Source organism: Lepisma saccharinum, chromosome 5 (genome assembly GCF_977018435.1).
Source record: "Lepisma saccharinum chromosome 5, izLepSacc3.1, whole genome shotgun sequence".
Classification (NCBI taxonomy): Eukaryota; Metazoa; Arthropoda; class Insecta; order Zygentoma; family Lepismatidae; genus Lepisma; species Lepisma saccharinum.
The window spans coordinates 98,184,594-98,295,850 of record NC_139233.1 but is presented as its reverse complement, the minus strand read 5'-3'; the positions used below and the strand labels follow the sequence as shown (position 1 = coordinate 98,295,850).

General features: G+C 37.6%; 1 long non-coding RNA gene across 2 annotated transcripts; it reads right to left on the bottom strand.

Annotated features, from left to right (window-relative positions):
- Positions 1 to 27,459: 27,459 nt before the first annotated feature.
- On the bottom strand, positions 27,460 to 95,226 carry LOC145988435 (uncharacterized). Of its 2 annotated transcripts, none has more exons than XR_014441757.1 (3): positions 95,129 to 95,226; positions 32,772 to 32,984; positions 27,460 to 27,706 (listed from the first exon to the last, which is right to left on the bottom strand). It is a non-coding gene; the product is annotated as an uncharacterized LOC145988435 (long non-coding RNA). The 2 variants fall into 2 exon arrangements; XR_014441758.1 differs by having other exon boundaries at positions 32,835 to 32,984.
- Positions 95,227 to 111,257: the final 16,031 nt, after the last annotated feature.

The following is a 111,257-nucleotide window of genomic DNA, read 5'->3' as shown; positions in this document are numbered from 1 at the left end:
TTTTGCGAAAACTGTCAACTTTGCATTATAAGCAGAAAATTAAACCAGTTTGCCCTAGAAATACATTTTAAGAATAGCCCAAAATAGCATGCGTAATAGAAAATTAAGAAAACTTTCTGATGCATAAAAGTACTGACTAGTGCTGAATGAATCAATTACTGTAAAATATTATTCTCTGATTCAAGTAATTTAACTGTAAACATTATCTTTTGTGTGTAAAATATAATTGTAAGTTGAACTGATAAGTACAAATATTAACTTTATACGCCTTCATACACTCTAAATAACATAACTTTGATATATAAATTAGTAACAATTTGTTAAAATTAAGTTAAACTGTAGAATTGTTTTCTTAAATAAATATAAAAATACTAAACAAATAATTCCTTCTTTTCCTATTTAAAGGATGCCAAACAGTGTAAACCAGTTGTTAGTGGCTAAATAACATAACATTTGAAGGCAGTAACAATATTTTTTAAAAATACTGTTTTTTACCTAACTTTGTGAATTAAATACTAGTACATTTTGTCAAATTATAAATAAAATATACCTATTTCTTTGGTATTTCTACTAAAGTGAAGAAAATGTTACTAAAACTTGGCTAGTACAGTAAATTTGAGAGTTTTAGCTTTATTTGTCCGTAACTGGATATAATTGTAACTTGTTAATCTCGCCAAACAAAATCTTTACCTCAATTTTGGAAGCTAGCTGAACTTTAGCGTTTCGAATTACATATAGTGAATGCCTCTATAGTGGAAAAATACACCCAGTCTGTAAAAATTTGGAAATGTTGTCTCCTTCTCTGTCGAACCAGACCAAGAGTGTTCTCAAATGTTTCAATATATTTTTTAACATAACTAACTTTTCAAGAAAACAATACCTTGTGCCCAGATAGCTTAGTTGGAATAGCGTTAGGCTTTTAACCTATCTGTCCAGGGTTCGAGTCCCTGTCTGGGCGATTACAATTTTTAAATTTTGTCATCGGATCTTGTGCAGAATGGATATAAAATATGTTTACAGTCTAACAGATTATTATTTATCTTAAAATTTTGCAAATAAGCTTTTGAGTTTCTCAAATATCAGCATCTTTAGCTAACAGTACAGCATAACCAGTATTATTATGATAGAAAAATTCTGGTGTTAGAAACTACACCTACTGTAATATCTCTGTGGTATTAACTTACATGCAGCCCATAACTTTTGGGACTGTTTCTCCTCCGTTACATTTCCTCGCCATTTACCCTTAGCGTCGCGATTAGCCTCAGAAACAAAAACAGCAAAATCTTATATTTGTTCTTTTTATATCTCTGAAACCACCTATACTATAGAACTACATTTAATAAATTTTGCAGTCTTTCTGTTTGATCTGTTAAATAATCCAATCAATGAAAATATACTTACATAGAAAAATCCTGATATAGTTGGATTCTCAAAAATATATACAATCAGTGTTCTTGATACATTTAGCACCTGATATAGAATAAGTCGAAGTCTAGTTAGAGTTGGCCTGTAAATGCTTCTGGTACATGTAGTTACTTGAAAAAGCAAATATTGGTTGTGTAAAAGATAGCATTCTCGTGAAACAGTAAAAATCAAGCTCATTTCCTCGTAATATTAGCTGTAAGTGCTTCTTGCAGATTAACAAAGCTCTGGCGTGTGGTCCTACGTCACCTATAATCCTTTGTAAGGTTCATGTTGTCCTATAAATTGTCGCTATACATACTAAGTCCCTAGTTACACCCTAAGCTTTTAGTTTCAATCAGAGAATTTCAGTGTTCAGATAGTGATTGTAGCCTCGTACAATAAACCAAATGGAAATAACCCAAGTGTTGATGCACCCAAAAAACCAGTAATACTTCAAAAATACTTTGAAAAAGGCTATAAGGCTAAATTATTCTTCTAGAATAGTAAAAAAGTTTAGCAAGTGGACCTATGGTCCATATAGTCAGTCGTCTGTGAACTTCGTCTTGTAATTATATTGTTAAATTGTTATATGTAAGGGGAAAAAACAATATTAGTAACCGTCCAAATATGGACCCTCGGTAAAGGGGTTTCAGACCTCATAGACACATCATAATTTTCGTTACACTAAAAAATTGCCCTCGTATAAAAGCAAATAGTTGAAATGTTAAACATTTCGTGTACTTTATCCAGTAAGCCATAGCTAGAAATACAATAAATGCGTTACAGACATAAAAATTAAGCAAGCTTTGATATTCTAGTGGCACATAATAAGTATAAAATATCATTTAAAATACTCTGACAAATAGTTGTGGGTTGTCCGAGATCAAAATTTTCAAGTCCTCTCTCCTCTCTCCTGCATAAATAGGCTCTAGAATTCACTAAGCCTCAAAATAATATTGGGTACATAAAATAAAAAGCAGATGGAGAGTGGTGCTAATCGCATCATCTCCAAAATAGCAAAAACAAAAGTATATAGAGCTCTATCTGGTATATTTAGAAAACTTTTACCTAGTATAGCAGTAACAAAATACTCAGCAAACTCTAAAATAAACAAACTTTCCAACGTGGCAGGCGTAACCTGCCCTAAATAAATACATATAGAAATACAGAACCAAAAATAGCATAGTGGAAATCAGTAAACCCTAATAATAATAATATATTCTGTGGCTTACATTTTAGCTAAAAGCACTTTTTTTTTTAGTGTTTTTGAAAAAATTAAATAAATACTAAACTCTAAGTTAAAAATTTGTAAATGTATATATGATACAAAACAAAATAAATTAAAATTAATACATAAGCTGCAAAATATCAATAAAACAGTTGAAAACCTCTCTTTGTGCATCCAAAATATAATAACAAATCCTTCCTGACTGGATTAAATTGTGTTATTTGAGTAATAATAAGCCTAAACTTGTAAAATAAAAGGGTAGAACTTGTCAAAACATACTTTTGCATCCAAAATATAATTCAAAACACATCTAAATTGTGTTATTTGAGTAAACTAGAGAATAATCCTGTAAACTTGGAAATCTCTCTCTCTCTCTCTCTCTCTCTCTCTCTGTGTGTGTGTGTGTGTGTGTGTGTGTGTGTGTGTCTTTGAGAGTCCAAAATGTAATAATAATGGTGCCTGAATAATATAAATAGTGTCATTTGAGTAAATATTAGGCTAAACTTGTAAAATAAACAAATAAAAGTTGAGAACACACACTTTGTGTGTCGAAAATGTAACTAAAAATCTTTCCTCAACAGATAGAATTGTGTTATTTGAGTAATAATAAGCCTAAACTTGTGAAATAAACAGATAGTTGAGAACACACACTTTGTGTGTCGAAAATGCGACTAAAAGTCTTTCCTGAACAGATTGAATTGTATTATTTTGGTAATAATAAGCCTAAACTTGTGAAATAAACAGATAGAAGTTGAGATCACACACTCTGTGTGTCGAAAATGCGACTAAAAGTCTTTCCTGAACAGATTGTATTGTATTATTTTGGTAATAATAAGCCTAAACTTGTGAAATAAACAGATAGATATTGAGATCACACACTCTGTGTGTCGAAAATATAACTAAAAGTCTTTCCTGAACAGATTGAATTGTGTTATTTTGGTAATAATAAGCCTAAACTTGTGAAATAAACAGATAGAAGTTGAGAACACACACTTTGTGTGTCGAAAATGTAACTAAAAATCTTTCCTCAACAGATAGAATTGTGTTATTTGAGTAATAATAAGCCTAAACTTGTGAAATAAACAGATAGAAGTTGAGAACACACACTTTGTGTGTCGAAAATGCGACTAAAAGTCTTTCCTGAACAGATTGAATTGTGTTATTTTGGTAATAATAAGCCTAAACTTGTGAAATAAACAGATAGAAGTTGAGAACACACATTTTGTGTGTCGAAAATGTAACTAAAAATCTTTCCTCAACAGATAGAATTGTGTTATTTGAGTAATAATAAGCCTAAACTTGTGAAATAAACAGATAGAAGTTGAGAACACACACTTTGTGTGTCGAAAATGCGACTAAAAGTCTTTCCTGAACAGATTGAATTGTGTTATTTTGGTAATAATAAGCCTAAACTTGTGAAATAAACAGATAGAAGTTGAGAACACACACTTTGTGTGTCGAAAATGTAACTAAAAATCTTTCCTCAACAGATAGAATTGTGTTATTTGAGTAATAATAAGCCGAAACTTGTGAAATAAACAGATAGAAGTTGAGAACACACACTTTGTGTGTCGAAAATGCGACTAAGTCTTTCCTGAACAGATTGAATTGTGTTATTTTGGTAATAATAAGCCTAAACTTGTGAAATAAACAGATAGAAGTTGAGAACACACACTTTGTGTGTCGAAAATGTAACTAAAAGTCTTTCCCGAACAGATAGAATTGTGTTATTTGAGTAAAAAATAGGCATAAACTTATAAATAATAAATTAAAAGTTGAAAAAATCTCTTTGTAAATACAAAATTTAATAAAAAATGTTGCCTGAATAGTACAAATAGTGTTATTTTGGTAAAAATTAACATAAAGTTGTAAAATAATAAGTTAAAAGTTGAAAAATGTCTTTGTGAGTCCAAAATTTAATAAAAAATGTTGCCTGATTAGTACAAATAGTGTTATTTTGGTAAAAAAATTAATATAAAGTTGTAAAATAATAAGTTAAACGTAGAAAAAAATGTCTTTGTGAGTCCAAAATTTAATGAAAAATGTTGCCTGAATAGTATAAATAGTGTTATTTTGGTAAAAAATTAACATAAAGTTATAAAATAGTAAGTTTGAAAAAAATGTCTTTGTGAGTCCAAAATTTATTAAAAAATGTTGCCTGAATAGTACAAATAGTGTTATTTTGGTAAAAAATTAATATAAAGTTGTAAAATAATAAGTTAAACGTTGAAAAAAATGTCTTTGTGAGTCCAAAATTTAATAAAAGTGTTGCCTGAATAGTACAAATAGTGTTATTTTGGTAAAAGATTAACATAAAATTGTAAAATAATAAGTTAAAAAGTTGTAAAAATATCTTTTCGAGTCCAAAATTTAATAAAAAATGTTGCCTGAATAGTACAAATAGTGTTATTTTTGTAAAAATAAGGATAAGCTGTGAAAATGTTTGACATAAAGTCAAAGTTTGGTAAAAAATAAACTCAAAATTAAGTTAAATAGCACACAGTAACATACATTTACTACCTAAATCAATAATCAAAGGGTCCTGGGTTCGTTACCCGTGATAAAAGCAAATGGTGAAAACTGTAGGCCCCGTCCCTAATAGCTCTCCCTTCTTCATAGTACAGATAAAAAAAACCTGCGCTAAAGCGTCCTGTGCCTTGAAGGCAAACCTGAGCGGAATATTAATTGGCGGCGGAAACCGGTTCTACAAGCGACGCATAGCTTCAGAGATTTGACCCTTGCTGCGCATTCTCAGACATTCTTTGTTGTCTGGTTGAATCCCTCCCCTGCCCTACAGTATTGCATAGCTTTCCCCTGTTCTTGCGTACTGGTTAACCTTGAAAAAACCGGTTCTGAAAACCTACCGACGCGTTCTCTGATTGGTCAATCAGATTCTTCCTTTGTTCTGACGTTCTGACGTCATTTGACCTTGAACGCACTTCCCCCAAATTCCTTTCTCCTCTACCTGCGCGGAGTCGAAATTCGGAGACAGTATTCTGTCTAGCGTGTGAAACCATCGTGTTTCATACCATAATAACATACATTATTACATAGTACTAATTAATAATATTACATATCGCGGGTTCGAGTACCGGGACCGTCCTAAATCGTAATTGGACCTGTACCTACACCCATTACCACCGTTCATAGCGGTTCATAAACCATAGAAAACTTATTTTCAATATTATAAACATTAATATTAACATTTTATACATTACATACTTTGCAGTTATGAATATAAAACCATATGCATAGCGTTTAGTACCTCTAATTACCTTTTATATACATATTTTTCATAAAATAAATAATTATATATTCATATAAAGTTATAAACATGCAAATACATAAATGTAAAGTATTATAAGTACTTGCAAATGAGTTCTAAGTACGTGCAAATTAATTAAAACCCGTGCAAATCAGTTATAAATACATACAAATGAATTGCGAATATTAAATAGGGACAGACGTTATCTAATTCCGATACTACTAGCTACGTATAGGAGAGTAGCTTTCTTGTCCACCGATGCCATGTTCCTAGGTGCTTTGCCTAACCTTCAAAGAGAAACGAAAATATTTAACCAGAAAGGGGAGGGGAGAGAAACTCCAGCATCTTTCGATAAATAATAGTTCCAGCATTTTTTTTGGCGTGAGGGGGGGGGGACTTTAGCCTGTCTTTTGACTTGGCAGTCAATTCTAGGTGACCGTAAGAGCTATGCATCTCATTGATTGCAAAATATGACATGACATGAGATACAAATTTTCTTCATGTTTCAGAGATCGAAAATATAGGGAAAAGGATCAAGATAGGAAAAAATTGTCGAAATATGTTGTTTTTTGTAAAGTATGAAACGTTCTTTAGTCAAAAGAACATGATTTAACTAAAAGAACAAATAATAAGTTCACATGAAAGACTCGAAAGCATACACGTGATGCCTCTCAGGGTATGGGGTAATATCTCTCTTCGTTCGTTGGTCAAAACAAATCAAAGTCAAGTTTTCGCTAAGAGAAAAGAATTATATTTTACGTCTTAGCAAAATAAATACTTATGTGCATAAAATCCACTTCAGTCAAAGAAATAACAGCTTCTTACAATTAACTTAACCACTCTTTAAAACTCGAAGCCCGAACTCTGAAGTCAAGACAAAAGACACTCGTAATTCCCATGGCAACAGCTCTTAACAAGATAAGTATATGCAGGTTAGTCACTATCCTTATATTATCAGTGATAGGTAAATTACAAAAATTATTATTAAAGAACAATAAACATTTGCACAAGAGAAAAGATAATTAATAACAATAAATATTAACAATAAATATTTGTACAATGGGAAAGGACGTGTCAATTGCCCCTCCGAAGAAAAATCAAAATCGACGACGAACTGGAAAACTTTCAACAGTCTAGGAGATTTTGGTTTCAATCTCTGGAAAACAGTTTACAATTCTTCATGTATTTAGTTCACAATTTCTGAGTTAAAACTGGTCGTTTGAATAAAGATTCATTTTTTTGTACAGCATGGGACTTCTGATACATTTTATATAGACGATGACACTCCATACAAATAAGAAAACCAGATCATGTAAACATTCAGCAGCCTATTCAAATATGCTCTCGTTCTACAACATGTCGTAACCACAAACTCATAGAAAACGTTTCCAGTGCCAGGCCTTTCCAAAGACACTTTCCTATTGATCGTGAAGATTTCAACTTAAATCGGTTCTTCGTTCCAATGTCAGTAATTTTACTGGAATCAATCTTCTTTTTCATATCATCTGGTGAAGGAATCCATTTCTAATGGCTAGCTTTAAATTTCCGGACCCTTATTTACTTGTCTACGGAATTATTCTCTTCTAGCTTCTTTTAAATCGACACTCCGTCCACCATTAAATATAATATTCTATGTATAAGACTGATTTCAGTTTTATACTTTCGTAGAAACGAATAACCTAACAGTAGATTTTATGGTTAATTTGTAACAATGAAAACTTCCACTGGATTGGTGCTTTCAATAATTTCCAGCACTGAGCTACGCTTACAACACTCTAGGTCTAAATTCTAGTTCTAGCTCACTGAATTTTAAACTGAATGGCCTGCCTTAATTTACACATAAATTCTGATTTGTTACGAATATCAGCATAACATCTTTGTCCTCAGACTGTAAAATTTCTCTTCTTGCCGCCAATTCCATCCGAGACTACCTAACATAAGGGGACGTTTCTATGCTAGGCGAGGGGTAAAATCCCGCACCTGGTCAAGATTAGATCCGGTGTCCCAACAGAAGTTCCTCGTTACTGCCACACTTCGCTGTTGCTCAACGCTGGGATATGGTTCAACAATGTCTGTCTGCACGCCACTGCTCGTCATATGAGTTCCGGGAGCATTATTGCTATCTCTCGGTGGAGATAAACGTTGTTGACTTGGCCAAGAAAACCCGCTGTTAGGATACGGTCTATCGTAAGGATTACCTCTGGAAGCTGGATATTCTCGTCGTGATCTAAACTGACGCTGTTGACGGTAATTATTTCCATTTCTAGGGTATGGACTCTCAGCTGGGTTACTCCAATTTTGTTGCTGAACTAAGCGAATTCTAGACGTTCTTTGAACATCTCTGCTGTTTTGTTGAGAGCCAGTTTCTCGTCTCCATGTAGACCGCCAAGCATCTTGTTCCTCTGCTTGCTCATATCTCTTAACAAAATCCGCTAAGAGATCCACGGTGTTCGGAGCATGAGCCAAGCACAATTGCTTTACTCTAAAAGGTAGCTGTCCGATGATTAGGTTAACTACTTCCTGCTCGGTGTAATGATTACTCAGGTTCCTATAGGCAGAGTACACAGACCAAACATATTCTTCCACATTGTTATCATTCTGCTTATTGTACTGCCTAGTCCTCACAGATGCCAATTCTCTCTCTTTCGCTTCTGTTGAAGCAAACCGCTTCTTGAATTCTCTGCAAAAATCGGAGTAAGTGCGGAAATCGTTCTTATGCGAATAAAACCAGTGATAGGCCTTTCCAGTTAACAAACGTGGAATGATTTCAAGCCTATAATGTTGAGGAATCTGTAGAATTTCAAAGTTTGTATTCAATTCCTTTAAATATATTTCAGCTGAAGTAGCGACAATATTGCCGTCGAACTTTCTCATAGAATTGATGTCTGACATCCTAGGAGTTACCCCAATGTGTACCATGCGTGAAGCAGGCTCTCTTCTGTTTCTTCTGCGGCGAGCAGTTGATTCACTGTCTGAGGAGCTGGATTCGTTCATCTTCTTGTACCTCTTTTTCCGTGAGGTTTTTCCTTGTAGGTTTGAAGCTTCATCTGAACAGATGGGATAAAATGTCGATCTTCCAGGACCTTCATCAACACGGTGGATTTTAGGATGATCAGAGTTCGTCTGGATCTGTAACCTATTCAGCTGATCAGAAATATGAACAATTTCACTACAGATATGACCAACATCTGAGGAAAATTTGTCTTGTTTAGTTTCAACTGTTTTCCTCCATTCTTCGTCAGCTTTTCGGTATCCCTCGGTTTCATTTATATTCTCAGCAAGTTTCTCTGCCACTTTGTGATTAATGGTATCTTCTAACTTGTCTGTGATAACAGTTACCTGGTGATTCACATTTTCAAATATTTCCTTTCTGAAACTGCTCTGTTCTTCAGCGATTTCCTTACGAAAGTTACCCTGAGATTGTTCAACCTCTACTCTCAACAGGGCAATTTCTTTTTTCACATTTGATTCCACTTGTAGAGAGTTTGCTTCACATGTCTGACGAAAGTTAACGATCTCTATTTGAATGCTTTCTTTTATCTTCTGTTGATTTTCTTCCATTTTTACAGTCAAATTGTCCAGTCTCTGTCCCATCTCCAAAGCAGATTCCGTGAGTTTCGAATAACCCTGTGAAAACTTCTCTTCTAAGCGCCGTTCTGATTCCACCAGATTTCTACCACTTTCCTCTAACTTTAAGTTCAAACTGCGTTCCAACATGGCTACATTCTCCTGAAACTTAGCTTCCAGATTGCTGGAACTTTCTCTAATGTTTTCCTGAATTTTAGTTTCCATAGCCCTTGTACTTTCCTCCAACATAATCCGTATTGAAGAAAGCAGGTCTGCTGTAACTGGAACTGACTGCACTGGAGATTCATTTTCTTCAGCCGACGATTTACTTGCACTTCTCAACATCTTCTTATCCATATTCTTCTAGCACAGAATTTCCATCACAATCACAAATCAATTACTCTTCACGAACACACAAAAATGAACACCACTTACGAAACAACAGATTTCGGGCCCCACGTTGGGCGCCAAAATATTGAAACGTTCTTTAGTCAAAAGAACATGATTTAACTAAAAGAACAAATAATAAGTTCACATGAAAGACTCGAAAGCATACACGTGATGCCTCTCAGGGTATGGGGTAATATCTCTCTTCGTTCGTTGGTCAAAACAAATCAAAGTCAAGTTTTCGCTAAGAGAAAAGAATTATATTTTACGTCTTAGCAAAATAAATACTTATGTGCATAAAATCCACTTCAGTCAAAGAAATAACAGCTTCTTACAATTAACTTAACCACTCTTTAAAACTCGAAGCCCGAACTCTGAAGTCAAGACAAAAGACACTCGTAATTCCCATGGCAACAGCTCTTAACAAGATAAGTATATGCAGGTTAGTCACTATCCTTATATTATCAGTGATAGGTAAATTACAAAAATTATTATTAAAGAACAATAAACATTTGCACAAGAGAAAAGATAATTAATAACAATAAATATTAACAATAAATATTTGTACAATGGGAAAGGACGTGTCAAGTAAATTAGCAAATATGTGAAATATGTAATATCGTGGCAAATATGGAAAAGTATGCAACATAAAACTTATGCAAAATGATGTCAGTTACATAATTCGTTGACATTTTTTCGTTCAAGGTATGTATCTACATAGAAAGGAAAAGAATCAGAGGCAGATGCGGTGATGACAGCAAAATAATAAAAATACTGCATTTGAAATATTTTAGAGCAGAAGTAAAAAATAAGTCAGAATATTCTCATATTTGTGCGAAATAAACCAAGCGACACCATGAAACGGCTAGAAATACGCAAGACATTCGCTAAGTTTAGCGCATTGGAATGAGAGCCCAGTACCATTCCCCGTGGCAACACTCGCGCTACGTTTCCTATTGAAGGCAATGGTGTTCGCGGGCCCAGGTCATCGCAGAAATGTGCGAATCTCTCTACCTGCTCGGAAGACACCCGACGACCGCTTGAAGGTCTGGTCATAAAAGGATCTTTTTTTCAGCTCCCATGTTTACGGCAGGGTTTCTCTGACGTCATCAGGATTAATTTTTTCCTAGTGCTATTTCCATCATTGTAAAGCATGCAATGCAATGATCTAATACACGCAATTAGTGCAGTCGTGAGTGAAAAAAATGTTAAATAAACTGAAAATTCAGACTTTCTTTCAATTATGTTAGAAGAACCATCTAATGTTAACAGTAGGTCTCAATTGTCTTGAGATCTGTGCATAAGGAGGAAGGTTTATTGGATTTACTCATGTGAGTAACGATTGTATATCTGACGGGTTATTTGTTCATGTAAAAATTGTCAATAAGTAGAAACTGGAGGATACATTTATTATTGCTCAAACTTATGACGGGTCGGCAGTTACGTCGGGGCATTTAGCGGATTTGCAAAACAAGGTGCAGGACCAGTACCCGAAGGCGTTACTTATGCATTGCTACGCTCAAGTATAGATTTAGTGCTGTCCCAGGGGATGAATGAAATGCCATGTATTCTTATCCACTTTGCCACACAAGAACGTTAAAAGAAAGCCATTCCATTCTTTTCACAACCCAGGTGGTGTTATAAATCACGCTTAGTTAACACAGTTCAACAGTACAAGGAGCCAATAATTGAAATTTTTTCTAGTATTTGATCACAACTGAAATGGACCGGGTAGGTGTTCACAGCGTATGGATTTGTGCTCTTTTTGCAACGCTTTCAGACAATATTACGTATTACTGAAGACTTTTTCTCCTTTGATGAAAAGATACTCTCGGGTAATCAACTAGGTGAGTTGTGGAGAAGATTGCAAGCTTTCGAGAGCTAACGTCACTCTCATCTTCAGGGTAGAAGTGGCAGTGACGTTAGCTATCGAAGTCTTGGAATATTTTTGGCGTTTACCGAGGAGAAATATTGTCTGCCCCCCCCCCTTTTTTAAGGTTGTAAAGATAAACCCTGACGTTTGACAAGTCTTGCGATGACTACGTAAAACTGTCAGGCTTCCCAACTGAATAGAATACGGTATGTAATTACATACAAATTCTAGCTCTAGTGATAATCCATCTGATTTCAGACACGAGTTACCAATCACTGTTGTTAACAGCTACGGCATCGGTGATCCTGTCCCTAAGATCATGGAGTTTAGTGAGCAATGGGGACACATAAACAGTATCGTTCACAACCCCTACAAGAAAGTCACAAGGTGTTAAATCGCTGGACCGAACTTCTTGCACCACTCCCTAATGGTGGAGTGGATTCGTCGTCGCATTGTAATCGAGGGGTGGAGGCACATAGTGGTTCCACATATAAAGTTATATATCTTCATCTGTGGTGGTTCGGATCCTACTTTAAACTGTAGGTCCATGTCCATATTAGCCTTGCTGTGCATAAAGTGGATTTAAAACACCAACTCAATGAACAAAGAACTCCAGAACACAAAATGCTGCTCCCGTTTACTGAACCACATAAAGTATAGCTCCTACTCCTAGCAGCAAAACACGCCAACACGGCACCTGCATTGCTTGCATAAAAACTTCCATCGTTGCTCTCTCTCTATTGAAGTTACAGATCTAACAATCCGATAAGTAGTTTAATTGCCATAACTGTTTTAAATGTTAAATGAATAAGTAACTCTGTATTGTATACATTTTTATGGGTGCCCTATTCCTCCTCACTCATTGATCATTTCAAATCAGTAAATCAGTGAAACATGTAATGTCATTTCTGCTTAAGTCACATCCAAGATTGAATATTCATGTAAAGTGGGATCCATGTGCGTTACCGTACAAATTGTCCATCACCATGTTCGTGCACTTTATTTGACCCAATAAGAGCATCAAGAATTAAAAGAAAATTCAAAACAAGCTGTTGGCAACTTTTGCACCAGCATACATAAAAATCTACATAGGATGTAAGAGAAGAAATAATGAAGATAGTCATGGACAATTTGCATGGTAATACTCATAGATCCCACTGTACAGTCACCGGCAAAAAAAATGATCCTGAAATGCTCGCTTCCTTGCAAGGCGTAACGTGTGTTGCCTAACTCTGCGGCGATGAGTGGATTTTAATAGGAAATTTTAAATGGCAACTTCTACCACCACCGTAGAGTTAGGCAACACGCATGATGCCTTGTACATAAGGGAGTATTTCAGGATCTAGTTGTACACCCAACGGCGAAAGAAACAGTAGGCGAATTGTCCACCGTCATTTTCATTCGGTCTGAATTACACGATATGATATCAACGAATTGAAATAAAGACTTCAATAAGCAAAGAACAATGCCTGCTTCGAACCAACATAGCTTCTTTCCTTAAAACAACACAGGATGTAGAATAAAATAGTAATGAAAATAGCGGTGGACAATTTGCCTACCATTTTCTTTGCCGTTCACTGTACAATGTGGCACCCTCAAACCCATCAAGATTTAAGTAAAATAGAACAGATTCAAACTACGTAAATACTTGATAGATATAAAATACAAATGCAATGGCATTTACCCCCAAACGGAAATCTGTGAGAATTTTAAATATTTTAAATTTGGGAACACTTAACAACGGACGAATCGTGCATCAGCTCATTTTCTTTCAGGGTCATTCATTCCATGTCAAATCAACCTTGACATCTCAGAAATTGATAATTTTTGGTGCAGTGGTAGTACCAGTAAAATTGACGAAAACTGCGAAATTTCAGATTTTTTCGGCACTTAGGTTTCGAGATATTGACTTTCAAAAAAGCAAAAATACCAAAATTTGACGACATTTTGAAATCATTAAACAGCGGTAGATGAAAAACTATTTGACCAACAGAGCTCAAATTGGTGTAATTCTTTTCTGCTTGTAATGGTTGTGGTTAGTGGTTGTTTTGATATGGAATGACTCTTCACAAAATCCTAAATAATCGCACTGGAGCTCCATTTCGCCCTATCATAGCTGGATTTCTATGTGCCGAGGAAACAACTCTTCAGCCTTCAACGCAGTAGAACCATTGACTGGTAATATCACCAATTTGAAAAATGTGTACAAGGTTTAGCGATATTATTTAAAGTGAAAACTGTGTGAACAGTCTACTTTATCCAACTTCTACATTGAGAAGGACAATACTAAACACATAAAAATATAATTGAACCTGAGATTTCTATGCCTGTAAAATGAGTGTTTTCGTTTTTATACTTATTGATTTGTGTTATAATGTAAGAAAAAACTTATTTGTATTGTATAATGATCTCCATAACTGGGAAATACACCTGTTACGTTGATTGATTGATTTAATTTAATTTATTTATTAGCCACTTTTGACTAATTATGAAAATGAATGGTGATAAGATGAAATAGGTGAATGGACAATCGCAAACATATACAGACAGCACAAAACACAAGTCCCATGGAGAATTAGACTGGCCATGCGTTCAGACACCAGAGCCCAGTGGCGCAACCACAAAAGGGGGGCATTGCCCCACCCCCCAACCTTGGACTGAAATAAGATCTAAGGGGGCAAACATTGACGGCCGAGTGTGCCTGCAACTTCAAATTTTATGCAAATAAAAACACTTTTCGTAAAATTTTCTTGCTTGCTTCGCTCGCAATGCCTCCTTTTATTAGTCTGATCAACTTGAGAACCGTAGCTATGGGGCGGCGGGAGTCGGCCCTGGGGGCCGAACGATCTAAATTAAAATAAGTTTTAAGATTGCTTGATTGATTTTTTGTTTTAAGTCCACTTTACGCACAGAAACGCTAATCGGGACTGGACCTACAGTTTAAAGTGGGATCCAAACCACTGTGCTATATGCCTCCACCGGGTATCGAACCCGGGACCCCTTGATCACAAGGCGACGATATTACCACTACAACATCGGGGAGGCACAAAAGTTGTTAAAGAGAGAATGCATTGGTGTCCCGTGAAATTATTTTCACCCTATTAAACCAATATTGAGCCTGCAAAAAAGTTGGATCCAACTCCAATTCGCTTCGCTCGCAATTCGTCATTGTTCTCTCTAATGCACTGTAAATTTCCAGACAGAGAAATAAGACTTGTCTTAATTAATTTTCTTTTAAATGCATGAACAGTTGTTTTGAGGAAAGGAAACGTGCACACTTGAGAGACAATTTATGTAATTTTTGCTGTTGGTTTATTGTGAGATGGATGAATTGGATGTGTAATGTATTTAAACAATATATGTTGTATATAATTTGTATTAAACAAACTTTGAATACGTACACAATTTGTGTGCTTGTTTTCCATTATTAATGTGAAATTGAACGTGTTGAAAAAAAATTCAAATAGTTTGTTCTAACACAAATGCTTTAGCACCAACTTATATCTCCTTTTTGCATAATTTACGAGAGTAATAACATCTTTGTTACTACTGCTGCTACTACCACTACTACTAATAATAATAATAATGTTGGTTCCGGGTTCAAATTCCGGCTTGGGCATGGATGTTTGTGAGTGTTCATTCATCAATTTAATCATATCATCACTCACCCCCATCTTCGCAAATTAACCAAAAGTGGCACAAAAAGCGAAGTAAAATAAAGCAAATCAATCATAATAATAATAATAATAATAATAATAATAATAATAAAGCAAATCAATAATAACAATAATAATGCTAATAATAATAATGTTATAATAACAACATTATTATTATTATTATTGGTACGTTTATCCTGCTACTTGCCCCCCCTCCCCAGACAAAAAATTCGTGGTTGCGCCTAGCCTCGCTAATCTGCCACATGCCGTTCAGGGTGTAGCTACCACTTGGAGATGAGGTTGTGTTGATTCGTTCATATTTAGGGCCTGCCCGATAACGTAGCGGTAACGTCGTCTCTTTGTAATCAAGGGGTATCGGGTTGGATTCCCGCTGGTGGTTCGGATCCCAATTTAAAATGTAGCTTCAGTTATCTGTGCATAAAAATGGACTTGAAACAATAAATCAACAACTCAATGTGGAATATCTTGGTTTCATGGGAAATATCAATGTGATGTCCACGTCTTGAAGCATCTTTGGTCCAGCTGCATTCACAAGGTCTGCTCCTGAATTGCTCAAGGACGTATTTCTTTATTTTTACCTAAGAGATACCGGTGCACAAAAAGAATATAAGCTGAGACTCCTAGTTTAGACATTTTAGAATGAAATATTTCGAGTTTTTTACAGAGACGTGAAGGGCAAATTGTCCAACCCCATGTTCATTCAACCCGTTTTCCACAATGTGAACTTCATGTAATGAAATAAGTAGCAACGGAAAACTTACCTTTGCCACTCACTAGACGATATGTGGATCAAAATTTCTGTCCATGTCCGAAAAAAGCCGAATGTTGGCAGGATATACGACCATGATAGGAGGTGCATTCCCTATCCTCTCTGAAGATAGAGTGGCGCGCAATTGTGCTCTCACTCTAGAACTCTCTGTTTTTTGTAAACATTCTGCAAATATTTTTTGCAAGTCTTGTTTCAATAATAATAGGAAAATTTAAAATTTGAGAAATATTAAAACATTAGCTAATATTGAAAATTAGGCACACACAGGAGATGTACTACATAGAAATTTTTCAGCGAAAAATTTCTACGTAGTACATTTGTGTGTGCCTAATCTTCAATAATTAACATCTCTACGCTGGGAGGAACCAGGCAACGTCGAAGTCTACTGTGTTTCAAAGGCAAAAGATCCTGTTGCGGTAGCACTGGCAGAGACGATTCCACGCAGGTAAAACAGCGGCAGTGAAAAATCAGGCGAGGCCAGGCCGGCTCGGTAGCTCAGTGATGTCAACCTCTGTGGCGAAGTGGTTAGCAGAGCGCGCCAGGGGTTCCGGGTTCGAGTGCCGGGTAAGGCATGGGTATTTGTGATTGTCTGTCCTGAAAAGTCCTGAAATAGAAATGTAAATGAAATGATGTGAGTGAATGAAGTGTGATGGGAGAAGCTTCCGCTTAGGGCCTGCATTTTTCGCTGAAAAATTTCTACATTCGCTAATATATTTAAACAAGGGAAATATTGAAAATGTAATAATAAATAATAAAAGGTTGTAGATATTTTCCTACGTTCCACAAACATGTTCAGCTTTCCTACATTATTTTGTAAAATTAATCGCCTGTCACCCACATATATGTTGAAGCACAGGGAGATGACGTACAGTCAATATCCTAATCAATAAACGTTCTATGAACCGGTATTTTCCCCCACCTGTTCAAGCGGCTCCGGCGCCCAATCAGCGTCGTACCTGGATAAAACTCCGGAGGTAAAGGCTGCCAGGGGCATGGTGCTGATCACACCACCTCATCAACAAAGTGGGGGACCTTAACTCCACACCCCCTGTACACCCTCATGGAATGCTGCAAAGCACAGGGGGCACTTTACTTTACTTTTTTAATAAACGTTCTATGCGGGGAAAAAGATGGGGCAGCACTAACGTTTGACAGGAGAAGAGGTACACTCACCGGCCGTAAAATTGGGACACATAGATCCTTCAATACTGGCTTCCCTGGAAGGCCTAATGGATTTTATTAGCATGTTTTTTAGTGACAACTTCTACCACCGCCCTAAAATGTGGCAACCTGCATAACGCCTTGCAGGGAAGCGAGTGTTTCAGGATCTAGGGCTCCCATTTTTATGGCCGGTGACTGTACATTCACACAAATGTTCTTACTTGCCCTTCAACACCACCACGAAAGAACGAAATGGTGTATTTTTACTCATATGTATGTCAGGAATGAAGTAACGCAGGCTCTTGTTTTCTTATTCGATTGCTCACATTTTCAGCTAGAATTTTTCTGATGTGAACTTTCCCGAATCTTTCATTTCTCTTCGTTCCACTTATTAGATTTAGCTATTCCGTCATCTTCTGGTTAATATACAGAGTGTCCCAACATAAATTTGACACTCTTTGAACGTTAATAATGGGAACACTAATAACAGCAAATGTGAACTCTTTTGTGCGTCGTAGATGTTCATTGGCAGCAATACTTTGTCCGCAATGCTGTAGAACACGTTTACAAATCGACAAACAGCAGATGTGGTTTCCACAGGAAGGGAAACACAGGTAGTTTCAATTCCACATTTCATGTCATCCAGTGACCTTCAATTCGTGGGGTACAAATCGTTCTTCAGTTTTCCAGAGGTAGAAATCTAACGGTGTTAAATTGGGAGATCTGGGTGGTCATTTGACACTTCCTACATTGCTCAAAAGAATAATTGCTCACCTCCGCCACTTTGGGTACGCTAATGCTTACCGCCTGGTGAGCTGCGATGGAACTAAGAACAACAGAATGCCTATACCCTGTACCAGCTAACTTTAGACCAGGCGATCGAGAACAAGTATCTGCGCAAGTAGTGACGCGAGACGGCTCCACCAATGAACAGTGAGAGAAACGGGATTGAGTAATGGGCGACTGGAGTTTCCCGATTTTCCAGCTTCGCTCTGAAAGCGTTGCAAACTTTTGAAAGCGAAAATACCGTACTCACATGGCAAACGGACCGTATGTTTGTCTCCAGGTCCGTACGCTTCGTTTAAGAATTTCTTAGGGAAATATTAGGGATAAAACAGCAAGTGGAAATTTTGATAATCCGTACATTTAGCGTACGGCCTAAGGTCTAGAACGTACGTCCGTACATGCCATGAAATTTCCGTACATGTACAGTCAGGACCGCATGGTTGGCAACGCTGCGCTTTTACCACTTGATTTCCCTCCTCCTCCTCTGCCGCTATGCGCGGCCCTGCTCCACAATTAGCCGGGACAGGGTATACACAGGCTCACACACATGCTTAATGTAGATATTGCAGCTTCAAATACAAAACAAGTGCAGTTATCTTTAATAGCTTCTCTGTTCTCAACATTGAAAGAGTGTAAACGCTATTTTGGGACACTGTAGTTACACAGCGCCACGCTGCGTAATATTAATAAATTTATAATTATATAAGAGTTTCCTCCACGTCTCTCTATCTGTTACTTTAAGTCGCTCTTCAACTTTGGTTAATCATTTCAACTCACGTGCAGAAAAACAGGCGGTATATGCTCAACTTTACACGATACTCTATTAAAAGTATTAATATGTAGAAAGCTTATGTTCCCAATTTCTCTCTCCCTTCCCTCACGTTAACTCTGGTTTAGTTCAAACTGAGTATCCATACACGGTACGTGTTCTGAGTTGTTTGAAGGTGGGGATGTGGGTGAATTCACTCGTTCCGGATGAAATATTTTAGTCCCCGGCCCAGGCATAATATTCCTATGCTTCACAAGTAGTTACTACAATGTTACCAACCGGCACAGTCCCTTTCATTTTAGTCTCTGTCCCAATTCTTTTAAACCTAAAACGGAACGCCAAAATGTCCCTTTTCGTGACAAATAATTATCTGCAACAATACACCTTTTCTACTATTACTATAAACCATGGCATTGTTGGATAGAAATTATTTCACATTTCAATGTCAACAATGTTCCATCTAGAAAACTATGGTGATTAATAAGGAGAACTTTAATCAGACGTGTGTAAACTTTTACAAAATGTTATTTGAAAAGAAGGATGTGTTGATGATCAATTCATTTGCAAGAATCAATGAATGACTTATAATTCTAAAGGGCTGCTTGGTTGGAGTGTAGTCTATTTCAGTGTTTGGAAGTAATAGTTACAAGTAACTCAGTTACTAGTAACAGTTACTTTTTTAGGAATTGTAACTGTAACAAGTTACTTTTAATATCACGTGACTGTAACTGTAACAGTTACTTTTTGTTCAATAGAAGTAACGTTTCAACAGTTACTGTTACAGTAACTTTCACATTTACTTTACGACACTTAAATTGCTCACTTGGATGTTTGTAACGTGGAAGAAGAGATAATTTTGCTACTCTAAAGATTTTGGTCGGATCATCTAAGGCAAAATTTCAAGACTGACTGAAGGCATAGACGCCAACTATCTGCTTGGCCCCCCTTGTTGTTCAAAGAGCAGCGGGGGAGACGTACCGAAGAGACAAGCAACAAGTGACGCGAAGTTTCACACTGAAACGACAAAAGTCAATCTGCATGCACTCACCGTACCGTGCGAATAACAAAACGAGGCAACATGGTATTCAGTCTGAGCATCATGTAAGTAACAAGCGACACATGAACCTTGTCGTTTCACTTCAGTTCGAAAGACTGCATTTATTTCCGAACATTGCTTTCCAAAATATGTGGGTTGCATGTCGCTTCTGTCTGAAAATTTAATAAGTGAGTCATCTTTTTCATTACTGCTATAATTCTTATAAGAACTTCTGTGCACTGTGAAAATGGATTGCTTTCTTTAAATTCTTAGCTTGCCGTTGGGCAGCAACAAAAACTATTGTTCTAAATGTGTTTTGTGAACAAAAGAAAAATATCCAGAACTGCAATTCTTAGCTCATTACACATAGAAGAGTAAGTATCTCCTACTCTGACTATTGATAAATATTTCTATAATAAAAGCTTTGCAAAATGTTTCTAGGGAGTTAAAAATACAGGAACTATTAAAAGGATAAACAAATAATCAATATTATTAAGAGCATTAGCCTGCAATATTCTTCAAACTGTTTACAGTATTTTCTTAAACTGCCCATTCTGTAACAATTTTTTTCACAGAAAAAAGGAATATATATCAGTGTTTTATGAATTGCATTTGTTGTTTTAAGTCCACTTTATGCACAGTAAGGCTAATCGGAACTGGGCCTACAGTTTAAAGTGGGATCCGAACCACTTGTGCCTCCTCCGGGTATCGAACCCGGAGCCCTTTGATTACAAAGCGACAACGCTACCACTGCGCCATCGGGGAGGCCAGAATTGTATTTATATCTAGAGTATACAACATAAAATTAATAACCTTTTATAAATTGAAAAATGGGAGTAACGATGGGTTTTGAAAGAGTATTAACAAATACTACACATTCATTCGATTTACCCCCGATCCATCGCTTCTGGAAAATTGGGCGTGATTTGTCTCGATCCATCGCTCCTGATAACGAAAGTGTTTTTTTCCGGGTAAGGTGTCCATCCATCGCTTGCGGAAATAAGGAAATGAACACTCACGGAATGTATATAAGAATCTGTGCCACACGCACAAACAAAACTAATAAACGTTGTTACACACATAAATATGTAAAAAGAAGTAAATAAACAACTGAGCATTTCGCAATAATAGCAATAATCCAAGTAGCAAATCGTCAATGGGAACGGGAAGATACCTAGAGAACTTAAGCAAATGCACCAGGGAAGATACCTAGAGAATTTAAGCAAATGCACCAGGGATTAATGACAGTTCACTCCAGCTTAACCATATATCCAAGGTATCGAAGGACTCGGCCTAAGTCTCTATGTCGTTCAAAGTCATTTACAGCATCCAGCCCCGGCCGTAGGAATTTTGCCGCCCCGTGCAATTTTACTTCGTTGCGTTAGCAACACTCCAGGTCATGCATGTATTTTATTTATCATAATTGCAAAGTTAAGCCATCAGTGGCATCTGATCAGTTTTTTCATTACCAGCTGTGCGTGTGTGTAGTTAAAATGTGGGATATTTTTTCGAATTAAAATATGTGTTATTTATTGTTATGGGGAATTTGAAACTGATTTTCGTATTTGAAACTGAAACCCCTCCCCCACGAGAAATGATTGGTAATTTGTCTCCTCCCTACAGTAATACCTTTCGCCTCCACTGAATAACATAAATGTATGAAGATTTATATTATGAACCAACCAGAAGCATAAATGAAACACATTTACGTCTTTATATGTATATTTTATTTTAATTAATTATCACCAGTTGTATGAAATTATTTGCAAGAAAATTTCCGGCAGAAAGTAACTGTAAAAGGAACTTACAGTTACTTTTCAAGCATCAGTAACTGTAACTGCGTTACTTTTTAAGATGAATAATTGCAACTGTAACTAGTTACCTTTTAAAAAGTAACTTTCGGAACACTGGCCTATTTCACCATATTATATAAGTTATTTACACAGTAAGTATTTTTATAAATATAGTTTACAAGTATAATTATTATAACGAAAACGTTCCACCATCGTGAGGAAATTGGGAAGGCATTGGTTGATTTCACTATAATCGGTTAATTATGGGAATGAAGACTTCATCTGCAGTAATGAATTTTCTCATGCACAAGGTACTATGTGAAATTCCACCTTCAGAAGTATCATGTTACACAGATGATATTATTTGCAGTACCGACACAATAACAGAAATGCTACACGTTCTGGAGAAGGTATTTCGAAAACTACGAGAAGCTAATCTCAAGTTAGGAACTAAGAAATGCAAATACTTGTATAACGAGATCCCCATCTTGGGCCACCTTGTCTCTCAAAAGGGCACCCGAATATCGGACCACATTATCAAGGCTATCACAGACTTCCCCCAGCCGAAGTCGAAGAAGAATCTAAAAAGTTTCCTCGGACTTATTAACTTCATACGGAAGTTCCAATCCGGTTTCCATGTCCCCGCGGAATGTTTATTTCGCTTGCTGAAAAAGAATGTCAAGTTCCAATGGACCGAAACTCATCAAGAAGCTTTTAATAAGTTAAAAACCATGATAACAACTGCGCCCGTTCTTAAAAGCTACGACTCACGGAAGAAAACGCTCGTATTCGTGGATGCTTCATACGTGGGCATCGCTGGGGCCCTCCTCCAGGAAGAAAAAGATGGTACCAGTATATATATATATATCTATATATAAATTTTACACCTTAAATGAACCATATTTAATCCATTATATGAAGAAAAGAAAGTCTTTAAGGGTATTATCACAGCGGAGGGGGAGAAACACCCAACTCTTACATATTTCTGCCGGTGGGGGGGGGGGGGCGATTGTGAATTAAACGTTGGGGGGGACAGTATCCAACTCTAGGTCTTAGATTATGGCGGGTACTTAGTTAGAGGGGATTGAGAATTACATTTAGGCGATATCCAATTCTTGTGTATTACTATTGCCTTAGACTGTTGCGGAAATTCTGGTGTGGAGATTGAGAATTATTATTTTGAAGGAGGCAATACCCACTGTTCAATATCAAAATTGGCATGGAAATTTTGGTGGTAGGATTGGGTATTAAATTTAAAGGGGGAGATAGGAAGCTCTCGATAAAGTGTTAAATCTTAGATTATCAAGGGATATCTGTAGTGGAGGGAGAGTTCGAACATAAATTTTAGAGACTATTGAGCGGTATGGAATCCACACGTTTTCGACCCCGAACGTGCCAAAAGAGAAGCTCGAGAAGACAAAATATCTCGGTATCCTAAAACACTATTGACACCCCATTAAATTAATATTCATGAAAGCCTTCAAATAAATGGATGTAATAAATTTTCTTCTTCGCTTCGCTCGCAATGTTCTGTTGGGGGAATGTAATATTTTTATATTTAATCTCTCTCTTACAAAGCAACAACTTCCTTATCTGATAGGTGCAGGATTTCTTTGTAACTTGTGGAGATTCATTTTTAAGATTCAGTTTGTGAAAAATATAAAAAAGGTACGCCAATTTTTGAACAAAGGCACTATCAATAAAGTTTCTAGCATTGGCGTGTTTTTTCTAATAGGTACAGTGGGATCCACTAGTATTGCTCGGCAAATTGCCCATGACTATTTGCATTAATTTTTCTCTCACATCCTATGGATTTTTATGTATGCTGGTGCAGAAGTTGTCAACAGCTTGTTTTGAGTATTCGCTTAATTCTTGAAGCTCTTATTGGGTCAAATAAAGTGCACGAACACAGTGATGGACCATTTGCTCTGTAATTCTCATGAATCCCACTGTACGAATGCAGTTCCTTTCTCAGTTCAAAAACTCGAGAGATGACATTGTCAATGGACAACCAACGTTAGTTGCAATAATGCAAAAGTTATTGATATATTTTAAAATATTTTAAACTATATATATATATAAACAACAACTTCGGCGCCTCCCCCGGTAGATGCGTTAATACAATATTGGAAGTAAAGTTGTTGGTGTATGTGCTGACAACACGAACTGTAACTTTGGAGAAGCAGCAAGAAAAGGTGATAAACAAAGGTTTACAGTATTGTTCAAGAATGCTTAAACCAAGCAACTGTAGGTGTAGGTTGTTGTACACATAGACTGTAATGAATAATTGTATACAAACTGCGATGGGCTGTTTACCAGTTTTCATTATACACAGTACATGAACATGCTTTGTGGATATAGAATTCTCAGAGCTTATTTCTAATAGCAAAACTAGGTGGCTTTCTTTGTTGCCAGCCGTATAACACATACTTAAACTCTATCTACCATTGGAATCATAGTTTCTATCACAGGACAAGTGTTCCACAATCATTAAAATGTATTTTGAGGATCCTCCGTCTGAAATATGGATCTATTTTATTCATTCCAATGCAGTACTTGTTAATGACTTAGATCACTTTCTTGAGGGTCAATATGTTTCTATGATAGAAGGTTCTGCATTAATTGCAGAACTTTAAAATACAGATAACTGTGTTTTTTGCCTCTCATAGTGCAGTCGAAACTAAAAAGTAAGGAGGGAAATGGGTTTTCTTGTATGCAGTGATGCTTGTATGCAAGTAGAATATTGGGGGGCCCCTTAGTGACAAAAAAAAGTATGCCACAGTTGGACGGACGTACTACAATAGGTAGCTAGTCCCCCCAGTTGTACAAGAAATTAACTTTTACCCCAAATACTCTGCTTTCCCATTTTTTGTTATTGACTTGTGTATCAGTTCTAGGAACTATATCAGGATGGTCTGAATCTCTGATAAATAACTGGAAGAAGAATCTGGAAATATTTCTCTTACTTCAAGGCAGCGGCACAACCAGGCATCTTTCTTGAAGGAGGGGTAAGCTTCCCACTGACAAATATGTTGTTCGTGATCCTTTGTATTTTTGGCTTGAAACACTTTTTTAAAATGAGATTGCAGATATACATAGATATTAAAAATAATACTGTTTTGAGAAAGTTGTTCAAAGGATGGTAAACATTCCCCTTTTGGACTTTCAGGTGGATGCTCCTTCAGCCTCTATCCCATCCCCAAGCCAAGATTCAATGTAAGAGCCGCACACATTATGCTTCTGATACCAATATAGAGTAATATACTCAAAAAAACTTATCACTTTACTTGTGGGGGTTGAACCAGACCTCTAGATTGTTGGTGGTCACCTAACATCACAAGGTCAATTACAATCTGCTAGGAAGAAATAGCAGCGGACTCCAGTCTTGGGAGATAGATATTAACACTATTCACTGAAAATTTGTCACTCAATCAAATGCCACTTCGAAGGACTAAACCCCTCCTCCCTTCCAAAATAAAGGTTGTTGCCACTGTAACGCTAGAACATAACACAACAGAGATAGATTAAATATGGTTTATTGTATACTGCTACGAACGTTGGTCATGTTGCATCGTACAACAATCTAAGGCCTGACTCTAGCTAAATAAATGACCAATTGTATTAGAGAGAGAAAGGAACGCCGTCTTACCCACTTAAGGTAGAGAGGAGCGAAGTAGACTGGCAGCGTCTCGGTGTATCGATGTAGGTGATCTCCCCCCAGCTGACTGGATTATCAGGACTGCACTCTCGACTCTCTGGACTACCAGAATCAACTGCTCCCTCCAATTCTATATCCTGCCCTTTTTATATTTGTGTATTTCCTTTGTCTCACCCTTAGTTCTCCCTTAGGGACACTTGCACTGAGTGGCTTGTATACTTAGTTAGTTCTTTCTAGGAATTAAGGATGTGCAGGTGCCTTTGCACCTTTTTTGAGGAACTGATGGGTACTTCGGTACTCATCTCGTGCATCCTTCCCAGAACAGATGCACCTATGACACCCTGTTGTTTTCAAAGTTCATTCCCAGAATCGCCAGGGCCATGTAGCACTCCTGGAATCGCAAAAGCCACAATGATATCCTGTTTATGGTGTTTCCTGTGCACTTGCGCCGGCAAGGGGAAGGAGTAAAACCTTGACCAGGTTCCAAGAACTGAGGATGAGATAAGTGTACGTATCTGTGTGTGCGTCTTTTTCTTGTCTTTCCTTACTTCGAGACAATGCCTGTATTATGTAAGTACCAGGTTTCTGTACATTACACCACAGACACGGTGTTTAGTTTTGGTTTTAGGAGACCTCAATATTATTCATAATTTTAATGGTGCCATTTCTTTTCGATAGACCACTGATCATGTTTTCTTAAAGACATTTTAATGAAACAAGAACAGTTTTATTAATAGATCATCAGTGCTCGAATTTCCATAAGCATCGTCCTCCATCTACTGCATTGTCTTCAAGTTGATCCATGCAAGCCGTCCATTCTATTCCCAAACTCGAACAAGGAAATTCGCAGCTAGGAATTTCCACTTCGAACACCGCAGATCAGAAAATGGCAACACATTGGAAAATAACTGGTTCGACAGAAATGTCCACAAAATTTCAATATGTACGTAAGAGAAGTAAACTTCACAAAATCCTTCAAAGCAATGGTGACATTTAATTCATCTGCGAGCAAGTAAGTTCTCTGGCTGAGAAAATACACCACCGCTTATTATGGCAGACGTCGTCATATGATGTTGCTGGGAATCAGATTTCTGTTTTGTAAATCATTATTTTTAATAAACGACACTATCTGTTGAATTTCTGCGATTATATAAAATTTCAGGAGCACATTGCGAGGCCCCTACACCTCGGGGCGCCCGGTACGCCACTGCTTGTATGTCAAGTTTTAAGGAGCATGTGCGTTCATTTTATTCAACTTGTATTGACTATATTAAGCAGTGGTCGTCTCCTTTTTCTGAAATTAGTGTGTTGGGTTGGGCGAAACTAGATTCAGTGATCGAATGGGACAGGGTGCAAAATAGCGTAAAATATTTTAACAAATGGTCAGGAAATAAACTAAATGATTCTTATCTCTTTGATGAAATTTCAAATGTAAGAGCTTATGTCACTTTGAAAATGTGAAAGGATGGAACACTACTCAAATGAGAGTAGATTTAAATTGGGTTGAGATATTCAAACATTTTCAAGGTAATTGCATTCTCCCCTGTGGCGCAGTGGTAGCATCGTCGCCTTGTAATCAAGGGGTCCCGGGTTCGACACCCGGTGGAGACTGTATTAATAAAATTTTCTCACAATTGTAGTTTGTTTAATATGTGAAATTTTTAATACATTTAGTTTCAATTTTTGTTTTATGTCGCTCTTATAGTTTGGAGATTTGTTGGATTCATCAAATAATAGCTTAATTACTTTTACAAACTTTTGTCCTTTTTTTAAGCATGTTAGGGGAAGCTTGACCATATATATTGTCATGTTGTGTGCACTGTTTTTTGCTGGTAAGAATCTGGTCACTCTAATAAATCTGCATGTGCATGTAGTTAATTATATGATTTTTATGGTTCTGACTTACTTTTATAAACGTTTAATTAACTCGTAGGTTTCAATTTATAATCCCACTTTAAACTGTAGGTCCAGTCCCACTTAGCCTTACTGTGCATAAAGTGAACTTAAAACACCAATTGAATCAGTTTATAATCGTATATGATTAAGGAAACAAATAAAAACACCACTCTTCAATATTTATTTTTTTATTTTACTTTCTTCATTGTGTTTTCGTTTGATCATTTCTTATTAACACATCGTTTCTTTGTTGAGTTTATCACCGTAAGCTTATCTGACAACAATGGCTCGTCACAAAACTGATGGGAAGGTTGAGCGTCTTTATGTACATTGCAGAAAGAGGAAGCTATTTACAAACAGATGCCGCACGACGAAGCTGTGACTCAAGTGATGGCAACTGGACGTGGACTTGGAACTTAGCGTGTCTCACCGGGAACCTGCAAAGAAAGCAAAGCAGAATTAACTGAGTACTGGCAGGAAGGGTTTAGCTTGATTGAGTCTTTTAGATTACAATTTGCCTCGGAGGAATTTCAGGAAATCTAAGATGAGAAATCGTACCACCGGTACCAGTTTGTCAACTCTGAAATGGAAAAATGTTACCAAACGTTTACTTTGGTTAGCCGAACAGGAACATAAATTATCACTAGACATAAGAAACTGGTGAAAAATGGTTAATAATTCACAGGTTGGTAACCTCCGTGACGGTGTAGTTTGCAGAGCCCCGCTACGACTCCAGGGTCACGGGTTCGAATCTCCGCCTGGGCATGGCTGTTCTTTGTGAGTGTTCATTCAATTTGCAACGACCCAAATTATATCGTAGCAAAATATTAATCATTTCTTTCTTTAGTTTTACATGTTCGTTTGACCCAATGTTCTTCGGTTATTGTATAACACGGACCTGTATGGTCAAATAAGATTTCTAGTGTCATCACAAGTTTTGGTATGATAATTTTCTGTGCAAGGTTGGCAACTCTTCTAAAATAGTGGGTTGGTAACGATGGGAAAGATAGGATATTACGGTAACAGGAAAGGAAGAGGACATTAGAAAGTAAGTTTAAGTTTGTGTTTTTCCAAGACTTATTGGTTAGTAATCTTGTGATTATTTACTGTTTTGTAATCTGTTGAAAATAGCAGTTGAAATTTAAATTAAGGATTTGCATTTACAAGGCATGTGCTTTGTAGGATTCTCAGTGGAAGTATCCCTTAAACGTGTTGAGTCACGATAGCTTCTAGTCAATTACGGTTAATAAAGTGTTAATTATCGTAACTGAGTCCAGGGGTGCCCATCCCCTCCAAGGCCTATGACGCACTCCCCCCGTTGAGAGGTAGAACATTAACCCGCCCCCCCCTTATGCCGAATTATTTACTCAAATTATTTTGGCCAGACAAAATTTGCGGAACAATATAATACAGATATATTTAAGCAATATATGTTTACTTTTGGTACTTTAAGGTTTTTTCATGTTTGTTAACATAAAACATACAAAAATGCTCAGGCTCACTGCCATTGTTAGTGTACTTAACCTAACCTTATTCTTAGCAGTTTGTCTGCTTGACTAATCCTGTATTAATGCGAACAACAATCCCCCCTCCCCAACCAAACAGATTCTAAGGCACAAGAAGTGGTGTTTCATTTCAACCCTATTGCCTCAATCACGCACAGGTAGGTAGAAAAACTGTACATAATAATCAATAACAAGTCAATCACACGAAATGAACCCCCCCCCATTTTTGTGCAGAGATATAGAGAATTGATATACAATTTTGCCCCCCCCCAAAAAAAAAATCCCCTGGCGCAGGTGCGTCATGAAACCACCCTGTGGGCACCCCTGACTGAGACTATTAATTAAAGCCGACAAGCCCTGGATGTAGAAGAGTTTTCATACTCCTAGCCGGAGACGTAAGAAATTTCATCATACCATGAGTCATCTTCATATACCAAATCAATCAATCGAGCAGTTGCACATGTGAAATGAGTTTTTTCCCATATGTAGTGGTTCGGATCCCACTTTAAACTGTAGATCCAGTACCGATTGGCCTATCTGTACACAAACAGGATTTGAAAAACTCAAGCTTATTCTGGATGTGTCTTCTCTCACGTAGGATATTATGTCGGCCTAGTGTATACTTACGTACACTCATATTCTTAAAAGAAGAAAAAAAAAGCCAAAAGCAACAAAACTGATTAATATTGCTATTACAATTACTTCCGTTGGAAATAATTCTCATGTCATTAAAATGAGAAAAATCAATTTTTGTGCTCGGAACATTCCGTTTCCCCTATCTGTAAAGGGAGACGCTGGAGCGGAAATACGTAGTAGGTTTCCTCTCTACGGCACGCGCGCGCACACACACACACACACACACACACACACATACCTTCTTTCAGCTTATGGATAGGGTAACTTAGGGTGAATCGGGTCACTTGAAATTCACTCTACCTACACAAAACCTAACAAACTGTAGGAAATGTTTCGATGTGGAAGTGAAGTTTGGAACTTGTAGTATCTGTTGAACGTAGAAGCTACCAAGAAGTTGTGTATTTGGAGCTGCCAAAAGCTACAGATTATACTCGTGTTAAATGTAAGTAGGCAAAGACATATTATTACTACATTTTTTCAATTTTTTCTATATATTTTTTTTAATATTTAGGACACAATTACATACATATTTTACAAACACTAATATGCTGAGCAAGGCAGTTTATTAAGATACAAAAACACTTAACACGTAACGTTTCAACCCTGTATCAGGGTCTTCTTCAGACGAAGAACTAAATTAAAATGATGAAATACACACATAGAAAGACTACATACACATAACAGGGTAACTAGCCACACAAAACTTTATTTGTTATGTGTATGTAGTCTTTCTGTGTGTGTATTTCATCATTTTAGTTTAGTTCTTCGTCTGAGGAAGACCCTGATACAGGGTTGAAACGTTACGTGTTAAGTGTTTTTATCTTAATAAACTGCCTTGGTCAGCATATTAGTGTTTTTAATATGGAAACAAGGCTTAATTATATTACATATTTTACAGTTTTATAGAACATAAAGTTCCGGGCCCTAGTAATAAATGCTGCAGCAGTGTGTTGATTTAGAAAAGAATGCATGTCTCAGTTTACATACACACAATATCATAGTAAAATACACCATTTAGTTCTTCTATGGCATGATAATCTTGCCATATTAGTTCCTTCTTGCCATATAGAGCGAGTTCATGGACCTTTAAGATGCACAATCAACATATCAAAATATAAATCATTGTATCGCTTGACTCTGCCGCTCAATTGTATATTCATATAGCAAGCACGTGACTAAACGCGAGAGAGAAGATGAACGCAACACATGTCTTGTGAATGGGAAATATGGTCAAAGGTCACGTGAAGTGCGCGAGTCAACAATTGGAAATATTTTTTTTATCAAAACTTATAAAAAACTTATTATGAAAGTAGTTTTTACAGAGTTATAAAAATAATTCCAAGCAATATGTAGTTTTCTCTATTAGGACAATATTCCTCTTGGTAACCGAGGGCCATGAAAATTAAATTCCATCAGAAGAGTGGCAAACGCTGTGCTGACGTGACTTTCGTGAAGAAAAGGGGGCCGTCTCCATGGCAACATGTAGAAGAAACAGTACCTTAATTATTTTTGTATGGAGATATGATTCAGCAATCAATTCGCTGCGTGTCTGTAAATGAGAACGCGTCATCCTCGTCCCTTGCCGGAGATTGAGGCATGTCTGGGAGGTCAAGATGATGAAGGAAACAGAAATGAGTTCTCATCTTCCATCTTGTTATCCGCAAAAGCAATGGGAGCGACAGGAAATAGATTGGAATAGGTAATTTGTATTTTCGTATGTATGTTTCTTTACCTTTCTTGAGTTTTTCCTCCACGCAATGGAAAAACAGAATATCTGCTCAAAAGAAGTATTGATGTAAAATAGTAAAATATGAGACTTAAACATGCGAAATATCGCCTAAATATAAAAACATTGTTATTTTTTTCTGATATTTAATTTTCATTTTCCGTAATTTTTCACAGCATGGCACGTTTTCTGCATAAAATTATGTACAAAAGATGCTATGTACGGTTATGGAAGAATATACTTGGGCCACGTAAACTCGGATTTTGTCACATTTTAAAGTTCATTATCCATTCAACCCAAATAATAAAAAAAAACTGTCGCTTAGTTTTGCTTGGCGGGCGTGGTTTCAGAAGAAAGATCTAGCAACATCCATTGGCGGCAATTTGGTTCAAAAACTGCGGCAGGGAGGAAAGGTGCCAAAACTGTGGGCTACGGACAGTTTATTTTTCCATTGTAGAAGGTAAAGTTTAACATAATGCGGGAGAAAAAGTGCCAAAATGTGCGTATGTGTGTGTGGGAAAGGGGAACCGTCCCCAGCGCCCCACTACTGGTAACACCAAACAACATCTGGGCGCTACGAGATCTCCAGAAGAACGCTTCAGGAATAGGCGTTATGAACAAGATCTACTCGTAAGGAAACGTTTTATTGACTAATAATAGTCTCTTTGTTCAGAAGATTCATTGAAATGAGGTTTCACATCGAATCCTCATCAAAGGCCACAGGATTCCAAATCCAGACCTCCCCGAAAAAGAGGCGATTTGAAAATCACATTTGGCCATAATTTTAATATGAATCGATCGGTATTCGGAGGTCTCAGGATCAAATCATGCTTAAGGCAAGGGTGTGTCATTGTTGCTATCAGATTCAGAAGCCCTACCTTTTAAACAAGAGCCTGATATGTTGGAGGAATTTGATAGACATATCCTACTTTTTGCAAATTAAGAAAGCACATTAAGATCAGCACAATCACTTTTTGCCACTACTACATCTTACAACATAACGAATTAAATCACACCAATTGCAATATTCTATAACTAATTTGCATACGGAAAGCCATTAAAAACAGACTATTAAACATTGCTAAACATTGTCATCACCGCTGCAGTTGCTAAAGTGATAACTGGTAACCTACTTCAAGTTGTACAAGAATGTGAGTTTTGTTGAATGCCTTGCATATCATCAAACTAAATTTTGTGTTTACGAAAATTCGTGATTAGGTTTCGTAAGAATTATGGTCTCAAATTCTCTAAGTCTTTCGGAGTTGTATTGGCATTTTAGATCCATTTGTATTGCTTGTAAAGATCATAGTACCAAGAGTGCAATTACTACAAACATATTCCAAATAATCCATTCGTTCTAAACACATAAGTTGTAGGGAAAAATATTCTCACCCTTTAATCGACTATAATTTCTTACATCTTGTAAATCACAATGTTAATTGCTTCAAACAGCTAGCGAGAAAATATTGTTTTGAAGATAAATTTTTCTTACGGGAAAATTACCAGTATAAAACATCACAGCGCTATACAAAGGTACAGAAATGAAATGAAATACACAGTATTTTGAATATTTTTCTGAATATGCTTTGGAGGGAAAAGGGAGCGTAAGTGTTTGGTTCTCACTTATATAGATACCTTGGCACCCTAGCTCTCAATCTGAATATTTTCTGAATAACTCGCTTGTTTGGAGAAATCTACCTCTTCTTTGCCGCTCTTGGTCTTGCGTACCAGCCGGGGTTTTTCTGGGTCCTCTAGCGCTGGCGGCCGTGGCGCCCCTGCGAGGAGGCCTCGTGGGGGCCTCCTCCTCCGCCGTTCCCCCACCAGAGCCCTGCTGGTCTCCCTCATCACCTGAAAGGAAATAAACAGGGTCAACTATTTAATGCAATGCGAGCTACCTTCATACAATTTCATAATCAGCACATTCCTTTATATTTTTTGTAACATCCAATTTTCATAAAGTCATTTAAGTATTGTAGGAACAGTGGTAGAAACGTACGAGGGTCGTTCAATGTTGACTGAGACTTTTGTGATTAGAAATGGACGTATAACTGTAGAACTTTAAAACGTGCTGAGTATGCAACGTAATCTTTCATGAGTCAGAGACCGGCATGACGTATTTGGTGCATGCGTAGCAGTTGCAGCGGAATGGTGGCGAGCAGTGTGTCTGTAGCAATGAACACCAGTGCGTACTCAAATTTCTTGTGAAGGAGAACATTAAAGAGACTTCAAGCACAGTACGGGAAACAAACCATGTCACAGGCAAGAGTGTACGAAGGATGTCAACAGTTTGACTAAGAATGATAGTTGGTGACCCCATTCACACGTTTGTCCGACTGCAATATACAAGGTGTTATTCTGGAAGGGGTCAGAAATAATGACCAATACTACTGCACATGCACATTGATGAAGAGTGCGGTACTATTTGCAAGAGAAGACCTCGAATATTGTCCGGAATGTTGTACTTCACCATGACAATGTCCGGCCTCACATGTCCAATACGACAGTAAAAACTCCTGCCTAAATGCGATGGGAGGGTCCTTCCCATACTTTTACAGTCGGTTTGTATTGTTTGTTTGGGCCTCCTGAAGAGCACTTGATAGGAACGAAATTGACGACAGATGAAATACTGAAAAAAAAAAAGATGTCCAAAGTAATTGATAACTCTATAACTATTTGAGTTGTACTTGAAATAAGGAAAGCTTTTGGCTATTTACCATATAAACTGCTTCTTACATAAATTTTCTCCAGTAGAACTTAAGTGGTTATGATGTATCTCCGAGAAATGTAACAGAAAACACATCACAGCAAATATAAATATAAATAAAAACCACTTTCCGTGCGTTCATTTGATTTCATTTGATTTATTTTACTTCGCTTATCTGCCTTGGGCGAATTTGCGAATATGGAGATGAGTGATGATATGATGAAATTTATGAATGGACACTCGCAAACATCCATGCCCAGGCCGGGATTCGAACCCGGGACTCCTGGCGTCGTAGCGCGACGTGCTAACCACTCGGCTATGGAGGCCGGCTTCCAGCGCGTTGAAATACACAGAACGAATATTGAAACTAAATTTAAAACAATCATCCATTGCGGATTTAGCTGGTGCCGGATCATCGAGAAATATACTTCTCCATTTCTCCACACATCTTTCATACGAGATACCCAAAATATGCTTCCAACATAGCAATTCGCTGTGTGCGCGTAAAGATTAACGCCCACTGAGATCCGGAGCAACGTGACAAATGAACGTAACTGACGCATTTCCGGCGCCTCAGACTTCTGGCACGGAAATTCCATGCTTCGGTTCCGCGTGTTTCCCTGTAGTGGGCGTTACAACATTTGATTTTAATAGAAGCAGACAACAGAAGTTCTGTAGCCGCATTTCTCCACGTTTCTCCACGTCTGAGTGGGCTATGTGCTTAAAAGGCATTGTTGACAATGTGTGATTGTATCTCTCACACCGAGGACTGCAACAGCGGAACTGCTCTAAACCTAACATAAACTCCTTCTTGAAGGTCAAACCAATCTCTACTGGTAAGCTTGCCAACTCATACATATGAATGCCTTAGCATATCCTTGTTAAAATATGAGTGCGGGGACTTTTCGAACGTACTGTAGCTGTTATGATAATCAATTGGTAGGCAGGTCTATTTCGGATTAGCCTATCTATGCCTAAAGTGCACTTAAAGAACGCAAAATATTATTTTGAGAGTTCTGTAGTGCATTGAATTGAGAAGAATGAAAAATTATTATTTCACAACATCTTATTGCATCAGCAATTATTTATATTAATCAGGACGTGTGATTCCAACCCAAAATCGTGATTACCAAACAGCAATGCTTGGCTAACGAGTTGTGCGGTTCTATTTTGACCGTGAGACAGAAAATATTAAGACAGCACAATGAACTTAGGAATAGATTTCCATACGTAACCCTTTCCCTCGAGAATATAACTTCCAGACGAGAAATCGGCGTCTGGTCAAAAGGCAGGCAAAACGCAATTTACATGGAAATTGCGTTATTAAAGACAGTATTTCAGCCGGAGTCAATTAACGTTCTCTGTCTAAGGAACGGTCCTGGAAGAGAAACAAAAGAGAAAAATGGAGCTGGGAAGCGACGCTATCGAGGAAATGAATTTCAAATTCTCCGCTGGAATAAAGATGTTTTGAAATATGAAACTTCTCGCTGTAAGTTATTTAAGAACGAAAACGAACAAAAAACCTCGGTTTAGAAATTTTCTTTCGTAGAAAATTGTAACCAAAAAGAAAATGAGCTTAACATATTTCGCTGAAATGGATAACTGGAAAATTGTCACGGTTGCTGACGTTTCTAGAAAGATGCTAAGGACGCAATAGTTTCTAATAATCCATGTACAATTAAAGTAACTTTCTGATGATCTGATGATACACTATAGATTTTCAATAAATTTCCAAACATTCATACTTCGATACTTTACTTTGAAACACAACTTCCACTAACATTTTCAAGCTTTATAAAATTTCTTTTCTTTCTTCAGTATGACAATCACTACAGTTTGTACATAGCAATTTCAAACCGGATACTGCAACTTTTATAACAGTCAATGCTTACGGACTTAATTTCTACAGTAACACTACTTCAGTATCTTCTGGCATAGTTAAACTGTTGTTCCCGAGTACCAATTTGCAACAGACTGCCCCCCCCCCTCCGCGCAGAAACTACACACAGGGGCTACGCAGAGCCCTTACACAAGGAGCTACACAGAATCTTACAAGATGGGGGGGAGCGAGGCAAAAGTCTACCCATAAGCACTAACTTCTTTCCAGTCGGAGAACACAGATTCTGGATATCTCAGGGCTTGCTGGGTGTAACGTGAATAACAGTGAAGCTCGAAATGAAAAACATGAATATCCTTTTTGAGTGTGAGCAATGGTCATTTATATTTTACCGCAAAAAGTGAATACAAGGTATTTACAGAAATGTTGTGTTAAATGATAATCAGTTCGACCCCCGGGTAAAGCATTGACCCGTTAACAAACTTATTACATGACAAAATAATTTACCTTACATTTACTCTGGTGGTTGCATACAATTTTATCCCTGATAGATTAGAGTTAATTACAGTACCAGTTGGATCCAAATAGCCAAAGTTTATTTCAGTTAGAGACCTCCTGTTTTCATGCCACGTGACAATTTTATTCAACTTAGGCACCAATAATAATAATAATAATAATAATAATAATAATAATAATACAACCCTTAGCCCACATGGGAACAACACACTACTCTATTTTATCCCACTTGATACAAATACGCGAGTTCCGTAATGTACTAATAATTATCCGGGGCCACGTGACTAATTAACAAAAACCAATTAACAGTAAAAAGGGTCCCACGTGATTACATAAAAGAAAACCCCATGTGACTAAACAAACACATGTGACCAATAAAAAAAACCTCTATCAAGATTGCCAACTGGGGGGGGGGATAGATGTTAGAGAAACATGATGCACAGGGTCCGCGGGTACCTCCTTTTGGGCGTGAGCCAGGTGACAAGCGTCGGTACCTCCCAACGAATCAGGACGGACGGTGTGCGAGAACCTGGTCGGGGACTCGTCCGAGGTTTGAACCTGGAACCAGGATCTACGGGGAGAACCGGTCGGGGACTGTCCAGGGTTTGCACCCAGGAACCGGTTCGTGAGGGACCCATCCATTTCAGTTCCTTGGTCGGGGACCTTCCCGGGGTTTGCACCTGGGAACCAAGGTACTGTTGAAGAAATGACCCGGTCGGGGGCTCGTCCGAGGTTTGAACCTGGAACCGGATCAGTAAGGGGGAAACATCAGTTAGGGAAGATCTGGCCGGGGACTTATCCTAGACCGAAGTCTTGGGGACCAGATCTTCCGATCCTTCCGCAGTTGGCATCTGGCAGTCAACTGAGCTCTCGGCCCGTCTGCGCTGCTTTTATAAAGTTTAGGAGTGGCGCATGGGCGGCGAAAATCCTAACTATGAGTACGCGTTGCCAACTCACTTTAATCAGAGATACAAACCGTACGTTCAAAATTCTCTCAATCCTACTCGGTAAAAATCCCTAAACATAAAAATAACTAAAAGCACATTGCGTTGTACCGATTCTATACAGAATAAATAGACAATTCTTTATCAGTTACAAACCAACAACAATGGGAAGAACACATTCTTTGACCGAAAGAGAGATAACTTAAATCAATAGCGTCCTTCTTACAAAACTAACATGTGAGCCATCGACAGTGTGCCGGCAGAATGTTTTTAAATATATATACATCATTATACCAAACCATGCCACACTTTATCATACCACCATGTAACGGTGGGCACGTTACAAATTACATGGTCACCTCGTTCACATAATCTGACACCTCTAAGTTTTTAGTTTTGGGGTTAAATTAAAGATCTAGGTCATGTTTCACCCTCACCGGATAATCAAACTGAGCTCAAAACACGAATCTACGCCACAGTCGAAGAAATGACACCTGATATGCTGCTGCGGGTTAGTTAGTTAAAAAAAGATCGAGAATGCTATAACATATATGCAATAGTTAGCTAATTAACTAGTCTGGGCATGAATATTGTTCATCATTTTCATCATTTCATCACTCATCATCATCTTTACCATTAGCGAGAGTGGAAAAAGAGAGAAAAGCGAAGTAAAATAATGTTCTTTTCTATCCAGTTTTCTGCTCAAAGAATTTCCAGTTCGAATTGTTTCATTGTTGACCCAGAATATAGCTATGTTTATCAACAGAATTTGCGACACTATCTGTTGAATTTCTGGGATTATACAAAATTTCATGAGCACATAGAGAACATTTGGGAGCTCCTAAATTTTGGGGATGCTGGAGTGACAGCTACACCACTGCGTTAGTGTCTTGGTGAATATGGTCGATAAATGGAACCTGAGCCATTGTTTCCAGAGGAACACAGGCTGGCAGTTCCACACTCGACATTTCTCTCGGAATACGAATACGAGATCACATACACTCCGCGATTCTGCCCTCTAGTTTTTCAGAAGCAGAATTTACTCGGGCCAAACCGTGCTTCAGACTAGCTGACAGTCAACAATTGTCAACCAAGTGTAAAGAGTAGGGAAAAAAACTGGATTTCCTGGAAAATGCACTTGAAGTTGCTAAGATACGAAGTGAAGTGGGTGCATTACTTTACCTCAAGCTGAAAACAGTAAACAAAGAAGAGTTGAAATATATTGGAGGGACGTAGAGATAATACCAAGACCAAATACGTAAAACTCCAACCCCGATATTATGTTCAAACTTGAAAGAACAGCCTGACAGCATCATGTCCGTTCTCAGTTCTCGCTCGCGAGTATTGTCTCTTACCATTTGAAAAGGTTGGGGATACCCTTGCCGAACCATAAAATAGGCACCCGCATCTCAAGCAAGAACGTCGACAAAAACTTCGTGCCACTTTCGCTGCCATGGTGTCGGTGCAGCGCGAGTGGAAAAGATGTTAGCCGACGTCCGTGGCGAAGTGGTTAGCTACGACGCCATGGGTCAAGGGTTCGAATCCGGCCTGTGCATGGGTATTCATTGTCCCTTCGTTAATTTCATCATATCATCACTTTTCTTCATTGTCGCGATTAGCCAAATAAAGAGAAAAGCGACGCAAAATAACAAAAATCGAATCAAATCAAATCACGAGAACAGAGAGTGGGGGAGGGAGGCATTGTTTGGCCAATTCACAACTTCAACCTAGTACAAGGCTGTCTGCATAATACCATGGAAGAACCATATGTTAGATGATATACACAGTGTCCACAAAAACATTCCGTGATTATAAACGACCACAAAATTTTAATTATGTATATTACGAAATTTATAGCGATACCATTCGAAAGAACAGCACAAGGAATTTTAGAGGATGTGTAATTGTTGGCGTTAACTACAACAATAGATGGCAGGCATAACAATAAAATAATGAAAAAAAGGAAAAAAAATAGCCCAAAGTAGCAGAAAAACACATTTTAGGATGTAAGAGAAAAATTAATGAAAATAGCCATGGACAATTTGCACGGTAATAGTACTCATGGATCCCACTGTACAATGCTGTATGAATGAGTGTTGCAAAGAAACTTCAATAATAATAATAAGAAGAAACGTAATGGTGGACAAGAGAGAACACACCAAAATATCTTTCGATTGATAATGTCTTATTGTAAATGGCATTGTTCTTAGAAGCAAATTGTGTTACTGTTGATGTTTACTGGAGGTTTTAGTTTGTACAGTTGGATCAATGAGTATTACTGGGCAAATTGTCCATGACTATTTTCATTAATTTTCTCTTGTGTTGTTTTGCTACTTTTCGCTATTTTTTTCACTTTTTTTCATTCTATTATTGTTATGCCATCTATTGTTGTAGTTAACGCCAACAATTACACATCCGCTAAAATTCCTTGTGCTGTTCTTTCGAATTGTATCGGTATAAATTTCGTAATATACATAATTAAATTTTTTTTGTCGTTTATAATCACGGAATGTTTTTGTTGACACGCTTTATATTAATATATTTTTGTTAATGACATCCTAAAGAGACTTCGAAGCCTCCTGCCCTCCCTAAATCCGCCCTTGCTTAAAATATCACATTGCCAACATCGATTGAGAGGTTTTTCTATCACAAGGCTTCAGCTGTGTCTTTCCACGTGACAAAATTCCCCAGAAAGGTTGACTCAACACGTGACGGGTGGAGTGAAGACTCACGTAACTTCGCGTGAGCTGCCTTCACAGCTGGAAACGTTTGAAAAACGAGGGGAGTTGAGGGGGAAGGGGGGCGCTAATCTGTGCTTCTTCAACGATTTTTCCGCACAAGAGAAAAGAGATTGCATGGCACAAGGGAGATAAAACCCTGGGGTAGTATTATGCACACAGCAGAAATATCCTCAGTTCGTATAAAAATTGAAAATACATTTTGGTAAAGCTCGTATTTATGTGAAATATTGTTTCTGAACATAAATATAAGATGATATTAATGTGAAGCATTTGAAAATGCACTAAAATTAATCCTAATTTATTTCTCATTTTTATTTTCCACCTCATACATGCGGGCATGTATCCAGAAATACATTTCGGGGGAGGTCCGACCAAGTGTCTCAATAATAATAATAATTATAATAAGAACAATAATAATATAATTAGAATAATTATATTTAATTAAATTAAAATTAAAATAATTAACATTGTATTGCTTTTATTACATGAATAGCTAAAAAGATGGTACACAAGAGATGTAACAGCACGTACTCATTATCTAGCTTACGTGTATTTAAGGTAGACAATTTTGTTTTGAAGAACTGACCTGGCAAGGAAATTAATGTGAAATAGATTTCGATTTGATTTATTTTACTTCGCTTCTTGTGCCACGTTTGGCTAATTTGCGAAGATGGGGATGAGTGATGATATGATGAAATTGATGAATAGACATCACAAACGTCCATGCCCAAGCCAGGATTCGAACCCGGGACCCCTGGCGTCGCAGCGCGATGTGCTAACCACTCCACCACGGGGGCCGACGTGAAATAGATAAAGAATTGAATATTTTTTTAATAGCAAAAAAGGAGTTAGATCGATTTGAATGAAAGTAAAGTTCCTACCTGAGATTTTATGCATATTATCACAAGTTGTAGTGTGTATAAATCTTTGGAACTGTAATACTGTACTTCAAAGCTGTCTGATCCCAATTCCTTGTCTTCCAATAACTTCGACGGAAATACAGGGTGTCCGGCTTAAAAGTATAATAAAAGAAAAATTAATAACTTGAGAAGTAATCGAGATATTTATTGGTGGTTTGCTTCTACATGTATGTTAACTCAAAATGTTTTTTTACATACCTAATACACCTCGATATGTGTACCATTAGTGGCGCGACAGACCTCTATTCTGTATTCCGCTCCTCTCCAAGTGTTTTGCAGCATTGCAGGCATAACATTAGCCATAGCTGCACGAATGCGATGGTGTAGATCGGGTAGATCACGAACTGGTGTCTGGTACACTTGATTCTTGATAAACCCCCACAGAAAAAAATCAAGTGGAGTAATGCCTGGGCTTCTAGGAAGCCAAGCAATCCATGGACTACCTCTCCCAATCCAGCGATCTGGGAACTCAGAATCCAAGAAATCGCTCATAATGTTCGCAAAATGGCATGGTGCGCCATCTTGTTGAAAGATCACTTCACGAGGAAGTTGTGGCACAACATACAGCTCCAACATGTCGATGTACGTTCTTGCATTAACTGTATGCTCCGCGAAGAAGAATGGGCCTATAACCCTGTCCTTCAACAATCCACGCCACACAGTCACTTCGGAGAGTCACGTTCCCACTCCATCACTACGTGGGGGGGTTCACTTCCCCATATGCGGCAATTGTGCATGTTTACCTTACCGGAAGTGTGAAATGTAGCCTCATCCGAGAAACAGATGAAATTGAGGAATGACGGGAGTATTCTCAATTTTTGCCAGAATTGTCTCCGCGAAGTACTTCCATCGTGGCCTGTCCTCGGGCTTGATTTTGTGACGAAGCTGCATTTTGTACGCCCGTAGGTGCAACCTTTTATGGACGACATCATGTACTGTCGAACGAGGTAACTGTAACTGCCTACTTGCTTGTCGGATTGACTTACAAGGGCTCTGCTGGAAGGTCGCTCGGATCAATTCAACAGTAGCCTCTGGAACTGCGTGCTTGGCATGGCGGTCCGACATCGAAAGCAAACTTCCAGTTTCCCAAAGCTGCTTGTCCTACTTCTTGATTGAAATGTAACTGGGAACATCGTCGGTTCATCACAGTCCATATTCAAGCCGAAAACGACGTTGTACCAGTATAACAGACTTTAGTTTTGCGAGAGAAAGCACACAGAACACCTTCTGCTGTGGAGTCCATATGGATATGACGCACGCGTTTACGTGAACAAAGGAGTTACATGCAGTTACGCTCATGCACACGTGGTACCAACTGCCGCAAGCATACGTAAATAAACATTTTGAGTTAACCTACTTGTAGCAGCAAACCGCCAATAAATATCTCAATTACTTCTCAAGTTATTAATTTTTCTTTTATTATACTTTTAAGCCGGACACATTGTATATAACCATCAATTATCCTATATAACAAATGCTAAACAAGTATATTTTCATTATTTAATTTTAGTACTTGGTAAGTCTTTGGAAGGGACGGGTTCAGACCCCCTTTGAGCCCCACCCTCTAAATACGACCTTGCCTCAGTTACTGTTGTAGATTTATTGGTGAATGTGTTCGTAATAATTCCTCGGAATCGTTTCTTCGGGGAAGGTAAAGTGTCCGTTAATAACTATATTATGTTGTGTAAAGCAATACATTCTGAATCTTTTATTCTCTGGCATATGCAGGGTGCGAAATCATCTAAGACTGGTGCGGGGGAGAAAGATCTCAATCTAGAAACCCCCTCCCCACAAACATACATATAAATTATACGATATACATATTTATAATGTTATTAAAAGTAAAAATAAATTATTAAATGAAAAATATATTATTATTATTAATTACCCAAAAATAAATAATTTTATTGCTTTTAAATATATCAGATATTATAAAGTAGCAAACTACGTCCTTTACTAAATGATTAAAGATGTTAACAAATTATGAAATAGTTGAAGTGGTTTTATTATGTGTAAGTTTTTATTAAGTTTTTGTTTGCTTTATATTAACATAAATCAATTATATTGCATAGTTATTATTGTTTTGCATTCTTGTTTTACTTTTATTGTGCATATTGATGTTATTTGTAAATGATCTCTTTAGAGAGAAGAAGCTTTGAACACTCACAACTAGTACACTAATTTGTGTACGTTTTTGATATTATTCTTAGTACAGTATATTTGAAATTAAAAGTAATTGTTTATCTTTTGTTTGTTGTATGTCCCTATTGTCATGTACGAATAACTAAAATTTCGAAATGTCCCGAGGAACAATACTTATTTCAATTTAAAGATTGCATCGTGTTGTGAATAATATAATCATGAATGATTATTTTACTTCGCTTTTCTGCCACTTTTGGCTAATCGCGGAGATGAGAATGAATGGCAGTAATATGAGGGACGACACAACACGAGCCCGTCAGACGATGATACTGGCTGCGAGTCCAGACGGCAGAGCCTCGTTAGTTTGCAGAATGCAGTGCAGGGTGTACTGCGTGGAAGGAAGGTTGACAATTTATTATTTTCACACCGTAATAATATATTCATGGAAAAGTAAGTTCTACATTTTGTATTTTTAAAATGTCAGTTGGCTGAAAGCGAAACAAGTATGATCATTAATGAGGCAATTTATTTTTTTTAAAAAAATATTCAACCCGAGAATTTGGAGAAGTTTTATATGTTGGCTTCTTTATTTGGTTCACCTAATGTTCGAACTCTTTTGTCATCACACCTTCATTAGGCTGATTAGATGGAATGATAATCCTTGGAGGTATCTTAGGTAAAATGGTGATATTTCATTTGAAAAAAATGCTTTTCCTGCAGTAAAATGACCTAAGAGGACCGAGTATTATGAATTTTCCAGCGCCCAATTTGTAATTCACCCAACCTCCTTATAGTAATGGAAACATGTCTAAAATTGATGTCTAGTAAATTGCATGGAAATAATTTGAGGTGCATGCACACTCACCATGATTCAACCGAGGAGTAAGTAATACACGAGGTGCTAAATGTACCCTGACATTATGTGTTAAGTTTTGGTGCGAAGAGTTTTTTACATGCGTGACTGTTGCAGTTGAGTTTAGCCATGAACTTTCCCGCGAGTTGTGCTACTGGCGCATGGGACAAAGGGGAAAATCAATGAACGCCGAAACTGGGCCACCCAGAACAAGGGGTGTGGGTACAGACAGAAGCCACAAAAGCAAAGCATTTTTTTTCCACCAAAGTTTGTGGCCGTAAAGCACCCGACTGAAGGCTTCATTGTTTCATTCGTTTTAAGTATTCTTCGTATTCTTGTTGAATTTGCCGATCTTACATTCCTCCACCAGCTTCTTTCCAGCTGTTTGTCATCCCTGTTTGGCGATCACAACAGCGCTTCATCAAATGTTTTTAGTTTTTACAGAAAAACGGTCTCTTCCACTGTGTGTGAGGAAGCTTTTAGATTATTCTAACTTTTCAATGTGTTGTGTTTGTCTTGTGCAGGTCAATTTATATATAAGTGTTCACAAAAGCAACAACAAAAATAGTTTTAATTTCTCTTTTATAACACATGCATGCTAAGGTCCAAACTACAATTCAAAAAATAAAATCCAATGAAACCGGAGTAGATGAAATTTCTATAAACATGTTGAAATGTAACGCCTCCCACATCTCATTTGCAATTGCAGACGTTTTCAACACATCCCTGTACACTGGCACATTCCCAAACATTTGGAAACTCGCTCACATACGCCCCCTGGCTAAAATCACCAACCCAGTAAGCGCTCATGAAATTCGATTGATCAGTATTTTCCCCACTTCGTCAAAAGTATTTGAACACATCGTGCACAATCAAATTTTTAATTATGTGCAATCGCAAAACATGTTAAACCCCTTCCAGTCCGGTTTCCGCCCGCAGCACAGCACTCATTAAAGTGGTGGATGACGTAACGTGAGCAATGGACAAGAGATATCTGACAATGCTAATTCTCCTCGATTACAGCAAAGCCTTCCAAACCGTGGACCACAATATCCTGCTGGCAAAATTGTCATTTTATTTCAACTTTTCCCAACCCCGCTGTTGACTGGACTAGATCATTCTTAGCAGCTAGACAGCAATGCACATTCGTTTCTGACAATAAGTCGTCGTGGCTGCCAGGCACGTATCCAAGGGAGGACTTAGGGGGCTCGAGCCCCCTGAAAGTTTTCGTTTTACAATAGATACTAATAAAATTAGGCTTTTGGTTTCTTGTAGTGTGAAATAAAATAATGATGATAATTTAAGGAGAGAAATAATTATCGAGGCAAGACGGAGAATGTTCTGTAACCCTGTTATTGATAATAGCAACTATCTAAGGTAGAGTACAGGGACTCGACCCTACCCCCCTCCAGGGAAGTTTTCAGTTTTCACTAGATAAATTAAGTTTTCAGCTACTTGAATAATGTGGCACTAATTTAAGGAGAGACATAATTATCGAGGCAAGACGGAGAATGTTCTGTAATGCTGTTATTGTTAATAGCACTTATCCCAGGTGGAGATCAGGGCGGTTGGCCCCCTCCCAGGGAAATTTTCAGTTTACACTACATAAAATTAGGATTTTGTCTTCTTGAATAATGTGACGAAAATTTAAGGAGAGAAATACTTATCAAGGCAAGACGTAGAATATTCTATAACTCTGTTGTTGATAATATTCCACCAAAACTTTTCTTGCGCTTTCTGTGTTGTCGCAGCGAACTTGATCATTATGTAAAGACCTGTCAGCATTTGGAAGCTGCACAACAAAGGTAGCGCCACATGTAGGACGATTTGTTGTAATTTTTAATCTCTGGAAGGTGCGAGAGGGAACGTCCTTGTATAAGAGAAGGAGTCGAACTACTGGCAATATTTACGAATCGTTTTATCTGCAGAACTTTCTAGAATATAATGAGGAAATAAATACGCGGCTTCAATTTCCCGGTTGATCTGTACAACAGAATCGGTTAATGAGACTTCAGAGATAAGTGTGACAATTCATACAGTCGGTTAGTGATCAGTCAGTGTAAATTGGTAGCTTTATAAGATATAGTGATTCGAAAATGAAATGGACTAAATACCGTAAAGTAACGAAGTCTACTACTAGTTCCAGTTCTAGCCCAAAGCTAAAGACGACATAAAAAAATACTTTTATTTAAGCCAACTGAATTAAACACACTCAAACACTTAACTACTACAAAGGGACAGCCGAAAATTGTATGAATGTCGAGAAGAGAAAGCAAGAAGATGTTGCATATGTAGACATTTTAGCGGAAATTGCAGACTCTACCAGGATCCGCCGAATCAGGGCTCTGGCATACCTTGACATTGCTCTACCAACTGAGCCAGCGAGCCATCCTTGACTTCGACTGAGTTTTCTTTAAAATATCTACATGGTACTTGTCCTTTGTATGTCAAATCGGAAGATGTTGCCAGTATAGTGAACAAGCACAGAAAATGACGGAGAAAGAAGTAAACTGAGGGGCTTTCCCATCGGTTGAGGAGAATTTTTTTCTTCTGTGGTCAAAAAGAGCTACCACTTCTAGGTGACGATGACAGTGTCCTACTAAGGGAGATTTCACACCGTTTCGCCTGTGGATTTCACAAGTCAAACGTAGGTTTCTGCAGCCTTTTGTGTCGCTACGTTGTGAAACGTTGCTGTTGATTGGATTATTCCAAACGACATGTATCGCGTGTCCCTTCGGTCTGAAATCTTCCTAAGTCTTGAATGAATGAATGAATGATTTGGTGTTTTAAGTCCACTTTATGCACAGTAAGGATAATCGGGACTGGACCCACAGTTTAAAATGGGATCCGAACCACTATGTGCCTCCACCTGGTCCTACGTCTTGAAGATACAAGTCACAGGAGTGGAAAATTAGGTTATTGTTAAGGTTAGGTGCGAAGGCATCGACAGCACACTAAAGAATAATATCCAACCAAACCTGCAGAAAAAAAGCATCTTACTTCAGTCTCCAATACGAAATGTTGAAAACATGTGGTGAGTTGATTTTAAAAATTGTGTTCGGGATAAAGAGTGGCGTGCCCAGGATTTTCGGAAGGGGGAGGGGTTACGCATACTATTTTTGGTGGTCAGTCCTCATTTTGCCATCTTTTTCTGTCTTTGATGTTCTTTTTCTAAGGACTAGTGGGTTAAATGGTGTTATGACCTCACCAACCCTCCCTTGCGCACATCACTGGAAATAAATGAGTAAGCATTTCTTCATGTTGGTAGACGAAACATTAGATGTGTTGGGAACGGAAGAGTTTTCACTGTGCATTAGTTGTTTCGCGATCCAGCTGTATTCGAGAAGACTTCCTGTGTTTTGTGCCGATATATGACAAGACTGCGGAACTGTGACAGACAATTTTGAACACTTGCGAGAGCTTAGGCCTGAATATGAACAATTTGGTGGGTTTCGGCTGTTACAAGAGATGCAAACATGGGAGGGCAAGACACATTAGTGGTGTTCAGGCTCGAATCAGAGAGAAATATTCGAGAAATGTCTGCTGCATCCAGTTCGCAGCCCACAGTTTGAATCTCGCGTTGTCGAGTGGATTGTCCATTCCGTGCATGTGTAACAGCTTCGTAAAAAACACTTCTGGTACATAGATGTTTTGATTCCTGATGAGAAGAAATGGACAAACTCACATACTCAGATGGATCGGCACACAACATGCATGGAAACAAAGCAGTCGAGTGGTAACAAATGTTCCGATTTCACGTTCTGATTAAAATGACAGCCTTAAACAGTGGCGACGATTTAGGGGATAGTTGCTCCCCATTTTTGTTTGCTTCCACACTATCACACTATGGCCTCTTAATGATAAGCCTTGTCTACCAAGAGAAAGTAAACTTTCCTTGCACCGCCCTCCGCACCCTCCCCCCCCCGTTTTGGAACCAAATTGCCACCACTGGCCTTAAACATACAATTGCGAGGTTCTATCTATATCCCTTTAAAAAATTGTGTTCAGCCACCCCCGAAAGGAATTCCTGGATACATGCCGACGAATTGCGGTGTACCCCAAGGAAGCATTTGTTTCCGCTACTGTTCTCCATGTACATAACTGATGCATATATCGGAAACACTTCAATCAACAAATTACAATCTGTACGCTGATGACGTCCAATGTTACTTATCGTTCCCTAAAACAAACATCAATATGGCCATCAATGCTCTAAACGCTGATCTTATGAACGTCTGCAAGTGGTCTCAGGCAAACATACTGCGAGTAAATGCTGAGAAAACTAAATGTATTTTAATTAGCTCACGGCACCTCATATCCACGACAGAGAAGTCCTCCATCCCTGACATTCATGTAGACGGAAAACCCATTTCTCTATCGCTTTCGGTCAAAGACCTGGGAATCGTTGTGGATGAAAACATCACCTGGAGTGACCATGTGAAGGCCATATGCAAAAAAAACCTACTCAACATTACACTCGCTAAAGAAAACACTCTTGGAATAGCTAGTTAGTAGACATTTGACACGTAGCACTCAAAGAAAAGCGATAGAAAGAGAGAGAGAGCGATAAAAGAGGGGAACATAGAGAGACAGAGAGGATAAAGACAGTGAGAGATCATAGATGATGAACAGGAGAAAAAGAGAAGTGGATATAGAGAGATAGAGAGGATATAGAGAGTGCGAGATCATAGATGATGAACAGGAGAATGAGAATGAAGGGAATGAGAAAAAGAGAGAGAGAGAGAGAGAGAGAGAGAGTGTGTGTGTGTGTGTGTGTGAGAGAGAGAGAGAGAGAGAGAGAGAGAGAGCGAGAGCGAGAGCGAGTTGAATAAGTGGTAGTTGATAGAAGAATATTCACACAACACACAGAGAGAGAGGAAATAAGAAAGAGGGAGAGAGAGAGAAAGAAAGAGAAAATGAGAGAGAGAGAGAGTTGAGTAAATGGTAATTAATGGAAGAATACTCACACAAAACATGCTTTGTTCGGGAGTCGAGCCCTGTGGTCAGTTTGAAGGCGAGAACGAAAGAAAAGATGATTATTGAGAATATAGGAAGAATCAGCAAGAAAGTTGATCCCCCGTGGAACTGTTGTTGTGTCCTGAATTTTTCCAAACAAGGAAATGCCCGATGTTGTTTTCAAAATGCTAGAATAGGACTGTGACACCCTTTCTCCAGTACATTAACTGGTTTCTAACAGGAAATTGTTTCAAAGATAGCGTAATGACACACTTTCTTGGATCTATGACCGTTCATCGACAAGAAGTGTATTTTCTATTTTGATTGCGATTGTCTGTTAATATCCTGAAGTGTTAACGGGAGACGCACTATTTCGGAAGATTGACTTCCCCAAATTTGGTGTCGTCTGATTAATAATGGGGACAAACATGGACAATGTGTTTGCGGAAAATTTTGTGCACTGATGACGTTGAAGTAGCCACTGTATCGACAACAGTGTAAAATTAGATGATTGTCACCAGTTGTCACATTTCTGAAAGAAGCTCAAGAAGACGCAAGCTGTATTTGCCGACTTGCATCTGTAAATTAATAACAGGTAAGACTGCAGTAAATTGTTATAATTTTTACTGATTAATATTGAATTGCGTATTTGAGATAAAAGTTTAAATCGAATTTTGTGCATTTTGTTAACTTTTTATTAGACTAATCGCGGTGATGTTGATGATTATGACAATTTTAAAAATGGCTTATCGAGTTTATTTTATGTTCGGATAGGTTAATCAGGACTGTGTCTATATTTTAAATTAAGATCCGAACCAGTGCTGTTTCTAGACCGATATTTTAATATAAGACATCGGTCGCAGTGAGGGTCCACGAGTGGGAAACTCCACAAAGATGCGAACTTGGAACTTTTTGGCACTGTATTATGTTAACCAACCGCTACGATTCGGAGAATGGTAGCAAGACATCTGAATGTCTTTCAAAATAAAATTTGTTGTGATTTTATTGATTGATTGATTTGTTGTTTTAAGTCCACTTTATGTACAGGAAGGCTAATCAAGATTGGACCTACAGTTTAAAGTGGGATCCGAACCACTGTGCCATGTGCCTCCACCAGGTATCGAACCCGGGACCCCTTGATTACAAGGCGACGACGTTACCACTACGCCATCGGGGAGGCCTGTTGTGATTTTAGTTTAGAGCAAAGATGAATTGAAAAATATACCGAAAACACTAATATTATTATTTTTTTTCTTTTCAGATTAACACTGCAGAATCGCCCTTCTATTTTGTGTGAAGCATATTTGAAAATAAAAAATCGGTAAGTAAATGTTAAAAGAACACTATTTTATTTTAATTAATGATTCAGTGAACATTGCAATGAATATATTTATATTATTTCTATGCATTCATTACTGCTAAGTTGAAAAAACGAGTCAGTATGCAATATTTTTCTACACAGAGATTTCCTTGAATACATCGCGACGATGAGGCTGAATGTTGACAAGATTAAAACTGTTTTATGAAGTTTATTTTATGCTCGCATAGGATAATTGTGACTGGATCTATATATATGTTAAATGTAGATTGTATATAGTGTGTGCAATGTTTCTACGCCAAGACACACAACACAACTATCACTGTATCATCGAGTATCAAGAGTCAAACATAAAATAGGATTTGAACTTAGATTCTTTTGGCATTGTAGCACGCTACAATGGAAGATGAAATGTGTTAATTACATTTGCAATAGAACAGTATGTATTACAGTGAGGATTTTTTCTTTACTACCCAAGAAGCTAGCGTTATTTGAAAGAGATAGATATTTGTAATTAGCAAAACAGAGAAATTTGAAGAGAATTGCGCATTTACGACTCGAACCTAAGATTTTTTTATTTTGGTGTGTACCAAGATTTTTCTTTTTTCATTTCATGTTAGTTTTCTGCCACTTTTGGCTAAACGCGACGATGAGTGATGATGTGATGAAGGGATATTTACAAATATTATTTTTGCCTAATTCGGGATTCGAACAAGGGACCGCTTTGGCGCGCCAGCATTGCTAAAAAATAACTTTTGTAATCTAATGTCGCTTCTTTCTACCGTTGGGTAACCGCGACGGTGAGGATAAGTGATGATTTGATGCAATTGATGAAAGAACAACAATACAAAAACCGGGAATTGAACCCAGGATCTCTGTGCTAATCATTTCACCAAACGGTAAGATATTTGGGAATCTTGTCTTCTGGCATAAGGTTATGTGCATCGGAATATAATATTGTGTCAACCATGTAAATGTATGTACCTTCACGGAAATTTCGAAGAGGGCGCCCCCTGCGGAAATTTTCGTGAGTATTTCTAAGCGTGTGTGGCGCTGTGGTTTCAATTTGCTTGCAAATTGAAACCATATCGCCACACACGCATCGGGCACGGATTTAATATTGCGTGGATAAATATTTTTTTTTTTGGGGGGGGGGTAGTTGACTAAATGCAAAGTACAGTGGGGGAAAAATATTGATAGCAATTATATTATATATAGTAAATTTATAAAATAAGAAAAAAATTACTTTGAGACTTATCCAGATTCCATTTTTCAGGGAAATGGCCACCAATGCAAACAATGTAATTGAGAATCCCGAGCAGGCAAGCGAGAGGCAACTTTTGGAAGCTCTGTTTCTGCTATCCAGGGCCGTGCGCGAAGAGGAGCGTGTGGGGGTCTCCCAGGAAGCGGTGAGTAACTTTTTGAAATTTATTGCCCGCAATTTCCATTCAAGACCATGTGAAGTTTTAGATCATTGTTGTTCGTCCTTGTTTATTTTAGATTTGTATATGGCTGGAATGTTTCGTGATGAGAAATATCACTTTGAAGCATTCTGGAAATATATGGAACTAAATATTGAACGGGATGAAACTAGAGACCGCCGCCGCGAAGAGGATATAGAGAAATTTAGGAACATCGGACAGAATGATGATGATGATGATGATGATGAAAGGAATGGAAATGGTAACAACATGGCAGCAGCAGAGTTGCTTAACTTGGATCGCGACTTTCCAAATTTACCACCCCCACGCTCTGCTGTTGGTGCTGTGGAAAATCGAACACCAGATGCATCAGGATTTGAACCCAGGTCACCAATCTATGACATACCCTCTGACGATGAAATGTTAGAGTGGTTAAAACAAGCTGTTGTGCCACCATCGCCCATTCTGTCCGATGAAGACGATGTTTTAATCGAAGCAATGGAAGTGTACGAAGGTCAATCCAACCAACGGTCGGATGCTAGATCACCTTCTCCACAGCCTGGCCCTTCCAATGTCTGTTTCAAAGTCCCGCAACACGGTTCTGGTACCCAAACCGAGGGTGGCGAAACAGACAGTGGTAGCTTTGAAATTGTAGGTGAAGAGGCCCACTACTTTCCAAAGTTTTCTACGGAAGGTAGGATAGTAGTGGTAAAGCCGAGGAACTATCGTTTTGATGATCCTCGGGAATATGTCAATTCCCTTTTCCAATTTGTGCTCGAGGATGTCTTAAGTGGCGTAGTCCCCGAGTCACATGTCGGTCTACAAATTGAGTCGTCCGCCAGCATAATTCAAAGACCTCTTTTCATTCCTATGCGGAGGCTCAAGAATCTCAACACCGAGATTATGTTCAGGCACATTGAAAAAGTTCTCAATTCTAATGAGAACTTTCTTGTAGCCGACAGGGTCACCTTTAATATTTGTATTGTTGATCCTCAGTTAGGAAAAGGGAGAGCCCGTGCCGTAATAAAGTATGCGCCTTTGAATCAAATATTCGATGGTATAAAACGCCAAAAGTGCTTGTTTAAGATTAAAGAGGAAGATGTGTACTGTCTTCCAAGAGCTCTGGTCATAGCAAAGGCGCAGGCAGATAAAGATTTGAATTTACTTAAAAACCTTAAAAACCCAGTCAGAAAAACACAAAAGAACAGGGCCATCGAATTAAGCAGGCTTGCAGGTGTAGAGGTTGATGCGCAAAACGGTTGTACTCTGGAGGATGTGGCGAAATTTCAGACTTACTTTGCTCCAGAGTACCAAATTGTAGTGTACAAGCAAAGCGAACACACAAGAACTTTTGAGATTATTTTTCAGGGAAACTATGCTCCAAAACAGTTGTTTATTCTTTTCGAGAGTAAACATTATTCTCCGATCCTGGCTATAAAGTCATTTTTAAATTTTAGATATTATTGTCCAATGTGTTTGGATGGTTACAATTCCAAAGAATCGCACAAGTGTAAGTATAATTGTACTTATTGCGAACAAATTCACGAACCACCCGTTGAAACCACAGAAAACCACTGTAGCGAGTGCAATAGAAATTTTCCTTTGTTGAAATGTTACAATCAACATAAGACTGCTTCTTCGCGTAGGAAATCTGTATGTGAGCAACTGAAACTTTGCACCGATTGTTTTGTTCTGGTAGACAAAAGAAAACGCAAGAATGTTCAACACCGATGTGATGAGCATTTTTGTAAAATGTGTTGTGTGCATGTTGGTCCAGAGCACGAATGTTTTGTCCAAAAGGAAAACTTAAAACACATTGAGAGATATCTTTATATTGTATATGATGTGGAGACAATGCTTCAACCTCCCAATGAAAAAAGGAGAACGTGAGCATGTTGTCAACATGGTCATAGCGATGCAAAGATGTCATGCTTGTAAGGATTCCGATGACATTACATTCTGTACAGAATGCAAGCAACGTATCCATGAATTTAATAGTATGGAGGGATTTATTGAATATGTTTTACAGCCGAGAGAGAAGTTTCAGAAAATTATTGTTCTCTCTCACAACGGGTCGAAATTCGACAATATATTTGCGGCTAGGGCGTTGCTCGAGAAACAGAAAATAATTCCCTCAGTTATAACACAGGGACATCAGATTGTTGAGATGAAAGCTACACCAAAAATTACTTTTAGAGATACTTATTTATTTTTAGGGGTCAAATTATCCAAACTCCCAAAAACCCTAGGCCTGAAAAAATGCATGAAGAAGGGTGAGTTTCCGTATCTCTTTAATACGCCCGACCATAAAGACTATGTAGGTGCGTTCCCGGATCTTGAATATTTTGATCCTGACAGTCGAAACCCCGATGATCGGGAAGAGCTTATTAAATGGCACCAAGAGTGTGTCTCACAAAACAAAGAGTTCGATTTTCAAAAAGAACTGAGGGAATATTGCAAAAACGATGTAGAAATTTTGACAGCCGCAGTTATTAAGTTTTCCAATTTGATTGAAGAGGAAACTAGCGGATTGCAACCTTTCATTGTAGCCCCCACAATTGCAAGTCTTGCAATTAGAGTTTACAAAACTCATTATTTACAGGAAAACAAAATCGCCATCATACCTCCGTATGGCTACAGGGAACGTGACAATCAAAGTATTAAAGCTCTTCGTTGGCTTAGCTATATGGAAAAAGTGTGTGGGCGCAATATTTCTCATAGTGCTAATGGTGGTGAAAAATGGGTCGGGCGTAAGAAGGTTGACGGGTTTGAAAAAGGTACACAAAATTTGTTATCGTTTAATGGCTGCTATTTCCATGGTTGTCCGAAATGTTACAGAGAGCAACGCCATCGTTCCTTGGATGATAGTGGTGATTCCATGGAACGAAGATATGAGTATACCATGGCCCGCAAAAAGTACTTGGAATTACGCGGGTATACCGTCAACGAGAAATGGGAATGTGATTGGGACAGAGAAGTAAAAGAGAATAAACAAATTCAGCAATTCATCAGAGACAACTGTCTAAATTTAAAAACACCTCTGATCCCAAAAGATTGTTATCGAGGCGGCAGAACTGAAGTTTTCAAATCCCTCCAAGAATGTGACAGCCATGACACTTTTATATCTTATTTGGATGTAACAAGCTTGTACCCATATGTTATGAGTACCAAACCGCTGCCTGTCAAAACCCCCAAGATACATATGGGTCCATTTCCTGATGTGGAAAACACACATGGAATTGTCAAATGCAAAGTTTTGCCTCCAACCAATCTGCATATTCCCATTCTACCACACTCAAGTAATGGGCGGCTTATGTTCGGTTTATGTCGAACCTGCATGGATGAACTGAGTGAAAACGATTGCTCGCATTCTGAGGACCAACGCGCATTGCACGGAACATTCTGCACCCCAGAGCTACATTTGGCATTGCAATTTGGGTATAAAATTATAAAAATTGAGGAATTTTGGGAATTTGAAATTCTAAAACCTGAACCTGGAGTCTCTGAGGGTCTTTTTGAAAAATATGTTAGAAATTTTCTTAGAATAAAACAAGAGAATTCAGGTTTTCCGTCTTCGTGTCAAACGGATGCGGAACGCCTAAATTACATTGCGGAATATAAGCGTCATGAACTTATCGAGCTGAGAGAAGACAAAATTCAACATAACACTGGTTTAAGATTTATTGCAAAATTATTCTTGAATTCTTTGTATGGAAAATTTGGGCAGAGAACAGACTTAGCAAAAAGTGTTATTGTTAAAGACAGTAAAACATTTTTCAGTTACCTTTACTCTACTCAGTTCGAAGTTCAAACGGTTATACCTATCGGGCAGAGTGCACTTTTACTCACATACAAAGATATTCAAAACAAAAACACCCCAAACCAGTTTTCAAACATAATTCTAGCAGCATTTATAACATCCTGGGCTCGTGTAAAATTATGGACGCTGCTAAAGAAAATAGAGCCCGACCGCTTACTGTACACCGACACTGACAGTTTGCTTATGACGGTGGACAGAAATAGGGAGCCCCCTTTGCAATGTGGTCCCTTCCTTGGCGATCTAACCGACGAAGTTGATTCGGGGTGGGAAATTGTAAGTTTTATAGGACTTGGTCCCAAGAACTATGCCTACAAATTGCGGAATCTTACCAACGGGGAATTGCGATATGTTTACAAAATTAGGGGGGTCTCACTAAATCACAGAGCAAGATTAATTGTCAATTATGAGCATTTTTATAATTTAGTAAAAGGCACATTGTCTAAGGAAGTCTTGGAGGAACCAAGGAAGATAGCACGACTCGATGGGTTCCGCATAGTAAGTCGCGCCGAGAAAAAAACACATCAAGTTGTGAAAAGTAAGCGGCGAAAACTGGACCCGATCGCGGAGAAGGAGTCTTGGATGACTGTGCCCTATGGATATGTGAAACAGTGAGAGAACATACAGGTGGCGTTTGTGTGTGTGTGTGTGTGTGTGTGAGAGAGAGAGAGAGAGAGAGAGAGAGAGAGAGGGGGGGGTATTTGATTGGCTTGCATGAACAATTTTTGGTCGTCAGTTGTATAAAAAGGCAATGATTTTTGTTGTATTTGCTCAGTGGTTAATAATGCTTCCGTTCAATCACCCGTGTACCATTATTATCAGTGGTCCGTCCAGGGCCGGAAAAACACAATTCACACATAAGTTGTTATCAAATTGTAATTCAATGTTCACCCAAAAATTTAACGAAATTATATGGTGCTATGGTGCTGTGATTCCGAAATTAACAAACAGTCAAAATATACGGTTCCATCCAGGAATTCCCAATATGGATAGCTTTGAAATTCAAAACAATAGTCTAATTATTCTTGACGACCTGATGGGTGAAACGAACGATGATGTGGCTAATCTCTTCACAAAATACGCTCATCATAAAAGTTTAACTGTTATTTTTATTTTGCAAAATTTGTTCCCAAAAAGTAAGCGAGCAAGAGATATTAGTCTAAATGCACATTATGTTATTTGCTTCAAAAATCCTAGGGATAAATTACAAATTCAATATCTTGCCCGTCAGATTATGCCACATCTTAGCAAATCTGTGGTTCAAGCATTTGAAGATGCTACGCGTGATCCTCACACATATTTACTATTCGATATGACGCAATCTACCCCTGATGCCTTGCGAATACGCAAAAATATTTTCCCGGGAGAAACTATGCATGTATATGCTCAACAAAAAGACATGTTCAAAGCCTTTAATATTCAGTTCTAGTAAAAATGCAGAAGTTGAAACATCACTTCCATGTGCTTCGCGCACTTTGTAAATGTAAGCCCAAAAAACGTAAAGTTATGCTACAACAGGCATCTGGAGATGTCATACGTACTATCTCTCAAGTTGCTAACAACACTATAAAAGGAAATGTTAAATTATCGGATCGTCAGAAACATAGATTGCGAAGACATAAAAACATCTTGCGTGCTTTAGCCCAAAAACGTGTGTCTCTGAAAAAGAAACGTAATCTATTGCTGCGTAAAGGTGCTGGTTTCTTACCTTTCTTGCTTGGACCTATTATTAGCGCTATTGCAAGTGCCGTCGCCGGTGGTGGTGGTGGATCATGAGTTCGCAATTAAGGAAACTTATACTTGTACCAGAAGATGTAGTCGGTCAAGTTCAAGCTTCTGTCCAATCAGTACAAAATTTTCAATCACTTCTCGATTCTGAAATGCACCATGTATTATCTAGAAACGATATAAATATTCATGAAAAATGGAAATTGTACCAACAAGCACTGGACAAATATTTAAAATCTGTACCTCATGCACAAAAACCTTTAGAAATACCTATTGTTGAACACGAAGCGGTTGAAACAAAGGAATACCAACCTATAAAAAGCAATCCCGGTACATTACCAATTTCTGAAATTATTGAAACAGTTCCAATAATGCTTCGAAAAAATACAGAGCTATTGCTAAAAAAAGTTTTAAGTTCACACAATATATCTTGGGATACAACGGGCACCGTTACTATGTACGGTAAAATATATCCCAATTCCAATATTGTAGATTTAGTGAATGATGTGGTTAGGCAACGAAGAAAAAGTCAAAATCCTGTTGGACTTGATCAGTTTGTCAGAATCCTTCGTTCAATGAACATTCCACACCAGTTTCTTGGACCTGCAGCACTATCGAAACTATCACCAAAAAGAAGGGAAGCTTTGTCACCTTTATCTTTTTTTGAAAAGTGGAAAGAATATAAATATTAGAAGTAAACATGAAATTACATCAACTCTATTATGTGTATACGAATCCAGCTTCATTATCAAATGCGTCTAAATTGTATAAAGCAGCCAAAGAAAAAATTTCCAAAGCTAAAATAAAACATTGGTTACAATCTCAAGATGCTTATACCTTGCATGCTCCTGCATATAAAAAGTTTCCCAGAAAACAATATTATGCTAGTGGTCCTTTCGAAACTGTGCAAATGGATTTAGCCGATATGCAGAATGTTGCAAAATTCAATCGTGGTTATAGATATATTTTGTGTGCTATAGACATATTTTCCAGACTAGCATTTTGCATTCCGGTAAAGAACAAAACTGGTCCCGTTATAGCAAAAGCAGTGGAGAAAGCTTTGCACATGTACAAAAATGTTCCGTTAAATTGTCAGACAGATTTCGGCAAAGAGTTTTACAATAAACATGTTAAAACTATATTTAAAAAATACAATGTAAATCACTACAGTGTTTATTCGGAAATGAAAGCTGCGATATGCGAACGGTTTATTCGTACAATAAAAGAAAAAATTTATAAGTATTTTACAGCAAATCATAGTTACAAATATATTCATATTTTGCAAGATTTAGTTCAAAGTTATAATAATTCTAAACATTCAACTATCAAAGTTGCACCAGCACAAGTTAGCGATGAAAATATGAATCAAGTATGGTCTACATTATACGGATCAAAGAAAAACTTTCGAAAAAGTTGCAAATTTAAGCCGGGCGATTATGTGCGAATATCAAAAACAAAACTGAAATTTGAGAAAGGTTATTTAGCAAAATGGTCTCGGGAAATTTTTATTGTAGACAAATGCATAAAATCAAATCCGGTAACATATCACATTAAAGATTGGAACGGTGAAATGGTGAAAGGTATTTTTTACGAACAAGAGTTACAGAAAATTAACGTAAATAAAAATACTGTCCATAGAATCGAGAAAATTTTACGTAGAAAAGGTAATTGGCTTTATGTAAAATGGTTCGGTTACTCAAATATCTTCAATTCTTGGGTTAAAAAGAGTGACACATTGTGTTTATAGTTCATTAGCTTTGTGATGGAGCGTGTGAATGAATTTTATCTCTCGCTCCCGTCTAATGCAAGCTCCGATATTTTCCAAAATAACACCTCGACCTGTTATACAACAAAATTAGCTCACCCTATTGATCTCACTGATTCTAAATGGGTGGTCGGTCTTGCCGAATGTAGTTGTACATGGAGTTTTTATAATGTGCCAACAGTTCAACAGATTATTATCAAAGCGGTGCGCGCAGACAACTCGGAAGTTATTCAAGAAAGAGTTGAAATTCCTGCTGGTTTTTATGCATCTATTCAACATATTCTGAATTGTGTTCCAGAAAAAATGAAACAATTTATACATTATGACGAGTACATAAACCGTGTATTTGTTAAAACTGACACGTCCATTCAGCAAATCATGATAAGTGTAACACCTGCTTTAATGTGTATTTTCGGATATGCTCAAAATATACCAAAAACAGAAGAACCTGTGGTAGTTGCGGTGAATCACGAACCCTTATTTTACAAAGAAGCACCTTATGTTTGTAATTTGAATTATTTTCTCCCCCAAGAGATTAATGTTTGCGTAGACATTGTGAAACCTCAACTGCATGGTCATATATTACGAAAAATCGGAATCAATCATTATACCTATGGTCGAAATAAGAACTTTGCATTCGATATACCACGATATATCAAAGTCGAAAAACACTACTTTGACACAATCGAGATAGACTTAAAGGGACATACATGGGATAATCTACCATTTCGGTTCGGTTCATCGTACATTAAGCTACATTTCAAGCAAACAGGAAAATGATCAGTGAAGGCACAGAAAATGATTTTTACATTACTCTTACTTCGAATGGCTCGCACAAACATTTCCCTCACAACACAACATCACATTTTGTGAATATGGTGGAAAGCGAAGTTCGTCTCAAACAGTCTGATTGGAAAATTGCATTAGCCGAAATTCAAATACCCAATACATGTTATAATATTACCGAAGATCAAAATATCATCTGGTATAATTTGCGTCTCGAAGAAAATCTCTATGAGGCCCACAAATTCAAAATTCCTTCTGGGTATTATCACACTGTAGATAGTGTGCTGGAACAAATCAATAAAAAACAGATCTTTTTCGATTCACATATCGCAAATTAGCAAACACTATACATTGTAGTTACGATTTCCGTGTAGAATCAATTAAATTTTCACCAGTTTTGAGTCTACAGTTGGGATATGAACCGTACACTAACATCACAAAATACATCAATGGATCGCGGAGTCCATACTTGAATATTGGATATCCTCAGCAGGTGTTTGTGTACACCGATATTATACAGTATCAACTGGTTGGAGACAGTAAAGTTCCATTATTGCGTATAGCCAGCATAGAAAATGTTAACTATGGTCGAACATACTCTGTTTGTTTCAATCCTATGCATTATTTACCATTGTCAAAATTTTGTTTCAATACAATAGAAATCCTTTTAAAGGACCATGCAGGTCGAAATTTATCATTTCAATCTGGTACAGTGAACATAACACTTCATTTTCAACGGTCATGAAACATCGACAAACAGGTCGTGGAATACCCTATTTTGCTGGTCCTGTGTACCAACAGGGTCATGGTCTTGGGGGATTTTTTCGCGGTCTTTTTAGATATGCTCTACCTATATTAAAACCTGTTGCTAAAACTGTGGGACGTCAGGTATTGCGTACCGGAATGCAAGTTGCTGGTGACATGTTGGAAAATAAACCTATCAAGGAATCAGTTCGTGTAAGAATAAAACAGGCCAAAGAAAATTTACGTGACAAAGCAGAACAAAAAATTAACCAGTTGTTATCAGGTAATGGAAAAACAAAAAGAAAAAAAACAGTCAAAAGAAAAGCTATAAAAATAGGGCCTCCTTCGCTACAGTCACACTCGGCTAAACGTCGTAGACATAGAAAGGACATATTTGATTGAGGGACCATGTCTAACATTCATCCTTGCAGTCAACCATGTTGCACAAGCGATTTTGATTTGTTTTCAGTTCCTATGACACAAACTATAATTGAGCATACAGATAATGTAGAGTATCGACCTATATCTACTTTAACTTCAGGGGGACCTACAGAATTTCATATTCTAGGTGAAACTGGTGAATTTATTCATCCTGGATATCTTTATCTTTACGTAAAGTGTAAAATTACAAAATCTGATGGTGAGGATCTTGACGATTCAGACAATGTTGCACCTGTCAATAATTTTTTGCATTCCCTTTTCAATCAAGTTGATATTTCACTTAATGACAAACTGATCACATCGTCTTCAGGTTCATACCCCTACAGAGCATATTTTGAAACTTTATTGAATTTCTCTGATGACGCCAAAAAAACACATTTAACATCTTCGCTCTGGTTCAAAGATACACCTGGACAGTTTAACACTCTGGGAAATGGAAATACCGGATATACATCTCGTGCCCAGTTCGCTAAAAACAGTGCTACTTTTGACATGTATGGAAGAATACATGCAGATATTGTAGGACTGGACCGTGTTTTGCCCAATAAAGTGGGAATGCGCGTGAAACTTCATAGAAGTAAAGATTCCTTTTGTTTAATGAATGCTGAAAATTCGTCTTATCTTGTGCATTTAGAAGATGTGACTTTATGGGTTCGGAGAATAACTGTTTCTCCCGATATTGGAATGCAACTCAGTACTAGAATGGAGCGTGAAACAGCTAAATTACCTATCACAAGAGTAGAAACTCTTACTCACACCATTCCTCAAAATATAACTTCTTATAACATAGATAATCTATTTTTGGGTAATGTTCCAAAAGCTCTTGTTGTTGGCTTTGTTTCGAATGCTGCATACAATGGAAAAAACAACTTGAATCCATTTCATTTTGAACATTTCAACATTAACCGGCTACAGCTACAAGTCGGCTCCAAATTTTATCCCTCCACCCCTCTAACACCAAATTTTTCAAAAAATAACTACATTCAAAGCTACTATACATTGTTTTCTGGAACTGGAATGTATTATTGTAATAGTGGAAATTGTATTGCTAGAAAAGATTATCCTCTAGGCTATACCCTCTTCGCGTTTATTCTTTCGCCTACAAATTCTTTGAATGACAATACATGGGACATGGTACGTGACTCGCCTGTTACTCTCAAAATACAATTTGCAAATTCTTTGACGTCATCTGTCACATGTGTTATTTATGCACAATTTGATTCGCTATTTCAGGTGGACAAAAACAGAAATATATATCCCGACTTTACAAAATAGATTTTAGTATCTTTGTGAGTGTTTGCCGGGATGAGATTTGTTATTCATTTCACTGCCTTCCAGGGCAATCAAAGTGAAATTATAGTCAAGGAGCTTGCACTTGTCAATATTGATAACTTTAGTTCTGACTCCTGGATATTTTTACCACCATTTCCGTACGGTGAATTAGAATCGACCTCTACCCAGTTAAACAATTATGCATCTCAAAATTAACATGGTCTTGAATGGAATCATGGGTATATAAAATACAATCAAATAGTCAACATACTGACATCCTACACAGAACATGCTACAGCGTTGTATGCTCATGGCATCGAGCGCTGTACCTTCCTGGGAGACCTTCTACATCGCACCATCATCAATTTAGAAGACTTGCTTTGTCCGAAGGCTTGCCTGCTTGGATTTCCAGCTGAAAATTGTTGTCATCCATCGCATAGATTCGTCGAATTTCGCTGTGCAGCAAAAGAGTGCAAAGTGTATGCCAAGTACATTCGTTGCTACGAACTAAGAGGCTACCAGTTAGGTGTCATCTCACCATATATACCAACGCCTAGTTTGAATAATATTTATTCAGATATACATACAGTTTGTTCCAGTGAAAAAACGCAAGAGCAAAAATATGTGGACTGACGACATAATTTATATTATACTTCAAGATTGTAAAACTGCTGTTCAATTCGTTGGTGTGTATGCTGATAACCAGTTACCGGTATCAGTAAAATTTCCAGCAGGTTTAATTATTAATACAAGCACAAGTGAAAATATTGATGGTCATTGGGTTGCTGTGTACATTAACAAAAATGGAATTGGTATATATTTCGACTCTTTTGGAGAACCACCCTCCGAAAATGTAAAACGTTTTCTCAACAGAAATACTTACCGTTGGATTTGGAACAATCAACAGATTCAACATTCAGAATCAGTGTTTTGTGGTGTATTTTGTATAATGTTTCTTTACTACTCTACCAATAATTACACAATATTGGATTTTGTCAATTTGTTCAGTAAAACAAACTTTGTAATCAACGACAACATTGTTTTAAATCAACTGAAAATATTGTTATGTTAAAATGTCTACATTTTTGTATATATTTTTTTGGTGTTGTATGTACAATTGTAAATATATATATATAGTAGAATAATAAAAATTATATTTCATATATTTGTTTTTGATTTTATACTTTAAAATATTCTTGGAATGAAACAACAAAATTCACAATTAAACTTTATTTTGCATTCATTAATATATACATAAAATTCATTTGCATAAAATCTCAACATATCTGAGATTTGTTATTTCATATTGAACCAAGTAACAAGTCTTTGAACATTTCTAAAAGCACAGCCTGATTGAGAAAATGGTTCGTTTGATGTATGGTAACAACAACATCCACCCTGATACATAACAAGATTTTTTAATGATGGACAGCGCCTTGTATCGAGATCGACAATATTGTCAATATTAAATACATTTTGAATCAACTTTGATTTTTCCAACCCTTTACAGTAAAATATTGTATTTCTCCTCTTTAGCTCACTAAAAAACACCTTCACATGTTTGATATTATAACCTTTCGGTTCTGCAAATAACAAACCATGGTGGTTATATGTTAACCACTTACATTGTTTGTAATCTAAGTCAAACTTTCCAATATCAACAAAAGCATGATATACAATTGTTAAATCTGTTGAGCAAACACAAATTTCACGAATTAGAAAACTATTGTCTTTACTTCTAAAACCTTGCACATCAATTATAAAAGCCATTTTTTTTTCTTTAATGCAACTACTCACAGCAGAAATTGTCCCCGTGATGTATCTCGTTTTGATGTATACACCGAACTAAATTTTGCATTAAATCTCTCTCATCACTTAGAGTCCAAAGCAGCAAATAGGCGTCCGACTCTGTTTCAAGATCGTATTCAATCTCAGGGTGAGTATCCATAAAATGGTAGAAAATGTGATAAAAATTATCCGGCTCCCTAAGATAAGTTTTTAGGTTGGAAATCTTCCATGTAAAACAGCGTTCGCATTCGTCAACACTTTCAACACTATCACACTCCAAATAATGCTTACTCAAGCACTGGTGAGCCAGTTGATTTGGTGCATTCGTAAAACAACCATCACAAATAACAGCATACTTAGGTACATAAGTATGTAGTCTTTTTAACAGACAATACTTGTCAATGAAGCCAGAAAAGCATCCACAACTTTCGAAAATAATATGTTCGATATCTTCTGTGTCAGCCAGAGCTGAAGCGTTGCGTATGTTCTGACTTGCCATAGTGATATATTGGACATCTCACATCTTTTATATATATATACACACTAGGAACTTTCCACATAACTGTCTCTCACAAATAACTTTCCAAGAAGAGAAAATTTTCAGGTCAATAAGCTCCCAACACCGTTACAAGTTGTCACAAATAACCTCCCAACACCATTACAACTTGAACTTTACCAAAAGTTCTCATCACTTGCTCAGTTTAGAAGTGATAACCTCCACACATACATCGCGAAAAAATAGTCCCAACTCACATTTCACTCTTTCACTTAAAAATTCAACACAATTATCAAATATCGGCAGTTCATGTCGCTCTACTTGATCTTTTATATTGGTAATATCCTGACAATTATGATCATTTGAATTATTAGTACAACCATAACAAGTATCCTTAATTGATCCAACACATAATGAAATATAAGACTCGTAATATTCACGTATTTGGGTCTGATATTCACAATACATTTTAGTTATCTTAGATATGCAATCAGACAATCGTAAAAGCTCTGTCCAGGTAGTTAACATCATTGTCATTGGTATTTCCGAATCAAAAATATCCACAAACTGAATAACTTTCTTATTGTACAATTTGCCAAAAGAAAGCATGTATTTTTCACCTAGCAACGCAGGCGACAAAACCAACTCTTCTTCACTAGATAAATAATTAGATATATTTCCCCCTAACTCCATCAGTGTACACCATTCTTCCATACACAACACAATTCCTTGGCTGTTGTGGCGAGCAATACGCACACACACAGAAAAATCGTTCTCCACATCAAATCCAACAGTTGCACTCTTGAATGCAGTTTTACTCAAAGGGTAACATACCTCCAACAAGTATTGCTTCCGTGGTTTCCATGTGGAAGAGGACTGGGCACCATTTTCCTCCATGCTGGTTCCAGAGAGCTGCTTTAGCATATTTAACTGCTGCTGCACATAACTATTCCCTTGAAAATTAAGTTTTCTTTTCGCATTCCAAACCTTTCCTCCCTGTAGAGATGCAGGTGCTACAGCTGACGTTGCAGTAACTCCTCCCGAACGTGTTGTTGCAGATTTGGACACTACAGATACTTCGGCACCACCAGATCTTTGCACTCTTCTTGACTTGGCAGAACCGCTTTTCTCCATCTTGCTCTTCTCTTTCCTGCTACTTCACGATGAACGTACTAACTGTACAGAACATGTGGTACTTTATATACACCAACCCACATCACTCCCATCAACGTCATATACTTTTAAATAGCACATAACGGAACATCTTGAGCAGGAAATCTCTCTCTCTCTCTCTCTCTCTCTCTCTCTCTCTCCCCCTCTGTGTGTGTGTGTGTGTGTGTGTGTTCTCTCTTTCTTATGTCCTCTTTCTCCCTCTCTCTCTCTCTCTCTCCCACTGTGCGTGTGTGTGTGTGTGTTCTCTCTTTCTTATGTCCTCTTTCTCCCTCTCTCTCTCTCTGTCTCTGTCTTTCTCTGTGTGTGTGTGTGTGTGTGTCTCTGTGTGTGTGTGTGTGTGTGTGTGTGTGCTCTTTCTGTATCTCGGTCTCTCTCTCTCTCTCCATCTTTATCTACCTCTCTATATTCCCCTCTTTTATCGCTCTCTCTCTTTATTCCCTTTCTTTGAGTGCTTGGTGTCAAATCTCTACTCTAGTTCTGTCTCAAATAGACTACTCTGACTTGGCGTATTGTTGACCTCAACGGTGAACTAGCAAGACGTCTATAGCAAATACAAAATGAATGTGTGCTTTTTATCTATAACATCAAATATTTTGACCACCTTACCCCAGCTTTCAAAGACCTAGGCTGGTTCGACCTTTCAACACGCTTCCACGCTCACACGATTTCAACCCCTAAGCGCCGCACACACCTTTGCCACCCGTTCGAGGGGACAACTCTCTGCCGACCATCTCCTCCCACAAGAAAACGTTTTATGGAAATTCCTTCACGGTTACTACTACCAGAGCGTGGCACGACCTCCATAAGGACATAAGAAACACTTCGTCTCTCGGCCAATTCAAATCAAAGTTAAGAAATCATCTTCTGGTGTCAACTTACCAGGACTGAAAACAGAGATAGACAATATGCAACGTTTCTTGATGTAAATTTGCAGAACAAACACAGACTTACTTTTTTATTTTTTGAGTAATTTCCATATGCCCGTGTTCATGCCTTACTTGATTTTTTTTACTTTTCTTACAGTGTACACATGTTTGTTTTCCTTTTTGTATTTTCTTCTTTTTTTGGTATTTTGATGTTGTTAGATTCTATATATTTCGCAAACTGTTAACTATGCAAATCAATTTGTAAAATGTAGAGTAGAGATGGTGCCTTAACTTCGCAATCCAAAACAATAAATAAATAACTAAGGGGCTTTTACACCCCTTCTTTCAACATTTTCAGTAAGAATTAGATATAAGTGGATGTCTCCCCATATACATTAAAGGGTGCAAAATGGCCTAAAGTGCAGACGCACCCAAAAATTTAATTCATTCAATCAATCAGCCGACCCCCGTGGCGGAGTGGTTATCACATCGCACTATGACGCCAGGGGTGCCGGGTTCGATTCCCGGCCTGGTCATGGAAGTTTGTGAGCATCCATTCATCAATTTCATCATATCATCACTCACCCCTATCTTCGGAAATTAGCCAAAAGTGGCACAAAAGCGAAGTAAAATGTAGCAAATCAATCAATCGTTCAATCAATCGATAGATCGTTAGCATTCGAGAGAGAGAGCATTGAAAGCGTCTTGATTACGTGTAGATGACGTCTGCACATAACAACATTGTTCCAGAATAAGTGCTTCTTTTTCCCCTGACACAAATAGATAATGTATGAAACCATGGCATGTGGTCGACTCAAATTCAGGAGTCTTCATTCTCCATACTAGTCCAAATAAATTTAGTAAAGAGAAAATGAAGTATTAATTTGATTTGTACATTCACCATAACTAGTTCCATTTCTCCTGTGACAGATTGGTTAACACAGCGCGCTACGAAGCCACGGGTCCCAGGTTCGAATTCCTGCATAGGCATGGGAATTCCTTTGAGTGTCCCTTAATATATTTCATTACATCATCACTCATCCTCAACGTCCCGACTAGCCAAAATTGGAAGAAAAGCGACACTAAATAACAAAAATCAAATCAAACCATTTCACGTTTCATCATTTCGCTACATGAAGTGCAAAACTGTATAATATCGGACTCATTTCCCTATATAATAAATAAGCTGATTACCCGGCGTTGCCCGGGTATTTATTAATCCCAATCTTCTATTAGACAGGATAATAATGAATTCCGACTATAGCGTAAAATGTAACTAAAAAGTATAAGTACAGTATACAAATTATAAAGTAAAATCTTTTACAAATTCACTATAATATTAATTTAACTCAAAACTTGATTATAAACAACATTTTTAGTTTCACGTACAGGAGCAAGAAAAAATAAATTGAACGGCATTCGGAGTGTCACTATTCATCTTAGCGACCTCGAAAGCTATGGATTCCACACTTATATCGGTCGTTTTCGATTATTTTTACATGTCACCACCTTCCCACTCCCCCCCCCCTAGGGGTGGCAGGAGTGTCTTACGCCCACAGTATTTCTTTCCAGGTCGTAAGTGATATATGTGTAACAAGTTTAGTTGAAATTGCTCCAGGCGTTCGAGAGTTATGCCGGAACAAACATCCACATATACATACATTTTTATATGCATAGATTCTACAATAAACAATAGAAAAAATAATTTATAAACCAATATATCTGACACGTTATCTGCCACGTCGGCCATAATGACCAAAACATACGACTTGACTATGTTGTTTCTAGAGCCGTCGGTCACGAGTATATAACAATGATGCTCGTAAGGCATGACCGACAAGGCGTGGGGAGTCGAGTGCACATCAAAAGTGTTTTGGCTGTTCTATTAATTACACGAAAAATAAAAAGAAGAGAAATTTTAGAATTTGAGAAGTAAAGCCCAATAACAACTTCGGCGCAAGAGGCATAATTGGTAAAACCACCCTGGCAAAGAACGTATTAAACTCGTTATGAAGTACAAATAAAAGTTTTAAAGTATTTTCGACAAAGGAGTCCTGTTTTATTGTCTAACATGTTCATTTAAAGACAACCTTGTCCCATTTCAGCAAAAATTTCTCGTACATGCATCGGTTCGCTTTAGTGCATTTCTTGAATGTTGATTTGTCTTTTATAATTGCAGTATTAATTTAATTCACTACATATGCTAATATTATATGTATATGTGTGCTAATTATTTTAGCAACGCACTTAGTGACTAATTAAATGCCTTATAGGCAATTTTTCCAATTGGAAATTCTACATTAAATATTAACAATGGCGTTGACTGGAAATAGATAGAAAGGTAATGGTACATGCCGTCTCTTTCTCGGTTATGTTTCGAATCCTAAACATCCGTGTTAGACTCGTATTAACATGCACAGCGTCTTATTGTACAAACTTTCACAGCGTATAGAGGTAAATATGAAAGCAATATTTTCAATAAAACTTTATGTTTGACTCCTAGTTTCGACGCTATTCGAAAAACATAATTTTATCCTGAATATATATGCAACCAAAGCAGCATAGGTTCAGAAACCACTAACGTGTTGGCTTTGAAATTATTGATTGATATGTTGATTTGGTGTTTTAAGTCCACTTTATGCACAGTAAGGCTAATCGGGACTGGACATACAGTTTAATGTGGGATCCGAAACACCATGTGCCTCCACCGGGTATCGAACCAGGGACCTCTTGATTACAAGGTCACGACGCTACCACTGCTCCATCGGGGATGCCCTTGTAATTATTAAACGTAAAATTTGTCTTAGCCACTGGCGTATGCAGAGGAGGCTGATGGGGTTTCAGCCTCTCCAGAAATTTTGAGAAAAACAAATTCTGCAAATGAAAGCCGTGAAGAACTCTAAAAAGACCAAAGTAGTAACTGAAACTTCGGCTTAAAATGACACCCAATTACAATTACTTGTCTATGATCAACTTTTGAAACGAAGGTTAGAAATGGAAGTTACAATATTTAATACTTTATGCCGCACCCCAGAACACAGCTATGTAATATCTACCTTTACAATACCAAACCCTTCCGAAAAAATCCTGCGTACGCCAGTGGTCATACCTATTAATAATCAGGTAGATATTCGATTAGTATGTCTGAAGGAGTCCCATAGTTATGTAAAGTTAGTTTATTTAATTATTTCTATATTGTAAAAAAGTCTGGAACGAGAGCAGAGTGTCGCTAAGTGTGGTTCTCATCTCAATTTTTTATAGGCGCCTCTAAGTCTCTCTAAATTATCTGATTATACCTTTTAAACGCTTATTTTATGTAAACGGAATCATTTGATTCTGATTATAAGAAGATAATGGTGAAAGATCTTATTTATAATGTTTTGGGGTTCTTAGTAGTTGTAGAAGTCACTTTTACATTTTAAAAAGTCTGTCTCTCTGGCAATTGAGGCAGGGAGGGTAAAAAGATGTCGATCGTTGACCGAGAATGACCTGAAAATTGAACTGCGATTATTGACAAGTCTCTTGTTTTATGGAAGTGCGAATGAATAAGTACTGTCCATTGATTTGTGTGAGAAATCAATTGTCTAGGAATACACATTCGATTTTGTCTCTTATTGCAAAGCACCAATAATGGACAAAACACGACTTTCGATCCCCTAATTCAAATATAGCTACGATTTTAATATTTTCTCTTCTTTCCTCTGATTCCTTACTCGTTTACCATCATAATGATTTTGCTGATCCTGCACCATTTTAAGCCGATAAATTTATCACATATGTACGATGAGAAAACAACAATTTCCCGCGTATTTCGCCAAGTCCTTCTTATCTAAATGCTAGGCTCTCAATGTAGTACGTCTCTTACTTTTAGCTTTTGTTTAGCAACATAGCAATTAGAAGCGAAAGAGTTAATAAAATTAGATCTGACCAACTCGACCTAGGAGTCTGGTTATATGGAAAGGGTCCTAATTGTGAACGAACCAAATTATATTTTTATGTGTAATCCTCCCTGTATGTTACCCTACATAATAATTACCTTCGTCAAAATTAATCCCTTTCTGCATTCTAATAATAATCAGCAGATCGTTGCCATGAAGATGGGTTAGCGATGTATCATTATAAAGTTTTAACGTGGATATATTTAATTCCTGAACTTTTTTAAAAAAAATCCAGGAAAAATATTTTTGATGACTTTTAATGTCGTTGAAATGGAAATCTGAAAATGTAAAGATATGTTTGAGAGTTGAGAAAACCAGAAAGTGGGTAAAAATATTATTCTGCATTAACACGTGTTAAATAAGTAAGTTGAAGTTTCAACGCTATGAAAGAGCATTACGTTTCAGTACACGCTCTTAGTAATTAAATGTATTATTGCCATTTTTAGCGTTCGATTGTTAACTACCAAATGTCAATGTACGCAAACATCTTGTGAAGTCATTACGAAGTCAGAGAAGGGATAAATGATCTGAAGATTGCCAGATAACATGAAACCTAGCATGAAATAAGTAATGTGAATGTCACCAAACTTTGGCCGAAGATCCTCTTTAGAATTGGTCTGAAATATTGCAATGCTATGCAAGCAATTACGTTTACATGTTTGGGAATATGAATATATTTTTTTCCATCTATCGATTCTTACTTCCCCCATAACACACGTTTAACCTCCTTTAGTTCTTAGGTATCAGAGACATAGGACCCTCGGGCTAGTCCAAGTTTTGTAAGAAGCAATTATAAATATGTATATTAATAATCCTTCAGTTCAACAGAACCATTCTCAGTCTCAAGTAATTAAACCTTAACGTTCACGATAGTATAATAACAAGAATAACAGAGTTGATTTAAATGGTCATACCTTAAGTCGCCGATGGCAGGTAGTACAGTGGGATCCATGAATATTACCGTGCAAATTCTCCATGACTATTTTCAATATTTTTTTTCTTACATCCTATGTGTTTTTAAGCGATGGATTTTTATGTATGCTGGTGCAGAAGTTGTTAACAGCTTGTTTTGAGTTTTTTTTTTAATTCTTGAAGATCTTATTGGGTCAAATAAAGTGAACGAACATGGTGATAGACAATTTGCACGGCAATACTCATGGATCCCAACTGTACAATACGATATTAAAGTACCCTTGTTTAAAAGTAATGTCCAACACCGTAGACTTCTCTCGGTATAATATTTTGAATTACATATGGAGGGGGGATTCTGCTGCCAATGTTTCCAGAATCTAAATATATATTATAAATCTCCGTGGCAACGACTGCAATCACACACAATTAGATTCAATTTTTTATTGATAGGACGGTTTTCATGGTAACTTGTAATGAAAAATATACATGTAGGCTAATCATATTTTTTATTCCATATTTCTACCTGCTTCTTCTTCGAAGCATTAAAGATAATAAAATTAAGAATGAATAATTTGGAATATAATAAATGCTCGCCTAAGCAAATTAACTTCGAAATGACCAGAAAATTTGAGAAAGTAATTGATGCAATCGCAGTGAATGACTCATGGAGATGAGTCAGTTCGTCACCCGAGAGCGCTTAAAAGCGTGGAAGGACCAGTAAGTTTCAGACACTGAACCCAGCGCTTCGAACTCCCACAGGAACGGCTCCACCTTCTCCTCCATCTTCCAATTTCTCCCCCAATGTTCCCATCTCAATAATGGAATCGATTTCCGGTCCAATAGGAAGGAATGCTATTCTTCTGTTCCGTCCAGGCCACATAGTCATTCAGTCTCACGAAAAGGCCTCCGGTTGCTTCGTCAGGAGAAGAGCCAAATCCACTGGGCAGATACAGGAGACTCATATTATTATTCTGTGCTCCGCGCAAAATGTTTCCATTCAGTGACTCGCCGCAGAACATTTACTAAACGGTAATGTGGATTGACAATAGAGAACTTTGCTCTTGAACACAGGGACATGAGTCAAAAGTTGTAGTCAATTTAGTGATTTAAAATGGAAAATAATATATATTTGTATCCTGCGGTGATCACAAAAGTTTCCTACACAGAACCACAACTTTTGGATGGCCAGAGGGAAATTTCCTCGGATGGAAATTTAATTAAATAAATTATTGACTATCGGAGACAAGTTAAATGTAAAATCGAACACACTGGCTCAACCCTTTGAGCGCCAGGGCACAATTCCATTCCCGCTGTTTTTCAGTTTTTTAAACTAACTATTGCTTTCAAGTATCTGCACAATTACCATCCTGTCTATAGACGTGCACAGACCCCCTGATTAGGGAAAGTTCAATCGGAGAAACAAAAACATGATTTCATCTAATTGTTTTATTGTATTGATGGGTACGGAGCAGAGGCATATATGGTGTGTGTGTCCGCACCCACCGGAAATCGCACTGTATTAGAATTCAAAATTTCGTGGCACTAATGTCCTTTGCCACACCCCACCCCTCTCTGTGATTCAGATACTATTTTACACATAAACATGGTTTCGTACAGCAGCTTCTAAACAACTACAAATAATTTATTCATTTCCAACACTGACGGCGAGTTAGGGGGGGCGCATAGGGGGCAGTTGCCCTCCGTACTATGGCCTCTTAATGCTAAGCCTTGACTGCAAAGAAAAATAAAACTGTCCTTGCCCCCTTCCACACTTTTATCACGCAATCGCAGCTCCGCTTGTGATTTACAATGTGTGGGCAATTTATCTTGTAAACATATGGAAGTAACAAAACTAACGAATAAACTGTGTGTTAAGAACAAGAAATTTGTTACAGAACGAAGTTGGATAGTTCAATTGCATAGGAAATAATGCACCTTCTTACTCCTCCGTAGTTGCTTCATATTTTCGTCGGTTTCTAAACACTTAATTTTGTAAAGGACACGATATTGAAGATTCCTCTATACTAAATTTCTAGGTGAGAGTATTAGAGGCAACTACCCCCTCTTCCTCCCCGTGCGCACTCCTGTCTTCCTGTCCTTGTTGCTGTTAGGTTTATAAATTAGCAACAAGCATAAAATCTACAAATTCTTTTATGGAATTGCATAATCTATATACTATATCCGATAATGTTAATATATTTTTAAAACAGTAACAGTGATAATGAAATGTCCTTCTGCTTATCAAAGAATTTTATCGTTACAATAAAACTGTGACTGTTATAAAAATGACAGTGACTCACATCCTCTTGATGATGAATCAACATCTAAATTTTGCGGCCATTTTCCAACGAGGCCTACTGTACAAACAATCAGTAGATTGGCAAAGGAATTTTACGGGGCAAGGTTCGTTGACGCGTGTTCTTGCCTGCGTCAGAAGGTTCCTTCATAACGGGCCTTTCTGCCAACCTTCGCTGTAGAAGTGCGTGAAGCACTAACCTTCTCTCTTTATAAAGCGCAGAGCCTCTCGTGAATAAACATAGAGACTTGTATGCAAATTCTTGTTTGTATCCTTACATGTAGATACGAGGGGAGGCTGATAAGTATTGAGCCTTACCCAGAAAAAAACTGAGCCAGGAGGCTGAACTTTGCAGGATGAACTGGTCAATTCTTCTATATGTAATGGTGCAAGAATCGACTTTCTATGATTTTAATTTCCCATTGTTTTTCAGGTCCAAAGTGAAAATGGCAGCACCTCCAGAAAAGGTGAGGAAAGCTCCCTGTTGCATGACAATGCCTTGCCACACGCTGCAGGTGAAACAAGGGCGACGCTGACCTCCTTAGGCTTTCAAGTGTTGCCCCATCCACCCTATTCGCCTGACCTGACTCCATGTGACTATCATCTGTTCCCCCATCAGAAAAAAAAATACCTAAAGGGACAACGATTTTGAGTGTTCAGGAGACAACTAATGCTGCAAATGAGGGGTTACTTTTGGACCTGAAAACCAAAAGGAGGTTGAAACCATAGAAAGTTGATTTTTGCACCATTACATATAGAAGAATTGACCAGTACACCCTGCAAATTTCAGCCTCCTAGATGATTTTTTTCTGGGTAAGGCTCAATATATTAATCAGCCTCCCCTCGTACATTCCATGCTTTGCAGATAAAGTAAATGCTATAATGAGTCAATATTGAGATCTGTTTTAACTATTGGAAAGTATACAACTGACGGGTTTAATAAAACACTAAAAATTCCGACCTAGGCAGTTTTTATTAAATAGAATGACACACTATAAACGTAGACGTTCCCACCCTCTAACAGGGTCCTCTTCAGACAAAGACTCAAACTAAAATATTTGAATTCTCCGTCTGGGGTGTAATCTTGTATTTAGGGAATTGTAAGGGTAAATTTAGAGCTAAGAATGGACATACATTGGGACTTTGTGAAACCTTTTAGAGGACTTTGATGATTTTTTTAGGGGGGGAGGGTCGTTCGAGGTGTGTGGATATACCACTGCTTTTTTCCTTGCTCTCTTCGCCTCACGTCTTGTGATTTTCTATTGAGGAATCGAATGTTCTTGGCCTTCAGAAATTCCTTAAGATCAGAGGATCATCATGAGGAAAGCTGTGTTTCAGAACAGCAAACAAATCAGGCCCTTTCCTTCCTTATTCCTTTTCCAAACATTTCACGAATGCAATCTCACATTTGAGCACTAGTTTAATCAATTTATTCCAGAAAAAATTGAGGTTACCTCTTGATACAGTTCTTATTCATGCAGACGACGTGATGTTCCTCTTATATACACTTCAATGTAATTACTATTTCTAACAATGGAAATAATCTCTTCTCTTCTGTGGCAACTCAGATCATCTGGCAATGGAATTGACTTCACTGATGCCATTTCTTTTTCCGTGCCCTTAGTTTTATCATTCATATTTTTAACCTCACCATCCTACTGAGGGTTTCGCTTTGTAATAAAGGGGAATCGGGTTCGATTCCTGGTGGAGAAACATGATGGTTCTGATTCCACTTCAAACTGTAGGTTCAGTCCTGATATGTGTAAAGAAACTTCTAAAAAACTTTTCAGAAAAGTACGACCTTATTCACCCTTAAATGGTCTCTGTAAAAATTGCCCATCCCATGAGAAGATATATTCTCAAGACAAAAGTATTTTTACGTTCAGTTTTGGGAATGAAGATGTTCCTTCTACATAATCACACAGTCACGAGACTGCGAATTGGAATGATATCCGCGTTGGAATGTCAACAGTTCTCTATAAAGTGGTAACGAAGTGATTACCTTACAGAACCCTGCGCGAGATCCAACACGTCTCCAAGGAGTCGAACCTAATATAATATGCAACACACTCATCAAGGAAGGTGATGTGAAAGCGAGCTTCCTTGAACTACCTAGGTATAATCCGCAGGCCTCTGGGACTCTCAGGTTTTCCTCCTCACCCAGTGGTTGCAGGAGAACAAAGAAGTCATATGAAATCCAATCTAGTTGCTTCAGTCCGACGCTAGCATGTTGTTGTTGTCTGTCAATGTTGCCAATGGCAATTAAATTTCGCTACGCATTATAAATTTCAATTTATGTCAGTCACAGAGGCTTTGGTATTATAAAACTGTTTTCGAAATAAATAAGAAAACTTTTCAAGTTAATGTTCTTCCTTAAGAATGTTTCGTGACTGTATCAAATGGACCACCACACATTCACCAAATTTGTTTTGAGGGTCTTGAAAGATTGTTTAGCGTGTTTGTTCCTTTTCTGTCGCTCTTCTGGTCATATCGTAAATCTCCTCTTGGTTTGATTTTTAAGTTGTTTGTTTGTTAAAATGCGTGGGTCAACACTAATGTATTGCACCGGTATCAAAATAGTAACTAAGTTAAAATTATTTTACATGGTGTTACAGGGGCCTCCCCGTCGTCGTCGCCTTGCTATCAAGGGTTCCGGGTTCGATACCCGGTGAAGGCACATAGTGGTTCGGATTCCACTTAAGCTGTAGGTCCAGCCCCGATTAGCCATACTGTGCATAAAGTAACCTAAAACACCAAATCAATCAATCAACATGGTGTTACAAGCTGCAGAACTAGACAACCCGCAACAACGTAAGCGATCAATGAAATGTTAAAATATATATGAAAATATCCAAATACTTTCTTTAATGTAAATACTCATTTTGTGATACCTTTATCAACCACCGTGCTCTATTGTTCAGCGAAACTTTGTTTTTCCATTGAACGGTGGGCTATGATTGCTGTCCCCCTGCCTCTTCACATGAAAAGGTAAAATGGAAGTGAATGTAAGTGCCCCATTGGAATGACTTGGTCAAATTCGTAATATTGTAGGTTCTCTTGTGACTAAATACAGTGGAAAAAATATGTAATAAACAATATCAGCATCGGCATAATTAGACATATTCAGCACTTAATAATATAAATTTGAACAGAAATTCGAGATATTAAACGGGCAACTCCACATTATTTGCCACAGCAAACAATTTTTTCCATCTCTAACGACATTGCTTATGTATGAATTCCTCGACGTCTACTTTCACCTAGTTTCATGACTCCCACGGTTCGCTGAAAAAGGAAAGTTATGAAAGATCTCCTCGATGCGGGTGCCCTCACGGTCTTTGTAATGGAGTATATGAGCATTTTGTTATGGAGGAGACAATATCCAGGACTGTTTTCTCGAGAATATTCTAAATTAGGAATGAAGTAGTCCTACCAAATTTAGCGGCGGACGTTCACTTAATTCATAGCAACATTAAGGTATAGTCTGTCTAAAGTATTCTAAAGGGGGGGGAGGGTTGATGTACGTTACGCAGTACCTGAAGCGGTTAAATAATAAGCTAAAATTCTAAACTTGGCCGCCATGTTCAAACCTGGAACAAAAGTCCCTTTTTGCCAATTGTTAAGTACGAATACAGTAGTATTATTAACAATGGGAGCATTTTTGCAGATAGGAAGCAATTGTGAATCATCAGAGCCATGAGGTTAGTAAACTAACCTCAGGAGACATTAAAGCACATGCGCATATTTTCTACCAGTCCGGAACTGCATAGGCATATCATCGGATTTATTGTTATACAGCTTGGAAAAGAAGGTAATACATATAACACATACTATGTGCCAATAATTACATACGGAGCAGAGACTTGGGCAATGACAGGGAGAGACAAGATAAAGATGCAGGTAGTTGAGATGAGTTTTTTAAGGAGTATATTGGAGAAGACTACAAAGGATAGAATAAGGAATGAGGAGATCCGACAGACAGTAGGTGCGGTGAAGCTCCAGGACATGATAGATCAGGCACAGATGAGATGTTTCGGACACATGAAGAGGATGAATGCAGAAAGACTACCAGTAAGAGCTTACAATGCACAAGGAGTGGGAATAAGGCTAAAGGGGAGACCAAGATGTCGGTGGAAAGAGCAGATAGCAGAGTGTTGGGAGAAGAGGACAAGATTGGAACACCATGGAAAGAGAGGAATGGTGGAAGACAGAAAAAAATGGAGAGGCTAAACTTCTATGCCGACCAAGCCAAAGGCAGGAAACGGCGATGAATGATGATGAAGAGCCTGGAATTACAGGCATTTAACAGGCATTCACTTTTATTATTATTATTACAATAACAAAAAGCCTCAAATACGACATTTTTGTCTTCTGAAATTTAATGATTTCGTAAAATTAATGCCTGTAATCTAAAGAAAAGTTGTATACATTTTTTACTAACAAAAACATTGTTAGGCATTTCCTCATTCTACATAGAGAAAAATAAACATGAAAATTATGTTCTAACTTTTTAAATAATAAAAACATCATACATTTTTTTACTAATAAAAATCCTCCTAACTTTCTCCAGAAGGCACCGGGACATACTTTATTTAACAAACTATTGCTTTCTTATAATCTAAATCCCAATAACATGGAGAGGAAGAACTTATTTTTTGGCTTCCCTGGTTTTGCGTCATACTTCTGCCCTTTTCGGCTAATTTCGACGATGAAGTCATGCCCAGGCCGCGATTCGAACATGATACTTTTGTTATCGATATAGTGATGCGCCAGAAGAAATGATTAGGAAAGCAGAGGGAGGAGGGCATATTTTCTAGGTGAGGCAGTCATATTTTAGTACACACCTAAATGTCACACAAAAATACACATTTTGGCTAAAATAACATGTATTTATCTATAGCCGCGAAGGCCTGGCATCCGGCGCGGAGAACGCCTTTATGGCAGTGACCCTCTGTTGACGTGTTTACCTGCAAAGGAACTTGCAGTCAAACAACCAATTACGCCTACTGCTTGGTCAAGGAGCGGCAACATTAATATCCCTCCTCCCCGAAACAGCCAGAAGGAAACAGGATTTTGTCAAAGTAATAGTTCTGCGCGCCGGGAGATACGGTGGCAGGACTGTAGTGTTTCTTTTGTTTTCTTGGGGTCAAACGAGACTCACTTGCCCCCTCATCCCCTGCACCGTCAATGTATAGGATTTAAGAGGAACGGGAAATGCAATATGGGCTTCCAGGAATATGTGGAGCAATGTCGCACATAACAGCAGAGAAGGGGAGAAAGCGAGTGGACGAAAAAAACAGTGCCCGGTGCTACAAATTTCTTGTAGCTGCATTCGCAATGCTCCCTCCATGCAATCCCTTTCCCCTTCACGCATTAATTGGTCGTTGGCACTCGGGTCACTACTTGCGGAGAGGACTTGTTTTCGTTCGCTTGCTCCAGACTTGCTGGGACAGAGTATATGCACATTGATGAGAATCTTCAATCTTATAAGGGGTGATGCAAAAGTAAACTACAAAATCATTCTAACTTACATTCATTTACTCTTTTGCGTGTTCAAAATATCTTCCATTTGCATTAACACATAGATGGAGCCTGTTTGGAATACTCCGACACAAACTAAGATACAGTTCAGTATTGCTGTCCAAGAACTGACAGGAATCCTCAATGCACTCCTTCCACTTTTCAAGTTTTTACTGTTCCCTCCATTCACCACACGAAGAACTACACTGGGGTGAGATCCAGTGAAGTGGTGGCATGTCAATGTCGCACGCCGTTCTATCACTCAGATGTTAGAAACTTATCCAAGTATACACGAACATCTTGACGATAATGAGAAGAAGTTCCATCGTGCTTGAAGTAGAGTTCTTCAAAGCTGTAAACATGCATCACGAGTCCTTAGCCGGCTGCAGATAAAACCACAGAAAACGTTTTGATCTACGGAAGATAAGTTGGCAATGCTGCGCACACCGAGGCATTCTTGATAAGACGCTTGAAGAGGCTTGAGCAAACTTTTCTAAAAAGCGCAACTCCAGTACTGAAGACCATGCTACAGGTCGATTGGCAACTTTCAGGAGCACGTTGTCTGGCTACGCAGTTCTCCCAAAATGGGTGTTTGAAGATGAGTCTTGTGTTTCATCAAATGTGGTTCCCACATTGTAATAATCTTAAAATTATTTGTATTTTTTTTCTTGTTTAGCTTTCCTTTTTTGCCACTTTCATAATTATCGCAGCTATGTGGTTGAATGATAATTAGTTTAAATCGATGAAGGGACACTCACAAAGAGATAGCGACGTCCAGGCCAGGACTCCAACTCGGAACTTAAAGTGGGGAGGTTTGGGAAGACCGTCAACTCTCGGCACGAACTGGCTCATAATTATTTACAATTGCTAAGGATTGTTATTTTTTATATATATTCATGCCAAGTAGCCATTTTTGGACACTTACTGTCTGAGTAACATGAAATCAAAATTCGTTCTTCCCGTACTTGGATGACAATCAGTGCTTTGTTTTCTGGATGGGGAAACACCTAGTTCACATCTCAGAAAAAAATCATGACCCATACTTGAAGTGTGACGTGCTAAACACCACACACGGAGATCAGTTAGACATGGCAAATGTGATTTGCAAGTTGCGTTTTCCCTACTCAGATTCGTTACGTCAAAATTTTATCCTAATGGATAGCCTAGAAACAACGCAAAATATTTGCTGACACGTGAATTCACAGTGGCTAATCTACACTTGACCAACTTTTTTTAAATCCTAAAACGAAATGAAATACACACTCACTACAAAACGATAGCTGTACAGTGGCGGCGATTGGGTTCCCAAACCGGGGGCCAGGGTGCCAAAACTTGGGGTGGGGCAAAAAAATTATATTTCCCTTTGTAGATAAGGGTTAGCATAGTGCGGGGGCAAAAATGGCGCAAAGTGGGGGGCTACTGCCCCCTCGCCTCCCCTAATCGCTTCCACTGGCTGTAAATATTACCTAAACTTGGAACGAATGAGTACTATTCGTATAAAGAGAGTGGTAGGAAGTGCAGTAGGTAAAAAGTATGTAAATCAGTTTTTACCCAATTCTAGTCCATCGATGAGTAATAAAATGACAGTTTTGCGATTTAATAATACGAATATAAAATAATTGAACAAATTAACCTGAATTTAAATATGCTATTTAAGTAGTATAATTTAACAGATATATCAGGGCAGGTTGAACCCGCCCCGTCTCGGTAAGCTCTTGGTGTAGTTCAAATTAAGACCCTCCACACTAATTTAAAGTGCTGTAGGTGTACCAAAATCTATCACGCTTCTTATACTTTTACAAGAAATGTGTGGTAGGTTGCAAGGAAGTTCATCCCCTTTCCTTCTCCACATAAATGTTCAGAATAATATTTTATTGTAATTGGATTACAATATGTACAAGAAATATTGAATTCTTCTGCAAAATGCACAAGTCGGGATGTTACTTTTTGTAATTGACAGAAACGTACTAACCATCAAGATGTTTTTTTGATTTTTTTTAAAAAAAATTGTCAAAGAAAACAATCTCTCGGAATATATCTTGATGGTGCCATATTAAAACCTGTGGCTACCGCTGAATTTACTTCAGTATTGGATGACAGAAATGTAGAAGAATGACAAGCGTTAACGATTTTAATACATTTATTAAAACGTTTCGAAAACATTTTTCAAAGCTGAAAGAACTTGCAAGTAATGCATTTTGTGAGTGGTTTTGAAGGGAAACTGGGTTTTCCTCAGTCGTCGGAATTCACAACGTTAAGCTTTGGAATGAACAGATGCGGTTGAAAGAGCGTCGCAGAACGGTCGATGCTCATTTGTCATGCAAATCACCTTTCTCAATGCATCGGAGATCGATTCACGGAGACAAGCTTAGGAAAGGGAAATGGTTCATTTTAAGAGTTTCGATATTACGTAAAAACCAATGATGTGGAAAAATAAGGAAAAGCAGACCAGAATCGAAAGGAAAAAATGGTCAGAAATAAGTTGGAACTGCCTCGCTACGTAACTACGATACGCTTCAGCGGCACTGATCAGAATATTGGCATATCCTTATTATGTTTATTGGTTATAGCTTTTTTCAGCAAAGTTATAATAATAAAAAAATATATTGTAATTAATTAGCATTTGAATCTCATCTATTATGCAAAAGTTTCTATGTAGCTTTCCTATTTTCCTAAACAGGCAAATCGCAAAATCGATATACTTTTGATATGACTTGCGACTCGATTGATTGATTGAATTAACCCTAGAACCACAACGTGGGGTCATGGGCGATCCGCCTGACTACTAAAACGATTCTGCGCATGCGCCTCTATGATCAAGGAAGCTGCTGCTTCTCGTAACTTCACTGCTTGATACGTTCTCGAAACGAGTGGTTGTAAAGTTTTGTCCCGCTATTTATATTCAGAGTTATAGGCTCTTGAGTCACATATGATCCCACGTTGTGATTTGTGTACATTATTCGTCTATGGTGAAAATGCTACGTAAATCATATTGTGTGGTATTACAGTTAATTACTTTCTTATCTGAACTTAACGTGCACAAATATAAGTGATTTGTTTATTTTAAGTTAAATATTGCGAAGATATAAGCAATAAGGCACTAAATATTCACCTAGACAAATGCTTAATATTAAAAATAACAAAAAAGACACACTGTTAATAACATTGTTCTGTAAACAATATTACTGGACATTTTGATGAATTTCTTTCTGTTTTGAACTTAATATACTCAAGTGTAAGTAATTTCCTTATTTCAAGTAGAATAAATGTTATTCAATGCCTAAATAATTTGTTCAAATGTAGGGTCATAGGTGACCCCACGTTGTGATTCTAGTTCCAAGAAATGCACGTTGTGGTACTAAGGTTAACATCGTTGAGTGCGTCGCCACGTGTGGCCATTTTGCACCCTTCAATATATACGGGGAAATATCCCCTTATCTAAAATTCTTATTGAAAATGTTAAAACAAGGGGTGTAAAGAGCCCCTTGAGAAAAGTTAAAAGTGCAAGGTTGTAAACGGGCCTGCACAACACAAGCACAGCATATTATAAAGTCAGAATGTACTAAAAGCTTCCTCACAGACAGTGGGAAGCTTCTCCAAAAGCTAAAAACATTTGATAAAACACTGTTGTCGTCGCCAAACAGGGATGACAAACAGCTGGGAAGATTAAAAGTCTGTCTGAGGATAGCAAGTCGGCACATTCAATAAAAATAACATTTAAAACGACGTAACATCGAAGGGTCCAGCCCTTGCAGCATGCGACCATGCGTTAGACGACTGTGTCTGATACGTATCCGTGTTAGACTAACTTCTTCTCGACGGGAGGAACGGGACGAGGAACGCCGTGCACGTGAGGTGAGCTTAACAGCGTGAAGCTTGTTCCCCGTTTCCGCATCCCACTCGGCCTGCCAAGTGTCAAGAAGGCAAATACGAACTAAACACATTCTGCAGGTCGCTAGGTGGCAGAAGGTGGACGAGAACGTTTTGACTCGATTCCTGACATGAGCAGACCAATGGAAATCGAGAGATCTTTTAAAATTGAGTACGTATATTACGTATAATAGCGATCGTCTCTATTAAAGCAGTAAAGTTTCGGGCTTTTGAGCTCTCTTGCAACCAACCCCTATCAATAAGAAAAAGAGATAGAAGAGAAAAGAATACATGACGAATGATAATAGGCAAAAAAAAATATAGAATTGTTAAAAACTGATGATCACACATACCTATATAGAGGAAGTTACGTGAAATTGTGATAGTAACCCCATTTCATTGAAAAGGAATTTATGGAGTAGAATATAATAACAACAGTGATAAAAGAAATCGTAAAATATACAATGAGAATTTATAATTTTCCTAAGTGGTCCCTTGATAAGTTTTCATTCCCTTACGGCTCCAACAGGTGACACTCTGTAGGTTTTGTTCTAAATGTGGAAAAAATACAGATTTCATTGAGGTAAAACAATGCATTCCGTTCCATGGACGACATTACTGTAAATTTGTAGATTGCTGTTCTATGTAGCAATGAGTTCAAATTGTTGTTGAATGTGGATGTGAACTGGAGTTTTCTCCCAATCTTTCGAAAATATGAAGTCGTTCTTTATGTGTGAGACTCAGTAAATATGTAGTACTTTCCCATATTACTTGAGTCACTTTAAATTCTGAATGTATGATGAAAAGTGTTCTCGCTTTTTGCGTTTGAAAATGACTCTCCGCAAAAGAAGAAAAGTGTAGCCGCTGTAGTCAATGATGAGATCTTGTTGTGTGGGGCCTCCCGATGAAGTTGTGGTAACGTCGTTACATTGTAATCAAGGTATCACGGGTTCGATACGCGGCGGGGGCATGTTGCACAACGGTTTGGATTCTACTTAAACTATAGATCCAGTCCTGATTAGCCTATCTGTGCGTATAGTGAACTTAAAACAACAATTCAAGCAAGCAATAATAGAATTCAATAGAACATGTTGCGGTAAAAACTCCAGTCTCGGCAATATATACATACATACATAGTATACGGCAGAACTATCAACCTTGTCCTGAGATTTTCAAGTATTTCCCCCCCAATCTCAACTTACAAGGAAATTATGTTTTTCCAGGTATTATATTTCCTGAGAAGTTTACTGGGGTTATAAAAAAAATAGCAGAGGTGACGTTATGGTTCCAAGCTACTTCTCCAGCGATCATGTGCGATTTTACACAAAGTTAATTGTGATCCACAAATACAAGGAAAATTAATATTTTCCAATTGTCTTAACCTTCTTCAAACTCTAAAAAACCAGGCTAATTACGATATCAGCGTCTCGTAATTTCATAAATAGATGTCACGCGGTCTGCCCAGCGGATTGGACCTTCCAATAAACAATTTGGTAAATGTTTATGCATTTATTCATAAGATAAAGTAATCGATACAGGACCGGTCCCAATTAACGCATAGAGTGCTGCCCCTTCTAGCATTTCCCAGAAGAGCCAGATTGCCAGTCCGACGCTATAATAGTTGGTAGTCCTAGGCCGTAACGAGGCAACTCTATTATATAAGTCGAGGTAGAACACACTTGTCCTATTGGTGCTCCGGCACCCTGAGGTTCAGTCTGATTTGATTTTTGTTTTGTAACGTCGCTTTTCTGCCTCTTTTGGCCAATCGCGACGATAAGGATGAGTTTTGATATTTGCAGGTGGGAATCGAACCCTAGATCCCTGGCGTCATAGCGCGCTGTGGTAACCACTCTGCCACGGAGGTCGGCCCTGAGTTTCAGTCATCTCGAGGGGAAAAGCTCATTCTTCTTCTGTCGGAGGAATTGCAATGGACAGGAAATAAAATGGATATTGGGAGCAGGGGGCGTATCCGGAAAGAAAATTTGGGGAGGGTCCAGCCAGGGGTGCTCATTCCCCCATCCTCCAAGGCCAATGGCACGTCCCCCCTCTATAATAGTACGAGGATAGTTATATCGTTTTGTGTGTTTGTTATTATTGGAATCGTAATTTCAGAATTTAATGTCTGTTGACACTTTTCAGAAGCCGTTTGAAATATTTGGCTGCACTCTTCATCTGAAATCTCCTCAAGTCTCTGAAGCAGTTCTGTGGCGTCTCTTGTGAAAGAAAGAGCAAAGGCTAAATTGTGATGAGGGCTCTAAATACTTTGACAACTGTACAGTAAAATTTTCACAGATGAAGAGTACAATTAAGAATGTTCCCTTTTCAACTGCGGCTAGAAGATCACTTGCTTGGTTCACTCGGACAGCCCCACTTAACTGACATGGTTCAAGAAATTTAACACAAACATGAAGTGAATAATTTTTTATATAAATCGAGTTTCAAACGCTGACAATAGTTTGTTTTTACTGTCTGGTACATAATGCAATATATTTGTTTTTAATATTTCACATTTGCATGTATTATTTCTAAAAAAGATCACAAACTTCACTTACTGTACCAAAACAGTTTCTGACTGAAGTCATATTTTTAGGTGATATATCACTACACATTGTGAAACTAAAAAAAACATTTAGTGGATGTTATTTTCAGAATCCACAAACCGTGCACACAGAGAGAATTGTCTATACCTGCCACAACATGTTTCTAATCGGAAAGTGTGCTGAATCTACCATAGTATTTTCAAAGAGAAGAAAGAAATTTGGAGGGAGTCCGGACCCCCTGCACCCACCCTCTGGATGCGCCATTGATTGGAGGTATTTTAAAAAAAATGTTGTGGATGATTAAATATACGTATAATGGAATCGCAAACATTAATTTACAACATGCATATGAGTAGCATGTTCTCCTTAGACAAAACTGAACGTTAAAAAGGGCTGTTTTCTTACATCTTGCTTGTTTACTTGAAACAGTTCATTCATTAGAAGTCGATGGTGGGTTTGAATTCGTTTACAGTCGTGTGGGAAGTACTTTAAAACTTGTAGGAGAAAATAGTGAAGCAATAGTTGTATAGTTTAAACTTTTTCATTCCACGCCATTCTACACTGTAAAACGACGCCATTTAACCACAGTCACCTCCTTCTGATTGTGGAACACTTAAGGAAATGATAATAGATTCGGCAAAGATTCAACTTGCACATGTTTCATCTTGATGGCGCTGTAGCACGCATTAAATATTACTTTAGTATTCTCTAGATAGCTATTTATTACGAGATTTATTAAGAAGGTAAAAGGTAAAGTTCCCCGTGCACAGAGCACCGTGCCATGAAGGCACATTTAGGGGATGTGGAGGTAGGGTCCCACACGTTCTCGATCTCGGCCATTTTGAAAGTGATGTGATCTGCACCACGCCACGCTACGGCCGACCTTATTCCCCAGGGTTGCCCCCAGTCAATCCTAGATTCGAGGCCGGTGAGCCCCAGAGCCGCTTTATGTTGGGACAAGGCTGGAAAAATTCCGACCTTAGATCACCCACCCCGGGAATCGATCATAGGTCTCCCGCGTGGTAGTCAGACGCCCTACCGATTAATTATGAACACTGTTGAATTAAAATTTCGGAAATGTAATATGAACGCATTTCTTAGTGTGAACAAGCCGTGAAGTGTGAATGAAAACCGCGAGGGATATTCACACAAAGTGTTTTGGTATCTTTCAGATTATAAAACCTTGTCCATTTATCTCCCTTAGTAAAAGATAGAAGCATGGAATGGCACAGACAACATGCTTTCTATCCATTTTCTTTTTGCTTCGATTTTTTACCTTCCTTTCTATCCCTTGAGTTAATCGTGACGATGACTGATGAATTGATGAAATTGGTGTTGAGACAAAGTGGATTCTGAACTAGCATTTCCCTCTACCGGATATTGAACCCGAGACATCTTGATTACCAGGCGACATTGTTATAAACAGAAAGAGAGATGAAAATTATGCAATCAGCATCAGCAGCTCGGCCTCATCGTAGATGTGTTGGTTAGGTAATGGGAGTTTGAAAAGAAATTGTATCGCATAATTATAATAATAATAAATGTCTTTATTAAGCTAGCGAGGTTCAGCTAATAGACTGCTCTGCCAGCTAACCCTTATAAATGTAATGTTATAAAATAAAATAGAATAAAATATAAACAAGAAATTTCAAACTCACGGTCTTTACATGAACTTTTTTCAAATTTTCATTGTGGTCTGCTTGGATCGTTCTTTTCTACGTACCTATACGCACACAAACATAGAAAGGTTCAAAAGGTGCAACACTGTATTATTCTTACTTTTGCAAGATTAGAAAGTACTTGCTCCTTCAATAATAACTGCTCACTTGAATTACCATGTTTATTTTTGATGGATGAATGATTTGATTTATTTACTTTGCGTTTTCTGCCACTTTTGTCTAATTGCGAAGATGAGGATGAATGATGATAAGATTAAATTGAAAAAGTGACAGGCACGAACATGTATCGATCACACAACAGGACTCCGGTCGCCAGAGCCTCGATAGTCAGCAGAATCCAATCGAGGGTGTACTGCGTGGATTTGAGGTTGACATTTGAGTGTCTTGAGAAAACGTTACCCCTTTATTTATTGTTAAATACACGAGGTTCAAATAAATAATAATAATAATAATAATAATAATAATAATAATAATAATAAATCGCCTTTATTGGAGCGGGCGTGTTTAGGCCTCTAGGGCCGTTCTTACAACAGACCCTTGTCTGGGAGATTAATACAATGGAATAAAGAGTATACATTGAGAAAAAAAAACATGAAAAGGATTACATATCAATACAAATAAGAACAATTAAATATATAGGTATATACGCGTATATGAAAAAGAAAAACAGATTTACCTATAAACTGTTGAACATAGTTTTCTAATGTTTGTTGCTTTTGTTTTAGTACATATACATATATATTCAGTAATCTGGAACAATGAAAAATATAATAATAATAATGAAGTGAAATAAAATAATGAAATTATAAGATTTATATGCACACAGTTGCCAAATGTCACAGTGAGTATTTTTATGAAGTTTTGTGAAGTTAATACAACGAAATGCCATAATTTAAAAGTACAACGCATATTGATTGATTGGGTTCATTTTACTTCGCAGCTCTGCTACTTTTGGCTAATGAGTGATATGATGAAATATATGAAGGAACACTCACAAAGAACACCCATGCCGAGGTTTCGAACTCTGGACCTTTGGGTTCGTCGTCGAAGCGCGTTGACTCCGCCACGGAGGATGGCTACAACTGTACATGTAATTCAATGTAATAAATAATAATGATGATAACGTGTTGAATCAGAAGCCTCCAAAATTTTGACTTGACGGTTAAATGACTTTTGAGAACAGGCATGGCTCAATCAAGCTTTTGACACTTTATAGCAACTAATGCAAGAATTTGTATGGAAAGCGCGGGAAATAAAGAAAATGCTCATTCAGTGAAAAAAAAATGCACATTGTGGTGTTCTTTTTATTTAAATTTTTGTACTTTCCAACAAATCATGTTATTTTCATGTCATAAAATGTGCCCGCCTGTACCAGGTCATAAATTACAGTGTATAATGGTACATGATTTTGTTCTTAATTTCCGCTTTAAAGTTCTTTTTATATTCACTAGTTTGTATTTGTGTGTGTTGGATAGGTACAATGAAAATAGGTTTTAGAATGTTTTTCCATGATTAATATGTTGAGTTTGTGATTTAAGCCCACATTATGCACAAACAGGCTAATCGGGACTTGACGTACAGTTTCAAATGGAATCGAATGGCCCGTAGCGAGGGGGTAGGCAAGGGCGCCATTCAATGCTTATTTTTCTATATATCATAAAAAAGACAAAGTCAGATTATGCGACGGAGAAATTTACACTTGTCTGAGGTAAAATGAGAAGTAAAACACGCAAGGTGTTACTCAACCCCTGTTCCCATTGAATTCTTTCAAGTGAAGTGACCCTTAGACACAGAGGTGGCGCCAGGATTAATCATCAAGGGGTGCTGAGGGGGTGCGTAAAGAAATTTAGGGGGTGCGATGCTGAAAATAAGGAAAATCATGAAACACGCATGCAACCTTTCCAAACTGGGGAGCAAAGTGCCAAAATGGGGGGGGCGGCAAGGACAGTTTAGCATAGTGCGGGGGCAACTGCACTCCTAATCGCCGCCACTGATTAACAAAAATTACTGACTGAAATGAAATTGTATGTGTGAAATATAATAAATTTAGATTGACATTCATGTTCCAGGCAGGCTGTGCCTCTTCTTGCCTTCCCCCTGGACTTATATGATGATATGTATTAAGTCTTATACTCCAAGAAAGTGGTCGTACAGTGTAAACATTCAGATACACGTTGCAGCAGTCTTATTGAACTATGCAGTGAAATAAAAAAAATGAAATTATCCTTGTCTTTAAAAACACAATTCTTACAATTTACAATCTAACCAATGTAACCAATGGAAGTACCAAATACATAGTACATTCCGTCTGCCATTTCAGGACAAAACGCGAAGTGCACAGCAACTTCGTCTTCGTTAAAATCCCTTCTGCCGCGCTATCCCCAACAACGAACTGTAAATTTCTTCCTGAACATTGGGCCTCTTTCTAACGGGTTTTGAAAAAGCCTGAAATGGTATGTACATTTACTAGACATGTTACGTGGAACAAAATACACAGAACGTATTAACAAGAAAATTACCCTTCACGTTACAACTCGCGTTAAATAATTTCCCGAGCACGACTTGGTCAGTGACTTGGTGATACCTTGAAAGCAGCTGAATTATTTGCTCCAGTGTGAGGAAGAACAAATAGGCGGAAAATAAACAGTTTATCAACAATGCAAAAGAAAAAGAAAGAAAAACATAAGTCACATTAATTAATCTGTAGGCAATTATCGAAAACCACAAAAAAACACTTGAAGAAACAAAGGAAGAAAAAATTCACAACAATGCTGAGGAAGGAAAACAAAACGGCCGCTGATTTTTATAGAGGCTGCCGCCAGTACAGGAAAGTATAAATATCGGCATCTCTTTCAGTGCTAGCCCGATGCATACAATAATAACAGTCTTACTTCAGTACCTAACATTGGACACTCGGTATGACGACATGACATAATATGACACTCTGAGGGTTAGTGTTTTCAGTTGAACGTAAGGGGTGTTGAAGGGGGTGCGGAAGAAAATTAAGGGGTGCGCAAGCACCACCTCGCGCCCCCCTGGCGCCGCCCCTGCTTAGACACTTCCTTTGAGGAAGGGGTCACCACGTGAAAACATGGCACCATTCAACTCGTTGCATGACGTTCCCTGTTCAAACACGTGACGAAAAGATCTATCATAAACCCTTTCCCATTTATAAGGTTGATGCGAAGTTACAGGCATTTAGATGACATTCTCAACTTGCCCGAAATGTTTTTTTCCCGAGATTCTTTAAAAAAATCCTGTTCTTGTTTGTATTGAAAGTGTTTTTGAAGAAAAAAGACCAACAAAGAAGAAAATACTTACTCTTGAATAAAGTTAATTATACAACACATTGTTTGAGACAGGGTTGTTAAAGTTCCAGAAACCTATAAATTCTAATGGGTTCTATTTAGTGTTGCCCACGGGACGAGACGGGACAGGCTTTTAAAAATTCGAGACGAGACGAGATTGATCATGTGTCCCGAGACATACGAATATTTTCGAGACGAGACAGCATTTCACAGCATTTCCACGAGACGAGACAGGCCAAAGTCTCGTCTCGCGGGCAACACTAGTTCTATTGGGTTCCGCTGCAGACCTGAACCCTTTTCCTCGCACAATTTAAATTCGGTCCAAGTTGCGTATTGTTTCATTGAAAAAAGGTTCCTACACCGTATTTTAATTGATGCGTGAAACAAAATTCCTGGACCAAATTGAAATTCATCCGGAAAAAAAGTTCCTGGATCGAATTGACATACAGATAAAAACGTTCTTTACGGTCCAGAACCCATTTATACAGGGAGGTTATTGCAGCATGCCACCGCAAGAGCTTCGGCCGCTTGCCGGCCCAGTCATGCAACAGGTGCCGGCAAATTGCGTAACAGATAGCCCGTTACACAAACCGCTTGTTTTGTAATGTTTCCACTTTTCACAATTATAGTTACAATTACAACTTAAATAAGCACGTACCTTGTCGTAAGGATGCTGGAAAAGGTGTCCTCTAAAATACAAATATTTCTGGCACTTTATTTTTGACATGTAATCTTTCTTAGACACCGCGAGAGCGTCGGCTGCTTACCGGCCTTGTCATGCATCAGGTGCCGCCAAATTGCGTAACAGATAGTCCGTAACAGAAACCGCTTGTTTTGTAATGTTTCCACTTTTCACAATTACAGTTACAATTACAACCTTATTTCAGACATCTAATCTTTCTTAGACATCTCTACTTTATCCTCGGTTGACAGAAAGGGAAGACAGCATCGCGGCGCATAAAGCAAACCGAAAGTGTAAAATTATATTTAAAACTAATAATAATGATGATCACTAACCTTCTGTGTTATAAATGATGTTGAAAATGACCTCCTTCAACACCAATACATTTCCGGCATCTGCGTATGAAATTCCTCTGAACATCCATAAGCTCCTCAGGTGTGATTCTGGCAATTTCTCTTCTTATATTTTCTTTTAAATCCTCTATTGTACGCGGGTTATTCTGATACACTTTGTTTTTTAATGTTCCCCATAAATAATAATCACAAGGAGTAAGATCGGGGCTACGAGAGGGCCACAACTCAGTACTGATAATTCTGTCCTCAAAAATCTCGGCAATAAAATTAAGTGATTCATAAGCAGTGTGAGCAGTAGCAGAGTCCTGCTGAAAAAATGACTGCTGGCATTCAATGTCCGTTAATTGTTCAAAAAAAGGTTGTAGTATGTCTCTTCGATACCTTTCACCATTGATAGTACCTTCATAAAAAATAGGCCCTATTATTCTGTGCGCATTCAAACCACACCACACACCAATTTTTGCAGGATGGAGCGGAACTTCATGCACAAGGTCAGGTTTTTCTGCGCTCCAATAGCGATTGTTTTGTGAAATAACTCGGCCATTCAATTCGAACCAAGCTTCGTCTGAAAATATGATTAATTCTGGATTTACTCTGCCAGCAACAATATTATCCAGCATCCAGTTACAGAATCGAACTCTAGTCGCGTGATCGCGCGGTTGCAATTCATGAACCACTGTAATTTTGTAGGGTTTTAATCTAAGTAATTTAGTGGCATTTCGTGCTGAGGATTTTGAAATGCCTGTTTCCTGAGCAAGCCGACGGAGGGATTTTTTTGGAGTATGTTCAAGTCGTTCACCAATTTCGTCTAGCTTTTCTTCCGTAAGAACACGTCGTCTGGAAACACGTTTCTTAGGTTCAAGAGATCCTGTCTCTCGTAATCTTTTAACGAGGTTGTAAACAGTATGTCTGTCCGGAACAGGATTGCCAGGAAATTTTCTTGCGAATCGCCTGACTACTTTTCTGCAAGAGTTCGTTTTCACGTAAGTATCGTACATAAAAACTCTTTGTTCAAGACTATATTTGTTTGGCGGCATAACTAATGAATGAATAACAAATAACACGATAAAGCACTAGCACTTTAGCACACCAACTCAATAACACAGTATAAACAACACGAGTACTGATAAACGCAAACCGAAGTGAACACGTCTAAACAACTGGTAGCCGACAGCTGTCGCATTCGCGTAGTATCGAGAGGCTTCTCGCGGCTTACCACTACTCCGATAAGCCGCTGACGCTCTTGCGACATCTGAGGAATTTCGCTTCTAGCGTCGGCTCTATAGACACTGGATGGACCAAATTTTGAGGGAAGCACAACAAAAGACTACTCTATGAGGATATGTAATGCTCCTGCCGCAACTTTGAAAAAAAAAAAATATGGAAATTACGACCTTCAGAAATTTTGCGTAATTACGGGGAAAATAGAACTTTGGGATTTGGCCCCCGTTTCCCCCTGGACTCACAATTGTCGGAATTTACATAAAATGTTGCTTTTTGTTCATTCTTACATTTAGAATTTAAATTTCTTAAAAAGATGCAGTTGTTGAGCAGTTATAGCCATTTATATTCAGTTTATCCCATAGTAGCAAAAGGGGAAAAGTGCTTATTTCAAATGGCGCTGTCAGAAAGAAAAACGCACACAGTGTATGATCGCTACTTTACTTCAAAAATATTCACACTTTAAAATTAAGTGACACTGTTAAATAATTCGTTTATCTGCGCTTTCGTTTTGCATAATAATGTATACGTAACCTCCCTGCTCGAAAATCTTGGGCACGCCACTGTCTCTAGTGTTCAAAAGGATTAATCTTGTGTTATCTGCAAAATAAGAGTCACGGTTTTGTTTATTCGAAGGCAAGACAAGAATGAAAAATTGAATCCTTTATGTTGGATGAGTCATTGCTGTCAGAAGCGATATGGGCAGAAATAAAGTGCCAGAAATATTTGTATTTTAGAGGACACCTTTTCCAGCATCCTTACGACAAGGTACGTGCTTATTTAAGTTGTAATTGTAACTATAATTGTGAAAAGTGGAAACATTACAAAACAAGCGGTTTGTGTAACGGGCTATCTGTTACGCAATTTGCCGGCACCTGTTGCATGACTGGGCCGGCAAGCGGCCGAAGCTCTTGCGGTGGCATGCTGCAATAACCTCCCTTAGAAACAAAAATGTAGGCAATTTCAATAAATATTATGTATTGTGGAGTTCGAAACTTTACAGTCAGCGGCAAGAAAAGGGAGACACCGACACCCTGATATACTCGCTTCACTGCAACATGTTACGTTCGTTGCCCAACTGTAGGACAATAAGTGGATGTTAATAGCAAACTCTCAAAGGCAACTTCTACCACCGCCGTAGAGGTAGGCAACACACACAACGCCTTGCAGGGAAGCGAGTATTTCAGGGTGTACGTGTCTCATTTTTATTGTCGGTGTCTGTACATCGTCTACATCTTAGTCGACAAATCTTGAATCGATAAGAGAAAGTCCATTGTCATAACTAGCGTGTATGCAGGCATTTCTTCTTCTTCTTAAGGACTACATAGTAAGGCGAATATACTTATGTAATCTGAATTTATTCAAAATATTCATTCAATTTGCTCTCGGATATTTGATTCGTCCTGGACGTCGCGATTACGGCAGAGTAGAGAAAGTCGACACGAAATGACCGAAATACTATAAAGTCTAATGCAAAAAATCTTGACAAAAATGTGTAAATTAAATGACCAATTATCCAGTCACGATCCTTCATCCGAATGATCCAAGAGATGTGCAAAGTTTCCCTTATGTTTGTAAGCAAAACGACTCCGTAGTTGCCCAAAAGAGACAGCCGCAAAACTAAAAATTATGCATCTTGTGAATTGCGGCCTGTAAAATTGAACATGGGCTGTGTTGGGTGTTCAACGAGTACCCGTTTTGTCATAACAATAAGTATTATTATTTCTGCATTTGTTGCTGCTCTGTGATTTGTTTGTATAGAATAACATAAGAAAGGTGGGTTTTTAATCAAATGTTATGAATGAGTATACATTGTGTTGATTCTTTATTACTCTTTGTTTCATTGTTCCAGTCTCCATGAAACCAAGATGTGTGTTTTTTATTCACAAAATGATGTTCTCCTTCTACATAAATTATTTGTTTTCGTGACGTAAGAGAGAAAAGTTAAATGTTATTTAATTCAATCGTAATTAATTTGAGATGCAAAACTAAAATATATATATCGATCGTTGGAAAGAAATTTTAAATTTGTTTCAAAACATATTCTAAATTTGGTAATTCTTTTTAGAACGTTACGAAGAAAATATAGTCAAGAGGGTATATTAGATTTCCACGCGTGTTTCGTCATTATGATTTTATGAGATCAGAAATTTGAAATAATTAGGTACTGGTATGCTGAACTGACACATTATCTTATACTTAATGTCGTATAACGTCCTTGGTATTCATAAATTTAATCGCGGCAAGGACATCAAACAGTATGTGCATATTTTCGCAAAGGTTTTTCAGCGAAGAAATAGATAGCATGGACATAAATGCTTGCATCGCATCTTCCTTTAGTTCCTCATTATGCCAAGCCAGGTACTTTTCACATAACAGAAACATAAGACGATTTATGTACTAGTGTGGTAACAGTATAATCAGATTAACTTAAAAGTCACTCACCATTCTTATTCTCGTCTGTCATCTCCACTTTGGCGGCTGTTTGGGAGCACAGAAAGGAAAGAGAGACGCACGGACCGTTAACTGCTGCACTAGAGAGGAGGGTGACTGAGCGGCGCATCGTTAACCTTGGCGCTTTTATACCGCGGCGGGAATTCGATCCGAGGGACTGCGGGGGGAGCGAGCCGAGTTATTGAGCTGCGCGAGACTCATCCCGACGCGGAGAGGAACAAGGAGTTCCCAAATTTTTGCCAATTTCTTTCTTTGTTGGTGGTACGAGATTTGCTGAAGAGATTTGCTTCCGTGACACGTGCCCTCGGAAATCTCTGAATGCTTTAAGTCGCGCTCGTGGATCCTTTAAAAGCATTGCGAAACAATAGTAGCATTCTGTGCTGTTTTTCTAACGACGCAGAGAGTTTTGTGTGGTTAGCACAGCGCACTACGACGCCAAAAGTCCTGGATTTGAGTTTGTTTGAAAATTTGTTTGAAGTCCACTTTATGCACGGAACAGTTTAATGATTGAGTTATTGATTTCGTTTATTTTGCTTCGCATTTCTGACACTTTTAGCTAATCGCGAAAATGTGTATGATGTTGTTGAAGGGACTTACAAAAAATACCCATGCCCAGGACGGGGTTCGAATCCACGATCCCTGACTTTGTACCGCAGTTTTAGCCACTGCGCTACGGAAGTTCGCTTCTACAGTTTAAAGTGGTGTCCGTTCAATATATTCATATGTTTCAACCGGGTATCGAACCCTTGATCTCTTGATTACAATGCGACGATATTACCGCTACACCATACGAGAGGACCAGGAGTTCCGGGTACGATTCCCGGCCTGAGCATGATGTTCCTTGTGAACGTCCCTTATCAATTTCGTCATAGCATCCTCCGCGATTAGCCATGTCGCAGAAAACTGACTCTGAATTACAAGATTTGCATCAAAATGATTGCATGCCCTAAAATAATCTCGCTTCTATTACGTAAATGCAAAAAAGTTATTTTTGTCTTCATTGGCTCCCTAACTTTCTACGGAAGTAGAATCTGCTTTAAAAAGTGCAAAACGATGGAATGAAGACCGTTACTGAAATGTCCATGTTATTCACTTGGCAAGATCTATTTAAAAAAATAGCCATAGAACATGTAAAAAAATTTAATTACTTTATGTCTATTGACAGTAAAAGGCAGAATTAGCAGTACAAGGTCATGCACATTTTATTTTTAAAACTAAGAACCGTGTTGCCTGTTATTCCAAACTGGAATGACTTGTGTTTTGAGTTTTTGCTTAAAGTAAACGTTTTGGACAAATATGTTAACCGAGACTGGATCTACAGTTTGAAGTGGGATCCAAACCACCATGTGCCTCTACCGGGTGTCGAAGCGGATACCCCTTGATTACAAGGCAACGACGTTACCACTACGTTATCGGGGAGGCCTTGGAATGGCTTGTGTGTGTGTGTGTGTTCCAATACTGGGGGGGGGGGCAAGGACAGTTTACTTTCCCTTGGTAGATAAGATGTAGCATAGTGCGGGAGCACTCTCTGCCGCTTCCTACTTCCCCTTGGCCCCAATCGCCGTCAGTGTGTTGATTGATTGATTGACTGAGTTGTTTTTTTAAGTTCACTTTATGCACAGAAAGGCTAATCGGAAATGGTCTTACAGTTTAAAGTGGGTTCGGAACCACTACGAACCTCCACCGGGTGTCGAATCCGGGACCCTTTGATTACAAGGCGACGACTGTGTGTGTGTGCCTGTGGGTGTATATTTAAATAGCTAGATAGATCGAGAAAGGGAGAGAAAGGGATGGAGGGAGGGAGATATGTCAATTATACTTTTATGCTATTTTTATGAGGTTAGCCCACGTCTTAATCTTCGAAATGATAATCGTGCAAATTACTTACTTGGCTCGACACTGGAAACACTGAATCCCCTTGCAGTTGTTAGGCGCTGCACGTTTCTCCTCCCCTTTGTAAAAGGATCAAATGACTGTCTGGCTCCAGCGGGAAGGGAGCATTACTCTATTATACGCGTATATGCTGTTGAACAAGCGTGATGCAATTTCTATCGCGCCGTTCTTTCGAGACCCACTTTAATAATATCTCTCATAATTCAGCCCGCCCCTGATCCTTTCCCATTTCGTAACTTATTTATCGCTTGTCTAACATCCAAGTATTTAAATTTATCAATTACATATACAGGATGTCTCAAAAGTCGCTATCTATTTCTGTGACATTAATTTTAATGCTATGCTGTAATAAAAATATGCATCTTTGAAACTTTCTGTACTCACAAAATGTTAATTGGTTTCTGTCAAACGTTTTGTAATTATAAAAAATATACATTTCTGACCTGATGATGAACGTGCAAGAAGTGCCGATTTAATCAACTAAATTCTGTTCAGTCATGAAGTGACTTTCCATACATATGAAAGGATTCGACATAATAGTCGATTGAACTATTAGACAGACATGATACCAACAAATTTTCTTGAATCGAACGAGACACAAAAGTGAATTGTTGCATTATCGCTTTGAGCTCTGAGACATTGATGGTTGCCACATGGAGAACTAATTATTTTTTTTTCATGCCTTAAACATGTTTTTCGAAATTCCAATTATTTTTAAGAATAGATTCTGACTTTTGAAACATCCTGTATAATTCTTCTTTGTAGCTGATCACTGGTGATTTATTCATTCTAGTTTTTGGACTTTTAATCACTGTTATTTTTAAAGATATTTACCTACGTTTCGGAGGCTGAATCTGCCTCCGTCTTCAGGGTAGCGTGTGGTCTGATAGATCACATAAATGGTTGCCTAGGAGGATTATTCTTGGTGGCCTAGGCTCCACCGCGTCTGTCGGTCACAAAGACCTCTATATACAAAAAATTGCCAGGTAGGATTATCAGTGGCCCAGGCTCCACTTTGTCAGATGACCACGTCAAGGTCACGATCAAGGCTTCGTGTGGCACCGTTACGTTTCCACCTTGATCTCCGGGGACTGGACCGCCCCGGATTGCATGAATGTATAATAAATGGAATTTTATTGAGCTGAATCATTATATTGAAAAGAAATTTGCGGTTGTTAATACTCTTTAGGGTGTTGGTGCATTACTTGGAACTTACATGAAATTGAATTTTGATGCAATTGAATCTAATATACCTAAAGTAAAGCTTTTATATATATATATATATATATATATATATATATATATATATATACACACTGGGTGAGTCTTGTTATAAATTAGATAATTTATATTGCCATAGGAAGCAACTTGTACATGAAAGAGGGCACAAGCATAGCAGCTATAATAGGATCTGATTTATTCTTTGAAGTGATAGAGCCAGAGGAAATTGCATTTACTTACAAAATACGTCCTGCAAAAGATTTTGGTGTTCCATTTGCCAAGACGAAGATGGAGGATAACATTGAGATGAACCTAAAGGAAATCGGTAGGGATTGAAAAGAGTATATAGATCTATTTCCCAGCATTGGGCTCGTGTTACATTGGTCATATGACAATGATGCATATGACAATGTAACATACATAGGTCTTGTGTAGTAGTTGTTGTGTCTAGTGTGTTTGTATTTATCTTGTGTAGTAGTTGTGATGTACTTGTATGGGGGTTTGTCTTGTGTAGTAGCTGTGCTGTCTAGTGTGGTTGTGTTTATCTATTGTAGTAGTTATGCTGTCTAATGTGTTTCTATTTGTCTTGTGTAGTATCGGTGGTGTGTATGTATGTCTCTTGTGTTGTGGTTGTGCTGTCTAGCATGTTTGTGTAGTAGTTGTGCTGTCTAGTATGTTCGTTTTGCGTACTAGTTGTGCTGTCTAATTTGTTTGTGTTTGTCTTGTGTAATAGTTGTGGTGTGTTTGTGTTTATATTGTGTTATAGTTGTGATGTGTTGTGTGTGTCTTGTGTAGTAGTTGTGCTGTCTAATGTGTTTGTGTTTGTCTTCTGTAGTAGTTCCTCCATTCATATTGGGGGTTAGGCGTAGAGCTGACAACTCTGCACTGTAAAAAGCCATGTCAAGAATCAGCAATATAAGGCCATGGATGTTCCCAAGGTAAAATCTTCCGGAGGTAAAATAGTCCCCCGTTCGGATCTCCGGGTGGGGACTACTTTGGGAGGTCCCTGGACTAAGGATAAAATCTACATTAGGAATAAGGATATTAAATTAGGCACCTGGAATGTTCTGAGCCTTTACCGGCCTGGGGCATTTCAGTGTACAGTTAATGAGATAGTTAAGTATAAATTAGATGTAGTAGCTGTCCAGGAAGTTAGGTGGCCAGGAGAAGGGAATTGTAAAACTAAAAATTATACTTTTTTCTATGGTGGTACTGAAAATCATAATTTTGGAACAGGCTTTTTCATAAATAATAGAATTATCTCGGCTCTTAAAACAGTAGAATTTATTAATGATAGGATATCATATGCAGTTTTACAGGGTAGGTGGTGTAAAATTATTTTAATAAACATACATGCACCAACGGAAAATAAAGATGATAATACTAAAGATGATTTTTATACAGAGTTAGAACAGGTCTTTGATAAATTTTCTCAGTATGATATGAAAATTCTGTTAGGTGACTGTAATGCACAGATTGGCAAAGAAGAGACATTTAAACCCACGATTGGTAAAGAAAGTCTTCATGAATTAAGTAATGATAATGGTATAAGATTGATTACTTTTGCAACCTCAAAGAATTTAATTGTGAAAAGTACCACTTTTAAAGATAAAGATATCCATAAATATACCTGGTCTTCTCCAGATGGTAAAACTCATAATCAGATAGATCATATTCTCATTGATAAGAGAAGGCATACTAGTATAATTGACGTTCGTACACATAGAGGTGCTGACTGTGCCAGTGACCATTATTTAGTAATTGCTAAATTAAGAGAAAGACTCTCAGTGATAAATCATAAGCAACAAAATCTAAAAGTTCTAAAATTTGATACAGGAAAGTTTACTGATGAAAGAATTAAGAAAGATTACCAAATTAAACTGTCAAATAGATTTGATGTTTTGCAGGATTTAAATGATGATGAAAATATGAATGAAACAGACGTAAATAAGAATTGGGAGCACATACGTAATGCAATAGAATCAGCAGCTAAAGAAAGTATAGGATACCATAAACCGAGAAAAAGTAAGCCATGGTTTGATAATGAATGTCATAATCTAATAGAAATAAGAAATCAGGCTAGACTTAGGTGGTTAAATAACTCTGATGATACAAATCTAAACAATTATAATAGAATAAAGCAAGAAGTTAACCGCACGTTTAGAAGTAAAAAAAGAGATTACTTGAAAAGCAAAATTAACGAACTTGAAACAAACAGCAAAAATAAAAATATCAGAGATTTATATAAAGGTGTAAATGAGTTTAGAAAGGGGTGGCAACCTAAAGTAAACTTGATAAAAGATAAAAACGGTGATTTTCTAGCTGACCCATGCGATATTCTAAATAGATGGAAGAACTACTTTAATGACCTTTTAAATGTCCATGTAGGAGATAAATCAGAAGTGAATGAAGTCCACACAGCAGAACCTTTAGTTCCAGAACCTAACTTGACTGAAGTTAAAGATGCTATTAAAAGGCTAAAGAATAACAAAGCACCTGGCATTGATTTAATACCAGCTGAGTTAATTAAATATGGTGGAAATTCATTAATATGTCAAATTCATAAATTAATTTGTTTAATATGGAATAAAGAAGATATCCCTCAACAGTGGAAAGAATCCATAATTGTTCCTGTGTTTAAAAAAGGTGATAAAATGAACTGCAATAATTACCGTGGAATTTCTCTACGCTCAACAACATATAAAATATTATCTAACATTCTTTTAACAAGACTAACCCCATATGCTAATGAAATTATAGGTGATTATCAATGTGGATTTAAACGCAACAGATCAACTACAGATCAAATTTTTCACATCAGACAGACACTTGAAAAAAAGTGGGAATATAATCAAAATGTCCATCAGCTATTCATTGATTTCAAAAAAGCATATGATTCCGTGAAAAGAGATAAATTATATAATATATTAGTAGAGTTTGGAATACCTAAGAAGCTTGTTAGTATGATAAAAATATGCACCAGTGAAACAGAAAGTAAAATTCGTGTGGGTGTTAATATGTCTGAAAAATTTACAATTCATGATGGGTTAAAACAAGGAGATGCATTATCTCCATTGCTCTTTAATTTTGCCTTAGAATATGCTGTTAGGAAGGTAAACGAAACTAAAGAAGGACTAAAATTAAATGGTGTGACTCAGTTGTTAGCATATGCAGATGATGTAGACTTACTGGGGGATGATGTGAATACAATTAAGAATAATGCTAAAATATTTTTCAAAACTGCTAAAGAGATAGGTTTGGAAGTTAACAAAGAGAAAACTAAATATATGCTTACAGGCCGAAACCAAGTGTTAGGTAATAATCAAAATCTAATTATTGATAACAACTCGTTTGAACCAGTTTCCAAATTCAAATACTTAGGAGTAATATTAACAAATGAAAATGATATTAAAGAGGAAATAAAAAGTAGGCTTAATTCAGGAAATGCGTGTTACTTCTCTCTTCATAAACTTTTGTCTTCTCGTTTAATATCTAAGAAACTAAAAGTTAAAATATACAAAACCGTAATTTTGCCTGTAGTATTATATGGGTGTGAAACTTGGTCCCTTACATTGAAAGAGGAACATAAATTGAGAGTATTTGAAAATAAGATCCTTAGGAAAATCTTTGAACCTAAAAGGGATGAGGAGACAGGTGAGTGGAGAAGGTTACATAATTTAGAACTACATAATTTGTATTCATGTCCAGACATTATTAGAATAATTAAATCAAGAAGACTTAGGTGGGCAGGCCATGTGGCACGAATGGGAGAGGAAAGAGGAGTTTACAGGATTCTTGTTGGGAAACCTGATGGTAAGAGACCAGTAGGAAGGCCAAGACGAAGATGGAGGGACAACGTCGAGATGGACCTAAGGGAAATCGGTAGGGATGGAAAAGAGTATATAGATCTTGCTCAAGATAGGGACAGATGGAAGGCCTGTGTTGCTGCAGCCATGAACCTTCGGGTTTAAGAAGGCTAGAGAGCTGAGCTGAGCTGAGCTGAGCTAAAGTAAAGTGGATTCAAGAGATAACACTTCTCCTTGGATCACCAAGGGAATAAAAGAATAATAAAATAAAAATCCACACGAAATAATTGCAATTCGACAAGCTTATTTTGTATACTAAATAACGTTACTTATTAAAGAAGTAAAGAATATAATATCTTACACTTGAAAAAAAAAAGCATTTGTGGACTAGTAAGACTAGTAATCTTAACCTTGTCTTGTTATTGTGCTCATCATACGAACTCATGGTATCCACAAAGAGTCGGGGGTGGGGCTTGATCCACCTTGGAAGGAGGAAATATTGCCTTTTTCTCCTTCCTCCCGGTATTTTATTTGTAACTTTTTGTTTGTTTCTTTCTTTGAATATTTCTTACTGACCGTTTTGTAGTTTTCCCCTCCAATTTTCTGTTTCTTCTTTATTCTTTCTCTCTATCGACCATCTGCTATTTCTTTTCCTTATCTCTCTCTCTTTCTGCCTATTTTCTTTTGAATTTATCTTTTCTCTCTCTCCCTATATCTCTCTGGCTTAATCTACTTCTTTTTATCTTGTCTCTCTCTCTGTCTTTCTCTACCCTATTTCTCTTTTTTGATATCTCTCTCTCTTTTCTCTTACATATATATCTCTCTCTCTCTCTCTCTTTTTCTCTCTGCATGTGTATATTGTCTCGCTTCTTTGTTGCTCTTGGCCTCCCCGATGGCGCAATGGTAGCGTCGTCGCCTTGTAATCAAGGGGTCCCGGGTTCGATTCCCGGTGGAGGCACATAGTGGTTCGGATCCCACTTTAAACTGTAGGTCCAGTCCCGATTAGCCTTACTGTGCATAAAGTGGACTTAAAACTCAAAGTCAAAGCCTTTGTTGCTCTTCTTTTCTTTGCTCCCATATGTATTTCTTTTCTTTCTCTCTGTGGATTTTTCATTCTCTTCACTTCTCTTACTCTCTACCGGTACTTCTCTCATCCCGCTTTTTTATCTTTCCAATACACTTATTTCTCATGATAACATGTAAACACGATGTTAATCGTATAATAAATATTAATGCAGCTTCTCGATATTGACACCATGTGGAGGATATGTTATTCAACCAGCACTTATTTCAAGCAATAGTTAACACTTCACTTAAATATGATAAGTTTCCTGAAATAACTTCGAAAATTTATGTTGCTATTCATGTTACTAAGAACCAAGAAATTACTCACTATAGGCCTATTATGATTAGCAACATCTTTGGCAAGATTTTTTAAAAACCTTGCAACTAATTAACTCTAAGTTAAGTTCATTAAGTCTTTGCGTGAGGGGATCTACCGTTACTGATCTTATGCATTCAGTTACTGATATTCATTAGTCATTTGGAAAAATAGCAAACATTTATCCATTTGGGTTAAAAGCATTCAAAATCGTTACTTTTTTCAGACAACTTAAAAATAGATTCAGAAAAAATGAGAATAATGAACAAAATATTTTACAATATTGATGCTAGTATTTGTTGGTTAAAAATAAATAATCTGAAACATCAGTAATGTGAGCTTCTTCTGTCTCTTCTCCAAATTTTGAATTATTTAGCCACATATTTCATACCATAATCTATGTCATTTTGCATGATATTACTAACCTCTTCATTCTATCTTTTTCGGCAAATTCTTTTTTATCTTGACCCATAATTTTCATGAAATCATTAATCTCCGTCTTACATTCATATTTTTCTTATCTACTCATTTGTCTTGTTCTTGTCTTATTTGTTCACTCTGCAGTTTATCTTCCCTTCTAATTCTCTCTTGTTCTTGGTTATCTTAGTCTGATCCTCTCCTGGTTTCTCCTAATATTTTCCTGTTTCTAGTTACATTCATTTCTGATATTTTTTGTTTATGTTCCATTCTTATTCTTCAGTGTTCGAGTCTTTCATCTTGTTCTCCTACTTCTATTTTCTACATCGTTGTTTGAAGAAGTTGCTCCAATCTCGGACATCTTGGGACAGCTTTATGTTTACAAAGGAGAGATCAAAATTCTTCGAACTAGGCCCGCACAAAGCAAAATTAAAGTTTTTTTTTGTATTCGCTGCGTTGCGCCTCCTCATCCTCAACTTTCCCCTTTCGGAACAGCAACTCAAAGCATCAATTTTAAACTTTCGGCTGAAGGGGTAGAGCCAAGGGTAGGCATTCGCCCAATGGAAATCGAATTCTAAACCAATTATGCTACTGCATAAAAATCGTGTTCAAGTAGTGCAAAAGGAAATAGTTAATATGTAATATTCGTTTACTTACAGAATGAAATCATAATGTGAAAATATTATTTTGTATGGAATAATGTAAATTCAATACAGCGACAAAATCCAATGAAAAGGAAGAAACAAAAACAAAACAATAAGAACAAAACAGAAGTATGTTGTTGGATATAATTAAATATTGTCACTTTTGTAGTTATGATATTGAATACACACAGTTTTGTAATTAAATACAATGATCGTCGTGCCAGTACTCTTTCAGAATTGAAATGAAGCAATAATTTGGAAACTTTTATTAGCCTCACATAATTATGAAATTTCGTAATCAGTAAAAAAGAAAACTACCCGGAATTTGGAGAAATCTATAATTTATTTTGTCCGTAGGATGGCAGCACTGTACTGAATGACCACGCTGAGGGATAGAGTAATCTATCCATCAGTTTGTGCAGCAGCTCTTTACGTTAGTTGTATTGACGAGTGTCCTGCGATTTACACAATGGAGACAAATATCGAGTAAAGAATTTGTTTGAAATTTTGTGTTGCCAACGGACTGTCGTGTGCTGAATCGTTGAAAATGCTACAAAAGACCTTTGGTGATTCGTGTCTGTCGAAAACACAAGCGTATGCACGGTGACAAGGCTTTCAAAGAAGGCAGAGAAGTTGTTGCTGATTTGGCCCGTTCTGGTCGACCTTCCACGTCGACGACTGACGAAAACGTCGGAAAAACCAGGACAGTGGTGCTTGAAACCGGCGTGTGAGTGTGAGAGAGGTGGCTCGTCAGCTTGGCATATCACACATGTCCGTTCACAACATTTTGACTGAAGTGTTAGGTATGAAACGCGTCGCGGCACGACTTGTTCCGAAGGAGCTGAATTTCCTGCAAAGAACACATCTCTGGGATGTTGCTGAAGACATGATTTCGCGAGCCTCTAGTGACTCAACCTTCATGAAACGCATCGTAACTGGTGATGAGACATGGGTGTATGGATATGAGTATGACATGCAAACAGGTCAATAATCTTCGGAATGGCGCTTCGAAAATGAACCAAAACCCCCCAAAAAAACACGCCAAACTCGCTCAAAAATTAAGGTCATGCTCATTGTTTTCATTGATTATCTTGGTGTTGTGCACTCAGAATTCCTTCCAGCGGGACAAACTGTGAATATAGAGTTGTATGTAACCGTTATGAGGTGTTTGCTCGAGAATGTTCGCCGGAAAAGACCATAGTTATGGAAAAACAATTCTTGGATTTTGCACCACGATAATGCATCGTCGCACACGTCGACTTTTGTTCGTGAGTTTTTGGCCAAAAACTCAACACATGTCCTCGCCCAATCCCCATATTCTCCAGATATGGCTCCGTGTGATTTTGTTCTCTTTTCGCGACTCTAGTTGCCATTTCGGGGAAGGCGTTTTGAATCAATTGAATCCATTAAAGGAAATTCGCAGAAGGAACTCAGGGCGATACCGTCTTCTTCGTTTGAAAAGTGTTTTGAAGACTGGGTTAAGCGTTGGCATATCTGTTGATACGCCTTGTTTATTTTGACCATATGTAATAGTTTATTTTTTTTCTGTTAATTTCACAGACATCTGTTTGATATATTTGTTAGTTTCAACACTGTTGTTTGTGTTGATTTAAATTTGTAATTTTTGCTCTATATTTGTTACACGCAATATCGGAAGCGGAAGTCATTTCCGGTTTATAAGCATTTGTAGAACTGATTCCGTTGCCGGAACAACAATGCGTGAAAATGTAAAAGTAAGTTGAGTTGCGTTGAGATGATGTTAATCTTGTGAAAAACACTGTTATAAAGGAAAAGCCGCAGCTTAATTGAAAGGTGATTGTGTTTGTGAATATTGTTGTTATTTTGCAGTTAATGTTTAAAGGTAATGAGAATGCTCATTGTAGCATAACATTAAGGAGAGTCTCATAACTCCGCAGCACAAGGAGATTGGGTAGCTACCGTGACGTAGTGATCCAGTGGCGAACATCAGAAAGGAACGTCACAGTGTGTTGCATCTGATGGGGCCTATTTTGAAGGCAACAAAATAAATGTTGATGATTAACCACGTATTTTGTGTTTTATTAACAAATTCCGGGTACTTTTTGTACGTAGTAGTAATTCTCAGTTTGAACCTTTAACATGTTCTGCTTATTGCTCTTATGTAATAATCCGAAATTTATATAAATTAAATCTGAAAATGTTTATGTTATGATTATATAGGATACCAGTACTTCAGACTAATGGAAAAATCTGATATAATTTTATTCTAGGCTCCATGAATATTGTATCCCCCTTGTCCCGATCTTTTTAATAATAATACAACTTTTAAATCATGGAAAGGCAATGAAGGATCACATACTCGAGTTACAAATAGTTTTCTTTCAACGGCCTTAAAGGAACAAATATGTAAGATGTGTAAGAGAAGTCAGGACTTATCTAGTTACACATTTTGCTATTTTCGGGCAACCGAAGTGAATTGTGGTGCATAATTGTTCCCCACTCTGGTCTACGGAATTGAAAACATTCTCTGATGAAGGTTATATTAATTTGTATCATTATCCTGCGTACCATCCTCAGGACAATGGTCATGTCGAGCAGTTCGTGCAGACAGTGAAGACAAAACTAGACTGTGTTGTACGGGATCAATTGAATAAGGATTTGCAGTTCAACGTGGAAGAATTGTTACAACATGTATTGGTGGTTTTGAGAAGCCAATATGACACAGGAGGTTTCAAATTCCAGCAAATGATGTTTTCCTACTTTCCAAGGAATAAAATTGATGCTCAAATGGAAGAAATAGTAAATCAAGATTGCGAAAAGGATGAAGCAGAAGAAACGGAGGAGAAAAAGAGGCGACTTAATATGGGTTATGCTACCACTTAAGGACCATAGGAATGTATGAGGTATGTGAAGAAAAAATTATAACACGAGAGTTACACGGCTGGTGAGAGTTGAAGGTAGAAACAGGGTCGTGAATGAGGATCAATTAAAGTGTTTACCAGAGAAGAAAGATATAAGTCATATTGCAAGTCAAGAAGAAAGAATGATAATGGTGATCAAGCATGCGTGTCAGATTCAGGTCAAGAAGGTATATTATTGTTTTATGATAATGACTTATTGATTGTTGGACAAAATGGGGCCTAATGTTCCAACACCTGATGACAAACTGTCTACAACGTGTTCTGATGATTATTTCAACCAATAGCAGCAGTGTAGGAGGTCCTCTCGGCAAAGGAAACCGTCTGATGTACTGAAATACAGCTAAATAAAATAAGGAAGAGGGGGAATATTAAGTGTGCATAATGTTTGAATTGTGTTACGTCATAATCGATATCGACATTCAATTGTTTGTAAAGTTCTTTATTGTGAAAATGTAAGTTCAGACATCTTGAAGTAGCTCTGTAAGTTATGTATTAAACTGTTGTTATCTGAATCCTCGTGTTCATTATCATAGGCGTAACTTGGTGGGGGCAAGGGGGCACTTTCCCTCCCCAAACGTTTCAGGTTTACTATTCTTTAACCTCCTGCGACCTGAGGAGCAAGGAAATAAGCAGTAATTTCTCAAATGTGACAGTTATTTAGCAAAGTAGTTCTGAATCCTATTTCTGTGAGGTGAAAAATTTCTATTCTGTTCCCCAAAGTTATACTCCAAGTTCGATTCTACCCCCCTCCCCCAAAAATTTAGGTACCAAGGTTGATTATTTTAATATTAATGCAAGAGCATCATTAGAGGAAAAGGTCTAAATATGGGCCCCCTTTATATGTTGTCATTTTCGGAGGAAAAAATTAATATATCAAACACCTGCCTTTAAAATGCATATCTATGAAATATATACTTAAATGTAATAGCATGCCAAAGTATAGAAGGCCTCCATTTTTCTTTAAAAAAAGCAATTTCCAAAAAATGGTAAAATGATGTATTTCAAAATTGTGATCTAAATATGGGCTACTAGTGGCAATATCACAAAAAACAATTAAAATTTAAAAAAACAGTCATTTATCGATCAAACATTATAAAATTCATATTTATGAATTATCTGTTGTTTTGAAAATCACGCGGAATGGCAAAAATCAAAATTAAGAAAAACATCCATATATTTGTTGAAAATCTGATCTCAACATTAGATCTCATGTCATAGCCCATATTTAGAACATCACGCTATTTTTCTTCTTCAATTTATTTTCGCTCTCTGTGGTACATATTTCACAAACAAATCATGGTATTATAAAAGCCCACAAACTGCCTACTAAGCCAGACCATTTTCGGAAATAGATACCAAAACTAAACTACAAGTGTATAAGTCAGTAGTGGAACCAATTCTACTATACGGAAGTGAAAGCTGGCCAGTAAGAGGAAAAGAAGTAAGACAAATAACGACAGTAGAGATTAAATGCTTCCGTAGAATAGTTGGTAAAAAAAGAAGAGATAGAGTACTTTATGAAAGAATCAGAGAAGAATTAAATCAGAAGCCAATAGAAGAAAACCTGACACAAAGACAATTAAAATGGTTCGGACATGTGGTAAGAATGGTCGAAGATAGAAAAGCAAAACAATTTATGGAAGTTAGATCAGAGGGAAGGAGAACAAGAGGTAGACCCCGGAAGACATTCGAAAAGGGAATAGAAGAAATAGGACAAAGGAAAGGAAAAGGCATAAGAGAATTGAAGAGCATGGCAAAGGAATGGCAGAGATGGAAGGAGTGGACACAGGCAACCCCTTAGAGTATAGAAGGTATAGAGAGAGCGTGTGTCACGTCATCTGAAGTCAAAATAGCTTGCGGCGGCCGATATGTTGGAATGTGCTGTTGCGTCCATTTTTTAACATTCAGCGAATTTCCTGGGATAAATAAGGCTGCTTGTTATGTTTCGTTATGTTTAAATCGTCAGAAACAATAACATGAAGTTCTTAGTAACTAATTTTGACGAAAAAACAAACAAAACTAGATGTTTTTATGTGTTGGGGCGTGTTCATTTACCGTATGTAATGTTCTATTATATCTCATTAGTACACCAGAAAGAATTTAAAGAAATAACAATAGAATCAAAATAAGAATTGCATTATAACTCCTACACTCGTAAATGCATTACAAAACATTACTGATGTGAAAATATGAACTGTGTACAGAGGTTTAACTCGATTTAATAACACAATTTACGCCACCTCAATAAGTAAGCCTTAGTCGAGACCTTAGGAAGACTTCGGACTGAAACATCAGGCAATAAGCGACACTCGATAGACGACAAACGACAAAAGACAGGAGCCCGTTCAACAGGGTAATAATAATAATAATAATAATAATAAATTTTCTTTATTCAGCGGGCGAGGTTCAGCCAAGGTGCTTGCACACCCCCTTTCAGCACCCCTATTCAAAACCTATGTTGAAAACATTAACTTACAGTGTCATATGTCGTGGTCACATTGAGCGCCTGAATGTTAGGTAGTAAAGTGAGACCGCAGTTATTTTATACAACAGCCAAGCATTTTCCTGTACTGCCAGCAGTCGCTATAAAGATCAGAGGCCGTTTTCTTTTCTTTCGGCAGTATTATTGTTAAGAATTATTTCTTCTTTTGTTTCAATTGGCCTGATTGTGTTTTTCGATATTTGCCTACAGCTCAGCGAGTTCTTTTTTTGGCATTGTTGTTAAACGGTTTTATTGTTTCCTTCTTGATGTCCTTCTACTTGTTATTGGCGCAACCACAGGAGGGCATTACCAACCCAACCTAGGTCGGAAATCAGTTCTATGGGTGAAGGCAAGGTACATAGAGATTAGGTAAAGCCATCCGAAGATTGCCGATCTTGCACGAACGCGTGGCGTCACCGGAGAAGCAGTGAGCTGGGCTGAAGCAGACGGCCCGAAGCATTTATATGGGAGATTCAGAGAGCGAAAGTATATTATTACTTTTAGGAGGGGGAAAATAATAATTGTCATCCTCCAGGATGGTATTGAGGCATCCTTTTAATGATTAGTAATATAATTGAAAACGCGCTACTTTTAAAAGGGGGCAAACTACATGTGAAAAATGTATTTTGAAAATCCATATTCCTGAAACTTTCTGACCGATGCGCTACAAAGAAAGTTGCGTGTTCTCCTTTAGAATTTCGTCATTTTACAAATCGTAATATAATTTTGACAAAAACGTGGCATCCTAAAGAAGAATTAAAGAGTTTAAAAAATAATTGATTAATAGACTTAGTTTATTTTACTTCGCTTATCTGTCACATATGGCTAATCGCAAAGATGAGGATGCGTGATGATATGATGAAATTGAAGAAAGGAGAAAGCGTAACGTAAAGCGTTGTGCTAACCACTTCGCCACGGAGGTCAGAATTACAAGGAAATAAACAGAAAATGGCATCTATGTTTTAATATGCGAGAAACATTTGCGAGGAGGTTATTGAAGTAACAAATAATTATTACAAGACGTTGTGATGAAAATTATTAATATATCTGAAATATCGAGAGTTGACCTTGCAGTCTCTAAATGTACTTTTAGGGTTACGCAAAACCTTTACTCAAAATTGCTAGTGTAAATTTATAAAAATTTAAAACTTATTCCTGTTCGAAAAGAGAAACTGCCAAGTCAAATAAATATTTCGTAGAAATACATATATTTTTCTTTCATGAGTCCAAGAGAGTATTTGGAGGAGACGGTGGCTTGGGAAGGCTATAGCCCCGGATCTCGATCTGCAAAGGGGCTTCCAGTGGGAAAACATTGCTATGAAATAGTCCAGAAGAAGGGTCGAAATGATATTTTTTTTAATGGCTCAAGAATACAA